Genomic DNA, 144,179 nt, shown 5'->3' with positions numbered 1-144,179 from the left:
CAGTACACAGAACATGGAAGTGCACTTTTTTTTTTCTCAAAACAAAGTGTACAAAGTATTTCAAAAGAACATGTACAGTTTAAAATATATGCTATAGGGATGGATATCCAAACATTTTTAGGCAGAATGTTAAACCAACAGTAGGCATTCCTCCAAATGGAGACTTTCGTTGGTGATATAGGTTATATTAACTGTGTCTCCATGGGGGAGCCCCCATTCCCATTTATTATTCTTAATGCGCACCACCACAATGCACATATACTATTGGCGGTAATATCTCCACCTTTAACAAAGTCAAAGTAAATGTCAACTTAAAACTCTCTGTGGGTTGTAGGTGCCCGTATGATTCACCAAAGAAGTTAGAAGAAGAGAGTAAAGAATGACCCGTGCTCCGAGTCCCACATTTTAGAAGTCGCTCTAATCAGGCAAAGATCTAGGATCTCCAGACAGATACCTGACCCATGGGTTCCAGACATTCTGGAACATCTTCATTCTATCATTTAAGATCGCTATCATACGCTCGTTAACCACTTTCAGACCGGACCATTTTGCTGGTGTGTGAACACAAGATTCACAGGAGCACCGGTGGAATCAGCCCCCCTTTTCTTCTGGTCACGCAGGATACTGATTTATTTACCACTGAATGGACTCACATTTTGCATGATTATAGATAATTATTATGTGATGTGATATCTTAGAGCACCTTTTGGATGGTTATATTTTAAAGCGCATTCTGGATGTGCGTTTGGATTTTGATTATCATCTTTAGCACTATATGCACTTCGATTTAGATACACTGGATGGTATTGCACTATTTTAAGTTGCACTATTAAGTGTTTACCAGTTTTACTTTTTTGTATATTCTGAGTATCAACTCTTTTACACTTGTTATATTCATTTTTAAATTTTTTCCTTTTTCATATATATATATATGATATATTTTATTTATATATATTTTCTACTTTATTTATGCTACACGCTGTTTCACTGTTATCTTGGATCCTTTCTGATCATGGATTTGACACATAGCACTTGATCTGTCACTGTCAGCACTGGGTTAGGTGCACAGTTTGATGTACTACACCAAAGTGGTTATATACACTGTCTGAGTTTATTTTCTATTTTATTTATCATTTACTGACGTTTATGCACTTTAGTTAGTTTAATTTACTACATTGGCATTTTTTTGTTTATCTGGAGCGCAACACCAATTACTACCTATTATCACTTATTTTGGGGAGGGTTATCACCCCTGCCGGTGTTTTGCTGCAACCATAGTCTTTATTTCTATTTTTACTCTAGGGCACGTAGTCTGGCGCGAGAATACTTTATACCTGTATTCTTCTACATATTTTTGGTAAAAAAAATCGCAATAAGCGATTATTGATTGGTTTGCGCAAAAGTTATAGCGTTTACAAAATAGGGATAGTTTTATAGCATTTTTATGAATATTTTTTTATTTTTTTATTTTTTACTAGTAATGGCGGCGATCAGCGATTTTGACATTGTGGGGGACCCATCGGACATTTTTGACACATTTTTGGGACCATTGTCATTTATACAGTAATCACTGCTATATAAATGCAGTGATTCCTGTGTAAATGACACTGGCAGTGAAGGGGTTAACCAGTGGGTGGCAGTGTAGGGGTTGTGTTCCTAGGGGTGTGTTACTAACTGTGGGGGGGTTGGGCTTTCATTTAGTGAACACTGATCTCTGCTCCAATCACATGGAGCAGAGATCAGCGTCACTAGTTGCTAGGCAGAATGGAGAAATGCTGTTTACACGTCATTTCCTCCATTCAGCCGTCCCGTGAGACGATCGCTGGTTTGCCCACGGCGATCGAGTCCGCGGGTCCCGCGACCGGACTCACCGGGGTCCAGACCAGCGCGGGAGTGCGCCGCCGGCGGCGCGCTCCCGATGGCAGGGCGGCATTGAAGATTGGACGTACATGTACGCCAATATGCCTGCCCATGCCATTCTGTCGACGTACATCGTCGTGTGCTGGTCGGGAACCGGTTAAACAAGATCCAGGAAAGTTTATGTTTAAGCTGTTGGAAGGGCACTATGGCTGATTTCCATGATCTTGCAATTATAATTTTGGCTGATATAAAGATAAATGTTATGAGGCTTCTCTGAGATTTTGACGCTGTCTCTATCTTACAGCCGAGCAGCACCTGTCTCTGAGATTTGACAAGGTTTACTTGGGTGAGAGTGTAAATAAAGTTATACACCCTAATCCAATACCGCCTTACCTAAGGGCATCGCCACCATATATGATACACTGTTCCCTCCTGTCCACATCCTCAGAAACACAAAGGAGATGCGTCCGGTGCAAGCCTAGTGGGGACCATGTACCACCTTAGAAGTGCATTATAATTCGCTTTTATAATAGAAGTATTTATGAGTGACCGTGAGGCCCCCTGGGCTATGTTGTGCCATTCATCCAGCTCAATACTCTCCTGGAGGTTCACTTTCCATTTTTTCATGTAGCCCTGTTTAATAGGGGAGCTAGTCAAGATGGTGTAAATTTGAGATATGAGCTCCGATTTTATCAAATTTCTGGCAAAAATATGGAAATTTAATTTTTTTTGCAAATATAAACTGCTAAATACCTTTTCTCATCAGCAGTATATAGCAGTCTTGTGACATCTATGAGTGTCTGGTTAAAGCTTGTAGGATGCGTTTTCATTCTGCTCTGACTGTCCTATTAGGCTACAGGGCTCCTGACCCTCTTTCTGGACATGTCTGGACAGTGCCGATTGGAACTGTGCTGATCACATGAACTCTCCCAAGCAAAAAAAAAAACATTTCTAGTAGTGATGCACCGAAATTTCGGCCGCCGAAACATATCGGCCGAATATGCCCTTTTCGGCAATTTTCCGAAAGAGAAAAACGGCCGATAATGGAGCCGAAATTGGGGCGTGGCCTGGGTGGGGGGCGGGGCTCCGCCCCCCGCCCCTGGTGACGCCCATCATAGCGCAGGAGAGCCACCTCCGCCGCCTTTTTGATAACAGCGCCGGGAACATCACAGCTTTCATTTCAATTGCTGTGTGTTCCCGGCCGTGCGCCGTCACACGCAGCCCCTCCCCCTTGTCCGGGCACTTAGATAGACAGATCATCCGCAGGATTGGACGGATGATCTGTCTATCAAAGTGCCCGGACAAGGGGGAGGGGCTGCGTGTGACGGCGCACGGCTGGGAACACACAGCAATTGAAATGAAAGCTGTGATGTTCCCGGCGCTGTTATCAAACAGGCGGCGGAGGCGGCTCTCTTCCCTGCACACAGTGCACAGGCTGGCTGCAAAATGGCACACAGGCTGCAATGGAGACACACTGGCTGCAATGGGGACACACTGGCTGCAATGGAGACACACTGGCTGCAATGGGGACACACTGGCTGCAATGGGGACACACTGGCTGCAATGGGGACACACTGGCTGCAATGGGGGATGCCTCCTGTACCACGTCCTCTGTCTCTGACCATCTCCTGTACCACGTCCTCTGTCTCTGACCATCTCCTGTACCATGTCCCCAGTCTGACCATCTTCGGTACCACGTCCCCAGTCTCTGACCATCTCCTGTACCACGTCCCCAGTCTCTGACCATCTCCTATACCGTGTCCCCAGTCTGACCATCTCCTGTACCGTGTCCCCAGTCTGACCATCTCCTGTACCGTGTCCCCAGTCTGACCATCTCCTGTACCGTGTCCCCAGTCTCTGACCATCTCCTGTACCGTGTCCCCAGTCTCTGACCACCTCCTGTACCGTGTCCCCAGTCTCTGACCACCTCCTGTACCGTGTCCCCAGTCTCTGACCACCTCCTGTACCGTGTCCCCAGTCTCTGACCACCTCCTGTACCGTGTCCCCAGTCTCTGACCACCTCCTGTACCGTGTCCCCAGTCTCTGACCACCTCCTGTACCATGCATGCAGTCTCTGACCACCTCCTGTACCATGCATGCAGTCTCTGACCACCTCCTGTACCATGCATGCAGTCTCTGACCACCTCCTGTACCATGCATGCAGTCTCTGACCACCTCCTGTACCATGTCCCCAGTCTCTGACCACCTCCTGTACCATGTCCCCAGTCTCTGACCACCTCCTGTACCATGTCCCCAGTCTCTGACCACCTCCTGTACCATGTCCCCAGTCTCTGACCACCTCCTGTACCATGTCCCCAGTCTCTGACCACCTCCTGTACCATGTCCCCAGTCTCTGACCACCTCCTGTACCATGTCCCCAGTCTCTGACCACCTCCTGTACCATGTCCCCAGTCTCTGACCACCTCCTGTACCATGTCCCCAGTCTCTGACCACCTCCTGTACCATGTCCCCAGTCTCTGACCACCTCCTGTACCATGTCCCCAGTCTCTGACCACCTCCTGTACCATGTCCCCAGTCTCTGACCACCTCCTGTACCATGTCCCCAGTCTCTGACCACCTCCTGTACCATGTCCCCAGTCTCTGACCACCTCCTGTACCATGTCCCCAGTCTCTGACCACCTCCTGTACCATGTCCCCAGTCTCTGACCACCTCCTGTACCATGTCCCCAGTCTCTGACCATCTCCTGTACCATGTCCCCAGTCTCTGACCATCTCCTGTACCATGTCCCCAGTCTCTGACCACCTCCTGTACCATGTCCCCAGTCTCTGACCACCTCCTGTACCATGTCCCCAGTCTCTGACCACCTCCTGTACCATGTCCCCAGTCTCTGACCACCTCCTGTACCATGTCCCCAGTCTCTGACCACCTCCTGTATAAAAATATTTTTTAAAAACAGTCATTTTCGGTATCGGTGCTGTTTCGGTATCTGTTTCGGTTTTCGGCCTAGTGTATTTTTCATTTTCGGTATCGGTTTCCGCACCAAAAAACCCATTCGGTGCATCCCTAATTTCTAGCCATAAATGGAATAAGGGTTCAGTCAGAGCAAAAACCAAAACTAAACTTCTAACCTAAGCAGCTGAATACTCAAGGTCAATATAACAATCTTTGGACGAGTGCATCAAAATGGAAAACAGTTCAGCACTAAATGAAACAACACTAAAATAACACTAAAATATAATATAGTCATATATATGACAAAAGAGAACCGTAAAAAAAGTCCCAATTCATATAACTAAAAAAGCCAACCGGAGGGATGAGAAATGGAAGAACATGCAGAGAGACAACACCAGAAAGACAAGATTAGTCATCTTCAGTAGTGACCTGGGTGCTCAAAGATATATCCTCTATGTGAATCCATATTAGTGCTTCCACCACTGTAAATGTAGGCCGCTCACCTCAAAGTATGGACCTCTGTATCAACAGATAGGTCAATCAAGCTTTCCCACATGGGTATTTCACCACTTGCCATCCAGCTGCCGCAGTTTTACTGCAGCAGAATGCCATGGCTGGGTGAAACTATGTTATGTAACGTCGCTTCCCCCTGTGTCCACTAGGGGCGCTCGCGCGCCCACTGCTTGCCCCCAGAGCCAATGCGAGTGCTCGGCGGTCGCAAAGACTGTCGGGCTCCCGCAATCGCAGGGGGACACACCGAGAACCAGGATCTGTGTGTGTAGACAGCCTTCCTTCTTCCTGTGTTCAGTGCAAGAAGGGGAGGATCTGTGCATACAGGATCAAGCAGCTTTTTTACCCAATGTGGAGGATTAAACATTTAGGTTCCACAGTGAGTATAACTAGCATTCTTTACTGCATACACAGACTGATTTTACTGTTGTGGATTTAGTAACATGTCTAGTTACCATAGTTAACTATGTCTAGTTAACATAGTCTGCTCTAAAGACTAGTTTACACTTTCAGTTGGAAGATGGTAAAAAATGTGTGCTTTACCACCCCACAACTGCTTCCCTCTAAGCTGCAAAAGCAGTAGTGGGGGGTGTACCGACCATTGAATAACTTTTCTCATCAGCAGTATATAGCAGTCCTGTGACTTCTATCAGTGCCTGGTTAAAGCTTGTAGGAGGAGTTTTCATTCTCCTCTGATTGTCCTATGAGGCTGCACGGCCCCTGACCATCTGTCTGGACAGTGCTGTTTGGCCCTGTTCTGATCGCATGCATCCTTCTACGAGAAAAAAAAACCTCTGTAGCAATACACACCAAAATGAGCATGTGCAGCTTGTCCCGAAGGCTCTGTTCTATTAGCAGACAGATCAGGGACTGTGGAAGAAGGGCAGGATTAGAGAAGAAAGTATTAAACAGCATTTTTACACAATGCAGAGAATTAACCCCTTAGGTTCCGCAGAGAGTATAACAAGCATGCTTTACTGCATATACAGACTGATTTTACTGTTGTTGGTTTAGTAACACTGTAAAGGTGAAAAATACTGATAGTGCCATATAGTCAAAGATATGGTATTCCCAGTAGTAACCTATGGCTGTGAAAATTGGACCATAAGGAAGGCTGAACGCTAAAGAATTTATGCTTTGTGTTGGAGAAGACTCTTGAAAGTCGCCTGGATGGCGAGAAGATCAAATCAGTCAATCTTGAAGGAAGTCAACCCTGAATATTCACTGGAAGGACAGATCCTGAAGCTGAAACTCGAATACTTTGGCCACCTAAAGCAAAGAGAGTACTCATTGTAAAAGACCCTGATGCTGAGAAACATGGGTAAAAAGGAGAAGAGGAGGACAGAAAACAAGATGGCTATATAGCATAATTGAAACAACGAACATGAAGTTAAGAAATCTCCGGGAGGAAGTGGAGGACAGAAAAGCCTGGCACGCTATGGTCCATGAGGTCACGAAGAGTCGGGCACGGCTAAACGACTGAATGCGCAGTGAAAAAGGTGAAATACCTTCTGTGCTGCAGAATCCCCATCCAGCCTCCCCTCCTCATCCTTACCTGAGCCAGATTTAATTCAGCCATGTGCAAGAGAGTTCTCGCCCCTGTCTCCCCATACGTTGGGTAGATTGATAGCAGCGGCAGCTGGTCCATAAGGGGTGCAGGGACACGAACCCCTACGCTCTATGCATGGCCCCTAATCTTCCAGCGGGGCTCCAGACGCATAGATTTCCACTCGTTTTTTTTTTTTTTGAAGCACATGATTAGAGCCTGAGGCTCTAATTGACTTCAAAATGTTTGGGCTCGGGGGGCACAGAGCACTGTGCCCTGAGCCCACCCACTTGTGACATTAGCGATCAACATTCGCTATTGTCTTCCTGCTTCTCCTCCCGGCCAATCAGGACAGGAAGTGGGTCCTAAGACCGGATTGGTCAGAAGGAGAAGCAACTGGATTGGTTGGGAGGAGTAGTGACCGGATTGACCAGGAGGAGAAGCTGGGGAAGCTGCCTGCAACCTGGATGGAGTAAGTTCGGGGCTGGCAGGCAGGCTGGCGGGCAATTGCTCGATCGACTAAACGGTCGGTGGGGTTTGTTTGCTGTTCCCCCCTAAAAAATGAACCACCAGCCGCCACTGAGCGGGAGCCATTGGCTGTCAATCAAATGCTGTGCCGAGCGAGCCGGAGCAGGGCCAAGCCACCTGCTCTATGTGAATAGACGACAGGGTGCACAGGGGCCCCCATGGAAAGCAGCTTTCCATGGGTACACTTGCAAAAGAGAAGCATCATGGAGCGCTAGCGGGGCACCCCAGAATAGGAGGATCGGGCTTCTCTGTGCAAAGCCCTTGCACAGGTCAGGTAAGTATGACATGTTTGTTATTTTAATTAAAAGAAATGATGCTAAATTGGGTTGTTGCTGTATGACTTAAATCTGGATACGACCACCAAGTCCTGTATAAATTTTATGCTCTGTATGCGTGAATGTCTCTTTTGGTGAAACTGAAAAAGTGCCAGAATTATCTGTATTATTATTTCTGTTGTGTTTTGCATTATCTTTAAAAAAAGAAACTCTTTATGGAAAAAAAAAGCAAAAAAAAAAGAAATGATGCTTTAACCCCGTAAAATGGAAATTCAACATACTCCATGACAAGTTTTGTTTTAACATAAGCGATCGGTTTTCAAATCCTGGTACAAATTGTCCAATCAAAAAACTTTCTCTGTAGATCAGAGGCAGTTGATTACAATACCTATTAATGTGTATGTAGAGTAGAAGACATTTTTCATACAGCTAGACATAATAAATGTATACATGTAGTGCAATCCAAGGCTCATCTCCATCTGTACTTGTGTCCATCCATCTGCACCCCCCCATATGGTACACAAGCCAAAACACAACAACAGTACAGCTGTACCTATAGAGGTGATACACAAAAGGAAGAGTCATCTAGTGAGGAGGACGTGAGGAAGTCCTGCCATGGGTGACAGGTATTTACAGCCCCTGTTGTGCCTTTTTGTGAATGCAAGAAAAGCCCCGAGAAAGAAAAGGGTAGTGTTCACAGCTTTTTTTATTTGACAGCACACTTTCAAACCTGTCACCTGCCAACAAACAAGAGCTTGTGATCAATTTTATTTGCAAGATTGTGCAAAGTGACAGCAAACTTTTTTTTTTTCCAAATTTTTGGTCTTATTTTATTTGTTTAGCAAAAAATAAAAACCCCAGAGGTGATCAAATACCACCAAATGAAAGCTCTATTTGTGGGAACAAAATGATAAATATTTAGTTTGGGTACAGTGCTGCATGACCGCTCAATTGTAATTTAAAAAGCCACAGCGTAGAAAGTTGCAAATTGGCTTGGGCAGGAAGAGGGGGGTGGGGGGGGAGTGCCCGGTATTGAAGTGGTTAAAAGACAAGTATGGATTTTTTTTTTTTTAATCATACTTACTAGGGTTGTACTGATACCACTTTTTTAAGGCCCAGTACAGGGACCGATACTTTTTTCAAGTACTCGCCGAAAAATATCACCTCCTCACTGCATGTCAAATGCCTCTGAAAAGTGGCCTAAGCATGGTTCGCTTTTCAGTGGAGTATTTTCTGACCGTCTCCTGTATAATATTCACAGTCTCTGATTGTCTCCTGTATAATATCCGCAGTGACCATCTCCTGTAGTATGTCTGCAGTCTCTGACCTTCTCCTGTAGTATGTCCGCAGTCTCTGACCGTCTCCTGTAGTATGTCCGCAGTCTCTGACCGTCTCCTGTAGTATGTCCGCAGTCTCTGACCATCACTCTTAACGAAACACACTCCTGAACCTTGCACTCTGCACGTAGCATCCTCCTGAGCCCTTTACATAGCATGCTCCTGAACCCTGCACCCTACAGGTAGCATCCTCCTGAGCGTCACAGCCAGCAATAACTAGAGTGAGCTCTGCCCCTACACAGATATGCAAAGTTTTGCTTTTGGAACTTGACCTTATATCCCTGTGGAGATACCAGCCTTAGTTAACTCTTTATTGTGGTGAGTGCATCACCAAAGGGGTGTTCACGTGGTGGATCAGTGACGGTATTCAGGATAAGAATGCTTTCAATACCTGATGGTACACGGCCCCGTACACTTATTTAAGGACTTTTGCACGGACTTTTATATCACTCATTCATTTGTGTTTGACGTTTTTAGTCCACTGAATGCTATCATACTGCACTGAATGTCTTAGGATATTTTGCTAGCGCTGTTAATGCTGCTATATTTATGCATATTTTTTTTTAGATTTTATACTTTCATAATAGCTGCTATAGTTCTTCATTCTTAAATCCTTGGAGCGCTGGGAACACTTATTGTTACTGATATTTTATAATAATAATAAAATGTAAAATATGTACATCAAGTGTACATTTTATTATTATTATATATAAGGGGTTTCACCACTATTTGCACATTGCAGTTCTGCCATATTGCTTACCTTTTGCAGAGAGGGTGACACATCTCTACTATGTTTTAATACACAGGTTGATTTGCGTCTCTGTTATTATTTTTGTATGTAAGGGGTTTTACCATTATTTGCTCTGCAAATTCTCAAAATATATTTGCAGAGGGGGTGACACCATCACTACTATATTGCAATACATTGGTTGATTTGAACTGGATATTCATTTATAGGTTTTACCATTGTATTTATAAGTCCATGTGTAGAATTGTATAAAGGAAGTGTAGGGGGGTTGTGCTGCATTTTTTGGCTTTTTATTGGTATACAGAGGCCAGGACATGCTGATCACCATTGTATGCCATGAAGAAACCTCCACTTGCTGGGCACTCCCACAGGTGTGCAGTAGCGTGCCGCATTAGCACCCACACTTTTACCTCAAGCACCACCATGGCACCCAAAAAAAAAACATTGTCTGGAGCCGCTCCTACCTGGATTGGATTTTAATTTTGGGGCCCCATCCCTCCCTCCAAGTTTTTTCTTCTGTTTATAACACTTGGTAGTCATATCCCCAAAAATTCTAAGTATCTTTTTTTATCTCATGGACGAAATGTGAGAAATAATGTATATGTCATACAATCATTCCATAAACACATACCACATACACTGCCTATATCATTTGAGGAAAATATGCTTATAAAATAGTTTAAGGCAGTCCCAGCGTTATAACCGGGTTAGGGACTGACGGTTTGTTCTCAAGTCAGATTTGTTCGTGAGTCGGAAGCGCATGCGCAGAACGGTAGAGACAATGTTTTCCGATGTTCTGTCAAGTAGCCGTGCATGCGCAAACGTAGTTTTTCGCTGTTTTCCTATGTGCCCGCCACCATTCGTAAGTAGGAGGTTCGTAACTCGGGGACCTCCTGTACCATTTTCCAATTAAAAAATAAATAAATATTTCCCTGGATTTTATTTAAAAAATCTGGTCACCTTATATTAGACCCTGGATGTCTCCTCTGTACTCCACTGCAGCTGAAGGAACACACACCATGTTCCATCTGCCACTTCCCTGGACACTAATCTCGGAGAATGACAATGCCGTCCCAGGAATGACAGCACTGGTGACATGTCATACATGTCACTTCCTGGTCTGTGCACAAGAGGGGGGCTCAGTGGACAGATGTTTTTTGAGCTTCCGCCGCCCTTGCCAGCGACACCTGCCCGCTTTCTGCAGTCATTTCTGTCCCCCAATGTATTTAATATCCAAAACAGAGAATGACCCCTCCTAATAAACACCCCTCTGTAATTGCTGCCATGGAAGTGTGAAGGGAGGAGCTCCAGTGTAGGGACTCTCCTGCAGAATCTCTAATACAGGACACACATGTGCCAATCTTCTATAATTCTAACCAGATTTCCATCATGAATACGATCGCCAGTAATAAATATATATTATATATATATATATATATATATATATATATATATATATATATATATATATATATATATATATATAATAAATAATATATATAAGAGCTACGTTAGGAGGATGTGTTTGTCTGTATTGTTAGAAGAGGTTCCTTGAGATCGAAATGTTATTTCAAGGCTTCCTCTGGGGCAAAAATGTTGAGAATTGCCAATTTAAAATATGAAATAGTAAATTATTTCACCAATGTGATTGCTCTGTAATAAGGATCTGCATATCTTATATGAAAGATTACATCCATAATACGTGGCTCCGTTAGCCATAGACTCCCTTCACAAAGCTAACACACCAGGATGTTTTACAAGGATTGGCAGTTATTTTCTGTTGAGCCATCCAGTGAGATTTGAAAATAAAAACCGTTACCGGTCTAAAAATAGATCTCCTTCTGCTTGTGTTAAAGCCGAGCGAAATGAGCCTCTGAAGAAATCCATTCCTCCCACTAGTTTTATAGATATAAACTCCTATTTCCTATAAATTAGATCTGATTGAAAACTCATTACTGACTTTCTCTTTCATGAGAATAACTATTTTCATTTTGGGAATCATCAAATCTAAAAACTACTATTAAAAAAATGAATTAAAAGTACATTTTGATAAGTGAAAATGATAATATTGAAATGGATCACATGACTTACCATATGAAAATGGGTATCTCTCCCTTTCTAATGGCCTTTCACGGTTGTAGTGTCGTGAATAGCGTCTATCTTCTCTTGACATCTTGGTAATATTAGATGTCTATTAGATGCCTATTGGATGTTAATCTATATCTATATGTGAACACCTCAGCAATGCTTTCAGTGTCGCTCCTACTAGGCACCTGCTGAGCACTGCGCTGGCTGGTGTAGTGTACACACAGGCAGGAGGAAGTGATGTCACTCTCCTCGAGGCGGTCTTTTTGACCGGACAGCGTGGAGAGAAGGCATCATAGTAAGTGCACCAACACTACAGGGTCAGATAGGGTCTGCATCGCCTCAGGCAGCGCTAGGTTAGTGCCAGTACCGCTAACACCCACGCGCAAAGCATACACTTCCCGTAGTGGTATAGTATCTGAACAGATCAATATCTGATCTGATCAGATCTATACTAGCGTCCCCAGCAGCAGGGCCGTCTTTAATTTTGATTGGGCCCTGGGCAAACATTTTCTTAGGGCCCCCTCTCTATTCTGAGACATAGAAAAAATAGCAGGTAGACTCAAAATCAGTTTACTGCAGCAGATCACGCAGTGATTCCAATTGTTTGCCAGAGGTTACAGCCTATCCTTACTGCTCGCTGGGTGGTTGCTAGAGGTTACAACACATAATTTCTGCTTGCCGATTGGTTGCTAAAGGTTAATGCACATCATTACCACTTACTGATTGGCTGCTAGAGATTAAAGCAGATCACTACTGTTCTCTGATTGGTTGCTACAGGCTAATACACATCATTACCTCTCACTGAGCAGTGGAGCAATCCTAAATATTTGAGCAAGTAAAGGGGCACATTAATACACATACTACAGGAGAGTGTCAGAGAGTGCAGACATACTACAGGAGAGGTTCAGAGACTGCGGACATACTGCAGGAGACAATCGGAGACTGCGGACATACTGCAGGAGACAATCGGAGACTGCGGACATACGGCAGGAGACAATCAGAGACTGCGGACATACGGCAGGAGACAATCAGAGACTGCAGACATACGGCAGGAGACAATCAGAGACTGGCAACATACTGCAGGAGACAATCAGAGACTGGCAACATACTGCAGGAGACAATCAGAGACTGGCAACATACTGCAGGAGACAGAGACTGGCGACATACTGCAGGAGACAGAGACTGGGGACATACTACAGGAGACAATCAGAGACTACGAACATACTGCAGGAGACAATCAGAGACTGCGGACATACTGCAGGAGACAATCAGAGACTGCGGACATACTGCAGGAGACAATCAGAGACTGCGGACATACTGCAGGAGACAATCAGGGACTGGCAACATACTGCAGGAGACAGAGACTGGCGACATACTGCAGGAGACAGAGACTGGGGACATACTACAGGAGACAATCAGAGACTACGAACATACTGCAGGAGACAATCAGAGACTGCGGACATACTGCAGGAGACAATCAGAGACTGCGGACATACTGCAGGAGACAATCAGAGACTGCGGACATACTGCAGGAGACAATCAAAGACTGGCAACATACTGCAGGAGACAATCAGGGACTGGCAACATACTGCAGGAGACAGAGACTGGGGACATACTACAGGAGACAATCAGAGACTGCGGACATACTGCAGGAGACAATCAGAGACTGCGGACATACTGCAGGAGACAATAAGAGACTGCGGACATACTGCAGGAGACAATAAGAGACTGCGGACATACTGCAGGAGACAATAAGAGACTGCGGACATACTGCAGGAGACAATCAGAGACTGCGGACATACTGCAGGAGACAATCAGAGACTGCGGACATACTGCAGGAGACAATAAGAGACTGCGGACATACTGCAGGAGACAATCAGAGACTGCGGACATACTACAGGAGACAATCAGAGACTGCGGACATACTGCAGGAGACAATAAGAGACTGCGGACATACTGCAGGAGACAATCAGAGACTGCGGACATACTGCAGGAGACAATGAGAGACTGCGGACATACTGCAGGAGACAATCAAAGACTGCGGACATACTGCAGGAGACAATCAGAGACTGCGTACATGCTACAGGTGATGGTCAGAGAATTTTTAGCAACGCACAGCTTGACAGTTGAATAACACAGCTCAGGGTTTAAGCAGTCAGGCATTTTATGGGTGCAAGGACATACCTGGCCAGCCAAACTCACTACATACATTTAGAGGTATGTGGGCGGGGCTTCCATTCTCTGCTCTCACTACAACAGCCGGGAGCTCCACTGATGCTTTGTAGGGGGGCCCCGTTACCCGTGAATTGGGGCCCCAAATGAAGGTTTTGCAGAGTGCACAGAGGACACAGGAGGCTGTATTCCCGCGCTAGCCAGCTGAGAGGGGGCGGGGCCGGTAGCTCCACTGACGCTCTGACCCCGCCCCGTGCAGCCTGTATGCTTGGAACAGAGCGGCTGTAGTGAGAGCCAGTGATCGGAGTGGGATCGTCAGTGTAGCTCCCGGCCCCGCCCCCTCTATACTGGCTGGGGAATATAGAGGTCCGGGGGCGGGGCCGGGAGCTCCACTGACGCTCCCACATGTGGTATCCCTGTACTCAGGAGAAGCAGCAGAATGTATTTTGGGGTATAATTTCATTTTTATGCCCATAGCATGTGTGAGCAATATATCATTTAGTGACAACTTTGTGCAAAAAAAAAAAAAGTTTGTAATATTCCTGCAACTTGTGGCAAAATATAAAATATTCCATGGACTCAACATGCCTCCCAGTAAATAGCTTGGGGTGTCTACTTTCCAAAATGGGGTCATTTGGTGGGGTTTTGTGTTATTTTGGCATTTTACGGTCTTCGAAACTGTGATAGGTAGTGAGGAGTGAAATCAAAAATTGGCACCCTTAGAATTCCTGAAGGCGGTGATTGGTTTTCGGGGTGCCGTACGCAGCTAGACTCCCAAAAAGTCCCACACATGTGGTATCCCTGTACTCAGGAGAAGCAGCAGAATATATTTTGGGGTGCAATTCCACATATAACTATGGCATGTGTGAGCAATATATCATTTAGCGACAACTTTTTTGTAAACTTTTTTTTTTTTTTTTTGTGATTATTCAATCACTTGGGTCAAAAAAAAAATATTCAATGGGCTCAACATGCCTTGCAGCAATTTCCTTGGGGTGTCTACTTTCCAAAATAATGGGGTCATTTGGGGAGGGGGGGGTTTGTACTGCCCTGCCATTTTAGTGCCTCAAGAAATGAGATAGGCAATCAAAAGCTGTGTAAATTCCAGAAAATGTACTCTAGTTTGTAGACGCTATAACTTTTGCGCAAACCAATAAATATACGCTTATTGACATTTTTTTTTACTAAAGACATGTGGCTGACACTGTACCCAAACAAATTTTTTATCATTTTGTTCCCACAAATACAGCTTTCTTTTGATGGTATTTGATCACTTGTGCAACAAATAAAAAAAAGACCGAAAATTTGGAAAAAAAAACATGTTTTTCTTCTTCTTTCTTCTTCAATGATGGGCACTGATAAGGCAGCACTGGGCACCAGTGAGGTGGCACCGATGGGCACTTATGGGTGGCACAGATGGGCACTGATAGGTGGCACTGCTGGACACTGATGGGTGGCATTGCTGGGCATTACTGATTTACACATTTTTACATTTGTGGGCACTGATTTACAGATTGGGCATTTCTTTGTACATGTGGATGGCCATGGGGTACATACCTGGCCATCCACATGTTGCCCCCTTTCCTGGTGGTCCAGATGGCTTCCCTGGTGGTCTGGTGTGGGCATCCGAGTAGGGGGCTGCACTGATAAACAATCAGCACAGACCCCGTCAGGATAGCCACGAAAAGCCAATCAATGGCAATGATCAGCCATGATTGGACACGGCTGTTCATGTGGCAAGATCGGTGTAGCGGTGTGTCAGACTGACACACGTCATATGACACCCAGTCAAGATAACTGAACCACCGACTGGCCGTCATTTAGCTATAGGCTGGGCAGGAAGTGGTTAAGTGCACTGTGTTCGGAAGCCGGACACAGTGCACTTATGGGAAGCGCCTCGTCTATGCAATCACGAGATTGTAGACGCGCCACTTCATTTGTGGGCTTTTACCCCACCGTGCAGCGCTTTCCAAAGGGCCGAGTAGCTTCCGCCCGGCGCTCGTAGTATCTATTACTATGGCCGGACAGTTTGACATCCGAGTTTGATGTCACTTCCTGTTTTCTTTCTCCCATTGCGCCCGGGAGAGAGAAAACAGGAAGTATGAGAGGAGTGGACCCCTCCATCGCTGCTGTGGAAGGAGACACCGCAGGAGAGGACAACACAGCAAGCCAAGTACCGCTGTGCACCCACTGAGAAGGGGGAGGGAGTTTTGAGGTGACACAGGCTGTATTTGGTGGCAAACAGGCTGCATTTGGGAGACACAGGCTGGCTGCATTTGGGGGACACAGGCTAGCTGCGTTTGATGGGACACAGGCTGGCTGCATTTGGGGGACACAGGCTAGCTGCGTTTGATGGGACACAGGCTGGCTGCATTTGGGGGACACAGGCTGGCTGCATTTGGGGGACACAGGCTGGCTGCATTTGGGGGACACAGGCTGGCTGCATTTGGGGGACACAGGCTAGCTGCGTTTGATGGGACACAGGCTGGCTGCATTTGGTGGGACACAGGCTGGCTGCATTTGGTGGGACACAGGCTGGCTGCATTTGGTGGGACACAGGCTGGCTGCATTTGGTGGGACACAGGCTGGCTGCATTTGGTGGGACACAGGCTGGCTGCATTTGGTGGGACACAGGCTGGCTGCATTTGTTGGGACACAGGCTGGCTGCATTTGGTGGGACACAGGCTGGCTGCATTTGGTGGGACACAGGCTGGCTGCATTTGGTGGGACACAGGCTGGCTGCATTGGGTGGGACACAGGCTGGCTGCATTGGGTGGGACACAGGCTGGCTGCATTGGGTGGGACACAGGCTGGCTGCATTTGGTGGGACACAGGCTGGCTGCATTTGGTGGGACACAGGCTGGCTGCATTTGGTGGGACACAGGCTGGCTGCATTTGTTGGGACACAGGCTGGCTGCATTTGGTGGGACACAGGCTGGCTGCATTTGGTGGGACACAGGCTGGCTGCATTTGGTGGGACACAGGCTGGCTGCATTTGGTGGGACACAGGCTGGCTGCATTTGGTGGGACACAGGCTGGCTGCATTTGGTGGGACACAGGCTGGCTGCATTTGGTGGGACACAGGCTGGCTGCATTTGGTGGGACACAGGCTGGCTGCATTTGTTGGGACACAGGCTGGCTGCATCTTTTGGGACACAGCCTGGCTGCATTTGGGGGACAGACGCTGGGTGAATTTTGTGGGACACAGGCTGCATTTGGGGGACACAAGCTATATTTTGTGGACACATGCTGCATGTAAGGAGGGACTCTGCTGGGGGCACCTGATGGCATCTGGTGGCAGGCGACGTGGCCAGTGACATGCTCAGGGCTCACACCGATTCTTCATTATGGTGAGCGTGAATGATTTAATTTTATATTACAATGTAATAATAGAAATAATGCGCTTCAATCACCCTGACACTATAACAACCATGGTGCTGGGATGATTGAAGTGCTAACATCAGGTGTTCGGAATATCTTTATCTGCTGAATTTTAAACTTTCTAGAATACACATATTTATGTTGTTGTGTAGGATCTGGGCCTGCTGTCCCTCCACCCCTCCTTCATCTCAGATGCTAACCACACCACCTTAGAGCCATGCCCACTATTTCACTGAAACCACGCCCATTTTCACCAAGTGGGAGGGGGCAAAAAGGAAGGGAGGGGTCTGGTACCCCCCCATCCTAAAACTTCAGCCACCGCTGCATCTGACCACGCTATATGGCTTGTCCGGGATATCCTGGCTGCCTTGCTGGTTATATCCTCATATTGAACATATGGAGGTACTGTTTCAAATCACCCATGGATAAAGGCCCTGGCCAGGTAATTGGCTACAAGCTTATCTAGATTGCCTTATGGTAAGCGCACATTTTGAGTGCTGTTTACACATTTTAGAGGAATCGTCACTCTTTTTTATCCATTTATGCACTGCTACTTCACGGATTCTGGTTCACAATTATTCCTAATGTGGCTGTGTGTAATCTACTATCACACCCATGTTGCAACCTTGACTTTATTCAAATACATTTTGGAAACATTATTGCTTGTTATGCCTTTGGTATAACCATACATCAGTTGGTTTATATCTAATTAACTTATTGATATTAGTATTTTGCACCACTGTTGTTTCTTTAAGCACTGCTATAATTTTTCTCATTTTATTGTGTGTGTATCTCACTTCTAGTGGCTGCTTATTATTTATTTTTTAGTAGAGCAGTATTTTTCTTACTGATTACAAACACAACATAACTTACAAAATCCCTGCTAAATCTGAAAGATAAAGCCGCATGGAGTTAAATAGTTTCATAGTTGGTAAGGTTGAATAAAGACACCAGTCCATCCAGTTCAACCTGAGTGAGTGTCTACAATTGTCCCTATCCCTGTATATTGCACACTGACATTGGTCCCTACCCTCAATGAGCCCACAATCTAGGGTTCCCATTCATATACTAGGGCCAATTTTGGACAGAAGCCAATTAACCTACCTGCATGTCTTTGGATATATAAATAAATAAAGCTCCGTATGAGTCATGGGGCTCATTCACATGGGTGCTGTAGCCTAATGGCAGCATTCACAGAATGCCTTTTTTTTTTTCAATGAATACAAGGTGATCTCTGATTGGAGGAGGTGGAAAGGAAGGTTGGTTAGAAAAATACAAGATGTTCTGTAAATGTATGCATGGAGCAGTTGCTCAACACAGGGCCCGAAAGATTGTGACCATCACTGTAATCGTGCCAGATGCTATAAAGATTGTCAGCTTCTACAGAAGTCTGTCAGGTATGAAATATGCATACTTTAATTGGTTCAAGATGGACCTATATAAATATGCAATTAAGATCATACCTGGATTTTAGTTTTAATACATGTATTGCTGCCAAAAATATCTCAATGGGAAGCATGTTCTTCCTGCAATCATGTAATTGCAGCTGGAAGCTAGATCGGCTTCCTTTAGTGTTTCCTCAGGGTGCAAAGCTGTGCGCCCCAACACTCCCACTATACAATTATTCTTTGTGATTGGTGGATCCATGGAGGACATAGGGCGGTGCTTTTAGCTGAACTGCTTCACTTCTGGTCTCGCTGGTCAACCTTTCCCTGTGGTGGAACACAAGGATTGAGCCTCTCTGAATTGACTGGCTGGCACTCAGACACTCCTGTACACCTCAGCACCTGCTTCTACCTAGCCCATAGAACATAGGATTGGTCAGTGGAGTGCCCAGCGGAATCGTTGCCCAGCCTGCATCCAGTGCTCTATCCAGGGCTGCTGATAAGGGGTGACCCCTGGGCTGGGGGAGCATAAAGTTCATCTGGAGAGCTGGGGAGACTGTAACTAGAGGGACTTTTTTTCTATTTTGGCTCCTATGCGGATTTACACTGGCCACATTTGCCGATGGCAAGTTTAAAGTCCTGGCTCTCAGTACCTGTGCTGCTGGCAGAGGAGTGAATCGGCTCACACACACTGCCTGCCTCCTTCAGCAAGTAAGTGCTGAGGGAAACAGCAGGAGAAGAAGAACGGTGGCAGGGTCAGGTCCATGCAGCAGCCCATGTCCTCCATCCATCTCCCTGTGACAGACTCGGCAGCCAGCAGTGCACACAGAGGGTTCCCTGGAAACACACAGAGAATGTACAGTACATGCAGGGCCGGGACTGGGGAGGAGCAAGGGGCACCTGCCATGCTATTGTCATAGTCCTAACACTTGCTACAGCAACCCCTTACACCTCCAACTTTACTTCCCCCCTCTCTCCATGTAATGGAAGTCTGCACACCTTCCCAATCACACCGATCATCCCATCTCCACCCTCCTTCACTTTCTGCCATTTGCTCTCCCCTCACATACAGACATCTCAAGTCTCCCACGAGTCGCAGGACACTCCAGCTGTGTCTGTGAATGAATATTTGTACCCAACTCTGTGGGCACTGGGTATATACATGGATTGATCACTATTATTTATATTTAAGACTCATTACATAATTGTTTTATTATTAGATTAATGAGATCAATTCTTCAATTGTCCTGGTGGTGTGAATGTGTACACAGTTTACAGAGGTCAACAGTGTGGGGGATGTGAGGTGAGTAGTGGTGTGCATGGTGCAACACTGTGTGCTACAATACATTCTGTGCAAGATTGGTGGTGGGGGCAGTGAGGCTGCATTGATGGCACAGTGAGGCTGCATTGATGGCACAGTGAGGCTGCAGTGTTGGTACTGATGAGGCTGCATTGATGGGGACTGAGAAGGCTGCAGATGGGCACAGTGTGACATTATCTTTTAAATTATTTTATTATGGCATTATAATATCTTTAAAGTATTATTTTATTATAGTATTTTACTATGAATGGGGGGTTGTCGGCATGGAGCGTGACCTCCCTGAAATTCGTTTTTGCAGGTTTGGGTGTCTGCACATATCTTGACCGCTCACACACATCCGGTGTCAGATCTGACCATTCCCATCCCACATTACTTTTTATCTTTTACCTGTTCAGCAGCTCAGTACATTCTCTGCAATCATTTAGGGTGACCATACTAGGAATGAAATAATAAAAGGAATCCTCTATTCTAATGGCCACCTTAATTGATTGCAGAGAATGTACTGAGCTGCTGAACAGGTAAAAGATGAAAAGTAATCTGGGATGGAAATGGTGTCAGGCAGACAGTCAATACAGTACGTGGACCCCTAGAGAGGAATGCCCAGATCTAAGACCACACTTGTTTTTGAATTAAATCCTTTTTATTATTTTATATGAAAACAACATTGACACAATACAGACAAAATCACGAAAACACCAAACCACAACCCCCCAGAAAAAAAGAAAAAAACAAAACAAAAAGAAAAATACCAAACCACTTTCCTTCAACACCCCCCCACTGAGTATATATGACACACATAAAAAAAGGAACAACAATATCCAGAATTACACAGTACACATTGGCTGACGTGATACTCAAGTCATAGATTGAAGCCATTTAAACTAGATAACATCAAACTTATTCAAGGAGTCCCTTAGTGAATATGTATGCTTTTCAAAAAGTGTATTATCTACAATATATGACTGTGGGTGTCTGACAGTTATACCCAAGTATTTTATAGAAGATACAACCTTAAAATGATAAAGCATAGGTGGTAGTGGATACGGAAGGGGGTTTAAAGGCATCAACGTGGATTTCTGCCAGTTTATACCTAGATCGGGAAACCTTCCAAACTCCTTAACGTGTTCCATTACTACCGGCAGGGATGAACAGACATTAGACATGAAAAAGAGAAGATCTGCATATAGTGATATCTTTTCCTCCATGTCTCCCCTAATCAGACCAGTAACATCAGGAGAGGCCAGTATAAGACATGCCAAAGGCTCTATGGCCAGGGTAAAAAGCAGAGGAAACAAAGGACGCCCACAGATAAAGACGTAGTGACGAAATGCGTATGGGCGTGACCGAGCAGCTGTACGTCACCACAGAGAGAGGGTTTGTTTCCCGGGACCCGCCGCTATTACCGAGACCGTTTACCAGCTCAGGACTCTGGATTGCGGTGAGACAAGCCTTGACCTATGCGGGTGACATGATATAGCCTGATTGTGTACGTATATTTTTTAAAGAGCGCGCAAGAAGTTTACCTATTAAAATCAGTTTGCACTATGGATTGTGTTTCTGATCTCTTTTATATGTGAACATGTGCTGGGTGGAGAATTGTTGAACTGGAAGTGTATTGTTGAGGAATCCCAGGAGCCAGTAACTATTAGATGTGCCTATACTCTTTTAGAATTTTGGTAAGTGCATTACCATAAGGAGTGTCACCGTGCATGGAGTTTATTCACACTGGCGTTTTGGTGGATGGCTTGGATATGGACCTCTTCTTTCACTTTATGAACATTTAAGCTGATATTTCATATCCACTACTTAGGACTTTAGACTCTGGTGGAATCTTTGGAAATTATGAACTGTTATTTTCCCATTTCCTGCAAAGTAATTTTTTATTAAGCGCTGTCAATATAGTATATCTCACATTGCGAAGGATTAAGGAATTGTTTATACTATATATTTATATGTTGTATGATTTGTTTATGATAGCAGCTTACAATTTGACAACCTGTCTTGAGCGCTGGGATCAGTGAGGAATATTTTTTAAATACTTTTCAGTGATATCAGTACTAAACTCCTTAACATGTTCCATTACTACCGGCAGGGATGAACAGACATTAGACATGAAAAAGAGAAGATCATCTGCATATATTGATATCTTTTCCTCCATGTCTCCCCTAATCAGACCAGTAACATCAGGAGAGGCCTGTATAAGACATGCCAAAGGCTCTATGGCCAGGGCAAAAAGCAGAGGAGACAAAGGACACCCCTGCCTAGTGCCCCAGAAAAGTCTGAAACTAGGAGATTGAAAGCCATTCATCCTAACCAATGCCCGCAGAGCAGTGTATAACAACCAGACCCACTTACAAAAACCAGAGCCAAGCCCAAATTTATCAAGAATGGCCCACAGAAATGGCAATTCAACACAATCAAAGGCCTTGAGTGTGAATCTAGTGCTAAGAAAGCATGGTTTGAATGGCCCGGGCCAGAACCTGCATATTTAAATATGCACGTCTGATTTTAAATGCAGTTAATTTGCTGGACATAAATCCTACCTGATATGGATGAATAATACTGTTATTGTTATTGTAGAATTTTAACGTCTGTAGATAAATTGGTCTAAGTTTCAGGGTGTAGAGATTTTTTATCCTTTTTGGGTATAACTACTATTACAGATTGTCCCATAGAGTCTGGGAGCTGACCCGTATGAAAAGCCTCATTTAGTGTACTAAGAAGCAATTATTTTATTATATTTTTTATAGATCTCAATAGGGAGGACATTGGTCCCTGGGGCCTTGGCATTGGGAAAACTAGCCACTGCATTTTCTACTTCCATTAAAGTGAGTGGGACATTGAGAATTTCTCTCTTCTATTGAAATAGCCAGGAGATCAATACTGGCCATGTAACTAAATAACTCTGCAAGGGTAAAATCTGTCCTGGAAGTATATAAATCTTGATAATAGGACCTAAAGATAGATATAAATTGAACTAGTCTGGTTACAAACCTCCCCCTCTACAGTCATTAAAGCTGAAACAGGTGTAGGGTTAGATTGGGACCTTACTATCTGAGCCAATCTACCGTTTGCTTCTCCCTCCACCCAGCTTAGTCTCATTTTTTTTTTTCAGAAGAGTTTATTCCTGGCCCTAGATTCAATAGTTCATTTTCAATTTAATAGTTCGTTCAGCCTATTTTGAGATGAAAGCCATTCCTGTTGGATATCCAGAGAAGGATTTTGAATATATATGGCTTCCGCTGCCAGGTGTCAGCCTTCACCAGCTCAAGCTCTCCAAGGCCCCTTTCACACGCGTTTTTCAGGCACTACAGCGCTAATAGCACCTGTATAGAGCCTGAAAAAATATGGCCCCTTTCACTACAGTCTGAAAGCCGGAGAGCTTTCACACTGGAGTGGTGCACTAGCAGGACAGTGGAAAAAAACCTGCTAGCCACATCTTTGGAGCGGTGAAGGAGCGGTGTTACTCACTGCTCCTAAACCGCTCCTACCCATTGAAATCAATGGGACAGTGCGGCTATACCGCCAGCAAAGCGGCAATTTGCGGGCGGTTTTAACCCATTTTCGGCCACTAGCGGGGGTTAAAACCGCTCCGCTAATGGCCGCATACCGCCGCTAAAAAGACGGTAAAGATAGCTTTACCTCCAACACCACTCCCGCCCCAGTGTGAAAGGGGCCTAAGGGAATCACTTTTGATAATGCTCATATTCTGGATTAACAATCCCCGAAGATAGGTCTTTAGCGCATCCCATACAACTTGTAAGGAAGTGGAGTCTAAGTTGTGAGACCAAAAATCCGTGATATGGTTAGGAATGATGTCCTCCTTTGGAAATAATTCCAGCCAACAGGGATTCAGCCGCCAAGACATCCTGATATTAAAATAACTAACAGAGGAAAATGGTCCAAGATACCTTGAGGTTCGATACTCACATTGAAAACATATGGTAAAAAATCCCCAAGTACCAATAATGGTATCTGAGCAGAGACATCATCTACCATAGTCCTACTGCAGGAGAATACCACACCAGCGTAGACCAGGATTGTAACCTCCTCTTGAGTGAGAGGTATATAATGATTGATAAGCCTAAGTGATCAGTGCTTCAGAAACCTGGTCATGTTGGATGTGGCATGTGTCTCCTGCCGACAGATGAGGGCAGGATGAAAAGCAATATAGTCAAATATAGATTGTCTTTTTAAAGCAGAACATCACTAGTCAACCAACTTGTACCGTACACAAAAATATGATATATAAATGCTGTCATTTCATACTGTATACATATAAATTTACTAAAGGAATGACCCTATCACCCCAAAGTGAGTTTTAACCTGACCATCAAGCCAGTCCTGTGCATCCTGTGGCATTTGGAATATTTGTACATTGCCTTCATAGTTCACTCACAGACGGGCAGGGTATAGCATTGAATAGTTAAGCCCTTGGAGTAACAAACGTTTCTTCACCTCTTGAAAATTTGCCCTCTGGTGAAAAGTCAGGAAGAAACATAATTTTGGCTGCATTATATTAACCATAATTTAGGACCCATGCCTGCCGCAGAATATTTTTTTTGTCGCTGTAATTTAGATGATGTATTAAAAAATGTGGAGGTGTTTTTCCCATTTTCTGAAAATGAGACCATACTTGTAAAGAAGAGCTTAGAGGCTCATTCACACAGCTGGGAGGGGCAGTACAAGTAGGCAGTTGAGCTGAAGTTTTACCACCCCGGCCACCTCACCTGAAAAGAGATGCAGCCACTCAGTGCTGTTCAATGGCAAAAATGTAATGGCATTTCACCATGAATAGGGTGCACCACAACTACCCTGCAAGTTCATGCAATGAACATGGCTGGGACATTGTGGGTCTACATATGACGGCCATAGTAAGGCTGCAATTTGACAGGCACACTTGTATCTTGCAGTAATGATACACAATCACTTGATAAATGGCTATTTACAGCCCTGCATTACTACAGTTAAATTTTTCAATTTGTTTGTGCCCACCCACCCAAAAAATTTTGAGCACCACTGGAGTTACAAATGTATTGCAGTGCTTTACATATACTGTACATTCATTGGGTCCTGCCCTCAAGGAGCTTACAATCTAAGGTCCCTAACTCACATTCATACATACACATACTAGGGCCAATTTATACAGGAGCCAATTGCCTACCAGCATGTCTTTGGAGTGTTGGAGGAAACCAGAGGATGCAGGGGAATGCCACACAAGTATTAGGGAGAACATTTAAACCCATTTGACAGCATAATGTAAAACAAAAAAAGTGGGGTCCTGTATGGATTTGGAGGGGAAACCCACAGTCCAGCAGGTCAGAAAAGTGAGAGGGTCGACCAAGCAGTGGGGGACAAGGGCCTCTTCTCCACAAACTTGGGCTGTGGGCGTTTGCGGATTCTGCCCCCTATGTGAATGGGTAGGGAGTTTAAAAAAAAGAAAAAAAAGAAGAAAAAAGTTCTTAAAGCGGAGGTCCACCCTAAAGTGGACCTTCCGCTCATCGGAACCCCCCCCCCCTCCGGCGCCACAATTGGCACCTTTCAGGGGGGAGGGGGGTGCAGATACCTGTACAGTACAGGTATCTGCACCCACTTCCGGGATAGCTCTCTGCGGAAAGGGGAGTAGATTACGCCCCTTTCCGCAAGTGCCCGCCCCTTTCCGCAAGTGCCCCGCTGCCTGCTGGGAAACACACAGATCCCAGAGGCAGCGGGGACCGTCCTTATTGCGCAGCGCAACTCGCGCATGCGCAGTAGGGAACCGGGAAATGAAGCCGAAAGGCTCCATTTCCTGATTCCCATACCCAAGATGGCGGCGGCAGGACCCGAGAGACTATCTAGAGATCGGCTTCGGGTGCCGACATCGCGGGCGCGCTGGACAGGTAAGTGTCACTATTTTAAAAGTCAGCAGCTGCAGTATTTGTAGCTGCTGGCTTTTAAAAAAAAAAAAAAAACGCGGAGTCCCGGCGGACTCCTGCTTTAAATAGGCAAGGTGGCGGAGCCACGCACTAAAGGGATTGGATCTGAGGGAGGATTCCATGCTGGGTTTCTTTACAATTTGTTTGGTCGCCAATTTGTTTTTTTTTATATTCAGCTGTCCATGGGAAACCCTGCTGACAGTTGACAACTCATCGGTTGTTAAGGATGGGGCAGCCGGCTTCCTAGCCCGATCCCTAACAACCAATTATGTACAGTGTTTTTAAAAGGGGGGGGTAACAAAAAATGCATCAACACCACAACACCTGCATTGCTGGTGCGATTCCATTGAAGCCTATTACACGCTAAATGCAATCTGCGACCCAGACTCTTTCCAAAAACGCACCGGCTGCAAAATACATAATGTGAACGTGCACCATAGGAAACCATGTTAAATGGACTGTAGTGCTTCTTTCCAAAATGCAAAAGGCACCAAAAACTGCATAGATGTAAAATGTAGAGTTAAAAGTCCTGCAAGCAGCATCTTTAGGGTGGGGTTGGAAGCGCTGTATATAGCATTCCCAAAATGCCCCTGCTCATTGCAACAAATTGGCAGCGATTCGAATGCGCCACAACACGGGAGTTTTCAACCTCTTCTTTGGACTAGCGGTCAAAGAACGGTGCTAAAGCGCTGCTTAAACAGCGGTAAAGCACCATTAACAGGAGCGGCACTTTACTACGAATGTGGCTGCTACACCAGCGTGAAAGGGGTCTAAAACAAAGGAAATAAGCAAGACCCATATAAAATCGGATTACACAACGAATCTCTATAGACGAAGTATAATAGAATAAAGACCATGGGGTTGATTTTCTACAGTAAAAATACACTGTATTTGCTCCAGAGCTTAGTTAAAGAAGCTTCATTTTGCAAAAAAATACCCACATTCAAAAGAAAACAAAAAAAAAAAAAAAAAAAAAAACACGAACACAACTCAATTTTCGCTTGTATATGATTGGATGATGGAAGTCAGCAGAGCTTCCTCTCATGTAGGCAGCCCATACATTATGCTTTTCGTTCAACCCGTAGGTTTGACCGCGGCATGCAGGTCGGTGATATCACAAGGGACGGGGCCACCCAAAGATGTCAAAGGGACAGTAGCCCTGCCCCTTATTTAAGACTTTTCTTGGGAGGGAGGGGTTTCAGGTCAGCAGTGGTGGTGTGTTTAAATAAAGGCCAAATGGCCTACTGTTCTTTACACTAAATTTTTTTTTTTTGGTGAATAAGTAGTGTGGAGTTGGTGAATAAGTACTATGCACCCCAAACTCGTTCACATGAGGGGTCAGAGTTGGGGCCCCCCTTCTTAAAAAGGGGGCTTTCAGATTCCAATAAGCCCCCTCGCTTGCAGACCTCCACAACCACTGGCCAGGGTTGTGGGGGAAGAGGCCCTTGTCACCATCAACATGGGGACAAGGTGCTTTGGGAGGGGGACAGAGCCCCATGGCTCCCCCTGGCTGAGGGCATGTGGCCTGGTATGGTTCAGGATTCAGGAGGGGGGGGGCAGGGCTGGCCCACGGGACCCAATGGGACCATGGCTCCAGGCGGCATTTAACAAGGGCGGCAGCCAGGCCGGCAAGAAGTTACCGCCAGAAATCCCAGATCAGTCAGCAAGACTCTCAGGAGTAGAACAGAGCGGAGTGGATGTTGGTCGGCTGTGCACTGCACTGGTTGTTAGAATCGTCTGCTGCCTGGCGCCTAGCAGCCAGTTACGTCAGAGGCTGTGGCCGCCCCAGCATTCACAGCTCTCAGCCTCCATGCCAATCAATTGCATCGCCCACCTCTTCCATCTCCAACGTGAGGGAGGGGTCGGTCTTCAGAGAGCTGCCTGTGTATCTGTGCCTGTGACAGAGGGTGAGCTGAGCCTGGGCAGCCTCTCTGTCTATCTGAAAAACAAGGCGCATTAGGTTGGTTGGTAGTACAACTTCTCACAAAGATTTTTTTTTTTTTATATGGGACTCAAGCTGGATTGAATGTGACTGATCTTTCTATTTTACCCATGTTTTCCCTGGAAACACTTTGAGGCTTCTTGAGGTACTGTTTGTAAATGATCATGCAGATTAACAAAAGAAACATGCTTTTTGCATACAAACTATAAAATTATTTGTATGATTTTGATGGCTTCTAATCAAGATGCAATAGTGGTACAATAGTGGTGAATTTTATTGGGAACAGCCTATAAAATAATGAATGTTTTTTGGGGGGCAGCATCCCCCTACCTCCTGGCCTACCAGGCTGCATGCTTGGGATAAGGGTCTGGTATAATTTATTGTGGGGACCCTCATATGTTTTTATTCTAATATTTTATTGCCGGAAATTCCTTTGTTTACATTCAGCTGTAGGCAGGAAACCTGCTGACAGCTGTGGAGTCATCGGTTAAGGATGCAGCGGCCGACTTCTTGCCCCACTCCTTTTAAAAAAAACAGCTACCGCCCACTCCTAAACTTTGCATAAAAAAAAATTGTCAGTAGCACATTACAGACTCTTTACCACGAGTTATTTACCACAAAATTCTTAGTGAATTGCACATTTGAAAACGATTTACCATATGCGTTATTTTACCACATTTTTTCAGTCATTGTTTAACTCTTAGTGAATTGACCCCTATGTCTCCACAGGTTCACAATTAAAACTAAAGCAACAAAGATGCTGATAGCGGGAGGAGAAAAAAATAAAATAAATAGATGATCGGTGGCTGCAAGAGGGACAATCTGTCTCTATCGTGGAGACGCTTTTGTGCCCACTAGCCTCATCTACCAGTGCCCACCAGTGCCACCCATCAGTGCCCACAGTGTGTCATCACCAGTACTGCCTATCAATATCACCTACCAGTGCCCACAATGCCACCCACAAGTGCCTATCAGTGACATCCATCAGTGCCACCCACCAGTGCCATCTCATCAGTGCCCATCAGGGCAGCCTATCAGTGTCCACCTGGGCAGCCTCATCAGCGAATATCAATGAAGGAGAAAAATTACCAGTTTTCAAAAAGCTCCATTTGTGTGAAAAAAATAAAAATGTAATTTGAGTACAGTGTAGCATGACCGCGGAATTGTCATTCAAAGCGCGACAGTGCTGAAAGCTGATCTGGTCAGGAGGGGGGTTTACGTGCCCAGTAAGAAAGTGGTTAATCATTTCCCACAGTGTGATTCAACTTGAAAGTTTGAACAGAAAAAGACAAAATAAATACTGTAGACTATATTATTACAAGTATTGTGTTTATACCTGTAGACTATAGTATGTATGTGGCAACAATTAACACAATCAGCAGAGATGTATACACACACACACACACACACACATTTTATTAATTTACATTATACTGTAAATTCACTACCACGTGTAGCCAAGTCCCAGGTCCCCTTTGGTCTAATGAGAACCTCCAGAATCAGGGACAGCTGACATTCTATGTAGAGTGGGTTACGCGGCATGTTGGGTGTAATGCAAGATAGATTCATGGGCACCAGACACTTCTTAAATGCAAAGATTTCGTTTCTCTTAACAGAACTGTGGGAGAGAGGGTTTAGGGCCAGGACACCCTTTAGTATTGCAATGGTAATTGTTAGACTCAAGACTTCCATTAGGTAGATAGCCATGCAGGGAAAGGCACCCAGCTGGACAACACATTTGCACGATGAACTCTTACTTCCTCTACAATCTCCTATTGTAGATCTTCACTCAACTGAGCTCCCAGTCTCTCTCACTAGACTTGTTGATCCCACTGCCACTGGATCCCCTGAGCTCTTTCAACCTTCTCACTCAGTATCTTCCTCAAGCATCACCCCACATCCCTGCCGAGTCCCTAGCTTGGCATCCAAGATACTTCTCAAGCATCCCCCAGTGGCCTACTCGGTCCCTGGCTTGACACCCAAGACTGCTCTGCAAGCATCACCTCCGCTTGCTGGGTCCCTGGCTTGACACCTGCTGGAGATTCCCAATTCGTCACCATCCCCGGTTGGTGAGAATACTGCTCCTGTACCCGCTTCAGCTACTCATTGGTCCTCGGTAACAAGGTGGACGGCCCCTTAGTGGCGACAGCTTCTCCTCTACCTCCGACCATGACAGGTTCTCAAGCTGATAGAACAGTCACTTATGGTTGGATTGCAAGCCACAGTCCCAACCCTATGTTGCTCTCTTGCTTCTGGATAGGCCCTCAGACAGCCTAGCAGCCAGATGTCCCTGTGATGGGCCACAAGCTCCGGCCTAGCAGCCCGGGACAGTACAACACAAGTTCACCCAGACAACCATCCAGGTGGCACAGAACCCCACTCACCTGACCTCACCCAAATAAGTAAGCTCTCCCAGCAGGCTAAGGGACCCAAGAAGATCCCTGCCCATTGGCTGAGACACCCCATCTATTCCTAATCTGTCCCTGCAATGCCCTTTTCTTATCCAATGCCACCAGATACCCGGCCATCTAGTGACAGAAGAGAGAAGTGCAGCAATTCCAGAATTAGGGTGGAATCAATTGATCCCCTATCAATTGGCAAAGGCACCTATATCTGGCAGGTAAATATACAAGCAACCCTGCCTAAACATCAGGGTGCTACACACAAAACAGTATTAACATTTAACAAAGTGTAACTAGAAGTAATCAATACACATTTAAGATTGTACAATATATCACATTGGATTTGATTGTTTAATAAGAAAATATACACACTTACATTTAGTAAAAAAACAAAACAAATTCATATTAAAAATGCACATTCACCGGTATCAGGTGGGGCAGATGATGGCACAGCAAAGGTCAGAAAAGGAGCAAAGTGTGTCTGGAGGCAGAGTTGAGACTATAAAGAAACCGAACTGCGTGAGTCTACAGGAAAAAAAAGGCAGCCAAACGTGTGAGATCATTGACGAATATAAAACATGGAGTAGAAAATGCAGACAAGTATATCTGTCCAATAAACCTTGTGTTGCTTTAGGTATGATGTTTTCATATCATCGTAAAATGTGCATTATTCATCCATCTATCGCGTTCAGTAAAACCAGATTTTATTTTACACATTAGCTTTATGAACAACTTTAATTTTGTCTGCATTTTGCATGGCAGTCTATACATTTCTGTGCAGCTGGTATCCCTCGTAATAGCAGGAAAGGAAAATACTGGCAATAATGTAATTCTATTTACAGGATTCAATCAAACAAGCCCAGAGAAATATTACAGAGCAAACGCTTGGGACTCAAACACGTTACTTTATTCAAGTTCGGGTGAGCAGGAGACATTTTTCTTAAAGAATTCAAGCTGTGCAAAAAAATAAATAAATAAAAAAGTTAAAAGCATGGTTGAGACAATTTTTGAAGGATAAAAACAAACTTACCCATACCAAACTGATTCTTGTTTTTTCTTAATAGGCAAGCTAATTTGTTGGGATGGAAAGCTTTTGCAAATAAGTCGCTTATACACCAAGACTAGTCATACACTGTTAGATTTCTCCCTTTCAGCCCATGGAGTTAAGATAAATTCAATAAATTCCTCCATTCATGATAAACAATGTGGATTGAGAAATCTGTATGGACGGCTATCGTATTCCGACAGCCACAGCACTCACAGCTGTATGAATACCCGAACAGTGATTGCTTCTGATAGGATGCAGTCACTGTCCAGCCATTCATTTTCCATCTATTCGGTTAAAGAGGTTGTGAACTGCTAGCCTTTTTTACAACCTGCTAGGTAAAGGCATAACGTGCTAGTATGCATTGCATACTAGCACATGGTTTAATATGTACCCAATTATGAAGCCCTCCCGCGCCTAGAAGTCAGCGCTGCAGGGGCTACACTCTTCAGGTTTCATGGACTATTGCTCTGACTGTCCGGAGCCACAATGATTTCACTCCCACATATGCATGAGGGAGACGCCGTTCACGGCAAAGGGCTCTGAAGGAATGGCACGGGTGGCCGTTCCTTCATGGCGCATGTGCCAGCGATGTCACTGGCTGCGTGTAATGTAAATATCTCCTAAACTGTACACAATTTTAATAAAATGGTTGCAAAGGTATGGCCTCTGTTTCTTATCTCTCTCAGTATGTCATTCGCTATGGGTTTTTCCCCCGGCCTGCTATGAGTGGCAGCTCAGCCTGTGCGGAAGTTGATCAAGTCGAGGATATTCTGACTGTTTGTGGCCGCATTCTCGAGCAAGAGATTTGGTTCCTATTTTTGCCTCCAAACTACGGCCCACAGGCCAAATACGGCCCCCTGCAAGATATTATCTGGGCTTCTGATGGGGACCCTCATGCAAGAGGGGCCTCTGATGTAAGGAGGGACTAAAGTTTATTTGGAATTTCTTTGTTTTCTTTTACTGAAGTTTCTCTGTTGTTCTAAATGATAATTTTGCTACATTACAAAAAAATAAAAAATAAAATCTAAGTCAAACTTATTCATTCAGTCTTTTAAAAATATGAATAATTCATTTTTAAAACAGATTTTTTTCCTCCGCTCTGTGAATATTTGCAAAAAACATATCATGTGGCCCTGATACTGAATACAAAAATAAAATAGACAGCTCTAGACAAAGGTTTTTGTATTCAGCCTTGGACTAGAGTAGGGAATAGTCTCTACCAGGGTTTTCTCTGCGTCTTCTTTTGGGGAGATTTTACCTCACTTCCTGTGAAACACTTTTTTCCTGATCAAAAAATGGTCACTAGGACAAATAGAGAAGGTACTTCTCAGCAGGGGCATAGACAGTAGTACAAACATGACAGAGGTTCTCTCCTTTTACCACTCAATCCAAACCCCCCCCCCCCCCAAAAAAAAATGATATGCGGCTAGAGATGCACTTTAAGGAACCTGACAGCTAAGGTTTTAAAACCGCTTATATGGAAGTTCTATAGAGGTACATAGACACTAGCTAAAGATATTTGATGGTTGAGGCTTGATCCTGTCAATATGGTACAATAATGTTTCAACCTTGCTACAAGCATAAATCCTATACAGAGGAGCTTAGATATGGAAGGCAGACCAAACTTTCATCTATCTTGATTAACTGGAGATCTCCAGCTATGTGGCTTGTAGATTGTGATATAAAAAACAAATCTGGGACAGGAGCAAGTGGAAATGTGGACTGTACCGTAGTGTACAGCAGAGTACATTGAGGGCCGTGTTCTCCCCCACAGGGATCCACAGTGGATCCCCGTCCAGGCAGTCCCATTCATGTCAGCTTGGACACAACGGCTGCCCCAATTTGACAGCTGTGACATCTTGGGCAGTGCACACCCATGCCTGCACACTTGCGAAGCTTGGATGTGCAGGCGAGTCCGTACAGCCACTGCATCTTTATTGACTAACAGAGGCTGCCTGCACACAGCTCCAGAAACAATCGGCTCTTCTCAGTGTGCAGGCCTCTGCACCCCTGTGAATGAGACCTTAAAAAAAAAAATAAAAGACATATCAGAGAGCAGACCTTGCACTGGGCTACACCACCTGGCAACAAATGCCAAATATGACATTTGTATCTGCAATTCTAGAACACACATTATCCATTTTAGTAACAGGGATTTTCTGGTTTGTGATGTGTACATTTACATATGACACCCCATGCTCTGTAAACATACCTGCTTAGCTTTTCTGCTAAACATACTTTCTGATGTCTTCTTTTCCATCTGTGTGAGAAGAATACAGAAACCATTTCAGGAAAACATGATGAGTTCTGTTAGTTCTTAAAATGAAGGGAGGAGCGTTTAAAGAAGCTTTTAAAATATAACCGTGGCCAGGCTATGGACATTTAAGTATTTACACATTCTGTACAAACCGTAATGTGCGTGTTCTTGTGCGATTCATGTGCATTCTCCTATGGTGCAGTTTGGTTCCACTACTTTTTTTAAAAATGTGCTGCACCAAATCGCATGGTACTGTGGTACCACGCAATCAGGTGCCCACAAATGCACTACGCTTGCGGTCTGTGTTTGGGATGCTGTTAATGTATTGGCACTCAGAGCAGATCAGTGTGTTTTTAATGCATCGCAGAAAAAAAGTGAAAAAAACGCCCCTTTCCTGAACCATGGTCTGGTGTGAACTGTTCCTCAATGAGTATTAAAGGCCAAGTTCACATTTTGCCTAAAACTGAGTGGCATTGTGGTCAAGGTGCCCCAGCTTTTAAAAGTATGGTTTAATTTTTTTTCCATACAATCTACAGTATCTAAAAAATCTCTATTGGTAATACTTTAAAAGTATTTAAAAGTTTACCAGTTTAGAGTTAAACAGGAAGTCTGATGCTAGAGTTATTGCTCTCACTCACGTGTGTGGGACTTATGTTTGCATTTGCACGTGAGCACTATGATCTTTAGTGCTATAACAAAGGATGAACAGCCTTCCTTGTGTTATCTAGGGCGGTGACAGGTACTCTTTACTGAGACATCTACGGTCTATTAGACCCCAGTTATGGCTTCTGCCCTTAAAAACCTCTAATCAAAGCCGAGATTGGTTTGATCACATGCTATACTAGCCAGTAATAGTTTGCAAACAACAAACCAAAAATTGGAAGTGACAAAATCGTTGTTCCGACTTTCATACACCATATAGATAATCAGGGAAGAGTTCCTCTTCGTGGTTTGCCGATTGGCCAATTCTGTCCTAGGCTCCCTGGTGGAACGGGAGAGCCTGAGAAGGGGGCAGGAGAGTGACAGTATTGCCCCTCAGATCTCTTAAAGAGCATTGCTGGCACTAAATAGGCAAATAAGTGGAGCTTCCATTTTTGGGCGGAGCTCTGCTTTAAAAGTTTCATCCGACCTTGGGATTGGCATATCAATTTATGAGGCCAACTATGGAATTGCAGATTTTCTGATTTTCCCCAACTATGAAAGCAGATTAGTCCAAATCAGCAGAGTCATACAATTCATTAGCATGGTTGTCTAGACCACGGTTTCTTAACCAGGGTTCCATGGAACCGCTATGGCTCCTCCAGAGGTTGCTAGGATGTTCATTGAGCAATTCCCGCCTCTCAGATAAGTTCCCTCGGGCACCATTGGTCTTTTTAGCCATCTGTAAGGGGAGGGGGATTCTTCCCAATGTATAAGTAGTGTAAGCAGCATTCTTCCTCCTGACCATCACACTAATGTATCATGGGTTGTAGATCTAGTCATTTTAAGTAGGGGTTGAGACCAGAAAATTATTTCTGTGGTTCTTCGGTGGTGAAAAGGTTGAGAAAGGCTGGGTTAGACTAATTATATTCCAATCAGGCAGATCTGCATTCAAATAAGATAAAAAAATATGGGACTTGCTAGTTTTGCTGATTAAATCATTACTGATCACAGCAGACCACACATGGCCACTTACAATTTCCAGGTTCTCCTTGACTGAAGTCACTGGCTGCTCACTCAGAGTCTTCTTTAGGCAACTGCTGAGCAGAAACGCCTGCAAGAGACATCAGGAAAGTTAGAGACTAAAGTGGATGCAAAAGAAACTTAAAGCAGCTCAGATCAGCTCCTTGAATAACTCAAAGCAGCTCAAATGCAAATCAGAACATCTGACACACCTTACTCCCTTCTAAAAGCCATTTAGGTGGCCACTCAAGATCCAGTCTGATTGCACGTTCATTTCACATTCCAATCCTATAGTTTCATATTTAAAAACACTGAATATAATTTTTGAAATTTAATATGCTTGCTTATGGGAGCTTTTAGTGCTTGGGTTGACACATACTTTAACTAAAAAGAAAAAAAGTAGAGAAGAACGGAGCGGGACTATTGCGGTGCTGAACAGTCAATTTAAAGAGATAACCCCCTCAATAGGAGGTGCAGAGACACAAATACTATATAGTATAAAAATAGAAAAAAACAAAAAACTTTATTATACATAATCATTAAAATACAAATCAAAATTTCAAAGTTACAAATAAACCAATACAATAGTTAGTAAAATGTCCACACTTGGTCAATTAGTTCAAATGAAATTGTACTTGGCTGTTCTGATGGAGTCCCAACATGTTTCGCCTAAACAAAGGCTTCTTCAGGGAGCCAGTAATTGACATAAAGTGGTTACACTGCATTTGCAAACCTTTCTTTCTGTTAGCATTTGGTAAGCCCTATTCTTTTATATTTATCCAAGCAATTTGAGCATAATGCCATATTTAAACTATAACATAAACACAATTTTCATTCTTATCTGCCACCCATAAGCTTATTCGTTATCTGCATATCTGTTTATTAAGGGAAATTCTCCCATTAATTATATTTTAGGGTTTTATACTTTCATCCTATCGCTAATAGGGAGCAGTTTATCCGTGGGCATTTATCCCATATATGAGACATACTAAAGATCAATCCATTCAGGTAGGCTCCCACAAACCTTCAATAAAAACCACACGGTAAACTCTTTTAGTATGGCAAACTGATAATGGGAGCCCATTGGGCCCTTTAGATTCTAACGAAAGTGGGTATTTGTCTGTTCCATTTATCTTCTGCAGCCACCATTTGGGGATCTTCCTATTGGTCCGCTCTCCATGTCTTAAAGGCGTCTCTACTCAATCGTGTTGGCAGGGCTCTTGGTTGGAGATGGGTAGGTATATATTTATCCCAGACACAAGCCTCTCTAAACTCATTGATGTCTTTTTAAAAATTGTGCGAGCATGAAGGGCTTGGGCTGCACTGTTTCTTTGAGATCTAATTCACAGCTTTTGTTGTATTTTATTCACAGTGAATTTTTCCTTGTAACCACTTTATGTCAATTACTGGCTCCCCTGAAGAAGCTTTTGTTTAGGCGAAACATGTTGGGACTCCATCAGAACAGCCAAGTACAATTTCATTTGAACTAATTGACCAAGTGTGGACATTTTACCCCTAACTATTGTATTAGTTTATTTGTAACTTTGAAATTTGATTTGTATTTTAATGATTATGTATAATAAAGTTTTGTTTTTTTCTATTTTTATACTATATAGTATTTGTGTCTCTGCACCTCCTATTGAGGGGGTTATCTCTTTAAATTGACTGTTCAGCACCGCAATAGTCCCGCTCCGTTCTTCTCTACTTTTTTCATTTGACTATTTTGGGATGAGGTGCCTTGATAATTTTTTGCCCGGCCTCGGTTATCTTTTTTCCTACTTTACATACTTTAACTACTTTAGGAATTTAGTAGAATTGCTGCCGATACCGTCTTCTACAGAAAGTCTACTTATGCCACATATGTACAGCAGGTGGCGATATTACATCTTTACCAAACCCAAGTCACCTGGAGTTAAAAATGTTCGCTCTCTGATCTGTAACCTTTGATGATCTAATCAAAATCAGTACATTCTTTTATAAGCTTCAATGTGTTAATGCAAATTTCAAACTTTTTTTGAACTCTGTAAATATTCATAATAAAGACAGGATAGGGGGGTTAAGCAACGACCCCGGGACAGGGGAGGGGGATTATGATAAGATCCTCCTACAACAGGAGGCCAGGTGGATATATGACTTGTCAGCATTGAAATATCTGACTCAATGATGCTATGAGTTTTAAATGTTTTCTGTAAATATCAGTGAGATATTTTTTGTCACATATGTCCATACGTGATCTGTCGTAAACAGTATTGGGTAGGCCACATGGACACCCAGGGCACCCGGGGCACAGTTGTGGCTAGGCGGAGAATCAGCCGCTTGCTCACATTGTGCCCAATTTGAGACTTTGGATAGTTTAGAGTATTGGGTTCATGGTGCGGTATTTTAGCGCCCTCCAATTCTGGGTATCCAAAGTTGTAGTCGGTATCCAGCACTCAAGATGGCGCCTCCGGTGCAGGAAGTAGGTCTATGCCCTTCTTCCGGTTTACCAAAGTGAGAGGTCGGGCGCATGCGCAGTATGGCGAGTTGATGCTGGATACGTCACTCCCGGAAGCTTCCCTTGGTCTTGATAGGATGTAGGTACGCATGCGCAGTACCACTCATATGGCGCTGTATGCGCCATCATTCTTAATCCTGCCAATCGCCTGCTCCTAGTGTCCCTTCTCTATATGCGTCCACAACCCGGTGGCGACGTCAGACGCCGCCGGGTTGGGAGAGCTATTTAGATGCAGTTTATTCACCACCAATCTTCTGCCTCTGCCAGTGCGTTAGTGGGATGCTATATCTATTCACCTCATGATCTGTCAGTCTTTGAAGGCTTATCATAGCAGGTATGTCGGTATTTCATATTTGGTTGTTTTTGTATATATGGGATATACTGGAGGTCAATTATGAAACAGCCTTCACACTTTGAATTTATATATTTCTATAGAAACATTGCCCTTACTTTGCCGCTTTGTCAAAGGGGTCAAGCTGGTATCATATGACCAACAGGCTTATACCTACAGATGTGGATATCTCTCCAACATAGAATTTTTCTGATTCTACTTCAAGTAAATATCTAGCTAATTAATTTAATCTACATACAATATAGATGTCTAAGGTTAGTTGGTGTCAATATATCCAACTTTACGTTCTCATACAGATTATTATTTGCATCATTAACTCTCCTGTGGCCCCTGGATTCAGACATACCGGTGTGTGATTCAAAATCCTGTCTTATTGTCAACTACTGGCTAGCTGCTATACTTTGCGGCGCAACTGGCGAATTGGTACATTCTTGGTAAGATCATATATGGACCTACGTTTAAAAAATTCATTCAATTGAACAAATATTTGAATATTGTATATCTATATAATTTTGTTATATTCAATATTATGAGTATTATTGGAGTATGTTATCTTATTTATTGTTAATGGCAATGTGTTTATGATATACTTTTGATCCATATCTTGCTATTGTTTTTAGTTTATCCACCAAGTGTACCTTTAACTCCTGAGGAAGCTCAGAGGAGCGAAACACGTCGAGTGGTATACTCTGAAGTGATAAATAATATATATTTTCTTGTTTCATCATAGAATACTGATATGGATAACAATTTTATTAATAAATTGTTAATATTTTGTACTTTTGTCAATGAAATAAAAAAAGTGTTATTTTATGATACATACTCTGTGAATATTTACTATATATTCATACAGCACCTTTAAAGTCCCGGGGTCTTTGCTTAACCCCCCTCTCCCGTCTTTATTTTTTTATTTATTCAGGGATGTGATGCTAAGTCTGTTTGTCTCTGCCCCTGTTTTACTTTGTAAATATTCATCTTTAAATTAAAGAGTGCCTGGTAATCCTGACATGCAGGTTCTTGTTCAGGCACTTCCTTTCAGGGTGACAACTGTCTTCCCACTGTGCTCTTGCATCGTCATCCACACTCCTGAGAGAGAATACAAGCGCATGTACCTGTACATATTGCGCATGCAGGGTCTATTATTGTTACCATCACAAAACATATATACAATCAGCACATTAAAGCACTCCTCAGTGACTAGGTCCACTTATTCAAGGTTCTTCCCAATACCTAAAATGCTTAACTGTAAAGAAAACAAAAATTGGGTGTTAGATAATATACTTAACTTACCCCCAGCTTCCTTAACCACTTTCCGCCTGGCCTATAGCAAAACGACAGCCGGGCGGTGGTTCAGCTATCCTGACTGGGTGTCATACGACGTCCTTCTGGATAACAGCCTGTGATGGCTGATCAAGATGTGAACAGGAAAAGCTTTGATTGGCTTTTTCTCACTCGCATCTGATAGATGCGAGAAGAGGAGAGACGATTGGCAGCTCTCCTGACGGGGGTTTGCGCTGATTGTTTATCAGCGCAGCCGGCCCTCGGATGCCCCTCCCCCCCCCACTGGACCACCATGGAAGTCGCCAGGACCACCAGGGAAGTGGGCAGCATTTGGATGGTCAAGTATGTACCCCATGGCCATCCACATGTGCCCAATCTGTGCCAATCAGTGCCCACAAATGGGCACTGACTGCTACCATAAAGTAACAGATACAATGACTAATGCCCAGCAATGCCACCCATCAGTGTGTCAGTGCAGCCATATCAGTGCCCGTCAGTGCAGCCATATCAGTGCCAGTCATTGAAGAAAACTTATTTAAATTTTTTTTTAACAGAAACAAAGAAAACAAAATAAAAAAAAAATAAAAAAATTTGCAGAGGTGATCAAATACCACCAAAAGAAAGATCTATTTGTGGGAACAAAATGATAAAAAATTGTTTGGGTACAGTGTAGCATGACCGCGCAATTGTCATTCACATTGCAACAGCTGAAAATTGGCCTGGGCAGGAAGGTGTCCAAGTGCCTGGTATTCAAGTGGTTAAGGGTGATGCCAGCTTTCTTCCAGACAGATCTCAGAACATTGAGTAGCCCAAATCTTGCAAGAAGCGCGTGCACTGTGCTAGACATCTTGGGAGATTTAAGCTATTCAGCATTTCCAGGGATCCTATTGACAAGAAACTTACGGTAAGTCACCGCCTGCACTACAGAAGTTAGGAAAAGGCAAGTATAGGATCTATTTTACCCCCCCCCCCCCCCATATAGGGTCTTTCAACACTTTATTGCAGCATTTAACTGCTTCAGCCCCGGACGATTTTACCCCCTTCCTGACCAGAGCACTTTTTGCGATTTGGCTCTGCGCCGCTTTAACCGACAATTGCGCGGATCCTGTGTCATGGCTCCCAAACAAAATTGATGTTTTTTTCTCCCCACAAATAGAGTTTTCTTTTGGTGGTATTTGATCACCCCCTCAATTTTTATTTTTTGCGTTATAAACAAAAAAATAAAAAATAGCGACAATTTTGAAAAAAAGACGCATTATTTTTTACATTTTGCTATAATAAATATGCCCCCCCAAAAAAAAAAAATTATTATAATAATATTTCCTCAGTTTAGACCGATATGTATTCTTCTAAATATTTTTGGTAAAAAAAAAAAAAAAAAAAAAAAAAAAAAAAGCGTTTACAAAATAGGGGATAGTTTTATGGCATTTTTATTGATCTTTTTTTTACTAGTAAGGACAGCGATCAGCGTTTATCGTGACTGCGACATTATGACGGACATATCGGACATTTTCGACACATATTTGGGACCATTGTCATTCATAGAGCAATCAGCACTATACAAATGCACTGATCCATGTGTAAATGACACTGGCAGTGAAGGGGTTAACCACTAAGTGGTAAGGTAAGGGTTAAATGTGTCCTGGGGCATCTTTCTAACTGTGGGGGAGGCATGGCTACATGAGACATGTCCCTGATCTCTGCTCCCAATCACAGGGAGCAGAGATCAGTGACCCTGTCACTAGGCAGAATGGGGAGATGCTTGTTTACATTAGCATCTCCCAGTTCTTATTCCCCGTGAGACGATTGCCAAGTACAAGGTCAGCTTGACAAATTTTGTATACAGTCTGAAAGTAAATTTGGTCTATACATAAAAATCTTCACTGTACAAATGCTCACAGCCACAACAAAAATTGTATTTTGCATAATATGATTATTTCTTATGAGTACCATCTAATGGCCATAATGCAGTATTTTTCTTATTTGAGGTATTTAACAAAGAAATAATAAAATGGCCACTAGATGGTGCTTAGCATCATAGGAAATAATCAGATTATACAAAACATGGCAACTTTTGTTGAGGATGTGCAAATGTTTGTTAGGTTCATACAGCAAAGTTTTATAAATAGACCCTTATATATTGTTACTTATTCAGCTATAAGAAATAAGCATCTGATTTGTGCACATTCACTGGTAATGGTGAAATATTTGCATCTTTTGATGTATACTATGATCTCAGTAGCTTATACTTTATATAACGGCTACACACTTGGTCTGTCCATATTGTGATCCATGTCCTCTCGTGTCCTTGTTTGTACTCCAGTTTGAGTTCTAATTGCTGGCTGTTGGATTTTTCAGTTTGCTGAAATAAAAATAAATATAAATAAAATCACAATTTTCAACAAAGGTTACCCAGTGAATACAAGCTTGACATTGTGTGGCGCCCCACCCAATTACAAAATGTACTGGTTTTTATCCTTTATTGCATACAGCAGATCTTGTACATAATTTAGACTGGCCTGCAGCTGTTCAGATAACCTAACTTTGTCTAATAAAGTGTATTTATAGCCAGAACTGTTAATACAAGAGAGAAGGGTTAGATCCTCAGCTGAGTTTGCCGTGTTGAGAAGATTTAGTCCTTCGATTGTCCTATAGACCAGGGGTCTCCAAACTTTCTAAACAAAGGGCCAGTTTACTCCCCTTCAAACTTTAGAGGGGCCGGACTGTGGCAAGCGGGAGTAGAAAATGTCCTGGCATCAGTGGGAGTGAGTGCCCTATCTTCGGTATCAGTGAGATGAATTGTGCCCCATCTTGGTGTAACTGAAAAGAAAATGCCCCATTGTTAGTGTCACTTGGAGGAAATGTGCCCATTGCAGGTATCATTGGGTGGGATTATGCCCCATTGCTGGTGTCATTGGGAAAAATCAAGTCCTATCATTCGTGTCATTGGGAGGAATTATGCCCCATTGTTGGTGTCATTCAATTGAAGTGTGGCCCATCACTGTTGTCATTGGGCCCCATTGTGGAGGTTATTGGGAGGAACCCCATTGTTGGCCACAGTGGATGAAAAATTGCCCCAAGGGCCGGATAAAGGCAAGCAAAAAAGGCCACATCTTGCCCTGGGGCCACAGTTTGGAGACCACCGTTATAGACCAATCAACGTAATGGGACTTTTAAACATTTAGAGCCCATTAACACCTCCACGTAGACAAGAAAAATTGTCTCGCTTTCCATGGTGGTAGTTTAGACCACTGCATGGTTAGGTTAACGTTAAAAAATAAAGGATTTAGAAAGAAAAAAAAAAAGGGGGGGGGGGGGCAGCGTAAGGTTTTGGAATGGTCACATTAGTATGGGGTCTCACAACATACACCAGCAGATGTGCATTTTGCTGCTGTGAACAGGCCCAGGCCCTCATAAGTGTCATAGGAATAAAAGGCCTGGGGAAATGTGGGAACATTCTCCAATTAGACAACTGTTGTTGTGATAAGTGTCTAAAGCTGCCCATAGATTGCCGATTTTTTTCCCAATCAGCCAGCACTGTTCTATTGACAGCAGGGACTCCTCCACTGATCAGCCCTGGTATTTTCTCTATTTCTATACTTTCAGTTGCATTTACATACATTGTGTTAACATGTCCTTATTTGCCATCTATCTAGCCAAGCATCTGGCTACAATCATTTTCTGATTTCAATTTCACAGTTTTACATTCCATATACTTATTGGATCAATTTACAATCTTATGGAATAACCACTAGAGGGAGCAAACTTTTTTTGCAATAAGTTCCTTTTTGATAACTAAAATTTCAGCCTCACAGGGAGGGAGTGCATTGTTTTTAGTAAAATTGGCCCTATTGGCATGAACTTGCATTGTACATGTGGGCTCAATAAGATTTCTCCATACATGCTAAACTGCATGGATAGAGGAATCCATGAATGGCCATCTTTAGGAGAGGTAAAGCACAACCATTGTATAGGAAACTGAGCTCGACATCTATTTGATCTCTATAACATACGTATAGATAAAAAAAATTTATTACATAATGCTTTAAATTAAATATAAAAAAAAAAAAATAATTATATATAAACACAAACAGGCTTACAAAACAGGTCTCTGTGGTGTCTCCTGCAGCTGGCAGAAGGCACACACCAATCTCTATTAATGATATATATAAGTAATAATAATGCGAGTGAGCAAAATACACCACAAATCACTTACCACATGCATATTAACATGCCATCGAGTAATTATGTTGATGGGGAGACAAAAATGTTCATTCTCACTGCTACAGGACAGTTCATTGCGGCCCACAGACACCTTTACGGTGCTTCCGACCTCTAAGAGGTTTGCAGTACAAGGTCCAAATACCACAGAACCGTAATGTTCAACTGCCTGCATGAGCTCCAAAAACTGCAATACAAAATGAAAGCATAATTAGCAGATTTTTTCTACTGCCTCACAGACCAGGGTCGTGACCAGTGTAGCCCAAATGTTCCCTTTTTCCCCCATGACACAATTACCACCGTATTTCACCTCCCAATTTTCTTTACCCGTTTAACAGATGAGACCACACCTTTCTTTGGAGTAAAATGGCCACAACAGCCTTATTAACAACTTAATATCACTCCAACAAAATATATATATATATATATATATTATACACAACATTAACATAACAACCATAACCTGCCCATTCTGGTGATCTCTGACGGTGACCCATAACTCCAAACACCAAAACGCACTGCGGTACCCATTTATAACTTTTCCAGGCCTCCACCTGTAACCGGTTGGAGACAACCTCCAGCAGTGACACATACCAGTATTCCATCCACCGTTCTGGAATACAACGGAGGGGCCGATACTATTGATGAGCCCCCCACACCTTCAGATCACCTCTGATTTACCGTCAAAGACCACCAGGAACACCGCCCCACTCCGAAGACCTCACTCTGCTGTCATGACGACCTTCAGACGACACTTGAAAGAAAACAAAAGAAAGTGAAAAATGCCACACCAAAAAGCACCACACCTTATATAGGAAGGGAGGGAAAAACTACCTCCTCTTACTGATTCTCTCTTCAACTGACTACCGCTCCTCCCACTCCCTTTATAAGGCTCCTCCCTTCCTCCACAAGTTAAGCTGAGAGCCAGCCTCCTACACCACCACTCCTTGCAGATTCCTTAAACCATGGTGTCCCTTAGTCACCACGGTCATGTACGGCCCTCCATTAACCCTTGCAGTGTCATTCCGTGCCTCTCATTCTTCCTTCAGAAAGGGTCTCTTGACAATTAAAATAAATAAATAATAAATATAAATAAATAATATCCCCCAAACGCCTAAAAAAAAAAAAAAAAAATTGTTAAGCTATTGAAGCCCTTTACATCAGAGCAGGTTGATAAAATGTTCTATACATTGCATACTAGTATGTATTCTATTTTTAAGCCCATCTGCCACTGTGCCCATCTAACGCAGACCCTCCCACCAACTCTCGGTCTTTGCCCGCCTGCTCAAGGGGCTGGTGCTGAGGTTCTAACCATCTCTCCGCCCACCTGCCCGCTCAAGACCATAATTTTCCTTGACTGCGGATAGCTCCTATGCATTCGCAATTAAGGGCAGTGAAGTTGCGCATTCGGGGTAAAGCCCCACCAACAGCTGTATGAGTGATGGAGCTGGACCGGAAGTGACGTGGTCGAGCTGCAAGAGATTTTTTTACAACACTGGCTCTGCTGTTGGGGACGGACACTGATGTGAGGAGGACTCCGCTGATGGGGACACCGTGGGCATGTAAGGAGGACTGATGGGGACACCACGGGCATGTGAGGACTGATGGGGACACCATGGGCATGTAAGGAGGACTGATGGGGACACCCATTTAAGGAGGGGCTCCACTGATGGGGACACCATGGGCATGTAAGGAGGACTGATGGGGACACCACGGGCATGTAAGGAGGACTGATGGGGACACCCATTTAATGAGGGGCTCCGCTGATGGGGACACAGATGTTAGGAAGGCTCCGCTGATGGGGGCAACCGATGTAAGGACGGACGCCACTGGGGGCACCTGATGTAAGGACGGACTCTGCTGGGGGGACCTGATGGCATTTGTTGGCAAGCAACAGTGGCAGTTGACACGCTCAGGTCTCCCACCGATTCTTCATTATAGGGAGTTGAATGATTTCATTTTATATTACAATGTAATAGAAAAAATGCTCTTCAATCATCCTGACCCCATAACAACCATGGTGCCGGAATGATTGAAGTGCTAACACCAGATGTTTGGAGAATCTTTATCTACTGATTGTGGTGTAGGATCTGGGGCTGCTGTCCCTTCATCTCTCTCCCTCTCCATCCCTCATTCATCTCAGACTCTAACCACACACACACACACACACCTTTGAGCCACGCCCATTTAACCACTTAAGGACTGCCTCACGCCAATATACGTCAGCAGAATGGCGCAGCTGGGCACAAGCATGTACAGGTACATTGCCCTTTAAGTGCCCTGAGTTCCGTGACTGTGGCCACAGGACCCGCGATCGGGTCACAGAGCTGAAGAGCGGGGAGAGGCAAGTGTAAAAAAACCTCTCCTCGTGCTTCCTAGTGAGCCTGTCACTGATCGTCTGTTCCCTGTCATAGCGAAAGACGATCAGTGACGTCATATGCCAAGCCACACCCCCTACAGTAAAAACAAACACACACACACTAAACCCCTACACTGCCCCCTAGTGGTTAACCCCTTCACTGCCAGTGACATTTTTAGTCGCACTGATCAATTAATGCCAATGGTCCCAAAAATGTGTCAAAATTGTCCGATGTGTCCGACATAATGTCACAGTCACAATAAAAACCGCTGATCACCGCCATTACTAGTAAAAAAAAAAAAAAATTATAAAAATGTCATAAAACTATCCCCTATTTTGTAGACACTATAACTTTTGCGCAAACCAATCAGACGGTTATTGCGATTTTTTTTTACCAAAAATATGTAGAAGAATACGTATTGGCCTAAACAGAGGAAAGAGTAAAAAATATTGCATTTTTTTCAAAATTGTCGCTCTATTTTTGTTTATAGGGCAAAAAATAAAAACCGCAGAGGTGATCAAATACCATCAAAAGAAAACTATTTGTGGGAAAAAAAGGACACCAATTTTGCTTGGGAGCCACATCACACGACCGCGCAATTGTCAGTTAAAGCGTCACAGTGGCAAATCGCAAAAAGGGCTTGGTCCTTTAGCTGCAAAATGGTCCGGGGCTTTTTTGCATAAACTGAGCTACATTTTTCCTTTTTCCTTTGCCACACCCCCTAATTATAATGCAAATCTGCCTACAGCCAAAAAGTGTCCCAAATTTTTTTTTTTTTACAATGTTGGCAACTATGCATTACAACCCCTTTAATGACATACTAGTCTTAAAGTGGTTGTAAACCCTTACAACCAACTTTGAACTACAGGTAAGCCTAGATTAAGGCTTACCTGTAGGTCCTAGAAATATCTCCTAAACCTACACGGTTTAGGAGATATTTGCCGAAAGACAGGCGCCGTAGACAGCGGCACGCAGGCGCACTGAGCGCGCCGCTGTCAACGGCAATATGCCGCAAGTGGCGGCTCCCGTGCGCATGCAGCGAGACCCACAGAAAAGATGGATGCTCCAGACTACAGGGGACAGCGGTGACTTCACTGGCTCCTGTGTCAGGTAAGTGACACATAATGGCCTACTATGCAATGCATAGTAGCCCATTATGCTTTACCTTTGCAGGGAATCAAAGAGGAAGTAAACCCTGATGGGTTTACTTCCTCTTTAAGCCTCATACACACAAATTATTGGCAGGGGATTGTCGGTTTGCCTAAAATCTGACTGTTAGTACGCTCCTTTTGACAATTGTGCCTTGACACATCTTGAGCACTCAAACACATATGTTAGGATGTTATTCATTGATTTTAGCTCTGCATTTAACATGGTAGTCCCTAAAAAAATTTGTGAAAAAGTTAAAAGCTTTGGGCCTATGTCCATTGCTGTGCTCATGGATTATGGATTTTCTAACAAACAGGCCACAAATGGTGAGAATAGGAGATCAGGTGTCCAACACTATTTTGAATACAGTGGTACCACAGGGATGTGTGTTAAGTCCGGCCCGGTTTACATTCCTTACGCACGATTGTACTTCCATACATGCTTCTAACACTATAGTGCAGTTTGCTGATGACACCACTTTAGTGGGACTCATACAAGATAATGATGAGACAGCTTATAGGCAGGAAATGCAACATTTACTTGAGTGGTATAGAGAAAATGATTTAATACTCAATATGGCAAAAACTAAAGAAATAATAGTGGATTATAGGAGATCAAGAAAGATCAATCATTGCCCGGTTTATATAGGTGGTGAGGACTCGGAGGTGGAAAGGGTGGACACTATTCAATTTTTGGGAGTGCATATTACAAGTGAGTTGTCATGGTCTCAAAATAATTTTTTTGTGAAAAAAGTGCAGCAGAGACAGTTTTTCCTTTGGAGACTGAAGCAGGCTGGATTGCCCTTAAGGCTTCTGGTCAATTTCCATCATTGTACCATTGAGAGTATTCTTCTCCACTGCGCTGTAGTGTGGTGTGCCAGCTGCAGGGCGGAGGATAAGAAGTGTCTGTTTTGTGTGGTGAAAACAGCACAGTAGATCATAGGAACAGAGCTACCGAATTTGGACACAGCATATGCCAGCCGATTAAAAAAGCGGGCAAAAGCTATTAGTATTAATCCAAAGGGTGGTGCTCAAGAGCTAAAATTCCTTGTAGAATACAAGATCTGGAGGTGCATGCTGGGTATCCAGCAGCACTGTATCCCAGAATGAGCAACGAGTGGGCCTCAGGTGCCCACACTGAAGATGGGAGCCCACTTGCCAAGGAAAGCACAGTGATTTTTTTTTTTTTTTTTTTTTTTTTTTTTTTAAAGAACAATCCAATAAGAAAAACTACATTTAGTACAAATGCTGGAATGTACTAGATAAGATGAGCACATCGTGGGGGTGTTTTTTAGAAAAAAAAATAAAAGGTAACTTCGCTTTAAAGGTTCCCTTCACTGAAACTAAGGGGTCAAGCCCAACCCCTGAACAACCCCACACCATAAACCCCCCCACCAAAATGATTTGGACCACCAGTGCCCAAATTATTATTTATTTTTTGACCAAAACCTTTATGCTTTCCATTTTGTGTCCAAAGAGGTCCATAGTTTATTTTTTAACCATTCACAAGAGAGGGGTTATTACCTTGACTTTATCGTCCACCTTTATAAATTGCTGAAGATTCTGCCTCTGTTCCTCCGTTGGTCTTGACCAATTCATCTCCAGCTCTTGAACAGCCTTGAAGAGATTGATAAAGTTCCTGTTTGTATAAAGCCTGCTGGATTTATTTTACTCGATGACAATCAAACTACCATTTAAATCTGAACTCCAGCTCTACCTTCGGTTATCTAGCACTTTTCTCGCTATCCTGACTGCATAGCTCCCAACTCTCCCTTATTTGGAACAAAGTCCTTCTGTCGCCCTTTCTTCCTCATTATGCACGTTCTCTTTCCAAAGTAAATATAAAAAAATGAAAAGTAGTGGTAAAAAAATAAAATAAATAAAAAAAGTAACCAATCATTTTTTCCCCCCCATTTTCCTTTAAGGGGGTGTGCCCTGTGCCTACATACTATTGTAGTAATAGGTGTCAATCGTTCCCATCTCAAAAAGTTAGGCAGTATGCAACTGTCCCTGGCCTGGCACTTTCAATGTACAGTAAAACCTCGGATTGCAAGTAATGCGGTTTAGGATCATTTTGCAATACAAGCCTTTTTTTTTTTTTTTTTAACCCTGACTGGATTTGCGAGTGTTGACTCGCAAGACAAGCAGGATTCAAGCCTCTGGGGTGTGCAGTACCCCATGTGACCAGAGGTGGGGGGGTGGAGACACTCAGTTCCCAAGTGGCCACCGACAGTCTCTGGCGCCCCCACCTCTGGCCACATGCGGTACTGCATACACTAGCAGTGACACGAACAAATTATTTGAGTTTCCATTGATTCCTATAGGGAAACTCGCTTTAATATGCGAGTGCTTTGGATTACAAGCATGCTTTTTAGAACAAATTATGCACATAATCTAAGATACTACAGTATTGCAGTACTTCCAATCATGGAGGCTCAGCATCACATATGAGTGTTACCTAGGGTGGCCTGCATAAAAATAGAGTCTGACTAGGAATGCCCACTCCTTTAGAATGAAACCAAGCCATCAAGGCATTTTTGATATTTGGAGAACGCCTTTCAGGAGCCAGCCCACTGTGTCCATCAGAACTAAGAACGAGAGGCAGGGTGCGGAAATGGAAGCCATGTACAGCACCCTACCTGCCCCTCCCATTAGCCATGATTTACCTGCATTGCATAGAAAAGTACAGAAATGTCTCAGAGTTGTAAATAAGATATGCATTTAAAATGGAAGGGTTTTATTTATAAAAAAAACAAAAAACAAAATGCCATGTTCATGTAGAGAAAAAAGGAAAAACAAGGGAATGCAAAAAATAAATTTTACAACCTCCTTAAGGATAACCCAATGCAATAGCCTAGCACTGGAAGGTCTACCAGCAGATCCATATGATCTCCTGCACAATACTTTCACAACAGCTTGTGGTTTGACTGAAGCCAGGTTACCAGTTTGGATTTTATCCAGTTGTCACAAAACTATGCTGCCTGCCTTGCCCTCAGCATGAATTCCAAAACCTGAACCTTTCCCTGCCCCAGCTTTAACCTATATCTCCATCCTAAATACATAGATTTGCCTGTTCCAGGCTCAGAACCCTTCATACAGGTGTTTCTTGTAAACCCACTATGTACACATCTCAGGTGTCATATTAGTACAAGTAAAGGGCTTACACATTTCTTCATGGTAGCCTCTCACTAGGGACACAACATTAGGGCTACAAATAATTACTTGCGGTGGTTGAGTAGTGTAAGAATACTTGAAAATTACATGTGACCGGGGGGGCTTTCTGCACTAGAACACCAGTCACCGCTAGGACACAGGAAACAATTGTTTTCTATGTGCCCTGTTAGCACGGCATTTAACTGCTATAAAATGCAGACATGTTCGCACAGAAAGGCCTAGCACGTCACTCTACAGAAGTGAAACGCACCACACTGCTGTACGATGTCATGAATGAAGTGTTATTTTGTAAACATGAATTTCAGGAGAAAAAATAAAATAAAATGGAGGGAGCTGTGTGATGTGGTAAAACAGACAAACTGCCCCCTACCGTCAAGCTCACTGTAGCTGGAATGGAGCCTTCTGATGAAGAAACCTGATGGGAATACCTGGTATAAGGGGGTACCCTGACGATGGCAACTGATTTATGGGGGTATTTATGGGGGTATGTGAAAGTTCACAGCTCCAGAATGATTACCTCTCCCAAAATCAGCTGTATCCACAATTAAGAAGGGTGCTGGCTCTGTTTGCAACAGAGATGAAATTTAAAAAAAAAAAAAAAAAAAAAAATGGCTGGATAGCCGCACTCCAAATATTCACCATTATTGAATTTTTTTTTTTTTAAATCAAGTAAAGACTAACTGCACAGCCGCTGACATGTTTCACATCAGACACGGTGCTTAGTCATAGCTAAAGTGCAGAATATACACACAGAGATATATTACACACCTAAGTAATTAGACAAATAGATAAAACATGTACATCATAGATAATATGGAAAGCGCCTGTGAGCATCCAAAGTTTAACCATTATTAAGAAGATGGAAAAAACCCTCCCCACCTGCTGAAAATTCACATATTGAAAATACATGTAATAATAAGAAACATGATCAATCTTAGGTTCAGGAAAAAGAAACATCGTGCAACCTAAAAAGACAAAAAATAAAAAAAGCAACACATAAAAAAATAAAATAAATAAATGTCATATGTAATAAAGACTCCCATGGACCAAATATACAACGAGAAAAGAAACAAGTATCTCTCCCCCGTGTATTATTGCTGGTGCATGTAGCTCATAGAAGTCTGATCCGCTAATCATTAAGGCTAGACCACACATGGCCAATAAAGGGATAAAAAGATGAAAGAAAAAACATGAATGCTGATATCACCTGGCATAGACAAAATAGTCACTATCATGAAAAACATCCAGGGAACATACATGCTTTACATATATACACACACACACAAAGTACATACTCATCAATTATTTATCTTTTTAGATATTTTGACTGTCTATGAATTACGATAAATGCACAAATGGAATGAATATTTTTTGATAGTTACTATAGCAAATATCTATCCAATACATGTGTGCAGCTCCAGAAAGATCCTAATCAGGCAACAAACAAACATAGTGAAAAGTAGGGAAGTACAAGGAGAACAGTAGATAAGGAAAACAAAAAGGGGGGACATGGCGCAAGACATAAAAATAAGCTAAGCAGAACTGAGAGGGAATATATTGGCACTCAATAGACAACCATAACCTCCCATCAGGAGGCATCATGAAAATAAAGATAAAAAGGGGGCATGGCTTTCGCGCAACCGTAATGGCAGCTTAAGCAGTTAGCTCTATCAGAGACCAGGGATATATCGACTCAGCCAGAGGGATACAGCACCTGCATAGTCCACGCGAAGCTCCGAATAAAGGTCGGAACCTGCCTCCATGCTGTCCCACAAACGCAAGGAAGACAGACAGCCAAAGACACTCACAGGACTTCTTCACTATGCTGGCCATTGACTGGCAGAAGTGGCAAGATGGCACTGGCAGCGAGGATGCTCAGGCCTCATCATCTTACACTGACCTTCCAGATGAGAATACTGGAGAATGTGATACCGATGCGAGACCACTACCATCCCGGGAATCACCCTCACATAGCCCGTTCACCAACAGCTCAGCTAAAGCGCGGATGAGGATGGATCCTGTAACACAGGCCCCAGGCGCAACGAGTACAAAACTCCACACAAAAAATGCGTGCCTAAAACATGCAATCATCCATTGTGAGTTTTCCAACATCTGGTCAACCATTATTGGATACTACCATGAAGGACATGCTTTTATCTCTGCAGTCATCCCTCATGTTCAAGCTATACACGTTAATCCACAAATTTACAGAAAAGATGCAGGGCATGGGGGAGAGAGTACACATTTAACACAAAATGGATGAATGTACCATAACAGTGAATGACCTTATAGACGCTTATAAGGATCAAGCAGATAACGATCGAATAAAAGCAACACTCACGGACCTCGAGGACCGCTCGAGAAGAAATAATGTCAAAATCAGAGGAGTACCTGAATCGGTCCTTCCTACAGACCTGCACAAATATGCGGCAGACATGTTTGACAAATTGACCCCTGACTTATCGCTGACCAAACGCATCATCGATCACATACATTGCATACCAAAACATCTGGATGAGTCGTCCCTAGGGATATCCTGATGAAAGTCCATTTTTCCCTACTAAAGAAAAGCTACTAGCAAAAGCCAGATCAGCTCCGGATCTCCCTGCATCTTACAATGGAATACACCTATACACGTATCTCTCCCAGTTCAATTTGAGAAGGCAAATGAAAACCATCACTAAGGCACTTAACCACAAGAAATCATACAAATGGAGCCATCCAGCCACTGTGGTGATCACCAAAAACAGGACAACACACAGCATCTAACCCAAAAGATGGTCTTCGACTCCTGCATTCATGGGAAATCATTCCTGAACTTCCTAGAAATGAGACCACCTTCAACTCTGGACCACAGCATCAAGGACGCCAGCAAAGGGAATTTCGAAGATCTATGGAAAAATTATGTATCCCATGGCAACCAACCACACCAACGACCTAAACCCTGGTCCGGCTACCTGCTAATTTTACCATTTTGTATTGTATAAATAAAATTTAAGTTTTACTTGCAAATTTGGGTGGTGTTGGTGGTCCATTAAAGTCCCATTCAGGGGGTTTTCTTTTTGTACTACCTGCTAAGTAACTCTTCTTTTGTTGATTATTGCACTCACCATTGGTCAGTATCTTGAATCCACTTGCTGACTTTGCGCTTTAGTTTGAAAGTTTTTAGTTTTTTTTTTCGCTTTCTCTTTTTTTTTATGCTGTGTATCCACTACTATATAGCAATTGCTTGGCCTACAAACTTTAGATCCATCTAGTTCACAGGCGGGGCAATACCTCAGCATTATCGTACTCAAGAATTTTAGCAATAACCGCATTATATGCTTAATTGATTATACAAACCGAGTCCTTGAGCGAAGACAGCACATCTATTAATCCCAGGACCTCTAAAGGAACCTCCAGCTGTCGCCCCGATCCAGCTATTCCGCCGGACAGCCACCTGAACAGGCAATCGTATGTTTTTGCTACAGAAAACACTACCCACCTCCCCATCATTATGGACCACCCAGCCAAGTGAGCATCCCTGTGTAAAATGGCATTAATCCACAACAGTTATATCCTATGCATTCAGGAAATGCACTTTGCCCAAGATAGCACCCCCTACTGCCAACACAAATAGTTTCCACACATCTACAAAGCATGCTACTCTAGGAAACAAAGGGGGTTCTCATAGCTATTAGAGAAACTGTCTCCTTCCATTTACAGGACTGTATTCTAGATCCAGAAGGAAGATACAGCATCCTGCTGTACCCATAATCAGAGACAAATGTCATTTCTCAAAGCTACGCTAAAAAAAAAAAAAAAAAAAAAAAAAAAAAAAAAAAAGTGTACAACAAGGGCACTTGCTGATCTGCGGGGACTTTAACTTAGTACCAGACAACGACATGGACTCATCCTCAGGTCCCAAGAGATCACCACTGAACTCTTTCCTAAAAGCTAATGATTTGTATGATGTTTGGAGGTGGTGTTATGCAGCTGAGAGGGACACCTACTCTCATATAGACCTGTTTATTGCTAAGTGGTTACTACAAAATATTCATACCTCCCTCATCCACATCATCACCTGGTCAGACCACGCACCTATTAGTGTTAAAATCATAAATAAAAATTCCAAACCACATTCCTACATTTGGCGGGTGAACAACTTCAGAATCCGTCTAACGCTAACTTCCTATCACAAAAACTGGAGTTTTTCACTACAAACACAGGATCAGTGGCCGACCTAGCGGTTTTGTGGAACGCCCATAAATCTTTTATAAGAGGTTTCTTTATTCAATTGTGTTCCACTCTCAAGAAAAAAAAAAATGCAGAAACTACAAGACTTGACTGCATCTATTGCAGCTGCAGATTAAAAAAACAAATCCCATCCCTCACCAGCAGTACAATCCCATATTTTTAAACCAAGACATGAGCTTCAAGAAATGCTACTCGAAAGCTTTGAAACGAACCAACTGAAACTTAAGGCTAGAGCTTACGTAACCGATAAAGCAGGGAAAGCCATGGCAAGCCAAATTAACCACTTACAGACCTGACCATTTTGCTGGTCAAAGACCAGACCACTTTTTGCGATTCGGCACTGCGTCGCTTTAACTGACAATTGCGCGGTCGTGCGACGTGGTTTCCAAACAAAATTGACGTCCTTTTCCCCACAAATAGAGCTTTCTTTTGGTGGTATTTGATCACCCCTGCGGTTTTTATTTTTTGTGCTATAAACAAAAATAGAGCGACAATTTTGAAAAAAAACGCATTATTTTTTACTTTTTGTTATAATAAATATACCCCAAAAATATATATATAAAAAAACAATTTTTTCCCTCAGTTTAGGCCGATTCGTATTCTTCTACATTTTTTTTTTTAACCAAAAATATCGCAATAAGCGATTATTGATTGGTTTGCGCAAAAGTTATAGCGTTTACAAAAAATAGTTTTATGGCATTTTTATTAATAATTTTTTTTTTACTAGTAATGACGGCGATCAGCGATTTTTATTGTGACTGCAAAATTATGGCAGACACATCGGACATTTTTGACCCATTTTTGGGACCATTGTCATTTATACAGCACTGCTATATAAATGCAGCGATTCCTGTGTAAATGACACTGGCAGTGAAGGGGTTAACCAGTGGGTGGCAGTGTAGGGGTTAAGTGTTCCTAGGGGTGTGTTACTAACTGTGGGGGGCTGGGCTTTCATTTAGTGAACACTGATCTCTGCTCCAATCACATGGAGCAGAGATCAGCATCACTAGTTGCTAGGCAGAATGGAGAAATGCTGTTTACAACAGCATTTCTCCATTCAGCCGCCCCGTGAGACGATCGCGGGTATGCCCGCGACCAGACTCATGGGGGTCCCGACCGTCACGCGAGCGCTCAGCTGGCGGCGTGCTCGCGATGGCAGGGCGGCATTAATGATTGGACGTACCTGTATGCCAATATGCCTGCCCGTGCCATTCTGCCGACGTACATCGGCGTGTGCTGGTCAGGAACCGGTTAAAGGACACAACTAAAGTCTAGAACAGCACACCTATTCTACCAAAACACACGACAAATTTCTAAATCCTCAATCTATAGCCGATGCATTCAGCACCTACTATAGTCAACTTTACAATCTTAAAGTAGATGGCAACACTCACCAACCATATCAAATAGAAATCCAATCCTCTCTCGACCACATCAAAGTTCCATCATTAACATCTGATCATCTTCTGCACCTAAACTCACCATTCACGGCAGAGGAAATTCAAAAAACTATTAATCAACTTCCAAACTCCAAATCTCCGGGCCCAGATGGCTTCACTGGACAATATTTCAAAACATTCCAATCAATTCTATCCCCACACCTATGTGAACTATACAACCGCACAGCATCATCCTATTTCCCAGTAGAAATGCTATCTGCTCTTGTAATAACACTACCGAAACCGGTAAAAGAACCTAACACTCCCCAAAACATTAGAACCATATCTTTGCTAAATCATGACATAAGATATATGGAAAACTGATGGCTAATAGACTCAGATATATTACCCTCACTAATTCATAGGGACTAAACTGGCTTCACTAAAGGTCGCCAAACTTCTGATGCAACCAGAAGATTGATCAATATTATTCACCACACAAACAACTGGAACGCCTTTTCTGCTTTTACCAATTAACATCGGTAACCAAACACATAAAATCAGTCCATTTGTGGACGACGTAATTTTAATGCTAACATACCCAACATCTTCCCTCCTTCAAGTCCAAAAAACCTAACCTGGTTTGGTAATGTATGCAACTAAATCCCAAATCTAAGGCCGCGTACACACGCGGGGACTGTTCGCTCAACTTTGTTCGTCAAACAGTTTCAGCGGACAGTCCGCTCAAAATTAGCATGGACGGACTTGCCCACACACGAACGAACAGTCCGCTGAAACCGTGCGCGATGACGTGAACGGCACGTACGACGGGACTAGAAAACGACGTCCTATACACTGCAATGCAACCTTCGGCGTGTAAATTCTTTCTGAGCATGCGCGAGACTTAGTTTGACGAACAAGCCTACACACGGGCGGACTGTCCGCTCAAACCAAGTTTCAGCGGACAGTTTTTCGGAATTTCCGAAAAACTTTGTTTGTCAGACTGTCCGCTGAAACTGTCCGCTGAAGCCCACACACGAGCGGACTGTCCGCCGAAACACTGTTCAGCAGACAAAGTTGAGCGAACAGTCCCCGCGTGTGTACGCGGCCTTAGATCTCGGAATAAACGCGGTAACAAGAAACCTTCTACAAAATCAATTCCCTTACGAATGGGCAGATTCTATCATTTCCTACTTAGGCATCCAACTCACAAGATCCACAAAATCCCTCTTCCAACATAATTACATCCCCCTATGGTCCAAAATTCAGCATGACCTTCAAAATGTGGCCAAACTTGAATTCTCCTAGTGGGGGGGAAGACTTGCAGCATTCAAAATGATCCAACTCCCACAAATATCTGTTCAGATCTCTCCCTATCCCTTCCAGCTACTTTAGGTCCCTCCAATCCTCATTATCAAGGTTTGTATGGAATGGGAGGAAATCCAGAGGCTCCCATGCCAAAATGATCAAACACAGAATGTCAGAGGTGGAGGGTACATAGACTTTCATGACCATTACTCAACCTTAGTATTGACCCAATTGAAAGAATGTTTTTTGTCAACCCAAACTACACACATCCTACTTTTCTCCAACTATGATAGTGTAGATTAAAACAGATGAGATTACGCCAACAAACCCAACAATATAAACCAGGGGCGGACTGACAACTCATGGGGCCCCCGGGCAGTAGGGGGGGGGGGGATCATGGGGCCCCCTTTGTCCCCACCCAAACACAAGCCACACCCTCACAAAGCACCACGTATATATTGCACTGGTGCATCATATGCATTGGTGACAGAATTTCTCTACTGTATGTTCAAAATAAAGGTTTAAAGAGTTAGGAAAATAAAGAAAAATAAACTCACATTAACCACGTACATATACTGCGGGGCTGCGTCTTCTGTGAGCAGAATCACTTGATTCTGCACTTGCGGGTCCGCGCGCTGTTTGATTGGACACACCGAGAGCTAATCAGTGGGTCCGCCGGGCCCCGACGATGGTTTCCAACAAAGGCAAAACGGGGGTCTTCCGATGTAAACAAGTCCCCAGAGAGCCCCCCCCTTTACATCAGGGTCCCCGGAGATCGCCCCCTTCATACATCAGGGTCCCCGGTGATCGCCCCCTCCATACATCAGGGTCCCTGGTGATCGCCCCCTCCATACATCAGGGTCCCCGGTAAGAGCCCCCTCCATACATCAGGGTCCCCGGTAAGAGCCCCCTCCATACATCAGGGTCCCCGGTAAGAGCCCCCTCCATACATCAGGGTCCCCGGTAAGAGCCCCCTCCATACATCAGGGTCCCCGGTGAGAGCCCCCTCCATACATCAGGGTCCCCGGTGAGAGCCCCCTCCATACATCAGGGTCCCCGGTGAGAGCCCCCTCCATACATTAGGGTCCCCGGTGAGAGCCCCCTCCATACATTAGGGTCCCCGGTGAGAGCCCCCTCCATACATCAGGGTCCCCGGTGAGAGCCCCCTCCATACATCAGGGTCCCCGGTGAGAGCCCCCTCCATACTTCAGGGTCCCCGGTGAGAGCCCCCTCCATACTTCAGGGTCCCCAGAGAGCCCCCTCCATACTTCAGGGTCCCCAGAGAGCCCCCTCCATACTTCAGGGTCCCCAGAGAGCCCCCTCCATACTTCAGGGTCCCCAGAGAGCCCCCTCCATACTTCAGGGTCCCCAGAGAGCCCCCTCCATACTTCAGGGTCCCCAGAGAGCCCCCTCCATACTTCAGGGTCCCCAGAGAGCCCCCTCCATACTTCAGGGTCCCCAGAGAGCCCCCTCCATACTTCAGGGTCCCCAGAGAGCCCCCTCCATACTTCAGGGTCCCCAGAGAGCCCCCCTCTATACTTCAGGGTCCCCAGAGAGCCCCTCTCCATCAGGGTCCCCAGAGAGCCCCCCTCCATCAGGGTCCCCAGAGAGCCCCCCTCCATCAGGGTCCCCAGAGAGCCCCCCTCCATCAGGGTCCCCAGAGAGCCCCCCCTCCATCAGGGTCCCCAGAGAGCCCCCCTCCATCAGGGTCCCCAGAGAGCCCCCTCCATACGTCAGGGTCCCCAGAGAGCCCCCCTCCATATGTCAGGGTCCCCAGAGAGCCCCCCTCCATATGTCAGGGTCCCCAGACTGCCCCCTCCATATGTCAGGGTCCCCAGACTGCCCCCTCCATATGTCAGGGTCCCCAGACTGCCCCCTCCATATGTCAGGGTCCCCAGACTGCCCCCTCCATATGTCAGGGTCCCCAGACTTAAACCCCCCCCCCCCCAGGTTCCCCTGTACCTGGCTGTGCACATCCAACCCCCAGCACGGGGAGGTGGGAGGGGCGATCGGCAACTCTATGGTACCTGTGGACCGCGGGATCTCCCTGGGGTTTGCATTTCTCCTTCACAGTGTATAGAGTGGAGAGGGGAGGAGCCTCTGACCCGGGCAGCAGTCGGCAACAGTATACAAGCCGAGCAACTCACTGAAGAGTGAAACTTATAGCTGCCCAGGTCAGAGGCCCCTCCCCTCTCCACTCTATACACTGTAATGGAGAAATACAAGCCCGAGGGAGATGCCGCTGTAACGACATATTCGATCGCCGCCTCCCATCTCCCGGGCCCCTACTGAACTGAAAGCTAGAGGTGCAGGGGAGATGCTGTGTCTTCGCCGCGCCCCCCCCCCCCCCCCGCAGCGGCATAACGGCTCCACCGCAGCACTGCCAGCAGCATAGGAGCTTCTCACAGGCCCCCTACTGGCCGCGGGCCCTCGGACGGCGTCCGAATGCCCGAATGGTCAGTCCGCCCCTGATATAAACCAAATATTGTCCTAGAAGTTCCTCCATCAGCACTAAACCACCTCATAAACCAGGTCTCCCTCACAACCTGGACTAGAAAAAGGAACAACACATCTTCATAGTCTGTATGACAAAGAATCTATGAAATCTTTTCCTTCTATTCAATTTACCTCAAACTGATCTATACAAATATTTACAAATCAGACACTGCCTTAAAAACCTAAACACAGATTATCAAACCCTACCAACTCCAGCATTGGCCCAACATCCAGCATACCATTGAAGAAATGTATCACACTGGTTTAACAACATCTTGCAACAGAAGACCAATTTTACTAAATCTGCCTCCCACTTACAATGGGAAACAACCCTTCACCTCCCTACAGTGGCAAAGGGTGTGCAGAATTACTCAAAGTGCCACCAGTTGTTTCACATTGTGGAAAGCTACTGTTAAAATAACCTTTAGATGGTACCTCACCCCTGCTAAAATTTCCATATTTGATCCCAACAGCAATGATACATGTTGGAGACAATGTAGACTAAGGGGGGATATACTACACATCCTCTGGAATTGCCCTAAACTTCTCTCATACTGGTCAGAGATCTTTTGAGTAATATCAGATATGATATTATTTAACCACAATACTACCAAACCCAGCATTGGCAATTCTATCTCTAGGAATTGATGGCTACCCTCCAAATCTACAGCACACCATTATACACATACTTCTAGCTGCAATATTAACAAGACACTGGGGGAAAAAAAAAAAAAAAATCACACACCTCCAACAATTTCTGAAGCAATTGACCTAACTAACCTACACTGCACATGCAAAAGGATGATGGCGTCCTGTTCAGGACGACTCCAAACCTCCACTACTCAATGGTCTCCTTGGACTTCCTGGTATACAAATATTGGGTTAATCCCACTTCCTTGAGTATACATGAAGCTATCTCCCCTAACGATGAGGAAGCCGAGCTCTCTCTCAGACACAGAATGCTCCAATTGGGGTGTCCAAGGAGAGCTGGTTCTGCATAATACTTATTGCCATTAATCCTACCTGCTGGTGGAAATTGTGGTATACTCAATACTATAATGCCTTATCAACCTTTAAACTTTATATTCAGTTTCAAGGTATATTGTTCCAACTGCTTACATATTTGATATGTTCTTGTTTCTTTGCTTTACCATGTAATTGTTATGGTATATAAAAGGTTAATGTAATTTTATTGGAAAAAGAATAAAAATTAAAAGAAAAAAGAAAACAAACATAAATAAATGAACAAACCAAAAGGGGGAGATTCCATAGAAACCAAATATACCATCAACATTAACGTATCAAATGTAAAGCAACCAATGTACGGGGTGTAGAAGTCACTCATGGAAGGGTGAGATATCCCACTCAAAGTTGAGGCCGTGGGCCGCCTATGGAGATTGAATATCCAATAAACCTCCCTTTTGCAACGTAACCTAAACTTGTCACCTCCTCTGTTAGACAACATAACATTTTTCAACCCCCTGTATACGTAGCCTACTCACATCCCTATTATAGCATAAATTCCAATGACTCGCTATATTGGTGGAATGGTTTATAGAGATATCATAAAGATGGTCATATAGCCTATCCCTTAGCCTGGGGGTCGTGCATCCCACATATTGTATAGAACATTGTTCACAGGCGACTACGTATATTACAAATCTGGTGTTACAATAAGAGGTTGCCTTAAAATCTCTAAGGTTCTAGAGAGAATCATATCACCTCGTAAAATGTGGGGGCAACACGGACAACTATTGCCCCCACATCAAAACGATCCTTTAAACTGCAGCCAATTTAAGCATTGAAAGCTGCTTGTAAAAATGCTAGGGAACAACATTCCACCAATGGTGGGAGCCCTATGAGACACTGATTTAATGCCCCTAGATAGAATTTGAGCATATACAGGATCATTGCTTAAGATAGGCAAATATTTTTCTATCATGCTTCTGATTTTGTTAAACTCTAAACTATAAGGGGTGGAGAAAACTGGAACATTAATAGAGTTATCAAATCTGTGTTTCCTTCCATCTCTGGTATTGATGTTGTCACGAAGAAGGTGACTCCTTTCAGTCCTATGGGCTATGTTGAACGCCCTATCAAGAACAGAGGCTGTAAAGGAAAGCTGGCTCATCACTACACACACGCTTCAACCTTAAAAATTGACCCACTAGGATACCTTTAATGGTGTGCTTAGGGTGACCCGAATCTGCCCTCAGAATTGCCAGCAGATGGCTTACTATAAAGCTTAGAGGAAATACACTTTCCTTCACCTGTCAGAACAAAATGCAGAAATTCAGTCTGTTTATGGTCCATAATACCTGTAAATTTAAGATCAAGGCTGTTATTAAGATACAGGAGCCATTCATCTATGTCACCCACATCCTTGGTACACAAAGATTAAATAGTCTATGTAGCGACGAAAAAAAAACCAAAAAAAAAAAAAAATGTACTCCTAGAATTATGGGGTTAGTCCGATGGGGGCACCCAACATAATGAGTTACTCTGGTAGGGACACCTGATGTAAGGGGGAACACCCTATTGGGGACATTTACATTATTATTATACAGGATTTATATAGCGCCAGTTTGCGCAGCGCTTTACAATATGAGGACAGACAGTACACTTACAATACAAATCAATACAGGAGGGATCAGAGGGCCCTGCTCGTTAGAGCTTACAATCTAGAAGGGGGGGTCAAGTTGAAACAAAATGTAATAAATGTGGGGGATGAGTTGATGGAGAAAATGAAAATACAGTTATGTGTGGGTAGGGTAGGCTTCTCTTTAGAGAAGGGTTTTCAGGGATCATCTAAAAACGAATAAAGTAGGAGATAGGCGGACAGATTGGGGTAGGGCATTCCATAGGATTGTAGAGGCTTTGAAAAAGTCCTGGAGGCGAGCATGTGAGGAGGTGATGAGGGAGCTAGAGAGCAGGAGGTCTTGAGAGGAACGAAGAGAACGAGTAGGTTGGTATTTAGAGACTAAGCTTGTGATGTAGCTGGGGGCAGATTTGTGGATGGCTTTGTACGTAGTTAGTATTTTGAATTTATTTCTTCGGCTGTGCGGAAGCCAGTGGAGGGATTTTGACAGAGGGGAGTAGCAGACACAGAGCGATTGGTAAGGTGGATGAGTCTGGCAGCAGCATTCATGATGAATTGAAGAGGTGATAGACTATGCAGAGGTAAGCCAATGAGAAGGGAGTTGCAGTAGTTGAGTATTACCAGAGCACGTGGAGGAAACCATAAGAAAAGCACCAGAGAGCTTGGCTTGCACCAAAAAAGGAAAAGGAAGGAAGACACATATAGCCATACTTGTGATTCGGACCTCCGCTGGAATTTTTTTTTAGTGACCAGTCCTCCTTGAATTTTAATTCACTACCCCTGGGCTAGACAATTCATCTTGACCCTTCAGTATAGGGTATATATTCTCCAGCATCCAGCAAGAGTTGTCCAAAAGGATCAGTGATAAAAGGTTCTGTCAACCAGACAGCCGAAGGCTGATTCAGTATTTCACAAAAAGGAAGAAGAATAAAAACATGGGTGTTATAGAAATCATTATACAATGCATGTTTGCACTTGGCAAGTCTCTCTTCATGCCAACCAGCTGGTAAAACAAACCTCAGGAATGAGGATAGGTCCCTGTCCATGCATCAACCAACTCCACTCAGACATAGGAGAGGTTACCAGCAATGCCCAGCTCAGATGAAAAGGATGTAAACACCAAATGAGTGGTACAAAACCAGGCATCTAATCCACTTAGTCCTTGTATAGTAGCTTAGGCATGCCTCAAATGTACTGAAAATATGACATCCAGTGTTTAGAACAGTGAGCAATTTCCAGCTGAGGCCCTTTTAAAGATGGCAACAATACATAGCAAAGCACCCGAGTAGGCATTCAGAAGTGGAACAAGCGGGAAAAGCATATACTTATCAGTTCTGATCCAGTCTGGTCTTCTCCCCACAGGAGCTAAGAGGCTTGTCCAAAAGAAGAAGCCTGACCAGTTTCGCTAGTCATACTGGCTGCATCAGTGGCATACAAGTCATACTAGTCAGGTCAAGCCAAAATAAAGAAGTTTGTAGGCAGACCTTTAAGGGAATAGGTGATCATGTTCAAAATCAGCTATAGAGTTGCCAGTCAGCAGGTAAATATTTAAGCATTGTGTAGGAGCATGCTAAATTTGCTATGCTAGGCTGCTTTATGCAGAGTAGAGCATACTGAAATTAGTCAGAGGAATAAAGAAGTAGAAATCCTGGAACCTCAGTGTCAAGAGGACTATATAGCATATATTAAAATAATGATATAGTCTATGCATGATACAGTTTTGGATAATGTATAATTTATGTATTTTTACAATCAATCATTTATTTTGTCATCAATGTGACATTACAGTTTTTTACCAATTTTTGTTCATTTAAAAAGAATAATTACTATACTATATATAACATAATAATACACACACATACATATTTATTTTATATTACTAAACTATGTGCCCGGAGGTGCCCCTGGTCTATTGGGACCGTAGAAAAGAACTGCCATATAGAGTGGCAAAAGTGCAACTGAGAGGAGGCCATGTAATGAGGATTTAGGTATACAACCTAAAAAGAGGTTTACCCCACCCCAAGAACCCTTTGCTATAGAATGACAAAAGTCATGTCAGGACTTTCATTCGCTAAGAGTTATATATGAAGGCTCAATGTTCAGTTCTTACCTGGCAATAAAGAAAATTAACTGCAGCTATACAGCCCATTAACATCACATCAGTAGAGGGATCCATATACCTGGGAGACAGAGAGAAATACTGCAATAAGCTAAAATGTCAAACATGTGCGGTGCATACATTACCATTTATTGTATACCTTTGCCAAAACTCTGAACATTTTAGGACCTGTGTTGGCAGGCTTTGGACTTCTTGTGTTAATGGCAAGTGCACATTCCAAATATCGGAGATCATTCAGAGTTGACATTTAACCTATTGATCGCCATCTAAACTGCATCAACCTACTTCAATCAGGATGTTGCATTCCTATTGACTTGCATGGGGAGATATGGAGTTCTGCCACAAACGAAAATCTAAATTGACAAAAAAGACTGGGACTACTGCAGAATAAGGAGAAAAAAAAGAAGAAATCATGGGTCCATTTCTGGATCTTAGATGTTGAGATATCCGGAAACAAAAAAACAAAAATAAAAATAAAAACAATAAATCTGCTTTGTGGGTCATTCACCCAATTTATAGTCTTTATCTACCCATCCCAGCAGAGAAACACATGCCCTCCCTGCAATTGAGGGCCTCCACCAGGAGGGGAACATTGATAATTACTGCTTTATCTGGCACCTTATGGTGCTCACAAAAAGGGAAAATAAATTTTGCAAAGGTTAGCAAGAATGCTCAATTTGATAGTTATAGGTTTTATGTTGTTCCATATCATCACTGTCCTATTTTGTATACAGATTTGCTGTTAATCCCTCTAGTGGTTATCTTTGTCAGCGTGCAATCAGCTTTCATGCTGAACCGTCAAGTTAAATAATAGGCTACCAATTAGATTCACAAAGTTTAAAAAAATATGTATTAAAACATCTGAACAGCCTTTCATTCAAGAACAAAGTAACAAAACTGGTGGAAGTGTAAAATTAGGTTCTTGGTCACACTTACCACTTCCTGATATCAATCTGAAAATTGTCATCTTTAATGTTCCAAATTGTCACAAAAGGGATTTCAAAGTGCGCAATCCGCTTTATTACTATAGGCAAAAAAAACAAACCGACCATGAATGCATTCCAAAAGGCATTTATCAAAAAAGTGCAGTTGAATACAGTCATTTGAGTTCAAGTCTGTTCATAAAGCAGTCCAATGTCAAGGGGTTTGAATACTTTTGCAAGGCACTGTAGGTTGTAAGAGTTTTTTTTTAAATATAGTATATCTTTTCCCCTAAGGTCTGTTCATTGGTTTTACACATTACCTATTATATTTTACTACCGGTAAACTTCAAAAGGAGGTCTATTACTACAGGCTATAAAATTTTCATTTCAAAATATTTATAGAGTTTTTCTAAATGAAATGACAAGAGATTGAATAGGGACGTCATTACATAATTAGCAGCACAATAACTACAGCAAGCCATGTTAGGTCATCATTCAAGGGTACGGAAGCATAAAGGCAGGAAGAGTTAACTACCTTGTTTTCAACAATGAGGATCATTTGAAATACAGGCCATAGTTTTAAGTACATGCAACTTAGTTGGCCCTATGAAGGCACTTTTTTTTCTTTTGATGTGAAATTCTGACAGCTTGTCAATAATGCTTACCAGTGAATGGGCCATTGCCCTCTTTGTGTGTAATAAACAGGCTAAAATATTCCTTCAATTCTCTGGACACTCCCAGTTTGTACATGGCAGCCTGGAATATATAAATAAGATATAGTTGTGTACATTATAAACCCATTAAAAATTGTAAGGAAACAGACAATCATTTCTTTGAAATCAAATGTAAATTACACATTATGGCCTCTTTATGCCATCCACATATACAGTCATCTAAATCTAAGCTTTCATGCGTTATCACTCTTCATAATCAGCCACTATACAAGTACAAAAGCCAGCCGTAGGTGGTTTGAATCTTGTCCGGTTCAGCAGTCTGGCTGCAATTCGATCCATCTAAGGGCAGGCTGATTGACTGGGAACAATCAGCCTGCCCATAGATGGATCGAATCTCAATCAGCATGTCAGATTTCTATAACGCAATTAGGCCACTTTCACACTGAGGTGCTGACCATGTTGACGGTAAAGCAGCGGTTTGGCAGCTAATCTATTGATTTCAATGGGTAGGGGCGCTGCAAAGATGCTGCTTGCAGGATTTTTTTTTTTTTTACAGTCCTGAAAGTTCACCGCTCCAGTGTGAAAGCACTCAGGCTTTCACACTGGAGAGAGACAGGAGAGGTTCTTTACAAGCGCTATTTTTAGCTTTGTAGTGCCTGTAAAGCACTTCAGTGTGTCAGTAGCCCTAGTATAATCTTGCAGACTTGTGCCTTAATGGACAAAATATAATTGCATCATGCTTGTGATGCCAGTTTGAGAGGCTTCAGAGATCATTCACAGTTGACTGTAGGTGCAGCTGACCTGCAGTTGACTTCATTCAGACCTACTGCAAGATGTTTTTGCTTTAACATTATGCTTGTAATAAGGTAGAAGCAGTTCTGAAGCAAACAAATGCCCGTTGACAGTGGCATTTAATCAGCTCTACGTATTTTGTCCAAGGATGACTCCGTAGCCAAGAGGCCACCTGAGATCTGGCAGTTCCTAGGAGTCTATAACAGTGGACCCCAATTCATCATGAGAACCTTATATGTATTCTTAACCCCTGTAAGGAAAAAACACTAATATACATTGTGTGTGTACAGACACACACACACACACACACACACACACACACACGCACACACACGCGCGCGTCAAAACATTTAAAAGGAACAAGCGAAAATGGACTCTGGACTGCCGCACTCTTGAGAAAAAACCACCTTTATTTAAAAAATCACATCAAAAGAACACAGCGAACACAGCAGAGAAAAAAAGGCTGACGTTTCGCACTAGCAGTAGTGCTTACTCATAGCTGTGAAATAAGCTATGAGTAAGCACTACTACTAGTGCGAAATGTCAGCCTGTTTTTGTCTGCTGTTCTTCGCTGTGTTCTTTTGATGTGATTTTTATTTTATTTTTAAATAAAGAGAGGCGTTTTTTCTTATCAAAAGAACACAGCGAACAGAGCAGACAAAAAAAGGCTGACATTTCGCACTAGTAGTAGTGCTTACTCATAGCTGTGAAATAAGCTATGAGTAAGCACTACTGCTAGTGCGAAACGTTAGCCTTTTTTTCTCTGCTGTGTTCTTTTGATGTGATTTTTTAAATAAAGGCGTTTTTTTCTCAAGAGTGCGGCAGTCCAGAGTCTATTTTCGCTTGTTGCTATTGTCAATTGCCTGCACCTGTGACCTCCAGGCCAAGAGAGGAGTTCCCTACCTGCATGTGTGTCCCTGGAGTGGTGAGATCTTTTTCATAAACAATTTAAAGGAACACTTTGAAAACACCTCAGATCTCAATGGGGAAAAAAAAATAAAAAAAATCATACTGGATCTCTATATTGATATGGACTGGGTAATCTGTTGAGAATGAAAGGATGCCACATTGTTTGATGGAAATTAAAATCAACCTACAGGAGGGCTGAATTCAAAGACACCCTGAAAACACTCATCTTTTCTGACCGTTTTTCACTAGCTTTGCATTTGGCTAGGGTCAGTATCACATAGGTAGCATGAAGCGATACGTGGACCTTATAGAGGTTACACAGGCAGTCCAACTGCTCCAGGATGGCACAACAATACATGCCATTGCCAGAAGGTTTGCTGTGTCTCCCAGCACTCAAGAGCAGAGGAGGAGATTCCAGGAGACAGGCAGTTACTCTATGAGCCTTGGACAGGGTCGTAGAAGGTCCTTAACCCATCAGCAGGACCAGTATCTGCTCATTTGTGCAAGGAGGAACAGAATGAGCATTGCCAGAGCCCTACAAAAATGACCTTAAGCAGGCCACTGGTGTGAAGGTCTCTGACCAAACAATTTAGAAACAGACTTCATAAGGGTGGCCCGAGGGCCAGGCTTCCTTTAGTGGGCCCTGTGCTCACTGCCTGGCACCGTGGAGCTTGATTGGCATTTGCCATTGAACACCAGAATTGTCAGGTCTGCCACTGGTACCCTGTGCTTTTCACAGATAAGAGCAGGTTCACCCTGAGCACGTGACAGACGTGAAAGGGTGTGGAGAATGTTATGCTGCCTGCAACATCGTTCAGGAATCAGCACGGCCGGTTTGTTGGTGAGCCAGTGATGGTCTTGAGAGGCATATACATGGAGGATGATAAGGCCATTTTTATACGTACCTCACTTATATGGAGTGATTAAACCTTTCTATATAAGAATTAAAACTGAACAATAACGGTGGGAAAAAGATAAACAATTAAATGTATTTATACAGAAAAGAAACGTTAGAGATTACCCAATATAATGTGGAGGATACAACTTTAAAACAAAGATGTTACCAATGATACAAAATATTACTATATTGGTCATACCCATGCTAGCAAGAGATTAATAAATTAATCCAAAATCCTACGGTAGAAAAAGTTACAAAAAAGAAAGACATAATAATACAGGTACATTACCTAGACCGCCTTAATGTTACCATGCTTGTGGGGGGGGCACACCGAGAGGAAGAAACTGTGTGTATCTCTCTGTACTGTCTTTTATACCCCCTTATGCCTCTATTCTCACCAATCCAGGTTCCCACCCCAGTAGGACCTTGTCATTGGTCTAGAGTTGCTCACATAAGCATTGGCTACCTCTGAAGCCTCCTAAATGTTCATTGGTTCATAGTTGCCTCAAATTCTGATTGGCTGTAATTTCAAGCCCAGTTAAACATCATGCTTCCCACCTAAACTCCGGAGCCAGTCTGTCTGCCTTAAAACAGTTACAGTGCCTTGCGAAAGTATTTGGCCCCCTTGAACTTTTCAACCTTTTGCCACATTTCAGGCTTCAAACAAAGATATAACATTTTTATTTTTTGTGAAGAATCACCAACAAGTGGGACACAATGGTGAAGTGGAACGAAATCTATTGGATTTTTGAAACTTTTTTAACTAATAAAAAAAATGAAAAGTGGGGCGTGCAAAATTATTCGGCCCCCTTGCGTTAATACTTTGTAGAGCCACCTTTTGCTGCGATTACAGCTGCAAGTCGCTTGGGGTATGTCTCTATCAGTTTTGCACATCGAGAGACTGAAATTCTTGCCCATTCTTCCTTGCAAAACAGATCGAGCTCAGTGAGGTTGGATGGAGAGCGTTTGTGAACAGCAGTTTTCAGCTCTTTCCACAGATTCTCGATTAGATTCAGGTCTGGACTTTGACTTGGCCATTCTAACACTTGGATACGTTTATTTGTGAACCATTCCTTTGTAGATTTTGCTGTATGTTTGGGATCATTGTCTTGTTGGAAGATAAATCTTCGTCCCAGTTTCAGGTCTTTTGCAGACTCCAACAGGTTTTCATCCAGAATGGTCCTGTATTTGGCTGCATCCATCTTCCCCTCAATTTTAACCATCTTCCCTGTCCCTGCTGAAGAAAAGCAGGCCCAAACCATGATGCTGCCACCACCATATTTGACAGTGGGGATGGTGTGTTGAGGGTGATGAGCTGTGTTGCTTTTACACCAAACATATCGTTTTGCATTGTGGGCAAAAAGTTCGATTTTGGTTTCATCTGACCAGAGCACCTTCTTCCACAGGTTTGGTGTGTCTCCCAGGTGGCTTGTGGCAAACTTTAGACGAGACTTTTTTGGATATCTTTGAGAAATGTCTTTCTTCCAAGAAATGGCCACTCTTCCATAAAGGCCAGATTTGTGCAGTGTACGACTGATTGTTGTCCTATGGACAGACTCTCCCACCTCAGCTGTAGTTCTCTGTAGTTCATCCAGAGTGATCATGGGCCTCTTGGCTGCATCTCTGATCAGTCTTCTCCTTTTCTGAGCTGAAAGTTTAGAGGGACGGCCAGGTCTTGGTAGATTTGCAGTGGTCTGATACTCCTTCCATTTCAAAATGATCGCTTGCACAATGCTCCTTGGGATGTTTAAAGCTTGGGAAATCTTTTTGTATCCAAATCCAGCTTTAAACTTCTCCACAACAGTATTACGGACCTGCCTGGTGTGTTCCTTGGTCTTCATGATGCTCTCTGCACTTTCAACAGAATCCTGAGACTATCACAGAGCAGGTGCATTTATACAGAGACTTTATTTCACACAGGTGGATTCTATTTATCACCATCAGTCATTTAGGACAACATTGGATCATTCAGAGATCCTCGCTGAAATTCTGGAGTGAGTTTACTGCACTGAAAGTAAAGGGGCCGAATAATTTTGCACGCACCACTTTTCAGTTTTTAATTTGCTAAAAAAGTTTAAAATAACCAATAGATTTCGTTCCATTTCACAATTGTGTCCCACTTGTTGGTGATTCTTCACAAAAAAATAAAAATTTTATATCTTTATGTTTGAAGCCTGAAATGTGGCAAAAGGTTGAAAAGTTCAAGGGGGGCCGAATACTTTCGCAAGGCACTGTAGCCCTCTTTGATACAACATAAATTAGTATTTCAAGGGCTTGTGATCAGGTAGAGCAATTATGTCTGAAATGGCCCTCTATACGAACAATAGGGCAACTCAGTTACTATGCAGACAGCAGATCAAACACGTTGGTCTGTTTGAGATACCAAAAACAGGGCATGGTAATCTAATTAGAAAGTCCTCCCAATGGTACCCTTGAAGCTCCTTGATATAAAATATGAATATTCAAAATCTCCACCACAAGGGACGCACAGACTTCAATAAGCTAGACAATGGCACCCTGACTGCCATTAAGTTTTGGGATTAAATCCTTTGACCCATTGGCAGACCCTATGCTGGTGCAATGGGTCCTGGGTTCCTCTTGGTGCACAACAATGCCCGGTCTCATGTGGACGAGCGTATGCAGTCAGTTCCTGGAGGATGAAGGAATTTATACAATGGAATGGCCCCCACACCTCTGGCACATTAGGTTTCCGTCCATCTGATGCTGCCAGGTTGCACATGGGGGCCAAACTACCAAGTACCATTTTGAGCTGCTGCAATGAAATTTCAGCAAAATGGACTAGCCTGCTGTGTAATTTTTTCACTTCGATTTCCAGGGTGTCTTTGATTCCAGCCCTCTGTAGATTGAAAATTTAAATTTCCATCAAATAATGTGGCATCCTATCATTCATAAGACATTACCCAGCATGATATTTTTCCCCATTGAGATCTGATGTGTTCCTTACATTTTTTTTGAGCAGTGTGCAAGAATATATATATATATATATATATATATATATATATATATATATATATACACACATACATTTTTTTTTTATTCAAGAACCACAAATGAACTGGGAGAAAAATGCAGAAACATCGTCATATAAAGACATCAACGTATAACAAAACGCATAAAGGGCAGACCTAATGCATGACGTGAGCAAGCTGGACACCGTGGCCATTTCGGAATTTGAGGCCAATGCGCATTTTAGACTGTTTACATGTGAGTGAGCATTTGTATATAATAAAGCAAGCAGTGATTTTTAAAACCTACTGCACTATGGTAGTTTTATTTTTATGCCCTGTGAGGCAATTATCATCAGGCTTGGATGAGAAGATTTAGTTGCTGGTCACTGTAAATGATTTGTGGTTGTCCATTATAAACACAGCTTCTGATGCTTCATCTGGAGTTATCCATGTGATGTGAAGTGCAGTTCTTTGGGCAGATGTCCATTCTTTGAACGCTACAAGGTGTGATTGGCCACTCTAATTTGAGGGTCCATTCCCTTTGGTAAGGAGGAGATTTGCCTATATCACAGTGGTGTGGGGTGGATTTTATCACACTAAAGCTGGTGTGGGGTTTCTACTTTGACATCTAGGTCCTATGGACTTCTTATATAAATGTATTTATTCATAAATAAGCACTGCATACCACCTGTATATATCTTCATGTAACACAATGATACTGTATTATGGGAACCAAAACCATATTTCATAATGTGGATATTTGAACTTGAGGAAGGGTGGGGATGGCCCAAAACTGCTGTCCCTAAGGCTTCAGATCACTTTGTTATATGAAGATATTTTTGTCTGTAGGACAGTGTTTGGAGCCCATTTGGCTGGTTGAGTTGTTTATTACAACGTGCAGCTTCCCTATTGAATTTACAGTAAATAAAGATTGAAATTAAAGGTTTGGAGATAGAGTGTCTTCAATAGTTGTCTCTTGATAATGGTCTTTTTGTCCCCAAAATTTTATTTTGCAATCGGAGCACAGAGAGTGCACAACAAATGGACCATGCTTTCCCCACACTAAACATTAGAATTTAGAGTATTTTTTAAATCTGTACATTCCATGTGGCATTGCAAGCATTCAGAACACGCTTAACTTGATTCTCAGGCAATAAAACTATTGTGTAATCTGGCATCAGGGTCAATGAAAGTTAGGTAAACCTGATCTTCAGATAACAAGTATTGTGCTTTGAAAAGCAAGCTGCAGATAAAAATAGTAGACTCTTGATCAGTTTACAGCCAACAAGAGAAGGTGCAAAATATGAGGAACCATTGACTATATACAAGACAGAAAAGGTTCCTGCGTACAAGTCAACTTGCAACATTTGGTTCAAAGTCTCATTTTCATATATTATGTACACCAAAGCCAAGGTAGCTTTGCATAATGTGATACAACTATACAGGAGGATAAACATGATTGTACAGGCAATTACCTCCAGCACTCTCTCAGCAGTATCAGATGACTGACCATCCACTTCAACTTGCCTGCCATTGGGCAAGTAGACCTTGAGGATCAATGGCACTTTGGGCATCTTAAAAGATCCCTGTTAAAAAAAAAAAAAAAAAAAAGACTAAGTTAGACTTACCGGTGACGGTATTTCTAAGAGCCTTTCAGGACAACCCCGGAGAGAGTGTAGCTCCACCTTGCAATCAGGAAACACATGCCCACTTTAAAAACACCTCCTCTTCCTCCATGGCTTCAGTTATTGTGGCCTTCCGACGCTGGAAAACAAAGCACAGAAAGCACAACACCATGGTAGAACTTAATACATTTACTAAGCATAACCTAGGGAGGGAAGTAACGGTTGTCCTGAAAGGCTCTTAGAAATACCGTCACCGGTAAGTCTAACTTAGTCTTTCTCAAATCGCCTTTCAGGACAACCCCGGAGAGGATAACCGAGAAACTTACCCTAGGGCGGGACTACTGCCTGCAGAACCTTCCTGCCGAAGGCCTGATCTGCTGCAGACAGTAGATCTAACCGGTAGTGCCGGAGAAATGTCGAATAACTGGACCAAGTGGCAGCCTTGCAGATTTGTTCAGGCGTTGCACCGGCCCTTTCAGCCCAGGAAACTGCCGTGGATCTAGTAGAGTGGGCAGCAATACCTGAGGGAGGTATTTCTCCTTTTGCTTTATAGGCTTCTGTTATAGCCAACTTAAGCCATCTACCCAGCGTACTTTTAGAAGCTTTCTCCCCCTTGCGTGATCCAGAAAATATCACAAAGAGGGCGTTTGATTTTCTAAATTCTTTAGTAACTTTCAGAAACTGTAAAAGACATCTTCTCACATCCAATGTGTGAAAAACTTCCTCTCCTGCATTTGCTGGGGTTGCAGAAAATGTAGGTAACACTATTTCCTGTGATCGATGGAAAGTTGAAGATACTTTCGGTAGGAATGCTGGATCCGTCCTCAGTACCACCCTGTCCTGATAAATTTTAAGGAAGGGTTCTGTAATAGCTAGAGCTTGTAGCTCGCTGACTCTCCTGGCCGAGGTGATGGCCACCAAAAAGATTGTTTTTAAAACCACCTTCTGTAAAGAAGCTTCCTGTAAGGGTTCAAACGGTGCTCCCGAGAGACCCTGTAAAACTGTAGACAAATCCCAACTGGGAAAGTCTTTAAGGGCTACTGGTCTATTTCGAGCAAGAGCCCTAAAAAATCTAGAAATTAAAGTTTCTTTAGATAAAGTCTTTTCAAAGAAAACTGATAAGGCAGCCACCTGAGTCTTCAGGGTACTGGCTGCGAGACCCTTCTCCATTCCTTCATGGAGAAACTCCAAGACGGACACCGTGCTCTTGACCTTGAGTTCTCTAGAACTGCACCAGGAGTTGAACTTTTTCCAGACCTTCATGTAAATTGCCTGTGTAACTGCCTTCCTACTGGACAGCAGGGTCTTTACTACTTTATCTGAGAGACCTTTGGCTTTTAATAGGTCCTCCTCAGAAACCAGGCGGTTAGCTGCAGGAGTTCCACCTCTGGATGACTTACTGTCCCCTGGGATAACAGATCTTTTCTGAGTGGTAACCTCCATGGGGGCTTCGAGGCTAGGTTTCGAAGACCCGCGAACCAGGGCCTTTTTGGCCAAAAAGGAGTGACTAGTATTAAGTCTGTCCTTTCTTCCCTGAATTTCCTCAGTACTAGTGGAATTAGAGGAAAGGGGGGAAAGGCATAGCACAGCTGGTAATGCCAGGGGTGAGCGAATGCATCCAACCCTATTGCTGCATCTCCTCGGTGAAGAGAAAAAAACCTGTCCACCTTTGAGTTCTGCTGGCTGGCAAAAAGGTCTACCTGTGGAACCCCCCAGGCCTCGGAGATCATCAGGAACACTTCCTGATTCAGACTCCATTCTGCCTCTAGTAATTTGCACCTGCTTAGGAGGTCCGCAAACAAATTCTGAGAGCCCTTCAGATGCACTGCCGATAGTGAGGCTGTGTTCTGTTCTGCCCAGGCTAACAACAGATTGGCCAGTTCCATCAAGCTCCTGCTTCTGGTTCCCCCTTGCTTCATAATGTAGGTAACCGCTGTTGTGTTGTCTGACAACACCTGGACATGGTGGCCTTTCAAACTCTGCTGAAATGCCAGTAAACCCAGAAAGATCGCCTTTAACTCCCTCCAGTTGGATGATCTTTGAGCTTCCTGTTTGGACCAGACCCCCTGAGATGTCTGACCATCCAGATGGGCTCCCCAGCCCCAGGCACTTGCGTCTGTAGTAAGGCGCTTGTCCACAGGAAAGGTCCACACCAGGCCCCTTGAGAGGTTTGCCTGGTCTCTCCACCACCAAAGAGCCCTTTTCGTCTTTGACAAAATTTTTAGCTGTTTTTCCAAAGGATCTTGATGGGACCAGCTTGACAGAACCTCCCTCTGAAGGGGTCTGGAATGGAACCTGGCCCACTGAACAGCCGGGATTGCTGCCGTAAGCAGGCCCAGAACTGCCATAGCCATCCTGACTGAGACTGTCTGGTTGCTCTGTATCCGCTGTAGAGCTAGCTGTAACTTTTCCTGTTTTTCCAACGGTAGGAAAACTTTCTGGAGAATCGAATTTAAGGTATACCCCAGAAATTTCATTTCCTGTGAGGGGGTCAGGATTGACTTCTCTAGGTTTAGAAGCCATCCCAGGCCCTCGAGGTGAGACTGGGCCCTCTGGAGATTGACTAGGACCTGCTCCCTGGAGTCTGCAAAAAACAAAAGGTCGTCCAGATAAGGAACGACTGGAATCCCCTTCAATTTCAGGGGTTCCAAGGCCTCTGCCATAATCTTCGTAAAGACCCTGGGAGAGGACGAGAGTCCGAACGGCAGAGCCCTGAATTGGAGGTGCCATACCGAACTCCCCACCTTCAATGCCAGGCGCAGGAACTGCTGCGATGCCTGATGAATTGGTATATGAAGGTAGGCATCCCTTAGGTCCAGGGATGCCATGAAGCATTCTGGGGTCAACAGCTTTGTGATGGAGAAAATTGTATCCATCCTGAAATGTTTGTACCGAATGAACCTGTTCAGGAATTTCAGATTCAGGATTAGACGGTACTTCCCTGAGGGTTTTTTTCACCAGAAAAATATGTGAATAAAAACCCCCGCCCTGCTGGTTTACTGGGACTTGAATCAGAACCTCTTGCTGTATCAGCTCCTGTAACAACAGCTTCATTGCAGAGGCCTTCTCCTGATCCCTTGGCAATGTTGTCACATAAAACCTGCTTGGGGGTAGTTCTGAAAACTCCAACCTGTACCCCTGATCGACAACGCTCTTCACGAACAGATTTGGAGACAGCCTGTCCCATTGTTCGCGAAAAGCTGACAGTCTCCCCCCCACTGGGGAGATATTGTCACTTGTTCTTAGGGGACTGCTCTGGGGGAGATCTAAAGAGGACTCCACCCCTGCCTTTGCCCTTCTGTGAACCCCATCTGCTCTTGTGCTCCTGGTCTTTTTTATGGGACTGCTGAAAAGCATGAAAATTCTTTTTAGCAATCTGCTTTTTCTTAACTGGAAAAGCCTTCTTTTTATCGGCTGTTCTATCCAGCACAGACTCTAAATCGGGACCAAAGAGCAAGTCACCCGAGAAGGGAAGACCACACAGCTTGACCTTAGAAGCAGTGTCCCCAGACCATGTTTTCAGCCAAACTGCTCTCCTGGCTGAATTTACAAGAGCCGAAGACCTGGCGGCCAGTTTAACCGATTCTGCTGATGCATCCGCCATGTATTTGACTGCATTCAGGATCAGTGGAAAGGACTCTAAGAGATCCTTGCGGGGTGTCCCCGCCTCAATATGGCTCTTCAGCTTCTCTACCCAACATTCCAGATTCCTGGCCACCACCGTAGCTGCCATTGCTGGTTTTAGACTAACTGACGCGGCATCCCAAGCTTTTTTAAGGATGGAGTCAGCTTTTTTGTCCATTGGGTCTTTAAGGATCCCCATATCCTCAAAGGCTAGATCCGTTCGTCTGGATACCTGTGAGAAAGCTGCATCGACTCTGGGTTTTTTGTTCCAAACCTCTGAGTCCTTATCTTCGAAGGGAAACCTTCTCTTGAGAGCTTTAGAGAAGAAAGGGGCTTTTTCTGGGTCCTTCCACTCTTTTCTCACTGAATCTGAGAGGACCCTGTGGACAGGAAAAACTCGCCGTTTTGTTTCGTCCAACCCCTGGTACATTTTATCATGAACTGACAGTTGTACTTTTTCTTCTTGAATTTCTAGAGTAGTGTAGATTGCTTTTAAAATATCATCTACTTCCTCTAGTGATAGCTTGAATTTGGAGCCCCTGCTATCTTCTTCCTCTTCCTCCTCCTCAGAATCCCTGAAGGAGATGAGAGTACTACCCCCTTCGTCTCCAGACTCTTCAGTTTCCACCTGTCTGGATGACGACGCCCTGGGGCTGGGCGGTAAGTTCTGAGGCTCGGTCTGTGCGGGAGGGTTTTGTATCAGGATGGACCTGACTGAACTCAAGGAGTTTGTCAGCTCTTTAACCGAAGAAAACAAATCCTTATATTGTTGAGATGTTTCCTCTTCCATCAATTCTCTGATACAATTTCTGCACATTGCCTTCTGCCATGAATCTCTGAGGGGGGTTTTGCAAGAAGGACATTTTCTCTGACCTGGTCTAGCTTTTCCTAGTGATTTTTCCTGAAACGACATACAGGTTTAACTCACTAAAAGCTCTCAACAACCAGTTGTTTAACACCAAGCCAGTGCAGAGACCCACCACCAAACAGACCACTAGTGAGACCCCAGAACTAGGCTGCAAAAGGTCAGAGCGAAGTCCACCTCAGACCTGCAGCGACAGGCCCCCAAGAGGGGGGAACAAAACAAAGACATAACCCACAGTAAAGCAGAGGGTGCCAGTGCACCTTACGTACCTGGGCTGGACCGGTGCTGGGGGCGCCTGTCTCCGCCATAGCTGGCTTGCACTCTTCCATCGCTTGAGTGAGGCAGCTATTTTACAAACAGCTCTCATTTTAAATTTTCCCGGCCGCCGCGTCATCAAGGCCGGCCGGAAGCGGAAGCACGCGGTCACCTGACCCGCCCCATGACCCCTGCGTTCCAGGCGCTGAACCACGGCGCCACGCCCCCTCAGAGCGCCCGCGCGTCACCGTAAACGACGCCGTCGCCGCCCGGGACCCGGCGCCGAAAACGGAGCCATGCCGCTGACCTGCAGCGGCCTCCGCCAGCAACAGAGCCCTCCCTGTGCTAACAAGCGGACACCGGGCACCCGACGCCGGCACTCCGAGGGTCCTTACTCCCGTGAGATGGCGGGACCAGGAGCTCCAGGAGTCCTCTCCCCGTGGAGATGCTGCTGGGGGTCAAAGAGAAACAACCTGCAACAAAAGGTAAGCCTTACTCCCCTGCAGAGAGTGTAGCTCTCCCTGGTTCAGGCACATGCTTCCTCCAAGGAGGAAACACAATAACTGAAGCCATGGAGGAAGAGGAGGTGTTTTTAAAGTGGGCATGTGTTTCCTGATTGCAAGGTGGAGCTACACTCTCTCCGGGGTTGTCCTGAAAGGCGATTTGAGAAAAGAAGAAGGAGGTGTCAAAAAGTAAAAGCATTTTGAGCAGTACTGGAACAAAAAATGTGCTAAATGCATTTTTTTAAAAAAATACAATATTCATAAAAAGTACAACAAATACGGGACAGTACAGGTATGGTGTCTGTCATCCAGCATCCAGAATGAAAAGTGTTAAAAAAATAAATAAAAATTATGTTGCTTTTGTGCAAAAACAGTACACAGAATGCTTCCTAAATCAGCACTGATCACACCAGTTTCTTTGCCCTGCTTTACTGAATAAGCCCAACTGCATTATTGTTGTAAAGATGCACACATTTACAAAGAATACTGCTTATTCTTTAAAATTGATGTGATAACGCAAGCAACATGTATATACACACACACACTTTTATTTATTGTTATTAAACATTCTGAGTGGCATTTCTTTGTACTCATTGTTACATCTTGGTCTTATCAATGAATCATAATACAAAATACAGCACAATGATTTAAAAGCATATTCCACCTTTTGTAAACATTAAAAAAAAAAAAAAATAAAAAAAATGCAGCCACATTGAAGCGCTTGTAAACCGCTGGTGATAAAAAAAAAAAAAAATTCCCTGCAAGGCAATGTCATAATGTGCTAGTATGCATCGTATACTAGCACATTATGATAGACTTACCTTAGAATGAAGCCCTCCAGCACCGCAATGTCCCCTCTGAGACGGCTGACCTATTCCCACGGTCTTCCTTCTGGGTTCGCAGCCTCCGGCTACATGAGTGAGTGGCAGGGGCTCTGACAGTCTGGCACTGTAAACCAGATCTTCAGCACGCATGCGCCAGTAAGGTCAACAGCTGCATGCACTCTGAAATCTCCTAAACTATGCAAGTTTAGGAGATATTCACAGTAACTACAGGTAAGCCTCATTACAAGTGGTAGTACAGAGTTTATTAGCACTTTAAAAAAAATGTGCATTTATTATTTTTTCTACATTGAAGCCTGCAAAGCATTGCAACTGCATTCATTGGATGCAATGCCCGGGCTCCTGTAGACTATTCCTGCAGCCCCAAGTCTGAACGCAAGTACAGAACTTTGGTACAGGGCTGGTAGACTTATCAAAGGCCTACAAGTGTGGTGCAGTCATGTCACTGCACTTGTGCTCCATTAAGAACCGCGAGTCCCTCTGCTATGCCAAATAAAAAATAAAATAAAAACAGGAGCCTGCCGGAAAGTGAAACAAAATTTAGTGGGGGGGTGGAATCAGTTTGGGGTGGAGGGCTATGGACAGGTTTCATTTTACATCCAAAATATGAGCCTAACATAGAATATGACCATAAAGGCTGACTTAACTTTTAAAGTGAGCCATTGAGAATAGAAACATTTCTGCTTTTGTTGGAGGCCAATGGTTTCTACCAGATGGGCTGTAAACACAGTGACAGGTAACCAGTAGGGGTGGTCCAGTGAAGGGTAATCTTTCAGTGATTGTAGTTTTTACTATAGCACTGTGGATATGAAATCTCTCATTAGGTTATGTTCCTCCTCTGGTCAGGTTAAGACGACATACATGCCAGTCATTCTGCACCACCGGGGGACCCCAGAAGAGGTGGATCGGGGCCACTCCTTGCGAAACAAACTGCACAGTGGAGGCAAGTATGAATTTTTTTTTTTTTTTAAATAACACACATGGGTTTACAACCTCTAAATCATATAAAAAAGACATTAACAAAATAAAGCCCCACACCACACACACCTACAAAAAAAAAAAAAAAAAAAAAGCAAGAGTTGGGGCACCCACATATGAAAATGGCGATTGACCTGTTATACATCAACGTGCATGCAATAATTTTAGTACCAGTGCGTCTGCGCAACTCTAAATTGATGACCTGTAGGGGCTTGTAAAGTGTTGTGAGTGCACAATTTTTAAAGTTTTGACACAAGTATCTATTTACTCAGCACAACCTCATCTTTTATACTTTACCTAAGTAAATAAAGATTCTTGCACTGGCCCTGTATATGCTTTTTTTTGCAGGTTGTGTTTTTTGCAGATTTCAAATACAGGACAGGGTTGTTTTAATAAAAATGTGGCTTGGTGTAACATTTACCTCTAGATTCCATTCATTGCCTTCTTGGTTTGCCCTTCTCAGGCATACTCAAAAAAAAAAAGTACCAGTTACTTACCGGTAACTGTCTTTCTGGGAAATCTTCCAGGACGGCACACCTGAGAGATGAGAGGCTCCTCCCTACAGGAAACACAATCAATCGACAGCTGTTTTAAGTCCCCACCCTTCCCCTTGATCCTCAGTTTGTAGAGAAGTAACTCCTGAACCAGGTTCACAAGGGAAATCATTCCTCATAGGTACTCACCTTCTAGTGTTCTAGAATTTTCCCTCCTCCAACGGGCGGGAAGTAGGCCTGCCGTCCTGGAAGATTTCCCAGAAAGACAGTTACCGGTAAGTAACTGGTACTTTTCTCAAGTCATCTTCCAGGACGGCACACCTGAGAGGATAAACAAGTACCTCAGGCCTACCTTAGGGTGGGGCCACTGCAAAACCCTCTTGGCGAACCTTGGCTCTGCAGTGAGCTTTACCTCCATTCCATACGCTCATATGCTTGATGAAGGCATGTTAGCTGGATCATGCGGCTGATCTGCAGGTCTGCTCCACAGATGTTCCTGCCTTTTCCGCTTCAGATGCAGTATCTAGGTGAAATGGGCTCTTAAAAATGGAATTAGAAAACATGTTAAACTTGTAGGTTAGCAATGTTGCCTATCTCACACATCTAACAACCATGGCCTATTATGCCTGTAGGTGCTACTTAGAACCACTAAAAAGATAAATAAGAGACCTGTGTAAGACAAGGACACTACATTAATCAATAAGAGGGCCTGTCTTAACACTATCCTGTTGAGGGAAATAAAACTGCTTCCTTTTTATCTTTATGTCAGCAAAAGACTAAAGGGAAGCCTACTTAAGGGAAATAGATTAACAGAAGCTTGAACCCTGGGTTTAAGGCACGCCCAATCTATGTCCTTACTTACGCCTGAGAGCCTTCTTCAGGAGATTAAAGTCCCTAGCAGGAGTAGACTACCCATATTGCTATGTCTAGTTTTGCTAAAAGGGCAAAATGAAGGCCATGCACCGAGCCGAAACCTATTCGATCGGGTATACATCTTTATACTTCATCCTTAGGCCCTAATACTCCTCTGAACAGAACTCTCCAAGTTCTTACTAAACAGGGCGATTCATTATCCCCTTCCTCCAGTGTCCCATAACCCTACAGGGCTTCAACCCTAGGAAATGGTTCTGGCATCCCTGAATGCAAGTGGTCAAGGTTTTCTGACATGTGACAGCTGCAGCCCGAACTCCTGGCCCCTCCATGGAAAAGAAGGCTGAAATACAAAAAGGTGATACATGCATTATTAATATCACAAATAAAATGATCATAGATTGTGGGCACGGCACAATAGATTTAGACAGAAAGGACACAAGCATAGACAACAATGTTGTGTGCCTGAGTGTGACTAGCTAAACCAATATATCAAATATGGGAAGAGACCCAAATCTGAACCTCAACGTAGACAAACAGTCCTCATAGTCTGGTTTTCTGATGTGCTGCCAAGACGTAAAAACATTAAGACTCAAGCAAACCCTAAATGCTGCGTATTTCTTTAGTGCAGCTAGCTAGGTCATAACTGATATATAAATACGGAAAGGACAGGAACCCCCTTTACTGTTGTGCTTTACCTATGTACAGCAAAACAAGGCTATAAAGACAGAAAGACCCAAACTTCTATGTTGTGTATTTCTGACAAACCACCACAGTTATAAGATTAATATGAACACCAACTCCCGTGTTGTGCATTTTTGCTATGCCACAGGGAAAAATATGGAACACAAGACAATCCTTTCTGTCATGCACTTCTGTAGTGTAGTTCAGATAGAACCAACACTGAGAAAGGACACAAGCAACCTGCAGCATTGTGTTTTTCTGAAACAGAAAGCACCAACAAGCTTCAATCTTGAGTATTTCTGCTGTGCAACAACATAAAAGCAGACACTGAGGAAAAAGACAGACAGCCTTTACAGCTGCAATCTTTCTGGTCTGCTGCAAAATAAAACAACGTCATGATGAGTATTCCTGCTGTGTAGCAAAACCTCAATCAGAAGGGACAGATAAGTTTAGGGTTCCCACACCCGTGCGACCCAACCTGCGACTTGGGACTGCAAGACGCATGAGAAGTCATATACTATGGCTTCCAATGGGTACCATTTGTGTCTGTGCGACACCAGCAGTCCCTGATTCCTGGATCCACAGACCTCAAGATTACACAGGTCGCAGGGAAAAAAAAAAAAAAACAAATAGCAATTTTCAGGTCGAATAAGTAAGGGGTCCCCAATGCTGTGACTCCCTGGAGGATTGCAGCCAACAAACCCCTGCTGTGTATCCCTAAGATGCAGAAAGGTAGATCCATGAGAAACACTGCTTAGCCTGATATACAAACGATAAGGCAGTAAATATAGGACATACAGGACACAAACATTCAATCTTTGTGTATGTCTGATGTGTAGTAATATACCAATACTGAGCAGAGAGGCCACCATCCTCAATGTGTCTCTCAGCTGAGCAGCAAAAACAAAATCAGAAAAAGACAAGCAATCTTCACTGCTGTGTCCTTTCTGATAGGCAGCCAATAAGGCAGTATATGCAAGACATAAAAGGACAGACAACCTTCAATCTTGTATATGTCTGATGTGCAACAATATAACAATTCTGAATAGAGATAGCACATCCATATTGAAGCGATTTGGCCTTGCGACTCAACATGTCAAATCGCATGGCTAAAATCAGCACAACACCACTTTGTGGTGCTACATGGATTACCAAAGGCAGTATATGTACTACACCTGGCAGGGGTTCAATTTGTATTTCTACTAAGTAGCCCAACAAATTCGAACCATCAATTTTCACTGCTGCCTTTCTGATAAGGCAGTAATACAGGACACAAAACCTCACAGACCTTAATGCTGTATAAATCTGATGTGCAACAATAAAACACTATGAATAGAGATAGCACATCCATATTGAAATGATTTGTCATGCGACTCAACATGTCAAATCGCATGTTTAAACTCGGCAGCCATTGCTGTTAATAGCACTGTCTGAATCAGCACAGCGCCACGCAAATCAGGACCATCAGACTTCACTGCTGCCTTTCTGATAAGTAACCAACAAGGCAGTAAAACAGGACACAAAGCCCCACAGACAGACCTCAATCTTGTGTATGTCTGATGTGCAGCAATATAACCATTATGAGCAGAGATGTCACCAGACTCAATGATGTGCATTTCTGCTGTGCAACACAAAACCAGAAAGTACAGACCACCTTCACTGTTGTATTCTTCTGATCTGTAGCCAAACAAAGCAGTACCTTTAGTATATAAAGGACAGAAAACAAGCTTCAGTGCAGTGCATTTCTGATGTACAGCAATATAGTCCTTATTAAGCAGAGATGTCACAAATCTCAATGTGTATTTCTGCTGTGCCACAAAAACATCCCAGCAAGCACAAACCTTCACTACTGAGGTCTACTGGTGTGCAGCCAATGAGGAGTCATGGTCTATCCCTTTATGAAATAACCAACAGGCAATTTATTTCATAGGCATAGCCTGGGCTGTAGATACTAAACCTTCACCACCAGAGAAGGAACAGATCCTAAAATGGTTAGACACCCTACTATTAGTAGTAGTTGTTGTCCTACCTTACCTCCATAGACTGAGCAAACGCTAGCCAGCACATATCCAGGTGGTGCTGATTAGCAACTAAAGTCTCAATGAGCCCAGCCCTAGAGACCAATTTAAGACCTCTCTAGAAGAGGTGGTTACCAGTTTAGCCTGGGAGGTAAATAGCTATTTGCAGGCTTCAAGCAATCAATTATGTAGCTCTTGCATAGGTTTGCACAGAAAATCCTCAATTAAAAGGATGTAGGGAGCGATCTATGGTGAATCGCCTTTAGATCTGCCACTGAGTGGATTGTAGCCCAAACCAATAAAAAAAATTTCTTCTTACCTCCTACACTATAATATAAACACAGTGTAAAGGTGGAGTGGGAGGTTGGAGCTTATGAAAGTTAACTATAGCAGGCAACCCCCAAAAGGAGGATCTGTGACAAGGGAACCCCTACTGTGCCACACAGTAGCTTGGTCTCTGCCCATCCTTGAATGTTAGGTCAGCTTTTAAACATTGTGAAGCAACTTCAGATTCCTAGCAGCTGGGCTAATAGGGCCGGTAACCTAGTGCACCTGCTGACCAGGGGAGCTTCTGAATCCACCAACCACTGCCCAATTAATAACCTGTTCAGTGGTATACCTGGCCTGTAAGTAACTTTGTATCTACCAGGTCCCCTCTGTACGCTATATTCATCCCTACTAAATGTACCACAACTGGGCATGTAGGGAGAGGCTGGCAACCTACTGCTGCGATAACCACAGTGTCTCTGCTGTAAGAGGGAGCTGTGGCTGGTGGTTTTAGCAGTGGCGTCTGCGCTATTTGTATCCCGACCCCAAGTTCTGCACTGCACCAGTCAGTATATACACGGGGAAGGGGGAGCAATGGCCTACCTACCTCTTTCTCATCTGAGGTGGTTTAGGCACACTCGTTCCTCTGCACCACCTGTCCACCATACAGCTTCTCTGATGTAAGAGGGGCTGCAGCTGGTGTTTTTAGCAGAAGCTTAAGGGCTATTTGAATCCAGACCCCAGGTGAGATCTCAAATGCCCAGGAACCCTCTGGCTGGAATTGGGGATTTTGCAGCTAATTTCCCACGGCAAAAGGAAAGTAAAGTACTCACCGTTGTAGTCTTCCTCTTTTTGCCACAGCCAGCGGGCTTGCTTTTCCATCCTTATGGTCCACACGCAAGGAGGATAGCCGCCAAAGTGCTCCCCCCCCCCCCAACTGCTGTCCCCATAGGGAGGTGCTAGGTTAGGCTGTGTCCTGCACTGTACCAGTCAGTCAGTCTATATACATGGGGGGGGGGGCAATGCCTTCCATTCCTCATTCCCATCTTCATATCTGAGGTGGTTAAGGCAGACATACACCGTAGTAAACTGGTGCCTCCTCGCTCTAGAGAAAGGAGGATGTGGGCGCCTGCTCCTACTGACTCTCAGCCTTCCCTCCTGGGTAAGAACGCCGCTGCCATTTTCCCGAAGTTTGAAAATGACGCGGGTGCTTGTTGCCACGCCCTCTCCGGCAGCCCACGCGAGCTACCGGGGACCCAGGAGTCGGGGACAAGATCCCCCTGGAAAGAACCGATGGCCAGCACCCCCGTCTGAACAGCCACCTGTACAGGTAAGGAGGGGGAGACAGGATAATGGCCCCTGAAGTTCTGGGTACACCACTGTACCCAGGGTCCTTCAGCTCTCAGGGGGGCTCTTCCAATTTCTGCTGCCCGCCCTGAGGAAAAGATAGGGGAACCCCCCAGGAAGGACAAGAATATCCTACCAGACCCAGAGGCTTCCCATGCTTGTGGTCCGGCTCCCAGGGGGAGACCACCAGCCCCAGGCTTCGGGTCATTTGGAAAAAAACAAACAGTTTCGCTGTGTAGGGAGAAACACAATCAAAAACTGAGGATCAAGGGGAAGGGTGGGGACTTAAAACAGCTGTCGATTGATTGTGTTTCCTGTAGGGAGGAGCCTCTCATCTCTCAGGTGTGCCGTCCTGGAAGATGACTTGAGAAAAAAGAAGAAGAAATATGGCAAATTACATTCTGACTGCTGCTCGAAGACTGATATTCATTGGAGAGCTACTACACCCCCGTCGCAACTTTTGGACGCCATCTCAGCAGTACAGAGAATGGAGTCTCTCCCAGCTAAGCTAGTAGCTTGGTTATTCTTCCTCAATTACTTGGCATTGTTCACCCTTGCGTCTTTCCAAATTATCCCCCAACTCAACTGGTTTCATCTCATCTCCCACAGCTAAGTTCATCTTCTACTCTGATGTAGTTAACGTGGTTATGTATTATGATCTTTAAAGACATGAAGGCTAAAAGTGGTTGTTTTTTTTAACCCTCATGCATTCTGTGCATGAAGGTGAAAAACCTTCTGCAAGCAGATCCCCTCTGAGCACTCTCTCGATTCAGTAATGTGCATGAGAGCAGCGGTTCTCCCAGCTCTCTCCGTCCTCATTGGCAGACATGACCGGTGTTCTGGCAGATAGTGTCCTGCCATCATATAGTGTCCGCCCCGTACGCATGCGCAGTACGGAGCAGAAGAAGCTTTGGAAAATCTCTGAAGATGAGCGGCGCCTGCGCAGTGAGTGGAGGTGCTAGCCCCACCATCCAAGTGGACATAGGGTTGTGAAAATTAGAGGGCCCCTTGCTGGCTCGCTTCGCTCGCCACGCTGCGCTCAGCTCTTTTATATTCCAACTTGGATGGTGGGGATAGAACCTGGACTCATGGCGCAGGCGCCATTTATCTTCAGGATCTGTGTGCACATGCGCAGTACACAGCGGACACTATCCGATGGGGGACAGTATATGATAGGACACCGGAAGCCATTGGCTCGCACTGCTGTCAATAACTATTGAGGGAGCAGGGGGCAGGGCTGAGCCACGTCTGCATTTATGGACACACAGAAGGCTTGGGAGTGAACATGCACCTGTGCCCCCCATACCAAGCTGCTTAGTATTGGGGCACTCAGTAGGAGGGAGAAACCAGAACCCAAAAAGAGGAGGCTCAGGGTTGCTCTGTGCAAAACCATTGCATAGAGCTGGCAAGTATGACTTACTTTGTTTTTAAATAATAAAAAATGTACATTTAGTATCACTTAAGGCTATTGTCCTCCTAGCTGTGCCTTAAACTTGTATTCAAATAAAAAAATAAAAATAAATAAACTACAATTATAAAAAGAAGTTGTTTAGAAAAGGACAATTCCAACTCCATTTTTACTGCATGTTGATCGTTTTGCAGAGAATGCTAATGGCCGACGAAGAAAAGAAAAAAAAAAAAAAAAAAAAGGAACACTAAAACTGCTTACCAACTGAAGTTTCTTCAAAAAGTCCATGAATATCTCACTGGTCGAAACAACAGGATCTGAAACAACTATAGAAATGTATTGTGCATTAAGTTGTACTGACAAAAACAAAAATGAATATATTACTGTAAATGCCATTTTAAACGTAGTTTTACAAAGGATAAAGTGCACCTGTAGTAAAATAGTAACAGCTCCCCCACAGTGGGACACAGTAATCTTTTCAAACACTAAAAACATTTTCACCAAAAGCTGGAACATTCATTCAGCTGCTTAGATGACATTTGTTAAATTTATTTATTTTTTTTATTTTTTTTAATTCAAATGTTTTTTCCCCTTGATATTTAGAAGGTATGTTTTTGTGCCAGGGGGTGTAGTTGGGGTCATATTGTTGGCTTTAGTTTGCTTTGTATTTACGATTTGTTCTATGTCTATGATCCTTAGAATTGCTTTCTTTTCTAGAATTAGATATAGAAAATGTTGGGCAGGGTTGCTATTAAATTTATTTGCTAAGTGATAGTTGCCTTAGCCAATTGTTAAAGCGGTTGTATACCTGATGAAGTTTTGTTTACTCACCTGCAAAGGAAAAGACATAATGAGCTAGTATGCACTGCATACTAGCTCATTATGAAATACTTACCTTAGAACGAGGCCCTGACATCTGGCCCGATCCACATGTCAGCTCCCGCTGCGTTTCTTCCGGGTATCGTGGCTCCGGCGCTGTGAGTGGCCGGAGCTGCGATATCGTCACTCCCGCGCATGCACGCGGGAGATTTTTTCCCGTCAGGGTCTCTCCCAGGGACCTACCCGCAAGAGAAATGACATCAATGGCCAGCAGAATCGCAGAACTGCAAATACTAATTCTCGGACGGCCAAGCCAACATATTTGCCAGTGTGCACGCGCGCGTCAGTGTGCACTCCCATGCGCCAAAGCGCACGCAATACGTTAGAGACGCCAGTGTCCTATTTAAAGCCTGCTGCAGCAGTGACCAACTGCTGCATGATCTTCAGCTTCTGTGCGTTCCTGAGTTCCTGTTTCTGTTGTCTTGGATACCTGTTAACGACCCGGCTTGCCTTGACCCGTCTGATCTGTGTTGACCCCTGGCTTGTTCCCGTTTACCCGCTTAACCTGCTGCTCTGTGTATGACCCCGGCTTGTTCCATTGACTTTGATGCTGCTTGCTGTCCTGTGCATGAACTCCCGACAAAGCTTCTGGTTCCTCCTGCTCATCTGGTACTTCCAAGGTACCTCTGCCCAGCGGTCTACTCTGCCCACCAGCTGCCTACCAGTGGACTTCTCCTCTCCACCTCAGCTTGCCGCAGCCAGCGACCCCTGCTTCTTTGAGTATAGCTCTCCCTGTGTCACCTTCAGGGGGCGCTCTGCACTTAGTCGCAAGGGAAGCCCTCCCAGCATTTCAGCCTCAGATTAGGTACGTGATAGTAGTAGAAAGGGAGTCCCATACCCCATAGAAGCCATTTAAGGCCCCTTAAAATTAATTTGAGGAAAATTCTTTCAACTCATTCCTACTAATAAATCATGTGTATATACACTGTCTTTTTTTTTTTTTTACAGCAAAGACACAACAGGGTCTATGTATAAAACATTTGTAGTGCGGATGTGACAAAGATCTGCACATGTAGAATACAACTTGCTGTACCATATTTCCTCCAATACATGTAGTTCCTATATTGTCCGTGCCACCTGGTGACCATAAAGCTTTTGTTCCATAAATACCTCAATCAGGAAAAAATACATTGTGGCCATATAGGAACTACATCTATTAGAGAAAATATGGCAAGTTTCATTCCAAATGTGCAACTATTTTTTTCACATCCGCACTATGAAAAAGTTTTATAAAATGGATCCCTAGGCATATCTGCCATCTTTTTGAGATGGGAACAAGAGACACCGATTAGTAAATGTATGTAGGCATGGGACGCACCCCCTGCCACGGCCACCTTGGGTTTGTCTGGAGTTGGGTTTTAAGTATGGTATGACTGAAATTGCATGTAGTATCGAGTTTTTAAAAAGTAATAGGTAAAGATGTGATGCTGTAAGATACTTTGCTCTGTGCTGTGTAAATGCCACCTTATAGGATACTACAAATTAACATGGCTGGTATTGCTTTTCTTTGGCTCTCAGTGATGTACTGGGAAAAAAACAAATAAACCATACCACTATATGAACTGTATTAATACTAAAGTCGTGTCACAAAGCAGTTAAAGCATTTACTTTCTTGTAAGTAATGTTCCAGCATTGTCCTCCTCTCTTCAGTCATAGATTTGGTCATCAACAGGTAGTGTTTTGGTGGAAATACAGGTAGTCTGTTCCCAAATATCCGATGCATCTATAGGAGAGACATAAGACATTTTGTGATTTTTAAGAGAATTTTATATTCATTCTTTTAAACCTGAAAAGGATTGAACATGAGATGCCCAAACTAAAAGCATGACTGTAAAATACAACTGGAAATAGAATAACGGTGAACATGAAGTCTGCAAGTTTGACACATGTGCCCAGGTTTCCGCCTGCTGGAAACCCGGGCACACATTCCACCGTCCTGTGGCCAGTAGCAACCGCATCTCTGTCCCCAGCTGCAACATCTAGTGGGGCTGCGTGCATGTCCCTGTGCCCGCCATCACTATTGCAGAGGTGCGCTCTGAGCTGGCGGGTGCCCTGTGATTGGCTGAGCGGGCCATGTGCGGGGCGGGCGGCAGACATGGGGGATCTGTGAATGGCCATGCGGAGATGGTGCTGGTCATGTGTGGAGGCGGGGGCGGGGCTGGACTGTGGATATTATAATCACGCCTGCTTGCTCTCGGAGTCTTGCATCACGATGTGTTTCCCCGAGTTCTCATCTGCTCTGTCAGGCCCTCTGTTTCAGCTCCCCCTTTCTCTCTCTCTCCCACACTCTCAGCTTCTCGCTCACCCCCTCTCTCGCACCCACCACTCTCTCTATTCCCCCCCCCCCTCTTCACTCACCCCCATCCCCTCTCTCGCATCCCCATCCCTCTCACCCCCTCTCTCTCCTGCTAACCACTTCAATACTGGGCACTTATACACCTTCCTGCCCAGACCGATTTTGAGCTTTCAGCGCTGTCGCACTTTGAATGACAATTGCGTGGTCATGCTACATTGTACCCAAACTAAATTTTTATAATTTTGTTCCCACAAATAGAGCTTTATTTTGGTGGTATTTGTTCGCCTCTGGAATTTTTATAAATAAAAAAAAAAAGACTGAAAATGTCTGACAGACGCGAGTGAGGAAAAGCCGATCGCTGGCTCTTCCTATTTACACTGGGATCAGCCGTGATTGGACACGGCTGATCACGTGGTAAAGAGTCTCAGTCGGACACTCTTTCTAGAGATCATAGTTGTGGGGTGCCCCGGGGGCACGCAGCGGCTTAATATCCCGATCACGTCATATGACGTCTGGTCAGGATATTAAAACCACTATCCCGTCGTGCTTTTGTTATAGGGCAGGCGGCAAGTGGTTAAACTCTAGTACAGTGCATTAGTGCAGTGCTAGCCTTAACCCAGCCATAGATGCTTTAAATCTCAGTCGGCTCAGCAGGGGCCGGGCGAGATTCAATCAATGTATGGGCATGCTGATTGGCTCAGCTTGGGTACAGCCAGCATGTCGAATTTCTAATATACAATTACTGTCATTGGCAATAGCTGCTAACCCGGCAGGGACAGCCCCCCACAATAGCTCCGGGGGAGGGATTGAACACTGACTGCGTTCATGGGGGACTTAAGCAATTTTCTTGAATCATCTATGGACTGCATTGTCCGTTTAATAAACTGATCAGCTGAGATCAGGATGATCACGGCTTATCTCAGAGCATTGCAGGTTTAATATACTGAGATGAGAACTGGAGAACTATTTTCCTCTTCTCATCTCAGTACACAGAATGGCTGCATTGACTGCAACAGAAACAGTAATACCACTTTATCTCATAGATAGATAGATATTCTCTATCCGCTAGCAATAATCATGGTTTTTGCCCTGCGGGGATGGCTGTCCCTGCCCCTCCTTTGGGAGAACACAATAGCTCCACAGGAGGGATTCCCCCCCCCCCCCCCCATCAACCTTTGGTTGCAGGAAATAAAATAAAAAAAGATTGCCCTGTTTATGGCCAGCCTTGGTGTCATAGTGTTGGACCTTGTTACCCTTACCATCAGAAGCTGCATTATCATGTGCACCCTCCTTCTCCTTACTGCCTAGGATAGATTTTGGACTTATGCTTAGGACTATCCCTCAGGATATTGTTACACATTTCAATGCGCTAATACTGTTTATTGTGTATCAAAGCAAACCTGTTTCCTTACCCGGTGTGCTTTTCTTTGCAGCAGCAGAGGAAAGGTAGAGTGAACCTACTTGGGAATGTACATTTGGGGGACTTTCCTAAAGATAAAATTAGCATAGTTCACGTCTTTAGATATGTTGACAAGTGCAGTATGTCTCATATGGCACATTCCAGCAAATTTCAAGAATTTCCAGAGACCATAGAAACAGTCAAACTATTCAAACCATGCAACATTTCAGTGTTACAATGTTTACAAAATAAGGGCTCACACTTGGTGTTGAAAACATAGAATTCATTGTGACTGGTTTACGACATACTATAGTCTATTTCTAACACGGTGTTGTTATGACATTTCCATTACCAATATCTCCGTTCACCTTAGGAGTGCAGTGGAACATGGATGCAAGGAAGACCACATTGGGGGTAGACCTTTTTCTTGCACCCAACAAAGCCCCAGACATTTAAAAAAGGTGAACTCCAGACATGAAAAACCGAATTAAAAAGTTGTATTTACTGCTAAGCAGGAAGAAGACAGGGGGTTTGATTTACTAAAACAGGAGAGCACAAAATCTGGTTCAGCTGTGCATAGTAGCCAATCAGATTCTAACGTCAGCTTGTTCAATCAAGCTTTGACAATAAAACCTGGAAGCTTATTGGTTTCTATGCAGAGCTACAGCAGATTTTGCACTCTCCAGTTTTGGTAAATCATCCCCAGGAGTGTGATGAGCAACATTTACCTTAAGCCAGATTGTGTGATGCACCAATGCCTATGGGACACTCACAAAGCTAATGTGAATTGGGGATCAGTAACAGTCACTATGCTGATTGTTGATAATCCAGAATCTGAAATATATGAAAATGCCAAAGTATTCACCTGTTCATCCCAAAGATGTAGCTCCTTGTACCGCACTTTGAAGAGGATGAAGCCTTCCAGGTAGACTGTGTAGAGCTAAAAACATAAAATTACACATAAGAACATCTTGTAAAATACGCAGACAAAAAAAAAATAAAAAAAAATTATAATATAAAATGTATATAGAGAGATATATTGATATATTTTAACCACTTGCTTACTGGGCACTTAAACCCCCCTCCTGCCCAGACCAATTTTCAGCTTTCAGCGTTGATGCACTTTGAATGACAATTGCGTGGGCATACAACACTGTACCCAAATGAAATTTTTATCATTTTTTTCCCCACAAATAGAGCTTTCATTTGGTGGTATTTAATTACAGCTGGGAGTTTTATTTTTTGCTAAACAAACAAAAAAAGATGCAAAAAAAAAAATCATGTTTAATAGTTTGTTATAAAATTTTGCAAACAGGTCATTTTTCTCCTTCATTGAAATGCGCGGATGAGGCGGCGCTGGTGGGCACTGATAGGCACAGTTAAGGCGGCACTAATGGGCACAGATAAGGCAGTACTGATGGACAAAGATGGGCACAGATAAGATGGCACTGATAGGTGGCACTAAGGGGCACTGATAGGTACCACTGATAGATGGGACTGATGGGCACTGATAGGTGGCTCCGATAGGTGGCACTGCTGGCCACTGATGGGCGGCACTGATAGATGACACTGATGGGCACGGATATGTGGCACTGAGGTGCAGCACTGTTGAGGCAGATTGTGGGCACTGATGGGTGGCACTGATGGGTGGCACTTTAATATTTAGGTGGCACTGGCAGGGGGCAGGTGGGCACTGATGAGCTGGCCGTGATCGGGACTGAAGTCCCTCTCATGGCCGCCGGTGATCGGCTTTTTTTTTCTCTCCTCGCACTGTCAGCGCGAGGAGGAAAAATAGCCGATTACCGGCTCTGTTGTGTCACATGATCAGCTGTCATTGGCTGACAGCTGATCACATGGTAAGGGGGTCGGGATCGACCCCTTGCTCCGATCCGTGATCAGGCGAGTCTCAGACTCGCTGATCACAGAGCGCGCCGTCAATAGACGTAGTCCCGGCAAAGCAGGTCCGCGCTGTAGCCATCATTCGACTATAGCGCGGATCTCCAGTGGTTAAAGGAACCAATAAAAACTAGATGCTTGCGTCTTCTAAACTTGTGCATTAAAAGTCCCTTCCCAAGTGTGGCAGGTTTCATCTGCAGTACGGGTCTAGGTGAAAAGGTAGAATAGGAGATCAAACAGTCAGATAAAATGATATTCTGACTTCCTTTGTTTCAGGTCACGTCTCATGGAACATTTTAGAGCTTAGTCAGTCAGTGTGCCTTTCCTGCCCAAGTTGCTCAGCCACGGAGATTTCTGTCAAAAGGCTGACAAATGTTTGAAAAGCAGAGGTTTAGACAGAAAAAACATTTATGCCCACGGGGTATAACTGATAAATATTTTATAGGATATGGGACAAGTGGATTGAGCACCCGGGATGCAATTTCTGGATATATTAAGCACATCTACAGAGTGAGCAAGCCTTATAGCGTTGATCCCACTCCAATTGGATGAATGAGGCCAACTGGTCTGTACCCCTCTCAATGGTTTTTTTTTTTTTCCTCCAAGTGACAAAAGTCTATTTATAGAGTTCATTGAGATTACATGGAAGTATCACACAGTTCTCAATATCAGTAACACCACAGGTACCTGAATAGACAAATATTGATCAAACAAGGAGACTCTGTAAACACACCAATAACCCAATCTTGTGTTCAGTAGAATAATGCAATGTTCGATACCAGACAGTACTGTACATTAGGAACCAATGGAAAGCTATAATACATTGGCTGGTGACAATTTCATTAACCCATCAATTGTTTTGTAAAATTAGAAAAGTACCCAAGGAGTGAAACTGGGAGATAAGAAAAAAAAAAAAAAAGGGGGGGGGGAAGAGAAAGGAATAATAGCAGAGATACAGCCCAAACACAGGTCCTTCACTCCTCCCCGGCTTTCAATCATTTACCCTCCTCTGAATACACAAGCATATGCATGTCGGTCAGATTTTGAGAGAGGCTGCTCAATTGTTCTTTTGGGAGTGGACCAGTTTTTCCATTCTCTCAATAACCCAAACCCTTTGCAGCCACGTCTGGGTGGTTGGGGGCTGTTTTCTAGCAAGTGGGAATGCAGGCTTTACCAGCGTTAAGGGGTCTTAAGATTGATATCCTATTTAAGGATTTTTATTCACTGCTAAGGGATGTTGGTGACTGGGCTGTGGGATGAACTGAGCTATAGCCATTTCTGCTGTACTTTGGGTATGGGATACATGCAGGTTACTTGAAGCACTGTCATTTTGCGACTGGTCTGATCACGCAGATGGTATTCTCTCAATGTTATTTTATTTATTGAAATGTAAACGGCCTTCAAAAAAATAAATAAACCCCCCCCCCCCCCCCAACAACCTTAAATTAGTTGATTTAGAAAAAAAATAAAGTTTATTTTCTATCCAGAGGCATATTCCTTTGTTGCTTCCACACCATAACTGAAGAAGACTTCAGACAGATCCACTTCATAAAGGGTTTCAGAGCTTGAAAAAGCGCTTCAAACTGCCTCCTCGATGTAAGGCTCATATGAGAGTTGGTAAAAAAATAAAAAAAAATTTAATAACTTTAGCTCCTGCTATTTATTTTAAATATTCCTGTTTAGGGATGAGATTTGAGTTCCCTAGCACCATAGAATCAAGGTGAACCTGCATGCGTGTGTGGTCTTGGCGAACTAATGCAGGAATTTGCCACACTGAATTCTTTGCAACTGTAGCACCTTCTACAGTAGGTAGGTGATAGAGTTAGTTTTTTTGGCCAGTGTAGGTAAATTTAGGCAGGCCTAGCTGAAAGCTAGACCTGGTTTCATGTAAGCTGGCGACTCACAGATAGAGTCACCTTTTCATTACCTCCCTCTGGTATCTGGAAGATTATAGAAGCAGAGGAGAGGGAAGGGAGGGGGGGATCTGTCTGAGGTGTGGTAAGAAGCCCTGACCAATCCCTAACTAGGATGGGGAGGCAGGGCCGCTGATAGAAATCATGGGGCCCCGTACAGCCTACCTAACGGGGCCCCCTCAGCTCCTCCCTGGCCCCGCCCCTGGTCCCTCCTACAGCCCCACCCATTGCTCCTCCCCAGACCCCGCCTTAAAACAAAGTATAGGTTTGTCTACAAGTGATATTTGTTTTTCTCCAGCCAGTTATAGGTTTGATTATCCAAAAGAAATACTGTTTTCAGATGAGAACATACCTCTTTAATGTCTATATGTAATACAAACCATTAATGAATAAATAAAATTGTATTTTTGGTATTATTGCACAGTATTGTCAGGGTAAGTATTGCAGAGTATTGTCAGGGTAAGTATTGCAGAGTAGTAGTAGATGTTGAACTTCAAGCCCCCCCCCCCCCCCAAGCAAGCATGCACCTCCCCTGTGTAATTGTTAGCTGCCTTGGCCCCAGCAGAAATCACTTCCTCCCTCTTCTTGAGTGTCCACAGACCACAATATCTCGATTGCCCGGCCCCTGCTCTCTCTGCTCGCTCCCACTCTGCTACTTCTTCTCACGCGGAGAGAGATAGAGGAATATCACTCCGCAACACCATAATAGGATGTGCTGGCCGGGACTTGTGCGATGTGCCAGCATGAGGAGCGGGCGCAGAGAACGTATTCTTCTGCGCCCGAAATTCAGAAAATAGTCCCTCCTCTGCAACATTGTATTTAAACGATTAAAAACACATATTGTATTAAAAAAAAAAAAAAAAAGTTTACCGAACGCCGGGGGGGATGGGGTGGCCAGAGTATGGGATGATCGTGGCTGGAGAATTTTTTTATTTTTTTTTACATGAAAATTTACTTTGCTGTTTAGGTTGCCCGGGCCCCGCTGCTGATCAGGCCAGGTACAGCAGGACCAGTTGTACTGGCCTATCAGATGCCCTGTGGAGAGGGGGCAGGCCTCAAATACCTACAGAGCCCTGTGGACCCACCCTGGGCATGGCAGTGGCCTGTACTGACGGGGCAGTGCTGCCAGATTAGAAATGCCATTTTCCCTCCATGTCCCACTGCATGCTAAGGTGAACAGAGATATTGGTAATGAAATATGTCATTACATCCTGTTGAAAATAAAGACTACAGTACGTAAGCTGGACAAAATCCTCCCTCGCTGCAGTTCTGCCTTCTACCCAAGATCTTTCCTTCTCTCCAAATGGTGGCACTTATGTACAGTTTGCCACCTTATTATTAACCTCTTCATTATTGGGCCTCAACTCACAATAAGCTCAAGCTGCTCAGACATCACTGAGCGCTGCCTGGCTAAACCCTCCTCTCCCTTTATGATCATTGTGCCATCTTCATCATGCTCAGTACCTGAAAGGGGGAATACTTGCACATGATCAAGATCATCCTCCTACAGCAAGCAGCGATCATGTGATCAAATATTTCTGCTGACTCCTCATAGCCAGTTTGCTATGCAATGCTGGGATTAGCAGAAGAGAAGAAGGAGAAAGAAGAAAAAGAAACGGGCACATTGTCAGCACTTGCAGAAAGGCTTTGTCCTGCACATTCTGCTGCTGCATACCATGGTCAATTTGATATAGAAAGGAAAAAAAAAAAAATGAAGGGGAAGCCAACCATCGCTTTGTCCTATGGAACCTGCCTGTCCCTACCATCTCTGCATGTATACATCCTCCGTCTCTCACTTTAAAGTATTGAAGCAAGAGACAGAATTGCAATTAGCAATGACATCCTCTGTACAGGCTCTTGCTAATCCCTCACACATATTTACATAACTTCAAAATGTACAATATTGGCGATATATAAAAAGGAATAAAATGTGGGTTGTAGTCTGACAGCTAACATAACAGGCCTAAGCAAAAAGGTAGGATTGAGGTCATCTTGGCCTAAGAGAATCAGGCATGGACATAGGCACACACAGGGGGCACACCCTAATCATTATGTGCAGTGACAATTTCCCCTACTTTTCTTTTTTTTTTTTTTTTTTAAATGGAGAAATGGTAGGCTCTTACCAGTTAATTTATAAATTTTCTCTCGTGCCCGAGAAGCTCCCCCCCAATCTTCTAAAGAAGGTGCATGGCCAAATTCCAGGAGCAACAATTGGGGAAGGTGCTCTAAAGTAATATGCCATAATTGGAATAATTTTGATGGTTCAACCTCAAGCAACAGCTAACAAAGATGGCACCTCATCCCTGAAAGTTTGAAACATGAATCAAAGGACAGGAAGGGAAATTAGGGATTTTTGCGGTGCTAATTAGCAAAGTACAATTAATTAGAGTACAAAAATTTATTAAGTTTGAGCTTAAAATCAGTAGCAATATATGCTTAAAAGATTCAGAATAATGCAATACAGTGGTTGTTCTCGTCAAGCACACATAGTCCCGACATGTTTCGCATTAGATTGCTTCTTCAGGGGATGTGTGAAAGTTTGAACAAGATCTAGACCGAAAATACAAAATACAAAATAATAATAAAGTATATCACAAAATTCATAAGTGCAGAAATGGAGAAAAAAAAAAAAAAAAAAAAAAAGGGGGGGGGGGGGGGGGAAACCACAGACAAACACACATCAAACCCACCTTCAACCACTACGTTGGTGGTAAAGTAGTGGGATTGTCCACCTCGGGGGTTAGCCGCAGCAGTGCTGAATCGCAGGGGGCTAAAAAGCCAACCCAAGAAAACTGATAGAAAAAGGGATATATAGTAAAAAACCAAATTTGAAATTTTGGGATGATTTAAAGTTCTTTGAATACCTAACTTAATTTTAAGGTTGCTAAAATAAAACAACCTTTTGGGGGTGAACCCTCTAAAGTATAAAAACTGAGAAAAAAAATAGTACAAGGATATATTTTAGTTTCAAATGTATTACTTACGTAGGTTGGATGATTGTAAGCAGTGGGGACGCTCGTATTTTGAAAAAAATCTTTTTGAGCACTCAGGGAGACACACCTGCATAGAAATACCAGCTGGGTGGCCAATCAAAGAGAAAACAAAACGAAGATTAGAAGAGTTAAAGTAGATAAAAAAGTGTATCTCAAAAAGGGTGGTGTGTACATCATAAACTGAGTGTTATAAAGACACAAACCCTCAGGCATATAGATATACCCAAAGAGTTAAACATTCGCATCCCAAGGCATAGAATTCAAAGCCAGGGAGTTAATGCAAACATATAGAAAGAGACATGGACAGTAGCCTAGGTCCAAAGGGTTGAAACACCGGCAGAGAGATAGGTGAACGTTTGCAAATGAAAAAAAGACCGATCGAGTAAATGTTGAAGAATATAACAGTAAGCTTACCGAAAAGTACAGAGTCTGAACGATCAAGCGTCACCCTTGGCTGCAACCCGCAACGGAATGACGATATTACGAAGGCTTTTTATATGCCCCGCCATCAAGCCGGCGTCTGACGTAGTCGGCCTGATGCGGACAAAAGGAGCGCTGTTGCGCATGCTCACCAATGGGACGAGACTGAATAAGCCTACAAATCCCATAATGCCTCAGGCATGTGGGCGGAGGAAAGAGGGGAACGATCGATGCCTTCGTAGAAGGCGAAGGCATAGACGAACGCGACCACCAATCTGACCGCCCGGTCAGGCGTAGAGGCAAAAAACGATGGAAAAAAGGGTCGGAACAGAATGGCAGAAGAAATGGCCAATCCTTCCGACCAATGTAAGGGGAGCGTCGCAGCGCTAAAAAGGGGCAGTGGCACACAAGGCGCCTGTGCCCCCGGGCGTCCGTGCGAACAGCACTGATGGGGAAACCGTAGAGGTGGACCATTCGGGTGGGAAATCATAAAAGGGAAGGACAAAAAATATTTCTCTAAAAGCTGCACATAACAGAACATAGTAATATCGTAAACATATAAACATATACATGATGTATTTTTATACTCAAAACAAATCAATACAAACAAATTTCAAATACTACAATAAAACAATGAAAAAAATAAAAAATAAAAAAAAAAAGGAGGAGGGAGGGGGAGGGGAGGGGGGGAAAGGGGAAAAGAGGGGAGGGGGAAATGGGAACCCAAACAGGTTCCCTCTCAGAGGGGCGGTCAGCAGGATTGAAAGGCCAGAAAAGGTTTCTATATCATAAAAAGGGTTTAAAGCTTAAGTTTTCATTGAAGCCAGGTGGAATTGTAGCCCTTAGGTTGAAAATCCATTCAGCTTCATGTTGAAGTAAGATATTATCCACACTGCCCCCTCTCACATCAAGGGGGATATGTTCAAGTGCGGAAAAGGTGATAAATTTAGGATTGAAGGCATGGAAGAGGCCAACATGTCGACTGATGGCCGTCTCCATTTTCTTTTTGATAATGGGTTTGATATGGTCCTTGATTCGAATACAAAATTGTCGCTTTGTTTTACCTACATAAAACCCGCCACATAGGCAACGGGCAAGATATACAACGCCCTGTGTTTGGCATGTGACTCGATGTTTAATGGAGTGCCATTTGCCATTTGGCAGTTTAAGTTTGGTATGTGAATTGACATAACAACAAACGTCACAATGGCCACAAGGAAAAGTGCCATTAGTTACTTTTCTAGTGTCCAACTTTGGTTGTTCAAAGTGACTATGCACTAATTTATCTTTGAGAGAGGGAACTCTTTTAAAGGTAACTTCGGGAAAATTTTTAATATATTTCTTGGTGGTAGGGTCAGCTAGAAGGAGTGGCCAAAACTTGTGTAAAATTTCCTTGAACTTACGATGCTGATTGGAATAGCGAGTAATAATTCTAACTGAATCATTTGTATTAGGACGTCGGGTTGAAAAAATAAGTGAAGTTCTAGTTTTGGGTTTTACACGGTTATAGGCTCGTTTCAAGCATTTATGACTGTATCCTCTTTTTCTCAATCTTTGGTAAAGGTCATCAGCTGCTATATTAAAATCTGAATTTTTGCTACAATTTCGCTTTAAACGCAAATATTGGCTATAAGGAATACTGTTAATCAAAGAAATTGGGTGAAAGCTAGTAGCGTGTAAAACCGTGTTACCAGCAGATGGTTTCCTAAATAAGAGAGAGTTGAGTCTACCTTCACTGTCCAACGAGATGGTTATGTCTAAAAAGTTAACTATTGACTGACTATGTTGCATAGTAAATTTCAAATTTAAATTATTAATAGAAATCAATTGAAAAAAAGTTTTTAATTCTGTTTCCGTACCTGCCCAAAAAAAAAGAACATCGTCGATATAACGAAACCATGAAATAATTTTATCCAAAAACGGTGACAAATCTTCTCTAGAGAGAGTTTCCTTTTCCCACCCCCCCAGGTACAGGTTTGCATACGATGGGGCACATTTAGTCCCCATCGCAACTCCCTGTACCTGGAGGTAGTGGGTGGAGTCAAAAACAAAGACATTATGCTTAAGAATATATTCAAGGAGGTCCACAACAAAAGAACTATATTGTGAGAAAGAGGAACCTCTTTCGGAAAGAAACCTGCGTACAACTTCAACTCCCTTGTCATGGGGAATTGTGTTGTAGAGGCTTTCGATATCTAGGGCAACCAGCCATGAGTTGGGAGGGAGAGACAGTCCCTCAATCATTCTTAACAAATCGATGGTGTCTTTAACATATGAAGATAGAGAGATGACATGTGGACTTAGATAGCTGTCAACTAATGCGCTCGCATTTTCAGTTAAACAGGAACATCCTGAAATAATAGGACGTCCTGGAGGATTTGTTTGAGACTTATGAATTTTCGGTAGTGCGTAAAAAGTTGGAATCTTTGGATCCTTGATGTTTAGGAATTTCCATGTGTTGAGGTCAATGACCCCTTGTTGATATGCCTTAAAAATGAGATTCAAATAGATATTTCGATAATTTAGAATGACGGTTTTAGAGATAGGACGATACCAATTTCTATTGGACAGTATATTTCGACACATGGAAGTGTATTGTGCAACTTCCATGATCACCAAATTTCCGCCCTTGTCTGCGGGCTTAATAATTAAATTTGTATTTTTTTGTAAGGATTTAATAGCTGCTCTGTGTTGTAACGAAAGATTGTTAGATAAGAGTGAATGAAACGACAATTTCTCGATCTCTATAGTTGTTTGCTGTATAAACGCCCAAATGTTTGGGTTTGCATTGAGTAGAGGAAATGCTCTGGATTTGCATTTAAAGGATGGAGGGGGGGGGGAAGGAAACACCTGGGACTGACAGACTTCAGGGAACTCTGAACACGCCTCCACTGAGTCCCTTCGGAATCAATTGGGCACTCCGCTCTCTCGTCGGGCACCACCGTTTTCATCGAAACCAACACCTGCTGGCACACTTGCGATGTTTCACCCCTCTCACTCTCTTTCTTTAGGCTCTCGTGGCACACAACCAATGTTAAATCAATGCACAGCCCCTTTGGCCCAGGCAACCTCCTCTATAACTTCTTTGCAATCTGCGAATCCATCGGTAAGCACTACCAATGTCATTATCTCGCCTCTAGGCACTCCTTTACCTGCAGATTTGAAACTGGCACCTATTTTTTTTAGGCAAGGACCAGATTCCACCGATGATTTGAACGACATTTATGTACAAGGTAACCTTGATTCATCTACAAATGAGTTGTCAATAATAAATTTATCATCACAGAGATTATCCGAACCCCAAATTTCAACTTAAGGATTTACATCTTTTTGCCCGTAGATTGTTATATCGAGTTATCTTTGATAAGCCTGTTACTCCAGACTTTGATAGTAATGACGATGTCCGGTCTTATGAAAATATGACCGAACATTATGCCATCAAAAATTTGATGGAATTATGGGAGGAGGGAAACACTGATGACGACGACTCGGAAGCAATTTCCACTCCGAGTCTGTCAGTCCCAGGTGTTTCCTCCCCCCCCCCTCCATCCTTTAAATGCAAATCCAGAGCATTTCCTCTACTCAATGCAAACCCAAACATTTGGGCGTTTATACAGCAAACAACTATAGAGATCGAGAAATTGTCGTTTCATTCACCCTTATCTAACAATCTTTCGTTACAACACAGAGCAGCTATTAAATCCTTACAAAAAAATACAAATTTAATTATTAAGCCCGCAGACAAGGGCGGAAATTTGGTGATCATGGAAGTTGCACAATACACTTCCATGTGTCGAAATATACTGTCCAATAGAAATTGGTATCGTCCTATCTCTAAAACCGTCATTCTAAATTATCGAAATATCTATTTGAATCTCATTTTTAAGGCATATCAACAAGGGGTCATTGACCTCAACACATGGAAATTCCTAAACATCAAGGATCCAAAGATTCCAACTTTTTACGCACTACCGAAAATTCATAAGTCTCAAACAAATCCTCCAGGACGTCCTATTATTTCAGGATGTTCCTGTTTAACTGAAAATGCGAGCGCATTAGTTGACAGCTATCTAAGTCCACATGTCATCTCTCTATCTTCATATGTTAAAGACACCATCAATTTGTTAAGAATGATTGAGGGACTGTCTCTCCCTCCCAACTCATGGCTGGTTGCCCTGGATATCGAAAGCCTCTACAACACAATTCCCCATGACAAGGGAGTTGAAGTTGTACGCAGGTTTCTTTCCGAAAGAGGTTCCTCTTTCTCACAATATAGTTCTTTTGTTGTGGACCTCCTTGAATATATTCTTAAGCATAATGTCTTTGTTTTTGACTCCACCCACTACCTCCAGGTACAGGGAGTTGCGATGGGGACTAAATGTGCCCCATCGTATGCAAACCTGTACCTGGGGGGGTGGGAAAAGGAAACTCTCTCTAGAGAAGATTTGTCACCGTTTTTGGATAAAATTATTTCATGGTTTCGTTATATCGACGATGTTCTTTTTTTTTGGGCAGGTACGGAAACAGAATTAAAAACTTTTTTCAATTGATTTCTATTAATAATTTCAATTTGAAATTTACTATGCAACATAGTCAGTCAATAGTTAACTTTTTAGACATAACCATCTCGTTGGACAGTGAAGGTAGACTCAACTCTCTCTTATTTAGGAAACCATCTGCTGGTAACACGGTTTTACACGCTACTAGCTTTCACCCAATTTCTTTGATTAACAGTATTCCTTATAGCCAATATTTGCGTTTAAAGCGAAATTGTAGCAAAAATTCAGATTTTAATATAGCAGCTGATGACCTTTACCAAAGATTGAGAAAAAGAGGATACAGTCATAAATGCTTGAAACAAGCCTATAACCGTGTAAAACCCAAAACTAGAACTTCACTTATTTTCTCAACCCGACGTCCTAATACAAATGATTCAGTTAGAATTATTACTCGCTATTCCAATCAGCATCGTAAGTTCAAGGAAATTTTACACAAGTTTTGGCCACTCCTTCTAGCTGACCCTACCACCAAGAAATATATTAAAAATTTTCCCGAAGTTACCTTTAAAAGAGTTCCCTCTCTCAAAGATAAATTAGTGCATAGTCACTTTGAACAACCAAAGTTGGACACTAGAAAAGTAACTAATGGCACTTTTCCTTGTGGCCATTGTGACGTTTGTTGTTATGTCAATTCACATACCAAACTTAAACTGCCAAATAGCAAATGGCACTCCATTAAACATCGAGTCACATGCCAAACACAGGGCGTTATATATCTTGCCCGTTGCCTATGTGGCGGGTTTTATGTAGGTAAAACAAAGCGACAATTTTGTATTCGAATCAAGGACCATATCAAACCCATTATCAAAAAGAAAATGGAGACGGCCATCAGTCGACATGTTGGCCTCTTCCATGCCTTCAATCCTAAATTTATCACCTTTTCCGCACTTGAACATATCCCCCTTGATGTGAGAGGGGGCAGTGTGGATAATATCTTACTTCAACATGAAGCTGAATGGATTTTCAACCTAAGGGCTACAATTCCACCTGGCTTCAATGAAAACTTAAGCTTTAAACCCTTTTTATGATATAGAAACCTTTTCTGGCCTTTCAATCCTGCTGACCGCCCCTCTGAGAGGGAACCTGTTTGGGTTCCCATTTCCCCCTCCCCTCTTTTCCCCTTTCCCCCCCTCCCCTCCCCCTCCCTCCTCCTTTTTTTTTTTCTTTTTTATTTTTTTCATTGTTTTATTGTAGTATTTGAAATTTGTTTGTATTGATTTGTTTTGAGTATAAAAATACATCATGTATATGTTTATATGTTTACGATATTACTATGTTCTGTTATGTGCAGCTTTTAGAGAAATATTTTTTGTCCTTCCCTTTTATGATTTCCCACCCGAATGGTCCACCTCTACGGTTTCCCCATCAGTGCTGTTCGCACGGACGCCCGGGGGCACAGGCGCCTTGTGTGCCACTGCCCCTTTTTAGCGCTGCGACGCTCCCCTTACATTGGTCGGAAGGATTGGCCATTTCTTCTGCCATTCTGTTCCGACCCTTTTTTCCATCGTTTTTTGCCTCTACGCCTGACCGGGCGGTCAGATTGGTGGTCGCGTTCGTCTATGCCTTCGCCTTCTACGAAGGCATCGATCGTTCCCCTCTTTCCTCCGCCCACATGCCTGAGGCATTATGGGATTTGTAGGCTTATTCAGTCTCGTCCCATTGGTGAGCATGCGCAACAGCGCTCCTTTTGTCCGCATCAGGCCGACTACGTCAGACGCCGGCTTGATGGCGGGGCATATAAAAAGCCTTCGTAATATCGTCATTCCGTTGCGGGTTGCAGCCAAGGGTGACGCTTGATCGTTCAGACTCTGTACTTTTCGGTAAGCTTACTGTTATATTCTTCAACATTTACTCGATCGGTCTTTTTTTCATTTGCAAACGTTCACCTATCTCTCTGCCGGTGTTTCAACCCTTTGGACCTAGGCTACTGTCCATGTCTCTTTCTATATGTTTGCATTAACTCCCTGGCTTTGAATTCTATGCCTTGGGATGCGAATGTTTAACTCTTTGGGTATATCTATATGCCTGAGGGTTTGTGTCTTTATAACACTCAGTTTATGATGTACACACCACCCTTTTTGAGATACACTTTTTTATCTACTTTTTAACTCTTCTAATCTTCGTTTTGTTTTCTCTTTGATTGGCCACCCAGCTGGTATTTCTATGCAGGTGTGTCTCCCTGAGTGCTCAAAAAGATTTTTTTCAAAATACGAGCGTCCCCACTGCTTACAATCATCCAACCTACGTAAGTAATACATTTGAAACTAAAATATATCCTTGTACTATTTTTTCTCAATTTTTATACTTTAGAGGGTTCTTCACCCCCAAAAGGTTGTTTTATTTTAGCAACCTTAAAATTAAGTTAGGTATTCAAAGAACTTTAAATCATCCCAAAATTTCAAATTTGGTTTTTTACTATATATCCCTTTTTCTATCAGTTTTCTTGGGTTGGCTTCTTAGCCCCCTGCGATTCAGCACTGCTGCGGCTAACCCCCGAGGTGGACAATCCCACTACTTTACCACCAACGTAGTGGTTGAAGGTGGGTTTGATGTGTGTTTGTCTGTGGTCCCCCCCCCCCCCCCCCCTTTTTTTTTTTTTTTTTTTTCTCTATTTCTGCACTTATGAATTTTGTGATATACTTTATTATTATTTTGTATTTTGTATTTTCGGTCTAGATCTTGTTCAAACTTTCACACATCCCCTGAAGAAGCAATCTAATGCGAAACATGTCGGGACTATGTGTGCTTGACGAGAACAACCACTGTATTGCATTATTCTGAATCTTTTAAGCATATATTGCTACTGATTTTAAAGCTCAAACTTAATAAATTTTTGTACTACTAACTTTGTACTCTAATTAATTGTACTTTGCACCGCAAAAATCCCTAATTTCCCTTCCTGTCCTTTGATTCATGTTTCTAATATGCCATAACATTTTGAGATGGTGTTAAAGCAACCTGAACCCGGGGAGACAGAATGCCTCAAATGGGGGCAGGTCTCTATGAATCCACCCATGTCCTGATGGTTGTAGAAATGTCGAAGCTGGAAATAGCTTGGCCACCTTTCATGGCATGGTTGAGTTTTATATTCACATATTTTACTGGTGCAGCAAGTATTTTGGCTAGCATTTTGCTTTAAAGTAGAACTCAAAGTCAAATATAAAAAAATAACCCATTAAAGTTCAAATGAATTTTCATCCAAAACCAGTTTAATCAGGGCTGTCTTTAAGGCAGGGCAAAAGCGGCAGCTGCCCTGAGCCCTGTCATTGTTGTGGGGCCCAAAGCAGCTGCCTCATACTTGCCAACTATTTAACCACTTCCCGACCAGCACATGACGATGTACGTCGACAGAATGGCACGGGCAGGCATATTGGCGTACAGGGACCAACAGCTCCCGCGCTGGTCGGGACCCCCGTGAGTCCGGTCGCGGGACCCGCAGACTCGATTGCCGCGGGCACCCCCGAGATCGTCTCACGGAGCGGCCGAATGGAGGAAATGCCGTGTAAACAACATTTCTCCATTCTGCCTAGCAACTAGTGACGCTGATCTCTGCTTCATGTGATTGGAGCAGAGATCAGTGTTCACTAATTGAAAGCCCAACCCCCCCACAGTTAGTAACACACCCCTAGGAACACTTAACCCCTACACTGCCACCCACTGGTTAACCCTTTCACTGCCAGTGTCATTTACACAGGAATCACTGCATTTATATAGCAGTGATTACTGTATAAATGACAATGGTCCCAAAAATGTGTCCAAAATGTCCGATGGGTCCCCCACAATGTCGCAGTCACAATAAAAAAAAAAATATCGCCGATTGCCGCCATTACTAGTAAAAAAAAAAAATAATAAAAAATTATTAATAAAAATGCTATAAAACTATCCCTATTTTGTAAACGCTATAACTTTTGCGCAAACCAATCAATAATCGCTTATTGCGATTTTTTTTACCAAAAATATGTAGAAGAATACGTATCGGCCTAAACTGAGGGAAAAAAATGTTTTTTTATATATTTTTGGGGGATGTTTATTATAACAAAAAGTAAAAAATAATGCATTTTGTTCAAAATTGTCGCTCTATTTTTGTTTATAGCGCAAAAAATAAAAACCGCAGGGGTGATCAAATAGCATCAAAAGAAAGCTCTATTTGTGGGAAAAGAAAGGACGTCAATTTTGTTTGGGAGCGACGTCGCACGACCGCGCAATTGTCAGTTAAAGCGACGCAGTGCCGAATCGCAAAAAGTGGTCTGGTCTTTGACCAGCAAAATGGTCCGGTCTGCAAGTGGTTAAACACCCTTCCTGCCCAGACCAATTTTCAGCTTTTGGTGCTCTCACACTTTGAATGACAATTACTCAGTCATGCAACACTGTACCCAAATGAATTTTGTGTCCTTTTTTTCCCACAAATAGAGCTTTCTTTTGGTGGTATTTGATCACCTCTGGGGTTTTTATTTTTTGCGCTATAAATGAAAAAAGACCGAAAATTTTGAAAAAAAAAAAAACACGCATTTTTCTTTGTTTCTGTGATAAAATTTTGCAAATTATAATTTTTTTTTTCATAAATTTTGGCCACAATTTATACTGCTACATATCTTTGGTAAAAATAACCCAAATTAGTGGATATTATTTGGTCTTTGTGAAAGTTAGAGAGTCTACAAGCTGTGGTGCGAATCATAAAAAAATTGATCACACCTGATGTACTGTTGGCCTATCTCATTTCTTGCGACCAGAACAAGTCAGGAAAGTACAAATACCCCCCAAGTGACCCCTTTTTTGAAAGTAGACATTCCAAGGTATTTACTAAGATGCATGGTGAGGTTTTTGATGTCATCTTTTTCCCACAATTCTTTGCAAAATTAAGATTTTTTATTTTTTTTTTCACAAAATTTTTAATGTAATAGGTTATTTCTCTCACATGGCATGTGTATACCACAAATGACACCCCAAAATACGTTCTGCTACTCCTTCTGAGTATAACGATACCAAATGTGTGAGACTTTTACACAGCCTGGCCACATACAGAGGCCCAATATTGAAATAGCACCATCAGGCGTTCTAGGAGCATAAATTTTACATTTAATTTCTCAACCACCTATTACACTTTTGAAGGGCCTGGAGCACCAGGACAATGGAAATGCCCACAAAGGGACCCCATTTTGGAAAGCTAACACCCCAACGTATAATCTATGAGGCATAAGGAGTCGTTTGAATGGTTCATTTTTTTTTTCCAGAAGTTTTGGGAAAATGTGGAAAAAAAATGAAAAACGCATTTTTTTTTTTTTTTACGCAAAGTTGTCCATTTATAAGATATTTCCAACACATAGCATGTACATAGCAAAAATGACACCCCAAAATACGTTCTACTACTCCTCTTGAGTAACGATACCAAATGTGTAAGACTTTTACACAGCTTGGCCACATACAGAGGCCCAACATGCAAGGAACACCATCAGATGTTCCAGGGACAGATAGCATGCACATACCAAGAATTACACCCCAAAATACATTCTGCTGAGAAAAGAGTAAACAAAAGATTACCTGTGGTTTTAGCAGCGCAGTTGTCCACAGGATGATAGCACTGGTCCAGGCAGCAGGCAGGGACTTGGTCAGCAAAAGTGAACACAATTTTCCAGGCAACAGGCAGGTATACTGTCCATAGTCAATATTGGCAGCAGGCAGGGATACTGTCCATATACAGTCCAAGGTCAGTGCAGGCAGAGATCGTCAGCATTGGCAAAATATTGGTCCTGGTAGTAGGCAGGAACATGGTCCATCCATGTGGTGTGGTCAGTTCATGCGACAGGCAGAGGCATGATGGTATAGGTCCTACAGGCAGCAGGCAGAAGTAGGGCCTTGTTCAGGACAGAATGGGGATAGGGGTAGAGGCTTCTCCTACCCAAATCTCTTTGAAGCCTCCGAGTCTCCAGACCCTAATCTAGGAATGAGAAAACAAAGGAAATTGTCTTCTTCATCCAAAAAAACTATTCTGGAGCCCCTCACATATGCGAGACCCCTGTTATGAATCCCACTAGTCCACTGAGAGGGTACAAGATCAGTCCAAGAGGCAGGCAAAAGGCATGGTCAAACAGTCCAGGGTCAGTTCCAGATCAGGCAGAGGTATGTACAGAATCAGTAGGCAGAAGCGTGGCCGAATAACAGTCCAGGGTCAGTTCCAGATCAGGCAGAGGCATAAACAGAATCAGTAGGCAGAAGCGTGGTCGAATAACAAGCCAGGGTCAGTTACAGAGCAAGCAGAGGCATAAGGGGTTTGAAGGTAAATGGCAGGAAGTGAGGGTTATGGTTACCATACTTCACTAATAATTCACTGAAGTATGGTAACGGCGGAAACAGTCACCTATGCAGAGGCCTGGTTGGGAAGGGCATTGGGCACAATGATAAGTGGTGTCTCTTCTCAATCCTCGTTTGCTGCACACCCGACATTTTTTCTGATGTCTTCGGCCTGTTGGTCTGGGAGGGATTTTATCAGGAAAGTGGCGTTCAGAGAGTCTGCTAATTACATCGGATCGAATGTTTTGTGGTGGGCTGTTGGGGTATATAAGGGCAGTGGTGATTTCCTCCTGGTAGCCAAGGAAGGGTATGGGTCTTTCTGTGGACTTACGATAAAATTACATATGTGTTGTATATGGCCAAATTAAAGAAATAAATTGAAATTTTTTTATACCACTTGTATGTTCTTCTCGTGGCAAGATAGGGTTCGAGCATCTGGTCGTTCAAGTCGACACCCCCCATGAACATGTTTTACTCATGGATACAAGTGGGTTTTGTATTGGGCCATCCCTCCTGGTGATCTCAACAAAAAAGTGTTGTTGTGGATCGAAGAAAGCATGTAGACATCCCTTCTGTCCCTCCACTTCACAGCCAAAATTTCCTCGTTCCGTAAACTCGCCGCTTCACCTTTTCTTAGCCTTTTGTTGACGAGGCTTTGAGGAAAGCCCTTCCGGTTCGTTCTTACGGTGCCACATGCTGGAGTTTGCTTTCTATGGAGGTTGCGGAACAGGGGTAAACTGGTATAAAAATTGTCCACATACAGATGGTAGCCTTTCTCCAGGAGTGGGTTTATGAGTTCCCAAACAACTTTCCCACTCGATCCGATGTATTCGGGGCAATTAGGAGGATGTAGCTGGGTGTCCTTCCCTTCGTATACCATGAAGGAATATGTATACCCTGTGGCTCGGTCACACAATTTATACATCTTCACTCCATAGCAGGCCCTTTTGGAGGGAATAAATTGCTTTAGGCCCAGCCTGCCAGAAAATTTTATTAGGGACTCATCCACACATATGTGTTGGTCTGGGGTAAACAACTGGGGGAAGATCTCAGAAAAATAATTTATTAGTGGCCGAATTTTGTAAAGTTTATCAAAATTTGGGTCATTCCGGGGAAGGCACTGGGTATTGTCATTAAAGTGTAGGAATCTCATTATCATTATATATCTGGTCCGGGGCATTATTGAGGAAAAGATGGGCATGTGATAGATGGGGCGGGATGACCAATATGCACGTATTTAATTTTTATTGTTTAGTCCCATACAAAATGTGAGGCCCAAAAAAATTTTAAACTCCTCCACTGTTAGGGCTCTCCACTCGTAGGGACGGGCATAAGAGGACGTTGGGTTGCTTTCAATAAATTGTTGGGCATATAGGTTGGACTGGACCACAATGGATTCAAGCAAGTCCTCTGTAAAAATTAGGTGGAAAAAGTCCATCAGGGAAAAATTGTGTGTGTCCACCGGGACTCCTGGGTTGGCAGTGAAAGTGGGAACGTTAGCTTCTCCCGAGTTAGGAGGAAGCCACAAGGGGTTCTGGAGGGAATAGGGAAGGCTAGCATGGGACCTAACCCTTTGGGGCCGAGTTGACACCCCACTGGTACGTGGCCTTTGCCGAGGTACTGTGGTGCCGGTGGATGGCACTGGGTTGCCGGTGGATGGTTCTGCGGTGCTGGTGGATAGTACCGCCTCCTCACCAGTGCGCCTTCGTCTGACGGGCGGACTATCCCCTTCCTCCTCTGAGGCTGTCATGGTACCGCTGCTGAGGACAGGCTCGTAGTCCACGTCAAAGTCACAATCTGAATATGAGGAGGAATCCAAAGCGGAAACCTCCCCGTTGCTCTCGTCGGCTGCAATATCATCATATGCCTCCTCAGCTGAATACAATCTTTGTGACATTTTTATTGATCACAAATGGCACTGACAGGTGACACTGACGTGGCAGGTGGCACTGACAGCACTGATCACAGGTGACACTGACGTGGCAGGTGGCACTGATGACACGTGGCACTGACAACACGTGGCACTGGAGGCAGATGGGGCTGGCAGATGTGGCTGGCGCTGGCAGATGGCACTGGCCATTTGCTCTGGCTAATTGCTCTGGCAAATGGGGCTGGCAGATGGCACTGGCACTGGCACTGGCACTGGGGCTGGCGGCGCTGGCAGGTGGCGCTGGGCTGACAGTTGGCACTGGGGCTGACAGATGTTAGTCACAGTATTCAATATACAGTATGTCACTCACAGATCCTCTCACTCCTCACATGCTGTCTCTGTGTGAGGAGGGAGAGACACGGCAATGGGAGATGATCTCATATGTTTACATTTGAGATCATCTCCCATTGGCAGCTGCGATCGCGCTGTGAACGGCGATCTGTGTTTGCCTGTCTACGGGAGACACGGCGAATACAAAACTTCCGCGATGCGCGCCCCCGGCGGTGCGCATTGCGGAAGTAAACAAAAGGACGTCCAGGGACGACCGCCTGGACGAACCCGCCTGCTCTACGGCCGTCATTCGGCTATAGGGCGGGCGGGAGGTGGTTAAGTTTAAATTCCCTTGTCTCTTGAAGTTTTAGTCTCTTGCTGGTATGGATCGGATGTCAACGGACATTCGCCGCTCTATAGAGTGCAATGGATAGTTGGGTTTGCCTGAAAACCTGACAGGCGTAACCAATCAGTCCGTCAGTGTCAAAGGGTCCCCAAGACTTTGCACAGCCTTTTGTTTTAATTCACCTAGAATATATTTGTTGATTTAAAATGAAAGTTCAGTTGAGCTTTAAAAAATAATTAAAAAAAAATAATAAGATAAAAAAAGTGCAGCATTTGCTTCCCAATCACCTGATAGCAATGATAGACTCTAATTGCTATCACAGTGATCAGTAAATGTACAGCCCACCCCTGTGATTTTTTCCATTCCTCTTGGCTGGAGGAGAGAGAAAATGTAAACATTGAAAAGACAAGGTAAAAAAAATATATAAAAAAAAGGGAGGTGTAATACACCTGGATAGTAGTTGCAGTTTTATTAAAGTGGTAGTAAAGTTATGTCTGCCATTTTTACGAAACAGGTATTACATAGTTGCCAACTGTCCTAAATTTCCCAGGACATTCCCGGGATTAGGACATTTGTCCCGATTTAATTTTGTCCTGGGAAATTCGGTTTGTCCCGTTTTTCACCGCCGGCCGCTAGAGGTCCACGGCTGGCGGAGACAATGTCTCCGCCGGCCGCCATTTTAAAGAATATAGAGAGATAGAGATGCTGCGGCGCTGCCCACCCCTGCTGCCAATGTCTGTGAAGTGCAGTGAGTGGCATCGCAGTTCAAAGTCTTTCTGCGCAGCAACAACGGCGTGCGGCGTCTGGAGGATGTCAGGGGGGGGCCAGTCAGAGTCTGGATGTCAGGGGGGGGGGGCAGTCAGAGTCTGGATGCCGGGGGGGGGGGGCAGTCAGAGTCTGGATGCCAGGGGGGGGCAGTCAGAGTCTGGATGCCAGGGGGGGGCAGTCAGAGTCTGGATGCCAGGGGGGGCAGTCAGAGTCTGGATGCCAGGGGGGGGGGGCCAGTCTGGATGTCAGAGGGGCACCAGATGTTAGGAGGACTGATGGGGACACCAGATGTAAGGAGGGGCTCCGCTGATGGACACAGATGTGAGGAAGGTGCCTCTGATGGGGACACCAGATGTAAGGAGGGGCTCTGCTGGGGGCACCTGATGGCAGGCAATGTGGCTAGTGACACGCTCAGGGCTCCCACTGATTCTGCATTATGGTGAGTTGAATGATTTCATTTCATATTACAATGCAATAATAGAAATAATGCGCTTCAATCATCCTGACACCATAACAATCATGGCGCCGGGATGATTGAAGCACCAACACCAGGTATTTGGAGTATCTTTATCTGCCAATTGTCAAACTCTGGAAAACACATATTGTGGTATAGGATCGGGGGGGGGGGGGGGGGGCTGCTGTCCTTCCATCCCTCCCCCCCTTTCATCTCAGACTCTAACCACATCCCTTTGAGCCACAAACCATGTAAGCCACGCCCACTATTTTACATAAACCACGCCCATATTTTTGACACATTTTCACCTTTTCCTATGCCACACTTATAACCGCATTTCCCGCCCCATAATTATAATACAACTCCGCCTACTGCCAAAAAAGTGTCCTGAAAATGTAACTTCTATATACAATTACAATCTTCTAAATGTGCACTGTTTGGGAGTAGGGATGAGCCCGATGTTCGAGTTGAATGTGTAAAATTAAAAAAAAAGGAAGTAGAGTCATTTGAAACTGCTTGTGGCTGTAATGCATTGCCAGATCCCAGCAATATAGATAAAAATCATTGAGAAAAAAAAATAAAAAAAATAAATAAATAAAAAACACAGCATGGGTTCCCCCAGCCTATTACCAGGACCTTTGGGTCTGGTATGGCTAGTAAGGGGCACCCCGCACCAAAAAGGCGCAGGGGTCCCCCCAAAATCCATGCCAGGCCCCCCCTCCTGAACTATACCAGGCCACATGCCCTCAACATGGGGAGGGTGCTTTGGGGTCCCCCCAAAACACCTTGTCCCCATGTGGATGAGGAAAATGGCCTCATCGCCACAATTCTTGTCTAGGGGTTGTGGGGATCTGCGAGGGGGGGGGCTTATCAGAATCTGGAAGCCCCCTTTAACAAGGGGACCCCCAGATCCCACCCCCCCCCATGTGATCGAGTATCAGGTACATTGTACCTCTACACATTCACAAAAAAATAAATAAATAAAAAAAAAGTGACAAAATTATAAAAATGACAGGAGACAGTTTGGGACCAGTCTTTTTTTAATCCCGCGATGTCCATTCAACTTCGATCACAGCATCTGATGGACCGAGGAGGGGAAAAATAAATAAATAAAAAGGAAAAAAGCAAAAACAACAACTCTGCCTCCCGCTGACTTTCTGCATTGACAGCTGAGGACGGGTCCAGTCAGTGACGTAAATGGGTGACCCCGCCCCCTTATGATGTTACATGACATCATAAGAGGCGGGGTCACTTGTCAAAATGGAAGCCCTGTCTGTGGTGATAGCGTGCTGCTGGAGGGCTTTGTTTTAGTGCAAGTCTCTCATAAGACTTGCCCATAAAGACTTGTGATGCATAGTAACACATTATGACATTGCTTTGCAGGGTGAATTATTAAATTTTTTACAAAGTTTACTACCACTTTAACACATGACAAAGTTGCAAAACCGTGTTCAGGCCTTAAAGTAGAACTATTAGGCAAAAGTTTTTTTTTCCCTTTGGCTAGAGCAAGAAAGGGTTATAACCCATCAATTTTTTTTTCACCATTTCTGTCCTGTTGGGGAGATTTCCCTTCACTTCCTGTCCCATAGCCAAAACAGAAAGTGAGGAAATCTCTGCAAATTAAAAAAGGAATTTCTTGGGGACCCCCAGGTCACCATAACTAGTCTCCCCATTGGAAGATATCCCATCTTTTACTCTCCCGGGGACAACCCAAAATTTGGGAATTTCTTTCACTTTCATTCATAAATGATAAACAGGACAAATAGAGAGGAAGGAATCTCCTTAATGGGCACACAGACAGCAATAAAACAGACAGGGACTCCGATTTCTGTGTCACCCAGATTTGGAAAAAAAGGAAGAAGGGGCACACAACCTAAATCTTGGTATAAGGCCTCTGTCCCCCTTGCACAGCAGAGGAGGGGCTCCATACTATGAGCCAGTCGGGCTTTGTTAAATGCACATGTGCTGACAAGGGACATGTTCAGTAAGGCCTCCATCACACAGGCAGCCAGAGGATGGTAAAACCAGGAGATTGATCCATTGTTTTACCTCCTACCTAAAAAGCCTGCCTACCATACAGCTGATGGGGTGCAGGCTGTTCACATGCCATGGCGTATTGAGTTGACAGGTGGCAAACTTGCCCATTCAAGTTGCATTCACTGTTCAGGGAATAAAACAAGTCAACTTGGCCTTTTTTTTTTTTTTTTTTTTTTACCCGTGTAGCGCCCCCTCCGTTTAGGTAGGTGCTTAGTGGTGTTTTTTTGAGAGAGTAGGATGTAGAGCAGGGGTCTCAAACTGACGGCCCTCCAGCTGTTGTGAAACTACAAGTCCCATGAGGCACTGCAAGGCTGATGGTTACAAACATGACTCCCACAGGTAGAGACATGGTGGGACTTGTAGTTTCACAACAGCTGGAGGGCCGCTAGTTTGAGACCCCTGATGTAGAGGAAGGTACATTTGGCCAGGGTCTCTTTTCTAGGCCTGGTTGTTTATTTAGGGATGGGAGTGTGGCCGCCTACACTTGGGCTCAGGGATACCTCCTCTGCTTGACAAGAAACTCAAGAATTAAACTCGTACTCCCCCCCCTATGTGATTCTGCTCACATCGGGGCTTGTGACCGCACAATTAAGTTTGGCCTAAATTCACAGTTGAACCACCTCTGGGCTCTATGGTATATGAACTCTGTAGGATCCTAGGTTCTTCAGTGATGTTATCCTCTGTCCATATATGAAAAAATAAGTCTAGAAAGCGATCACTTTAAAGAATTATTAAAAAGTATATATCCAGGGTACTCACAGCGCACCACTTTCTGCTAGGCAAAAAAATAAAAAATAAATCATAAAAAACATCCAGTGAGGTCGTCTGTCCGCTTATATCTGTCACTGTGGGTAAGTTTAGAGCATCATCACAAAATAATTTATTACATTGAAAATTTAGGACTTTTTTCACTTGAGTTTTGTTAGATTTATAGCATTAGCATGTGAGCACTTTATGAAAACAATATTCACCACATGGATCAATATTTCTATTGAGTTTATGATTTATTACACAGAAAGGATTTTATTTTTATTCTTAGCACTTTATGAAAATATTCACTAAATGTATTAATATTTGTATATGATTTTTTGCACTGCAAGGATAATTGTTATATAGCGTGGCACATGGTTTTGATTTACAAAAGATTGAGCACGACATATGGGAGTTTGAATAGTGCCAGCAGCTGAAATTCCTGCATTAGATACCTTTTATAAGGCTAATTTATGCGATTAATTCTGGAAGCTCCCAAGACATTTTTTCATATTAAGAATTAAACTATTGGGCTTTGTTCCCCCACCAGTAGTTTTCCTTAGTACATTGAAGAATGTAAACCAGCAAGGTATTTTCTGTTAACTCTTATGTGGGTTTTCCCCCCTTCTCAGTGAATGTACATCAGGTAATATAGGTTTCCTACAAAATAAACTGGCCAGAGTGCTTCCTTGTACAAAGTCACAAAATAGGTAATATATTGCAATGTACAGTTTTTGATGTGGACCTTCGCCCACTTCCTTTAATATTACAGATTCCCCCTCCTTTCACACCATTGTATATACAGTATTTTGTGACAGCGCTGTGCCTTGTCACATGGGTTAGGTGCCACGTATGCAGGTTGAGGGGCTCTGGGATGTTTCGTACGAGTAAAGAGAACGTCTTTTGCAGGTTTCACCAGGATTCAGGATTGGCAAGACCTGCATTTTATAGGAAACCAGCATCCCGATTGTGTACAGTTCTTTAGGGGCTCGGGTCAAACTCGGGATCTGAATTGTGAGACCCCCCCATACCTCCCAACATTTTGTGATGGGAATAAGGGACACCTTCTACCAAACATATGTAGGCATAGGACGCGCCCCCTTTCATACCATCTTAAAAGGAGAACAAAAAAGGTTAACTAAATCCACAAGGGCTTTTTTATTTTATTTTTTATTTTTAACCACTACTATTCTTTTATATTGACTTTTAAAATTTACAAATGCAGAAATTTAGAATTTTGATAAAAAAGGTTTAGCACTGGGAAACACTTTTTGAAAGATAAAAAGTGCATTTTACATACAACTATATAAATCAGACCAAAATGAGGGGCAAATGAGGAGGAAAGAGGGACATTGATCCAAATCAGGGACAGTTGGGAGCTGTGGACCCCAAATTGTGCGACATGTAAAATCCCAAGTTAGTCAATGAGAGCTGACCCAATTAGTACTACTTGCTTCGACTTTTGAAAAGGTTCCTGTACTACTTTAAGGTGACGTCTATCCAACTTGTGCCCATAGACTTTAATGGAAGTTGCCTCTCCATTTTAATTGATGAGATTTTGATTTGACATTACAGGAAGATTATCCAGGCATTCCCTGACGTTGCGGCAGTGTGAACCAAGCATAAAGCCTTGTACACGATCAGATTATCGGGCACATTTTTTTATCAGTTTTTTGTTGCATGCTAGTTTCACATCGAAAGTGAAGAAGTTACTTTCATATGAAAATTCTTGTACAACAGAATTCAACTTCAGAAATATGATGTCATGTATTGAATAGTTTTCTTTGTATTCTTTAGTTTGAGCATGTGTAGTCTTGCTCTTACAATTTTTTCTGGACAAAAACTATACAAATTAAGTGAAAACAGACGTTGTGTTCAAAATTTTGTAGCTTGCACATACAGTTTTTGTCATCCAAAAAATTTGTAATTGGCTGTTGAAAGCACCATACGAACGATCTGAAAATCGGCAGATCATTTGGACTAAATTTTATTTCCAATTTTCTTAAACCTTAAGAGCCAGTTCACACCATGCCCACACATAAATCAGAGGAATGTACTGTGTGTTCCTGTGCAATTTACATCCGGTTCTGTGCAGTGCGATTTCAGCCCATCCAAAAAAAATAAATAAATAGAAAAATATAAAAATAAAATCACACTGCACCAAAACTAGTACATGCATTACTTTTTAAAAACACACTGCAACCTGGATCGCATGGTACTTTTGGTGCGAGCAAACGCTATACCTGCACTTGGGGTGTCAACTTTGTATTGATACCCACTTCAGATTGCAAACAGAGAGCGTTCCTGTGTGTTTAATGTGCAGGCATGGTGTGGACTGGCCCTTAGTCAAGAAGCCATCTACGGTTCAGGGCTCCTTCCCCCAGAGACAAGCCACTGTATGAATACGGTATGTGAAGAGACTATAAGAAAGTGTCTACATGGCCTCAAGGATGGGTGATCTAAATCGAATCAGGCTGTTGCCTGAAGCAGTACTGGGAGCCTATGGAGGAGATTGACTAAAATTGGAGTACTCAGAATCTGCTGCAGTTGTGCATGGTAGCCAATCAACTTCTAACTTCAGCTTCTTCAACTAGGCTTTGAGAATAAAACTTGGAAGCCAATTGGTTTCTATAGCTGCAGCAGATTTTGCACTCTCTAGTTTTAGAGAATCTCCCCCAGAGTCTCTGTAATTAGGCAGGAGCCTGTGCAACCCACGTTGGGCAGTTTGTCACAATGCTGGATGTGAAAATGTGGCGAGTCTGTGCATTGATAGATTTAGGGACTACGGAGTCTGGAAAATCTGTTTTGGCATTGTCCTACTAAAAACCCCTGCGAGGGCAACGCCTGTTAATTGTTTTGAACATTACTATTAAATAAAAGTTGTGCAAAAGCACCAAAATATACATCAATGAATGGACTGAAGTTGATGAAAAGCGTTACATTTGAGCAAACCACCATACTGCAAACTCCTGGGAATCTCAAATCATACATTCTAGCTGACCAGCAGGAGGCCAGACCAGAAAGACAACCGGCTCCCAGCAATGAAGAAGAGAAGATGGTGGCATAGGACCAAGTACCCAGCACAGTGGAACAAAGCTGGACATGCAATCATTTTTATTGAGGATAGTTCAGTAAACAAGGCAAGATGGGACCGAAAAAAAATAAAAAAAAACATTTATAATGAACCGGGGGGGGGGGGGGGGTGAAGTTCTTCTTTAACCATGTGAATGGCACCATTCACCAACACCGCACTCCCTTTATTTGTACACTGCCCATGTACTGCTAAAGGCTGCTGTCCTGAATAAGGTCTTATGGAAGGACAATGTGTAATGTCAGCAAAGCTCTCAAAGAAAACACAACAGTGCTTTTGAAAAAGGAAAAAGTACAAAGTACAGCTATGCTAGAAATGTTGGAGGTTTATCAAGAATGTAATGTTTACGCGATTTGCGTTATATGGTTCAGGGAAGGACTAAAAACATTCAAGTTTTTTTTCCCCCATTATACACACATTTTTAAATTGTATGCAATCATGAAATTAGCACCGGGTGTCAAAATGTATTTTTAGCTAAATCTTCAGAGGATAAGGTGCTGTAAGGTGGCAGGAAACATATGTGAATAATCTAAATAAACAGAAGTAAAAATAATTAGTACAAGGTTACAGATTTTTTTTTTTTTTTTTTTAAAACTCTCACCTACTAACAAAAACAAAAAACAACACACATATAAAAAGCACCAAGAAATCAAGTATTTAAATACGAACAAGATTTTTATTTTTCAAAAAATATTTTGACTTGCAATGTGCTTCTGAACTTGCTAGAAAATCTGAATACTAGGAAGAGTCAATTCCCTAGCACAGCCCCAGCCTTGCACATCATAGCCCTCTCTTCTTCTGGGAGTATCTAACGTCCCTTTGTGCTGGCCAAGCTCCTCTGCCCCTCCCCTCACTAGATACTGTATCCTTTTACAGTGCGTTGAATTTTTCTACATTTTATGTCACAACCAATAATGTAAATGTATTTTATTGGGATTTTAATGTAATAGACCAACACAAAGTGGCACATAATTGTGAAGTGGAAGGAAAATAAATGGTAATCAAATTTTTTTTTTTTTTCAAGTAAATATCTGAAAAGCATGGCATCCATTTGTATTCAGCCCCCTTAACTCTGATAACCCAAACTAAAATCTAGTGGAATTGCCTTCAGAAGTTACCCAATTAGTAAATAGAGTCCACCTGTGTGCAATTTAATCTCAGCATAAATACAGCTGTTCTGTGGTTTGTTAGAGAACCTTAGTGAACAAACAGCATCATGAAGGCCAAGGAACACACCAGACAGGCCAGAGATAAAGTTGTAGAGAAGTTTAAAGCAGGATTAGGCAATAGAAAAATATCCCAAGATTTGAACATCTCATGTTCAATCCATCATCTGAAAATGGAAAGCGTATGGCACAACTGCAAACCTATCAAGCCATGGCCGTCCACCTAAACTGATAGGCCGGGCAAAGAGAACAATAATCAGAGAAGCAGCGAGGAGGTCCATGGTAACTCTGGAGGGGCTGTAGAGATCCACAGATTGGAGAATCTCGCCACAGGACAACTATTAGTTGTGCTCTCCACAAATCTGGCATTTATGGAAGAGTGGCAAGAAGAAAGCCATACGAAGTCCTGCTTGCAAGAAGCCATGTGGGGGACACAGCAAATGTGGAAGAAGGTTCTCTGGTCAGATGAGACCAAAATTGAACTTTTTGGCCTAAAAGAAAAATGCTATGTGTGGCAGAAAACTAAACACTGCACATCAACCTGAGTGCACCCAACCCAACCATGAAACATGGCGGTGGCAGCATTATGTTGTGAGGATGCATTTCTTCAGCAGGGACAGGGAAGCTGGTCAGAGTTGATGGGAAGATGGAGGGTACCAAATACAGGGCAATCTTTAAAAGGTTTTTTTTTTTTTTTTTTTTTTGAGTCTTCAAAAGACTTGAGACTGCGGCAGAGATTCACCTTTCAGCAGGACAACGACCCTAAACATACAGCCAGAGCTACAATGGAATGGTTTAGGCCGTTCACACTGCAACCGGCTGCGGATCACACAGGAGCACTGTGCTTCCCCGTTCTCCATTTCTGGGGTGAATCAGGACACAATCTATGCCTGAATTCGAGCCCTGAAACAGAGCCTAAGACGCACTGTGCAATGAGCTCCGATCCATAGGGAGCCGCTCACTTTCTCCTGCTATGCGAAATGGATGCAGGGAAACCCACATAGGTGTGAACCCGGTCTCAGAGATCAAAGCATATTGATATGTTAGAATGGCCCAGTCCTAAATCCACTTGAGAATCTGTGGCAAGACTTAAAAATGGCTGGTCACAGACGCTCTCCATCAGATGCTTAAGCTATTTTGCAAAGAATGGGCAAAAACATCACTAGATGTGCAAAGCTGGTAGAAACATACACAAAAAGTCTTAAAGCTGTAATTGTAGCGAAAGGTAATTCTACAAAGTATTGACTCAGGGGGGCTGAATACAAATGCACACCACACTATTTTATTTGTGAAAAAATTGTAAAACCATTTATCATTTTCCTTCCACGTCACAATTATGTGCCACTTTGTGTTGGTCTATCACATAAAATCCCAATATTATATTATTATTATACACGATTTATATAGCGCCAACAGTTTACACAGCGCTTTACAATGTATAAAGGGGGGACAACACAAAAGAGCTTATAGTCTAAAGGGAGGGGGTGGTGGTACAAAAGGTAATTTAACATTTTTGGTTGTAACATGAGAAAATGTGGAAAATTTCAAGGGTATGAATATTTTTCAAGGCAATGTATGTAGCAGTCAGGGTAGGAATGAAGGGAGTTACTATAAAGTGTCACTTGAGTGATAGCTCAAGCTGGAAGGCAAGTCAAAATCTAGCTAAGCTCATCCACTCCCACCACCATTCTAAACCTATTCTATCTACCTTGTAAAAAGAAAAAAAAAAAAAAAAAAAAAAAAAAAAAAGTGACATGATTGGGTTCCACCACTGCCACTCAGCACCCCCCCCCTCCCCCCTCACCTGTACGCACTCACCCCCCCCCCCCCCCCATGTAAGCACTCAGCCAGGCCCGGATTTACTCTGTTTGCCGCCCAAGGGCCGGGTCCTTCAATGCCGCCCGCCCGCCCACATATACACACACACACACACACACACACTCTCCATTCTCATCCTTTATCAATGGCTGCTACAATAGATCAATTAAAAGCATATCTCCACACAGAAGAACACTGAAAATAACTGGCTTTAATTGTACAGACTAAAAATACTCTAATGCAAAAAACGCCTTTTAACCACTTGCAGACCGGACCATTTTGCTGGTCAAAGACCAGACCACTTTTTGCGATTCGGCACTGCGTCGCTTTAACTGACAATTGCGCGGTCGTGCGACGTGGCTCCCAAACAAAATTGACGTCCTTTTTTTCCCACAAATAGAGCTTTCTTTTGGTGATATTTGATCACCCCTGCGGTTTTTAATTTTTGCGCTATAAACAAAAATAGAGCGACAATTTTGAAAAAAAACGCATTATTTTTTACTTTTTGTTATAATAAATATCCCCCAAAAATATATAAAAAAACATTTTTTTCCCTCAGTTTAGGCCGATACGTATTCTTCTACATATTTATGGTAAAAAAAAAAAAAAAAAAAAAAAAATCGCAATAAGAGATTGATTGGTTTGCGCAAAAGTTATAGCGTTTACAAAATAGGGATAGTTTTATAGCATTTTTATTAATAATTTTTTATTATTATTTTTTTTTACTAGTAATGGCGGCGATCAGTGATTTTTATTGTGACTGCGACATTGTGGGGGACCCATCGGACATTTTTGACAAATTTTTGGGACCATTGTCATTTATACAGTAATCACTGCTATATAAATGCAGTGATTCCTGTGTAAATGACACTGGCAGTGAAGGGGTTAACCAGTGGGTGGCAGTGTAGGGGTTAAGTGTTCCTAGGGGTGTGTTACTAACTGTGGGGGGGTTGGGCTTTCATTTAGTGAACACTGATCTCTGCTCCAATCACATGGAGCAGGGATCAGCGTCACTAGTTGCTAGGCAGAATGGAAAAATGCTGTTTACACGGCATTTCCTCCATTCGGCCGCTCCGTGAGACGATCGCGGGGATGCCCATGGTGATCGAGTCCGCGGGTCCCGCGACCGGACTCACGGGGGTCCCGACCAGCGCGGGAGCACGCCGCCGGTGGCGCGCTCCCGATGGCAGGGCGGCATTGAATATTGGACGTACCTGTATGCCAATATGCCTGCCCGTGCCATTCTGTCGGCGTACATCGTCGTGCGCTGGTCGGGAAGTGGTTAAAGATTATAGCAGTAAGAAACTCCCTATAATTTTTTTAGTTCTAACTTTTCTTTTGGCAAACTCTTCGATAATATCTTCATAGGACAAAGGATTTAAAAGTACTGACTCAATGGCAAGTAAAGCTAAACTGTTCAGTCTTTCTTGATCCAAAGATGATCGTAAATAGTTCTTTATGCAAAATATATTTCATTCATTTTTATGCACCACAGCTCAGTTGCAGTGCATAGAAACAGTATTAATTTTGCACCACACTGCTCAGCACGCAGTGGCGCTGTTGCAGTGTGAGCAGGACACATAGAAAACAATTGTCCCCAACCCCCTTTAACATCAGTGTCCTTAGCCCAGCCCCCCCCCCCTTACGTCACATCCCCCACCTCATCACAACCCCCCCCCCCCCCCCCATCACAGACTGACCTGACCCAAAACAGACCCTCCATCATAGACTGACCCATATTACAAACTGGTCCTGAACCATCACAGACTGACCCCTCAATCACAGTCCTCTCTCAATATCAAACGCCTTTAAAGCACAGCACTCACCCTTCCCCAAAGAACCCTACCTTTATGGATGAGCTGAACACCCCCCGGTTCAGTTCGCACCAGAACTTTCGAACGGACCCCAAATTCGAACGAACTTTAGAACCCCATTGAAGTCTATGGGACTCGAACGTTCGAAATTAAAAGTGCTAATTTTAACGGCTAATGTGCAAGATACTGTCCTAAAAAGGGTTTGGGGACCTGGCTCCTGCCCCAGGGGGCATGGGTCAATGCCTAAAATGTTTTTAAAAATGGCCGTTTTGGCGGGAGCACTGTGAAGTGCCACGTGTTTCCCGTGTTTAGAACAGTCCCTGCACAAAATGACATTAACCACTTCAGTTCCGGACCAATAAATACCTTAAGGACCAGAGGTCTTTTTGCAATTTCGCACTGCGCTGCTTTAACTGGTAATTGCGCGGTCATGCAATATTGCACCCAAACGAAATTTGCGTCCTTTTCTTCCCACAAATAGAGCTTTCTTTTGATGGTATTTGATTGCCTCTGCGATTTTTTTTTTTTGCGATATAAATGGAAAAAGAGCGAAAATTTTGAAAAAAAAAGATATTTTCTTCTTTTTGTTATAAGAAAAATCGAATAAACTAAATTTTAGTCATACATTGAGGGCAAAATTTATTCAGCCACATGTCTTTAGTAAAAAAAATGTCAATAAGCATATATTTTTTGGTTTGCGCAAAAGTTATAGCGTCTACAAACTAGAGTACATTTTCTGGAATTTACACAGCTTTTAATTTATGACTGCCGATCTCATTTCTTGAGGCGCTAAAATGGCAGGGCAGTACAAATCCCCCCCAAATGACCCCATTTTGGAAAGTAGACACCCCAAGGAAATTGCTGATGGGTATGTTGAGCCCATTGAATATTTATTTTTTTTGTCCTAAGGGATTGAATAATGACAAAAAAAAAATAAAAATTTTTTTTTTACAAAAAGTTGTCACTAAATGATATATTGCTCACACATGCCATGGTTATATGTGGAATTGCACCCCAAAATATATTCCGCTACTTCTCCCGAGTATGGGGATACCACGTGTGGGACTTTTTGGGAGTCTAGTCGCGCACGGCACCCCGAAAACCAATCACCACCTTCAAGATTTCTAAGGGTGCAAATTTTTGATTTAACTCCTCACTACCTATCACAGTTTCGAAGGCCATAAAATGCCAAAATAGCACAAAACCCCCCCAAATGACCCCATTTTGGAAAGTAGACACCCCAAGCTATTTACTGAGAGGCATGTTGAGTCCATGGAATATTTTATATTTTGCCACAAGTTGCGGGAATATTACAAACTTTTTTTTTTTTTGCACCAAGTTGTCACTAAATGATATATTGCTCACACATGCTATGGGCATATGTGAAATGACACCCCAAAATACATTCTGCTGCTTCTCCTGAGTACAGGGATACCACATGTGTGGGACTTTTTGGGAGCCTAGCCACGTACGGGACCCCGAAAACCAAGCACTGCCTTCCGGATTTGAATATAAAATGCTACCAAAAAACCTGTTAGCGATGGCAGGGATCAGGCCTGACTCTGCGATCGCTGCAGTTATGTGTTTAGTGTTTTGTAAGTGACAGTGATCGATCGATACTGCACTTGGGTGGGCTGGGCAGAGGGGCAAAACGCAGGTGCCAGCAGGTATTTGGGCTGATCCCGCTAACAATGCGTTTTTTTGGAACCCTAAACTGCTGGGGACGCTAGTATAGATCTGATCAGATCAGATATTGATCTGTTCAGATTCTATACCACTACGGGAGGTGTATGCTTTGCGTGTGGGTGTTAGTGGTACTGGCACTAACCTAGCGCTGCCTGGGGCGACGCAGACCCTGACCCTAAAACCTAATTGATATCACCCGCCGGGTGATCAGGGGGTTAAACCTTTATTGGGTAATAAATGGTGGGTGCCCTGATGCTATAAAAAACAAACTAACCAGAGTCACCCGTAACACTTATACGGTGATCAGTGGTGAAAGGGTTAACTAGGAGCAATCAGGGGGTTCAAATTTTTATTAGGTAGTATATGGGGGTCCCTGGCGCTATATAAAAACCTGACAAGGAACCTAAATAACTAACTGGCTAACCAGCGTCACCAGTGACACTTATACTGTGATCGCTGGTGAAAGGGGGTGAAAGGGTTAACTAGCAGCAATCAGGGGGTTAAAACCATTATTGGGTAGTATATCGGGGTACCTAGCGCTATAAAAACCTGGCGGTGAACCTAAAAAAATAACTAGCTACCTAGCGACACTAGCGACACTGATGCAGCGTTCAGAAAAATTATCGCTTAGTGACACTGGCAAAAGGGGGTGAAAGGGTTAACTAGCGGAAATCAGGGGGTTAAAACCATTATTGGGTAGTATATCGGGGTACCTAGCGCTATAAAAACCTGGCGGTGAACCTAAAAAAAATAACTAGCTACCTAGCGACTGTAGCGACACTAATGCAGCGATCAGAAAAACGATCGCTTAGTGACACTGGCAAAAGGGGGTGAAAGGGTTAACTAGCGGCAATCAGGGGGTTAAACCCATTATTGGGTAGTATATCGGGGTACCTAGCGATATAAAAACCTGGCGGTGAACCTAAAAAAATAACTAGCTACCTAGCGACACATGCAGCGATCAGAAAAATGATCGCTTAGTGACACTGGCAAAAGGGGGTGAAAGGGTTAACTCTAGGGGCAATCAGGGGGTTAAATCTTTATTGGGGGGTGATAGGGGGCTACCCTGGACCTAACACTAACTGTCCTGACAGTTTTTACTGTCACAACTGACACTGAATGCATTGATCAGTAAAGAAATGATCAATGCAATCAGTGACACTGTGACTGGGGGGGGAGGGGGGGAGGGGGGGCGGGGGGGGTTTGTGTGCCTGTGTGTACCTACATGTCAGTGTAGTGTTGGTGCACACTTACTTTTACTCTTCTCCTCGTAGTCCGGTCAAAAAGACCGCCCCGAGGAGAATGACATCACTTCCTCCTTCCTGTGTAAACAATACACAGGGGAGGAAGCTTCTCATTGGCCAGGAGCGATCCAGAGGGGGTGGCCGAAAACCAACGGCCATCCCCTCATCACGGAGCGCTCCTGGACCGAATCGGACCGCCGTAACCAGCGGGAGGGGGTCCGATCGGACCCCCCACCCGCTGGAAGGCAATCACGTAGATGTACGTGATTGTGCCTGCCTGTGCCATTGTGCTGACGTACATTGGCAATACGGCGGTCCTCAAGTGGTTAAACGGAAATAACACCATTTAAAACTGCTTGCGGTTTTAATGTTATATCTGGTTCCTGCAATATGGTTGAAAATCATTGAGAAAAATGGCATGGGTAGCCCTCCCTGCCCATTACCAGCCTATTTGGGTCTTGTACGCATATTAAGGGGAACCCTGTACCCATATTAAAAAAAGGAAATGCTTGTGGCCCCCAGGCCCTATATACTCAGAACAGCAGTATACAGGCGGTGCAAACAAGACAGGGACTGTGTAGGTTTGTTGTGTTAAGTTGAATCTGTTTGTAATTTTCAACTGGTACATTTTTAAAGTGTAGCTCCAGTCAAAAAAAATATTTTTAAGCTTTTTGGAAAACATAGGGAAGGGTTATCACCCCTGTATAATTTGTTTTGTCGTCCATCTTTTTTCATCTCACTTGCTGTTGTCTTCCGTTTGCAAGTAGATGTTTGTAAATTGGATGTTTGAAAGTAGGGGCCTGCCCTATATGCTCTGCAGAAATGGCGGAACAAGGTGTTGGTTTTGCCACAACATTGTAAGCCCTCAAAGTGAATCTTGGTGGGCGCTGGAGCGCCCTGCTGTGAACGATTATATCAAGAATTGTAATTACATGCCATTGTTGAACAGTGGTCCAGTAACACCGTTACTCTGGGTGGGCACAGGAAGGGGCCCTCCTGTGAAATATTATATCAAGAATTGTAATTACATGTCCCTGTTAAACAGGGGCAGAAAAATTTGGCCTTAGGCACTGGTGCCACCACACTGTAACCTCTCCCATATACTCTAGTTTTATTGCAGGAATTAGCCCTGCTGCAAAGCATTGCATCAAAAATTGTACTTAAACGCCCTTGTTAAACAGGGGCAGAAAAATTGGGCTGATGGCATCAACCAGAACCAGAAAACTGGAGTTAGTACTTACCGGTAACGCCTTTTCCGGTGGTCTTCCAGGACAGCCCTTGAGAGATGGAGCTCCTCCCATCGACACAGGAAACACATTGCCACAGTTCAAAAGGCGGTCCCTCAGGTCCCTGGTCAGTCATTCACCAAGAACCGAAGGATGGAACTGAAAAACAGATAAACCATAACAGGTAATAACATTAGTACATCACTATAATCAAATAAAGGGTGGGATCGTGCTGTCCTGGAAGACCACCGGAAAAGGAGTTACCAGTAAGTACTAACTCCAGTTTTCCCAAGTGTTCTTCCAGGACAGCCCTTGAGAGGATCCCCAAGTACTTACCAGATTAGGGGGGGACCACGGCCTGGAGGACTTTCCTCCCAAAGGCCTGATCCTGACTAGACATTAGGTCCAGTCGGTAATGCCTTGTAAAGGTGGAAAAGCTTGACCATGTGGCTGCTTTACATACCTGCTCCGGGGTGGCACCAGCTCTTTTTGCCCAGGATGCAGACAACGCTCTTGTTGAGTGAGCTTTAACGCCCCTCAGGAGGATCTCTATTCAAGGCCTTATACCCCTCTGCTATAGCTAGCCTAATCCATCTAGCTATGGTTACTTTTGACGCTTTTTGCCCCCTACGCTGCCCGGAAAAAAAGGACAAAAAGGGAGTCAGAGATTCTGAAAGGATTTGTTACTTTAAGATATTCTAGAATACACCTCCTCACATCCAATAAATGAAAACGTTCTTCTTTCTCATTTGCTGCATTTTGACAAAATGAGGGGAGGACAATATCTTGGGACCTATGGAAGCTAGAAGCTACCTTTGGTAAGAACCCAGGGTCTGTCTTTAGTATGACTCTGTCTTCTAGGATCTGTAGAAATGGTTCCCTGATGGAAAGGGCTTGGATTTCACTGACCCTACGGGCTGAAGTGATTGCCACCAGGAGTACTGTCTTAAATGTAATAAGCCTTAGGGAGGCCTCTGAGATAGGCTCAAAGGGTGACCCCAAGAAAGCTTTTAGTACAACTGCTAAATCCCAGGATGGGACTTTGCTGACTCTGACCGGCTTACGTCTAGCGATTGCCTTACAGAATCTAGCGACAAAAGGATTTTCCTGTAAGCGTTCATCTAGGTACACACTTAAGGCAGCTATCTGTACCTTAATAGTACTTAGGGTTAATCCTTTGTTTACACCTTCCTGTAAAAACTGTAGAATATTAGCCGTATTTATGTCACGGCTATTCAGCCAGCTATTAAATTTTTTCCAAACTTTTTTGTAAATAGCCCTCGTGACTGGTTTGCGACTCTGTAGTAAGGTCGCAATTACCTCATCTGTCAGGCCCTTACTTCTTAAGATTTCCTCCTCAGTAACCACGCTGAAAGCTTCAGTGTGGCCACCTGTGGATGATAAAGAGGTCCCTGCGACAGGAGGTCCTGTCTGCAGGGAAGCCTTAGAGGCGGACAGTCTGTTAATTGTAGCAACGTTGTGAACCATGGTCTCCTGGGCCAGAATGGTGCTACTAGAATCAAACAGGTTTTTTCAGTGAGGAATCTTGCTAGGACCCTCGGAATGAGATGAAGAGGGGGAAATGCATAGGCCAGACTGAAAGTCCATGGAGTTTGCAAGGCATCTACAGCCAGGGGCTGATCTCCTGGGTTTAGCGAGCAAAAATTGGGAACCTTTGCATTCTCTTTGCTCGCAAAAAGGTCTACTTCTGGTTTTCCCCAGTGAGTTGTTATGAGATTGAATGCCTCTGGGTGTAAGGACCACTCTTGGTTCGAAACTTTTTGTCGACTCAAGAAGTCCGCTGTGCTGTTCAGTTCCCCTTTCAGGTGAACTGCAGAAATGGATTCCAGATTGGCTTCTGCCCTCTACAGCCAGGGGCTGATCTCCTGGGTTTAGCGAGCAAAAATTGGGAACCTTTGCATTCTCTTTGCTCGCGAAAAGGTCTACTTCTGGTTTTCCCCAGTGAGTTGTTATGAGATTGAATGCCTCTGGGTGTAAGGACCACTCTTGGTTCGAAACTTTTTGTCGACTCAAGAAGTCCGCTGTGCTGTTCAGTTCCCCTTTCAGGTGAACTGCAGAAATGGATTCCAGATTGGCTTCTGCCCACTGAAAAATGCGTCTGGCTACCAACATCAAACGAGGACTTCTGGTACCTCCTTGTTTGTTTATGTATGCTACAGCCGTCATATTGTCTGAACGGACTTGTAGATGGTGACCCTGTATTGTGGCGTGAAAGGCTAAAACAGCTCTTAGGATCGCTGTTAGCTCCTTCCAATTGGAAGAGAAACATTTCTCTTCCGGGGTCCACTTGTCCTGGACCCAGCTTGAGCCGAGGTGGGCTCCCCAGCCCCAGCTGCTCGCATCCGTTGTCAGTGTTGAAGTGATAGGAAGGACCCAATGAACCCCTTTGTTTAGGTTCCCCCTGTCCTTCCACCACCAGAGGGAGCGTTTTATCTTTGAGGGGATCGATACCTCCTCCTCCAGATCTCTGCCCTTTAATTGTTCCAACAGAAATCCCTGAAGGTCTCTTTGGTGGAACCTGGCCCATTGTACGGCTGGAATGGCTGCCGTCATAAGACCTAAGACCGACATTACTTCCCTCACCGTACATTTGGGGCTGCATTGAAGAAAAGATGTTCTCTGCCACAGATTCAAAATCTTTTCTTCCGGCAGTATAATTTTCTGATCTACAGACTTGATCCAGTAACCCAAATACAGGATCTCCTGTGTTGGGGTTGTCTTGGATTTCTCCTGACTGACAATCCACCCTAATCGACTCAGGCTGAGTTGAGTCAACTCCAGATCCTGAGAAAGACAACTCTCAGAGTGTGCTGATAGGAGCAGGTCGTCTAGATAGGGAATAATTGAGACTGATTGAAGCCTCAGTGGAACTAAAGCCTCTCCGAGAACCTTGGAAAAGATTCTCGGGGAGGATGACAGACCGAAGGGGAGCGCTCTGCATTGAAAGTGGTAAACTTGTGTGTCTATCTGCACTGCCATCCGAAGGAATTTCTGGCATTCCTCCCTTATTGGAATATGCAGATAAGCATCCCTTAGATCCAGGGTGGCCATAAATACCTCTTTCTGGAGAAGGTTCTTTATGGAATAAATAGACTCCATTCGGAATCTCTTGTAACGGATGGAGCGATTCAGTGGTCGGAGGTTCATAATTAGTCTGAACCTCCCCGATGGCTTTTTTACCACGAAAATGTGCGAGTAAAAACCGTCTCCTTGTTCCTGAATAGGGACTGGTGTCAATACCTCTTGATCCACCATTTCCCCTATCAGTAAAGGTAAGGCCCTGGCCTTTTCTGAGTGACTTGGGAGTTTTGTCACCAAAAACTTTGAGGGAGGGCTGCTGTGGAATTCCAGCGCATGACCCCTTTTTATTATATTTAAGACAAACCCGTTTGAGGTTGTCTCTTCCCATTGTGGAAGAAATTTGCTTAATCTTCCTCCCACAGGAACCCTGACGTCACTGGGGTTTGGGGTCCTGATTGGGGCGGCTAAACAGTATGCCCCCTTTCCCTTTCTGTCCCGACCAATGTTTTTTGGGGGTTGAACTCTTCTCTGATTTAGAGGGTTCCTTAAAGGGACGAAAATTTTTTCTTTGGAAATTTTTCTTTTTTGCGGGAAAGGTTTTCTTTTTATCCGCCGTCCTTTCTAAGGCGGAATCTAATTCAGGCCCGAAGACTAAGTCTCCTGTAAAAGGGACGCTGCACAGGCGGGTTTTAGACGCCGTGTCTCCCCCCCAAGTTTTCATCCATACTGACCTCCTTGCTGCCACTGAAAGTGCTGCTGACTTAGCCGTAAATTTTACGGAGTCCGTGGAGGCATCAGAGATGAAACTGGTGGCCTTAAAAAGCATAGGGAAGGATTTCAGAAGCTCCCCCCTAGGAGTGCCTGCTTTTAAATGTTCCTGTAGTTGCGACAACCAGAACTCCAGGTTTCTAGCTACACAAGAAGTGGCTAGAGCTGGTTTTAAGCCTGCCATAGAGGCATCCCAGGCCCTCTTTAAGACAATGTCTGTTCTCCTGTCCATGGGATCTTTCAGGTGGCCCATATCCTCAAAGGCCAGATCAGCCTGCTTTGAGACTTTGGACAGAGGGGCGTCTAGTTTAGGATTTTTATTCCAGACCGCCTCTGGGCTCTTATCAAAAGGGAACCTTCTCTTAAGGGATTTAGGAAAGAAAACCTTTTTATCTGGTTCAGACCACTCCTTAAGGACAAGGTCAGAAAGCACCTTATGTATAGGGAAAACCCTTGCTTTCTTTTTCCCCAGAGCCTCATACATTTGATCATGTCTGGATAACTGAGTTTCTTCCTCCTCAATTTCCAGTGTATCATAGATAGCACCCATTAGCTCATCAACTTCCTCAAGAGACAATCTATACTTTGAGGCTTTAGATGTTGCTTGCTCCTCTTCCTGATCAGAGTCTGTGTCAGAGGAATCGGGGCTAATCAACGTGGGGCTAGGCTCCCTGACCATACGGGGCTCCCCTGAGCTGGGTGTTGTAAGGCATGGTGAGGAGGAGATTGCAGTTGTTTTACTCGTGGAGGCAGCTGACCCTACGTCAGTGATTAACTCCCGGAGGGACTTAAAGGTTGACGCCATTTCCTCTTTAAAAGGAGCCCAAAAATTTTGCTAAGGGGGAATCTGCCTCAGATTTAAGCAAGCTTGCAATGCATTGCTTGCATAGGGCTTTGTTAGAGCCAGAGGACAACCTATTCCCACAATTAGGGCACTTTTTGCGGCCTGCCTTGTCTTCCTTTGGTAGCTCTTTAGCCTGAAAATAAGAAGACAAAGAATTTTTTAGCGTCAGCTCTATGTCCCTCCTTAGAATCACCCAACTGCATACATCCTTAACTGTGAGTAAACCACCACCGTGGGGCACTACAGAACCCAGCCTACAAACACCACCACTCCACCAGAGTAATAGCATGCCCAGCAGCCTACCTGGGATTGGCTGGTGCCTGTCTCCGCCGGAGTGTCCTGGGGAATAGCCTCCATGGTCCCCCTCTGCCGCTCCGGATCCCGCCGCTAGTCCGGTATTGCTGGACGCTGGTCGGGACTGTACAGGCACAGCGCTGGCTCTCCCTCTCCTCCTTGTACCCTAGAGACCCGGAACCGGAAGTCTCGGCACACAGTGATGACGCGGTTCCGCCGGAAATGACGCTCGGCGTCTCCGACCCCACCGCAACAAGGAGCAGAGATGGAAGGTACCACTCACCGCTCCTGGGGGAAACCGGCGTCATTCTGCCCCTGGCCACCTCGGCACTGGAAGGAGGAGGGTAACGGGTCTGCTCCGGTTCAGCTGGACGGTCCCCGAGCCACAAGAAAAAAGGTATGGACCCAAACTGCAGCCAAAAAACAGGACCCGGTCCCTTATGGCTTACAGGTTCTCAGGCAGCCCCTGAGAGGGGCCTCCAGGTTCCTGGCAACATGTTCCTCCGACGGAGGAAACACAAATGACCAGGGACCTGAGGGACCGCCTTTTGAACTGTGGCAATGTGTTTCCTGTGTCGATGGGAGGAGCTCCATCTCTCAAGGGCTGTCCTGGAAGAACACTTGGGAAATGTTCTTCCAACATATCAGCGGAGGAGGAAGAGGATAGACAATCAACATAACAGGACAGTCACTCAGCATCAGCATAGGCAGTCTTGAAGGGATGTGATAGTTCAAAAAAAATTATTCTGTTACATCAGCTTCAGGTGCTTGGTAGCTGTGGGTGATCCAAGACTGATTCATCTTGATTAAGGTCAGTCGATCAACTGATTCGGTGGACAGGCGCACCCTGTGATCGGTAACAAAGCCACCAGCAGCACTGAAGGTGCGTTCCGAAAGAACGCTGGATGCAGGACAGGCCAGTAGCTCAATTGCATACTGTGCAAGCTCTGGCCAGTGATCCATCCTCAAGACCCAGTAAGCCAGAGGATTTTCGGTGGGAAAGGTGTCCAAGTCTGACCTTGCCCCTAGGTATTCCTGCACCATGTAAATCAGACGCTGGCGATGGGTGCTGGAACCGATCATACCTTGGGGCTGTGGACTAAAAAATTGTCTGAAAGCATCAGTCAGACGGCCACCTTCTCCACCGCTCCTTCTGACCGATGCCTCAGCAACACGTTGTCCAGGACCAGGAGTTTGTAACCTCCCAGTCTCTGCGAAAGCGTTGCACAGACCTTTCTGCAAGGCCTCCCGGAGATGTCTCATCCTCTGCTCCCTCTGCGATGGCAAGATAAGGTCGGCAACCTTACCCTTGTACCGTGGATCAAGGAGAGTGGCCAGCCAGTAATGGTCCCTCTCCTTGATCCGAAGAATACGAGGATCCTTCCGCAGGCTTTGCAGAATCAGGGAACGGTCCGGAGTCCTCTGGGTCACTAAGGACAACATGATCCGCAGCTACCTCCTACCAGCCACGTACAAGTCCACGTGTTTCTTGGGACTGTAAATCATCCCTACAAGACTGCTGCTGCTGCTGCTGCTGCTGAGTGCCAGCCTCCACCTCCATGCTGACACAATCATCCTCCTCCTCTTCCTCCTCTTCCTCCTCCTCTTCCTGTGTGATGGGTGGCACAGCAGGAACACTGTCTGGATAAAGGGGGCCTTGAGAGGCAAGGAAGTCCTCCTCTTCCTGCCTCTGTTCTGCCTCAAGTGCCCTGTCCATTATTCCACGCAGCGTATGCTCCAAGAGGTGGACAAGAGGTACAGTGTCACTGATGCATGCACTGTCACTGCTCACCATCCTTGTGGCCTCCTCAAACGGTGACAGGACAGTGCATGCATCCCTGATCATGCCCCACTGGCGTGGTGAGAAAAAACCAAGCTCCCCTGACCCTGTCCTGGTGCCGTAGTCGCACAGGTACTCATTGATGGCCCTCTGCTGCATGTGCAGCCGCTGCAGCATGACCAACGTTGAATTCCATCTGGTGGGCATGTCACATATAAGGCGGTTCTTGGGCAGGTTCAACTCCTTTTGGAGCTCAGCCAGCCGAGCACAGGCATTAAATGATCGGCGGAAATGCACACAGACTTTCCTGGCCTGCTTCAGGACATCCTGTAAGCCGGGGTACCTGGCCAAGAACCGCTGCACCACCAGGTTAAGGACGTGAGCTACACAGGGCACATGGGTCAGTTGTCCCTGTCGGAGGGCGGAGAGGAGGTTGGTGCCATTGTCGCAAACCACCATTCCTGGCTTAAGCTGGCGTGGCGTCAACCACCTCTTGGCCTGCCCCTGCAGAGCTGACAAAACATCCGCCCCAGTGTGGCTCCTGTCCCCCAAACAAACCAGCGCAAGCACGGCATGGCATCGTTTTGCCTGCGTACTTGCGTAGCCCCTGGAACGCCTACGAAGCACCGCTGGTTCTGAGGACAGAGCACTGGAAGAGGCCATGGAGGAAGAAGAAGAGGAGGGGGTGGAGGAGAGAGGTGTGTCACAACCAATAGTAGCATTTTGGAGGCGTGGTGGCGGAACAACCTCCAACACTACTGCACCTTGTCCTGCATCCTTCCCAGCTGCCAGAAGAGTGACCCAATGGGCCGTGAAAGACAGGTAACGTCCCTGTCCATGCCTGCTGGACCATGAGTCAGCGGTAATATGCACCTTACCGCTGACCACCCTGTCCAGCGAGGCAAGGACATTGCCTTCCACATGCCGGTAGAGAGCCGGAATCGCCTTCCGTGAGAAAAAGTGGCGTTTGGGGACCTGCCACTGAGGAACCGCACATTGTACAAACTCACGAAAGGGGGCCGAGTCTACCAACTGAAAAGGCAGCAGTTGAAGTGCTAGCAATTTAGCCAAGCTAGCATTCAACCACTGGGCATGTGGATGGCTGGGAGTGAACTTCTTTCGCTGGTCCAGCAGCTGGGGCAGGGACATTTGCCTGCTATAATCGGACGTGGGTGTACCGCTAGCAGAGTTCCCAGAAGCACTTGGCTGTGACACACCTAATTCTACACCTTCATTCCTCTCAGAGCAGGTTTCAGAGAGGACTGAAGGTCTAGTGGGGTTGGAGATGCCAGCTGATGAGGAGCAAGGAGAGGTCCGCTTTGTTCTTTGGTGTGGGTCTTTGAGGTGCGCTTGCCAACGAGCTGCATGGCAGGTCAACATATGTCTGGTCAAGCATGTGGTGCCCAAGCGGCTGATGTTTTGGCCACGCGAGATACGCTTGAGACATATGTTGCAAATAGCAGCGGTGCGATCTGATGCACTCGTCTCAAAAAAGGCCCACACCAAAGAACTTTTAGAATAACGCGCAGAGGCAGCGCCCTGCACAGGCGGAGCTCTGCGGTGTGATTCAGTCGGTGTGCTGCCCCTAAGCTGGCCCCTGGAGGGCATCCTGCCTCGTTGGACATGTGCCTCCTCCTCCTCTCTCCTTCCAGGCACCCACGTGGAGTCATTCCCCTGATCATCCCCTCCCTCTTCATCGCTGTAGCAAACCTGGCAGTATGCTGCAGCTTGTGGAACATGACTGCCAGATTGCTGTCCTTCTTGAGCATCCCCTCTCTCTGCGCTCACGCTACTGCCTTCCTCTAGCTGAGTGTCATCATCAGAGCCCACAAAACACTGGGCATCCTCCTGGAGCATGTACCCAACACTGTGCTCAAAGAGTTCAGGAGACTCCTCAGGAGGACGTGGTGGGTCTAGGGAAGGAGTCACTGATGATGACATTGAGAGGAGGGAAGACGATGCGTTGGCAGCTGCTTTGCTAGTACCCCGAGACTGGGTGAGAGAGGATGAGGAGGATGAAGAGGGCTTGGTCATCCACTCTACCAAGTCGTTGGCATGTTGCGGCTCAACATGTCCAGCTGCCGAAAAGAAGGACAAGCGTGTCCCATGGCCACGTGCTGATGACAATGCACCGCGTCCACGACCAGCACTGTTGTCTCTAGACACAGAGCCTGCTTGCCCTCTTTTATCGGCTCGCGCCTGTCTGCCTCTCCTTGCTGGCCTTCCAGACATGGTAATGGCCTGAAGGGAGTTGGGTAAAAAAGCAGTTGGGTAGTGTATATTGTGCTAGAGGCACACAACACCCACTAACTCCTGCAGATGCCTTTATTATAGAACACCAGAGATAAAGGGGTATATACAGATGTATACTGTGCTGTGCTGGAGGCACACACAACTTCCAATAACACCTGCAGATGGCAAGTGGGCTCAAATAGAGAACAGCTATGTAGGTGGATATAGCGGTATGTACTGGGTACAGAGCACGCAGACAGCACGCATAAGCTCCTAACACTACTGACTGCAAGCTCTATTATAAAAGATAGATCACTAGCTATATAGGTGAGGTGAATATAGCAGTGTATACTGCGGTCAGGGCACGCAGACAACAACCACTACACAACAGCAAGATCGAAAATCGTCCGAAAACGATCGGTGTGTACTGTGTTGAAGGTACACAGAACACCCACTGCTTCAGACGCCAACACACTACACAAGGCCGCCGCGCTGGCGGCCTTATATAGTGTGGGGCGTGCACTACACAGCCTGAGCTATGATTGGCCACAGGCATCCTGCCTGTGGCCAATCATGGCTCTCCTCGCTGCGATTGGCCAAGCATGCGGGGGTCACAGTGCATGCTTGGCCAATCATGAGCCAGCAATGCACTGCGCCATCGCAGTGCATTGTGGGCCATGAGCGCCACACGAATTTGGCGCGAACGGACCAAAATGTTCGGACTTCGCCGAACGGACGAACAGCCGATGTTCGAGTCGAACGTATGTTCGACTCGAACACGAAGCTCATCCCTACCTACCTTAATCACACAAGACATGATGGAGCCTGACACACTGTATGCATCAGCTCCTATCCTCACACCTGTAGTATGTCAGCACCCCCTTATGTGTATATATATATATATATATATATATATATATATATATATATATATATATATATATATATATATATATATATATATATATATATATATATATATATATATATATATATATATATACCCTCCTCACACTTGTATGCACTCAGCCCCCTTTCCCCTCACACCTGTATATGTCAGCCCCCCTTCACATATATAAATCTGTAAACACATATAGCTCTGGCCCCTCCCTGTAAACAAACAGCCCCCCTCCCTTTCCTTCCCAACCCCTACTTGTAAATTAAGTCTTCCTACCTAGTCCCAGCTCGTTTGCACAAAGCTGACATGTTGCTGGGACACCGAAGAGCCACAGCCAATCACAGTACAGGCAGCTCACACGAGGGGTGCACATGCACATAGTAGCCAGAGGTGGCAGTAAAGAGCTCAATGTCAGAGCAGCAGAAGCTGCCTAGAGCAGAGGTGCCCAAGCTTTTGAAGAGCGAGGGCCACTTAAGCGACTTGGTAACCAGTCGCAGGCCACAATGAGCAGAGCAGGTGGATGACCGGTCCGTGCAGAGTGGACACGGACACAGCCCACTCTATTCTATGGGTCCTCCGATCCACCCTGATGGAAGGGGATTGATCCCCTTCTGTTTTTTTTCTTAGCAAATCAGATTGTAGGTAGGCGGGTGTAAAAGGATGACACAAATCTGTTTATATCTGCCATTTCATAGGAGGTGAATGGAGGGTTCGATTGAGTTGAACCGATTGTGTGAAAGGGGCCTTTCACACTATTGCATCGCAGTGCACCTGTGTCTTTCCTGTGGGTTAGCTACACTTTGCCGTAGACTTCTATTATATCCTGCAGGTGTGGTGCACTTTCTGAAAGCTCACCAAACCCACATGTAATAACAGAAGTCTATGCCTCAGTGCAGGTAACCTGAAGGTGCGCTGCACCTGCTGATCAGTTCGAAAGCAGCCCAGTAACCACTGCACAGATATGCCCATATATACACTGCAATTTTAGTAATAAACTGACCTTTAATAACAGTCTTCAATTCAGGTATCGCCTGCTGTTGCTGTCCCTGGTAGAGTGCATTTGGTATCACTCCACCGGTGGCAAGAGACGGCGCTATACAGGAAGCAGTAGCTTATACAGCTCTGCTCCACAGCTGCTTGCTTTGCCGGCTTCATTAACAACACAGATGCTCTGGGATGGCGGGTCTGCAACCCATGGTCTGGGCTTGCCAATCTGCCATGCCTCAGAAGGTGGTCGCGGGCCACATCAGAGGTCTCCGCGGGCCACATGTGTGTATTGCACAACACGGCTCCTGCCTTCTCCTGGCTGTGCTGGGTCCCTGCAGAAAATCGGGGCCTCCTAAAGTTGTATCGGCCGCTCCCCCCCCCCCCCCCCCCCCCGATGGCGGCACTGGTCACAGATACTCATCCGGCACAGTCCTTTTAGACTGGCCATAGATGGGTAGTGTTCAGCTGGTGAGCCGAAAGTGGTGGATGAAAGCTCCCCCAAGCCAGGACATTATATTTCGACAGTGGAATCCAGCATTGTCAGAACTGCAGCCACTGATAGACAAAAGTTTTTCAGCATGTCCTTTGAACAGACAAATGATTGACTTCTGTCGAACAGACACAGCCACACACTGATCTAAATTCATCTGGTCCCTGCTGAACTGGCAAAATATTTATCAGTTTATGGACACTTTAAAGCAAAGACTCCTAAGAATGCTCGTTGCCTGGCTTTATTGCTGATCCAATAGCTTCAATACATGACATCAGGGTTAATTTAGCCAAATAGAACGTTCACGTTGCAAGGGAATTTTCCCCAGAGCTTGGTGGATAAGGTAATGCTCTGCTGACTTCCATCATCCAATCATATGAAGAAAAAAAAAAAAAAAAAAAAAAGAAGGAAGAAGATTTTTAAGTTTTATTTTTTAATGCTCTTTCCATGTGATTGGATATTCTGTGCAAAGTGAAATTTCTCCATATATACCACGCTCTGGAGAAAATCCCCCTGCAAAGTATACAGCCCGTTTGCCTTCAGCAAATAAACCACAATGCCTTGGAACAAGCGTACAACTAAGGAAAAGCTGAGATGTCTATCTGCATGCTTGTTCCCGGTCAGTGACAAGACAGCCAGGCGAATAACATTTTTAGTACCAATATTCAGGCTTTAGGTTTCTTTTCTGATACGTCTATGGTTATTTTAAAGGAAACATAAGAAAATAGATAAACCCGACCATCCTCAGTCCTAACCATACATCTGTTACTGATTTATGCAGTACCCATGGAGAGAGGGGGAAGGCATGCTGTAGACACCTTTTAAATTTCCACTTTTCAGGGGTAAAACAATAGTAATTGGAGAAGTCTTCCTTTAGCCGACCATAGACGGAGCTATTTTCTATCCTGCAACTACGGAAAAGAAAATTGCTTTATTCACTGGACGGTGCTGATGGGGGAATCCCTCCCATAGAGACATTGGGGGTTATTTACGAAAGGCAAATCTACTTTGCACTACAAGTGCAGTCACTGTAAATCAAAGGGGTAGAGCTGAAATAAGGGGAAGCTCTGCTGATTTTATCATCCAATCACGTACAAGCTAAAATGCTGTTTTTTATTCTCCTTGCATGTTCCCCTCAGATCTACAGCGACTGCACTTCCAAGTGCACTGTCAGTGCAATTTCAAGTGCACTTTGCACTTCTAGTGCAAAGCGGATTTGCCTTTCGTAATAACCCCCATTGTGTTGTCTCCCCTGGTTGACTATAATAGCTAGCAACAATCGCATGTAAAATTTGATTAGTCAACTTGGGTACATTAAGCCTGTCCATACATGGCTCCAATTTTGGCCAGTGCCTGCTGGACCAGCCATGATTCAAAACAGTCTATGACCTGCTCAATGCTCAATAGACTGCTCAAAGTTTGGATCATTTTTAATAATTTGAGCTATAGGTGGTCCTGCAGACAGAAGACAGCTCCACAAAAGTTGATAAAAAAAAATAAAATAAAAAAAATAAATTGACCGAGTCACACGAAGAGTCATCGGACACACTGAGATCGCCTCCTACCAGATGCAGTAACACCTGGTTCACACCGAATGCGGCTTTGAAATCAAGTTACTTCTGTGTGATTTCATGTGTGGCTTACCATCAACTTCATGCACAGATACCAATGCAAGTCGCACATGAAATCACCAAAAATAGTACAGGAACCTTTTCAAAAATTGGTGTAAGTCAGAGTCACACCGATATGAACGGTTCCAGAAATGGGGTGCGACTTTGATCTGTCAAATCGCACCTGTGTGAAAGGGGGCTAAGCGTTAAGAAGTGTCAATGTATTAAGGTGGTCATGGGTGCTGCAGCTGCTGAATGCAATAGCCAGCAATGGAGAGGCGTACTTTTCACACTGTTTAGGGTGGATGGGGAAATCGATTGATTTTCTCAAGCTGTGTATGGCTATCTTAACCTGCCCTCCAAAATGTGCCTTAGCCTTAATTTGGCCAGACACTAGTAGAATTTTGTGTATTTTTTTGTTTTAAGAACACTTGTTTGATTTTCTAACAATTAGTGGGGGCAAATCGACATTCATTTGAACCTCAGGGATAGGAATATTTGAAGGATCAGGATGGAAAATCTTTCTTGAGCAAAACAAATTTTTAACAGTCTATGTGGTTTTCCTTCAGGAAAGACCATTCATTGCAAAATTGAATGTTAAAAACAAACCTAAAAACTTGAACTGCTTTCAAAACAACATTCGGCTCGTTACTGAATGTACGGAGAATACAAATGTTCCTTTGCAAATGTAAGCTTGAGCGTAAGCCTAACCTTTAAAAATGGTCATATCTGGCCATAAATTTGTGGAGAAAGTTCTCCAATGTTAATAAAATGCTCCCCTGCACCCACATTAACCCAGCCAAAAGCTGGACATACATGGGGGTGGGGGTTGAAAAAAAAAAAAATCCTCACAGATCCCTGCAACACAAGTGATGTTGATGCAGGGATATCTCCCACTGCAGCAGTGCAGAATACACTGATCTGCACTGCAAGCGCCGATCAATCGAATACTAGTTTTCCAGCAGAACAAATTGACAGAAGTCGGTCATTAGAGCAGCTTCTGTTGAACAGATAGCAGTACACACAAACCTTAATTTAGCTGGTTTAATAGGAACCCGAATTTTGGTACGTATATACCCAGCCTAAATTAAGCTTATCTACACCAGTCCTAAACAGGTCACATAAAAAAGTGCACAAAAAAAAAAAATCATCACTTAACCACATAACGTCCCCCGAGTTCATCCACCAGCGCCTCTGTGATAGGGATGCTGACATGCATGGTTCCAGGTGAGCTTAGCAGGTATGGCAGAGACAGCGTCTGAGGTGTTCTGTCTGTGTTTGTACAGGTTCTACCTGAGCTCCCTATGGGGGCATGGCCTACACACCTGAACCATCAACCAGGAGGAGGGACATACCACACATTACTGCACACACATGGAGAACCTGCTACTAGGCTAACTAAACGCCCCAAGCAGCAATGAGGATACAGACTATCAACTTTCTGTTTACTGTAGTCAGGTCAAGAGATGAGATCGTTTGATGGATTATCTTCTTTGCACTGTTTAATTAGTATTAGTTTTGCCAAATAACACCTTTTCTACCTTTTGTCCCTTACCTACAATATTATTATTATAAGGCTGGGTTCACACTATTGCGTGCGAATGTGGTATCCCTGCATCCAATTCGCAATAGCAGGAAATTGCGAATGGCTCTCTATGGAACCAGTTCACATATATCGTGTGCAAATTTGTACAGGAGCCTTGTGTGTCTTTTGGCCCATTTCAGGTCCGAATTCAGCCCAAAATTCGGGCTGAAATGGTGAACCAGGACGCACAGCACCCCTGCTGTGAGCCACATTGGCATGCAGTGTGAACCGAGCCTTCTACAGCAGTGGTCCCCAAACTGTGGCCCGGTCGCCAGATGTTGCCCTTTTTCTTGCTTTTATCCTGCTCTTGTACTATTCCATCCACCGGCACCAACAATGGAACATCATTTCTGTTGCTGAAACCCACAATCAGGCATTTTTCCTGCCGCTGACATCATCAAAAGGGCAAAATTCCTCCCACTGACACAATGGTGGGGCACAATTCCTTCCATTGACATCAATGATGAGGCATAATTCCTTCCATTGATGCCAACGAAAAGGGCACAATTCCTCCCACTGTCACCAACAATGGGGCAAAATTTCTTACATTGACATCAACAATAGGGCACTATGCCTCCAACCGACACCAACAATGGGGCACTATTCCTTCCACTGATACCAAAGATAGGGCATTGTTTATTCCCACTGGATGCCAGTAAATGTTCTACTCCCACTGGTCCGAGTCTGTCCCCCCTAAAGTCTGAAAGACAGTAAACTGGTCCTTTATTTAAAAAGTTTGGAGACCCCTGTCATACAGGATTTATATAGCACCAACAGTTTGCGCAGCGCTTAACAACATGACATTGAAAAGAAATGATTGTAACCTGTTTGTAGGAGGGTGTAGGCATCCTTCCTTTTTGTAGGTGACACTATGCCAATGCTACAAGGGAAGAGGAGTCTGATAAGGGAAACTGTCCCCTTGTGCACTCCATCAGTCTTCTCTGTTAGATAAGTGTCTGATTTGATGCCAAATTCCTGCAAGAGTTCAGGCAGTCATCCTAAC

General features: G+C 44.0%; 1 protein-coding gene across 1 annotated transcript; it reads right to left on the bottom strand.

The window, feature by feature from the left end:
• Window positions 1-30,637: 30,637 nt before the first annotated feature.
• SNX31 (sorting nexin 31) lies at window positions 30,638-142,906 on the bottom strand. The gene is made up of 14 exons (XM_077493105.1): window positions 142,751-142,906; window positions 92,843-92,917; window positions 89,891-90,005; window positions 87,665-87,729; window positions 73,099-73,209; window positions 66,047-66,137; window positions 65,395-65,482; window positions 64,450-64,519; window positions 48,672-48,764; window positions 43,635-43,826; window positions 41,688-41,780; window positions 35,305-35,382; window positions 33,585-33,632; window positions 30,638-31,278 (listed from the first exon to the last, which is right to left on the bottom strand). Exons 1-14 carry the CDS (start codon window positions 142,808-142,810, stop codon window positions 31,231-31,233), a joined length of 1,227 nt encoding a protein of 408 aa, XP_077349231.1. The 5' UTR covers window positions 142,811-142,906; the 3' UTR covers window positions 30,638-31,230.
• Window positions 142,907-144,179: the final 1,273 nt, after the last annotated feature.

This window comes from Lithobates pipiens, unplaced genomic scaffold (genome assembly GCF_037356315.1).
Source record: "Lithobates pipiens isolate NorthernLeopardFrog02 unplaced genomic scaffold, aLitPip1_a1.2 Scaffold_19, whole genome shotgun sequence".
Lineage (NCBI taxonomy): Eukaryota > Metazoa > Chordata > Amphibia > Anura > Ranidae > Lithobates > Lithobates pipiens.
Note: the sequence above shows the minus strand (reverse complement) of the source record. Positions and strands in the feature narration are given on the sequence as shown.

Coding starts and splice junctions, on each gene's coding strand:
- SNX31 (XM_077493105.1), bottom strand. CDS start 142,810: ATGCATGTCAGCATCCCTATCACAGAGGCGCTGGTGGATGAACTCGGG. Junction 92,918..142,750: donor AACTCGGGGGACGTTATGTG/GTTAAGTGATGA, acceptor TTATGTTTTTAG/CTCTACACAGTCTACCTGGA. Junction 33,633..35,304: donor TCAAGGAGAACCTGGAAATT/GTAAGTGGCCAT, acceptor CTTCTCACACAG/ATGGAAAAGAAGACATCAGA.